This window comes from Mustela putorius, unplaced genomic scaffold, assembly GCF_011764305.1.
Source record: "Mustela putorius furo isolate JIRA1106 unplaced genomic scaffold, ASM1176430v1.1 tig00003834_pilon_pilon_pilon, whole genome shotgun sequence".
NCBI classification, from domain to species: domain Eukaryota; kingdom Metazoa; phylum Chordata; class Mammalia; order Carnivora; family Mustelidae; genus Mustela; species Mustela putorius.
Window position 1 is genome coordinate 72,913,691 of NW_025421987.1, and position 144,179 is coordinate 73,057,869.

Here is a 144,179-nt window from a genome sequence, read left to right on the forward strand (position 1 = left end):
GTCTGGCAGTCCAAGCCTCTTTGCACCCCCACCTGCCGTCTGTCCCCTCCAAGGGATCTTGGGGGCTTCCGTTCAGGGTGGGCTTATGGTGTCTCCTGCCTTGATGTGTTCAGATCTAGCTGTCAGCAACGCTGTGAAATGAATGGGGCCAAGTGTGTCTTTGGGACCCTGGTGTCTCCCTTCTGTGTCATTTCACCTCCTGGCATCTCCTCACCCCGTGTCAGGCGCCCAGAGATATTACAGTCTTTTCTCATGACTAGTGAAAATCCAGTTTCTGAGAAGAAACTGGTATTAGTCATTCCTATCTCAACCTGATTTGAGTTAAGACACTGTGTTCCTTCTTCCAAGGGGAGTTAACTGAGGAGGCATTTAAAGATCTCTTTCTCATTGAGGAATGTCAGACTTTGTTTCCAGTGGACGCGTTTGGGCGTCAAGGAGCAGATAGGGCAGACGTGCCCTCCCTCTGCTGGTCCTCAAGGCTCACGGCCTATCTCCTTCCCATGCCCTTTCCATGGGGTTGGTCAGCCCAATCTCCACCTTTTTGTACAAGACTGACAAGGCTGGGTGACAAAGTTGAGGACATTGTATCCACACCTTGAACGGTTTCCAGGACATTCAAGGGGCTGCTTTGGGTCCAGAGCTTTCGCAGAACAGGGAAACCCCATGGACTAGGAAACCCCTATCCCCGCCCCATCCTGCCCTGTGAGGAGTGTCTCTGCTAGGAAGGAAATTCAATTAAGGTCTTCCAGCCACCAGAATTGAATTTAGATGGACTATTTCCTCTTTGGATTCTGTGCCAAATTGTATTCCTGCTGCTGTGTTTGAAGTTAATTAGAATCACAAATCATTTCTATTTCCCTTCTCAGAAGGAAAGCCTGCACTGTACTTATCTCAGCCAGTTAATTGACTTATAGAGGATTCATCCCTTTCTGAAAACCCTCTAAATGGCTCTGATGGGTAGGCATCAGGGTTACACATAGATGTAATAGAAGCTTAGAGAATTCAAATTTCTAGGGCATAGAGATGGGGTGGGTGTGGTTTTCTTTCTGAGCCTCATAGCTTAGAGATTTTCTTGATTTGATTGAGGCTGGTGTGAGAATGGAAAACACCTATCCTCGGGTAGAAGAAGAGATGCTTGTAGGCTAAAGAGAGGAAAAGGAACTGGACACAGAAAGATCTCTCATTGCCAGTCACTGGACTGCTCACAGTTGGAAATAAAATGAAGAAGAGCTGTCAGCTTAATGTTTAGGTTATGGGGATCCCTTACATATCCTTTTTTTAAAAAAATTTATTTGAGAGAGAGAGAGAGACAGCATGAATGGGGAGGAGAGAGAGAAGCACATTTCCTGCTGGGCAGGGAGCCCGACATGGGGCTCGATCCCAGGACCCTGAGATCAGGATCATGACCTGAGCTGAAGGCAGATGCTTTACTGACTGAGGCACCTGGGTGCCCCCTTGACATTTTCCAATAGGGTATTTAATTTTTTTTTTTAAGATTTTATTTGTTTATTTGACAGACAGAGATTCCAAGCAGGCAGAGAGGCAGCCGGAGAGAGGAGGAAGCAGGCTCCCTGCTGAGCAGAGAGCCGATGTGGGGCTTGATCCCGGGACCCTGGGATCATGACCTGAGCTGAAGGCAGAGGCTTTAACCCACTGAGCCACCCAGGCGCCCCGGTATTTAATTTTTAAAATGGTTTCGAGTTATGGCCTAAGAGAAAATCCTCAAGTGGCTTTGATATTCTGAATAACCTTTGAATTTTTTTTTCAATTTTTAAAATTGGGGTAAAATATACATGACATGTATCATCTTAACCATTTTTAAGTGTATGGTTCAGTGGGATTAAGTACATTCATATTGTTGCATGGCCAAAACTCGATCAGCATGTGAACTCTTTTTAAAGAAAGATTTATTTATTTGAGAGCCAGAAAGAGAGAGTACAGGAGGAGAGGGAGAGAGAGAATCTCAAGCAGACTGTCCCCCTTTACCGCAGAGCCTAATGCCAGGCTTGATCTCACGACCATGAGATCATGGCCTGAGCTGATATCAAGAGTGGGACACTATTAAGTGGGACACTTAAGCCTCTGCCTTCGGCTCAGGTCATGATCTCAGGGTCCTGGGATCGAGCCCCGCATGGGGCTCTCTGCTCAGTAGGGAGCCTGCTTCCTTCTCTGTCTCTGCCTGCCTCTCTGCTTGCTTGTGATCTCTCTCTCTGTCACATAAATAAATAAAATATAAAAAAAAAAAAAATTAAAAAGAGTGGGATACTTAACTGTCTGAGCCACCCAGGTGCCCTATCTCATGAACTCTTATATTTTGCAAAACTAAAACTGTAAGCCCATAAGCAATAACTCCCTGCTCTCCCCTCCACCCCAGCCCCTGACAACTACTGATCTTCTTACTGCTTCCCTGATTTTGATTACTCTAGGTACCCCACATAAGTGGAGTCATATAGTCTTTTTACCTTTTTGGCATTGGCTTACTTAGCATAGAGTCCTCAGAGTTTATCCATGATGTAGCATGTCAGGATTTCCTTCCTTTCTTTTTTAAATAAAGATTTTTATTTACTCATGAGAGAGAAGGCAGGGGGGCGAGACAGAGGAGGGGTGGGACAGAAGGATGAGCAGATGCCCTGCTGAGCATGGAGCTGCCGTGAGGCTTGATCCCAGGACCCTGAGATCATGACCTGAACTGAAGTCAGACGCTTAACCCACTGAGCCACCCAGAAGCCCAGGATTTCCTTCTTTTTTAAGGTTGAATAATATTCCATTACATATATACAAACATATATAAGAACACATTTTGTTTATCTATTCATTCATTGATGGACACTTAGGCTGCGTTCAAGTTTAAGCCACTGTGAGTAATGCTGTGAAAACAAATGCCTTTGAGACCCCTCTTGCAATTCTTTTGGTTATATACCCAGAAGTGGTGTTGTTGGGTTGTTGGATCATAGGGCAATTCTTTTTTTTTTTTTTTTTTTGAGGAATAGCCACACTGTTTCCCATAGGGCCTGCTGCATCATTTTACATTCCTGCTATGAGTGCATAAGTATTCCAGCTTCTCCATCTTCAATAACACTTGTCGTTAAGTAACCTTTCAACATTAAGACCCATGTAATGAGGTTGTATTTTGGAATATGAATCCAATTACTTTTGACCCTGGTAATCCTCTGTTCCAGGTTGTCCTGTGGCTCTTCTTGGAGACTATTTGTAAATAGGCAAATGGGCAACTCCTCCACCAGTAAGAATGAATTACAGGGCATATAACAGGGCCAAAGATATGAAAGTTAACGATTATTCTTGGGAGCCGGCTGCCACACATCACAGGCTGTAAGCCGCAGTCATGGGCTGTAAGCATCAATGAGCAGAGTCCGGAAATGATCACATATCATTAGTGAGGGAAGTAGCTGGATACTTTTACCCGAGGTGGTGCTCCTGGTTCCCCGGGTCCCAGAGTGCATGCAGTGGATTCTGAAATGAAAGTGCTGAGGGCTTGGTGGACCAGCAGAGGCTTGGAACCGTACAAAGGAGCATGTGTGTGCAGGGAACTTCACAACTGGGGTTAAGGGCCAGCCAGACTTGTGGATTTTGGAAGTGAATGTCATATGAAACCCACATGGCTGGATGAGTCACTTTTCCTTCAGCGGTCCTCATGCAGGGAGCCGTCCACATAGCCACTCTGCAGCAGCAAGGGTCCAGAGCACCCCAGTTCTCATCACTCTCCCAGTCTCCACCCCACAGCCCCTCCATCCCACAACCCAGTCTCCACCCCACAACCTCGCTTCTTTGAGATTCAATAGGCTCTGTTCCCAGATGCCATTTTGGAGCGGAACAAGAGGGAGCGAGGGCAGGAAATCCAGAAGACTGAGCGTTTATCCCAAAGAGACTCGATCGTCTAAAAGGAGTGTAAACTGGAAGACAACTGTGATTCTGCAAATTAACGCGTTTAAAGTTTGTTTTTCTCTCCTTGCTGCTCAAGCGGGTAGCCCTTTGCAAAGGAGAGCAATGTGTTGGAGAAAATAAAAACATGGCGGATTCTTTGTAGCTCATGGGGTATGACATTATGTGACCCTACACCTCTACCTTTTCTCCAGATGTCACCACTATATGGTCAAAAAGTCAAAAGAAACCACCACAAATGCTATCTGGAGGCAGATAATGTTCCTCTGATTTGTCCTTAAAATGAATGGGGGCGGGGCTCCTGGGTGGCTCAGTCGTTAAGTGTCTGCCTTAGGCTCAGGTCATGATTCCAGGGTCCTGGGATCGGGCCCCGCATCAGGCTCCCTGCTCAGCAGAAGGCCTGCTTCTCCCTCTGCCTGCTACTCCCCCTACTTGTGTGTGTGCCCTCTCTCTCTCTTTCTCACTATCAAACAAATAAATAAAATATTTTAAAAAAAGGAAAAAAAAATGAATGGGGGCAAGGATTTGGAATGGTGGTTGATGCTAAGGGTGCAGGGCAGGGGTGTGGCTGTGCCTAGGAGCAGGCACTGGGAATGGAGTCATTCAGGAGGCAGTGTAGAGGGGGTCCCTGACAGAGTCCGGGACCATGTTAGAAGAAAATAGTCAAAAGGAGATCAGGTCACTTGCTGTTCTCCCAAGAGTCCACTAAAGAAGAACTTCTGTTCTCTTCATGGAAATGAAGTGAATTTAAAACTGTAGGATAGCACTGACTTTCTTCAAATTTTAATTTTAATAGTCAATTAGCTGTAATTTTTAAAATATTTTTATTCTGAAAATGAATTTTCCACAGTAATGCACTTAGTTCCAAAAGAAATGAGCTCATTTATCTGGCTTTTCTACAAAGGACAATTGAAACATTTAAGGCAAGATTCACTTATTCTTCTCCATTTTAGAATGGAAAGAAAATATCAGACTTCAGATACTGGTTAAGGTCAACAAAATATGGGAAAGCTCCTTTTTCTTTTCTTTTTTTTCTTTTGGTAGTCTTCTGTGTAAAAGCTTTACATTGCTATGGATTTATAGTAAGACACTTTTGTTTCTGACTTTCTTTATAACCCATTTTTAAATTTAAAGGCACACAATAAAGCTTTACACATTTATTAAAATATACACATTTTGGTAAATTTAGAATTTTCCCTTAGTATCTTGGTAAATCAATATATCATCAACACCACAGAGTCATTTGAAAATAAAACACACTCCATAACATATCGGCATATTATTTCTTTCTTGATGATACACTACAACACCCCATTGTACAGTGCACCAATGGGAATTAAAAACCACAGAATGAACAAACTTTAACAAATACAGCAATTTCATACCAAAAACAAAAAATATAGCAGAGAAAGACACTAGAAATTACCATCTGCAAAAAGCAAGTTGTACTTCTCAAGGACCCAACAAAAGGAAACAAGTCAGTAAAATTTACAAGCTGTATTTAGAACTTTGGATACGGATTAAACAGTGACGTTTCTTTTCCACAGTGAAGAAAGCTAGAATGTTGAGTCCTGTCGTTAGATGGTGTGACTACATGGAGGAGGACAGTAACTGCTCTCTTAAAACCTGCAGCCCCTCTATCAGCCCAGACAGTTGAGGTATTTATGCGCTATTGTAGCATTAACATAGCATGTCTTTGCTTTGGGGAGTCCATGATTTCTGGTGTAGCTTCTTGTTTCCAGGAGCATGAATGAGTGAGACCCGTGAACTGGCAATTGCCGATACCCACCAGGAGATGTGCAAGAAGCACTCACCTCATCTCACTCTCTGAAGGAACACAGTCCTTCAAAGTCTGTGCTTCAAGGGAAATTTACATGACCCACATTCTCTTTAAAAGCCAAAGTCACCAGTGTCCGTGTTAGGAAAGCGTCATAGAAAGAAAGCATAGAGGGGGTCCCTGATGAAAAAAATCTAGGCTGCCCTGTTTCTTCATTCTTACACAAAGCCATTTTCTCTCCATATTGTACCAGAATGTACTAATAAGTTCTCGGAGGGTAAGGAATTACAGCTCCCTGCTTTCGGAAGGCTTCAAGCCCAAAGCTGATTTTGTGAACGTTCTCTGCAAATTTCGTAATTCCACGCATGTAGAATACTGTTTAATGGTTTCTAACACTATTTTAGTTGATACTGCAGAATTACGTTCACTTTTGGTGGGCTGCAAAACTTCCACTAATCCCTTTTAGGCTTTAAGTCCTAAAAGAAAAAAAGGACATTTTCTAAGAGAGATCATTTTGACAAAAGGCAGCTGCCTAGGTATTTCAGAATGATGCGTGTGTTAGTCAAGCCAAGCAAGAGGAGGAAAGCATTTTCGAAAGCGGTAGCTCCTGAGGAGAAAAAGGAATTACAATAGCTTCTCCTCCTGGAGTCTTAGAGAGAAAAATGGACACAGCACTAACTGTTATGTACAGGAAAGGGGCCTTTTTGCTCCCCATCACCACGGAACTGGGAAATACGAAGTCCACCCTTCAATGAACAACATCCGGGTTCCTGTAGTTTGGGATGTGGTTCCTGACTTTGCCTGCTCTTTAATGACAAGCACTGGCTCTTTCACGGCCAGACCATCTGTGGTTAGCAGTGGGTGCCTCTCTCTCTCTTGGGGACTCGAAAGGACCCTTGAAGACAAATGGGTCCTCGGTGTCAGGGAGATACAAGCATGCAGAAGAAACCGAGACTCTGAGAAAATGTTGGTTAGAAACACCTTCTTTGACTAGTCTTGTTCCACATGGCATAGAAATGGAGTGCTATCATACACCCCTAGTGTGTGTTTCCTTCGCTCCTCTGCTCTCCACCAGCATCAGAAATTAAGGCCATCTCTGGATTGTTTGCTAGCCTGAAAGCTTACATCCAAGAGCGGGCCATTCACTCTGCCCGGATTCAGTGAGTTGGTTCCAGCCCAGGATTGGGACATGCTCCCCGACTTCTGACTTCTCTGTTCTGAGATACAAACTTACGTGAACCTGTAGCTGACCCACCCATGAGCTTCCACGGTCATCTCCGTGCCTGGTAAAAGCGGGGGAGAGGGGACACACATTTCTACTAGTCTTGTGGGCTGATTCTCATACTCCTGTAGCTTCTATTGAAAATGCAGAGAAAAGGTAAACTTCCAACAATGTGATGTGAAGGAAATTAAGTCTATCAGTCTTTTTCAGGAGAATAGGGGAAAGACATTTCTTTGGAGGAGCTTGTGTTTTGTTTCCCAGTAATTGCTGGGTTTGTATGTACAGACATGTGTTGTTAATCTCAACAGCTTCCCATCCCCCCATGATCATGATCATGATCATGATGTAGACATTTGATTAGCCATTAGTGACTAAGCCGTAGAACTGGATTCTTCACTGAATTCTATCATCTGATTCCTTTCACCAGTTCAAAGTGGCCTTGTGCTCAAGCTCAATAAAATCTAGAGCTAAGATTTTACTTTTTAGATTAGTTAGCTAGAAAAAAATAGGTAGGTTTGTTTAAAGTTACTGTTGAAAACTTTAAAATGGCTGTGAACAACTTTGGTATTATCTGTCTACATGTTAAATGACTATGCTTCTCCTAGGTTAAGGATGAAATCAGACAGGATTCAAAAGAGGAATCAATCATACATTGCTAAAATTTGGATATTTTTTCCCCTTTAACATATTAAATCTATTCGAAGTGTGTGCGTGATCTGTTAGGTCCTTACACAAGTGGATGAAGCCACTGCCCTGGGTTCCTAAAGCCCAGTCCTCCCTGATTCATACGTTCATCATTTCCCTGGTGCCTCCCCACCCAAGGAGAGCCAGCCAGCTTAGTTCGTTGTTCAAGTCTGTCTGTGAATAAGCCATCGCCACCCTCTCAGCATTATTTCTTACTGTTCCATAGCTCAACCATGCGTATATCATAAGCTCCTTTCAAACTAGCTTCTTGCTTTCCCATGCAGGAGGCACAGTACACATTATTAGTCAGAGACTGCTGTTAGCCCATCTCTGCCTTACTCATGCTGATTCTCCACTTGGCAAACCTTTCCCCCATTTCTACCTGAGGGAAATGTTCTGCCCATTCCACAGGGCTCCACGCAAGGACTACATTCGCTATTGTTTTTCCCAGCAGAAGGAGGTCTTTTCTGTATTTGAACTCTTGTTGAACATTGTAACTCCCTCATCTTACATGTCACCTTCTCTATGGTTTTTATTGATATATATTATATGTCCTGGTTCCCCCATGTCTTAGACCATAGCACAGATAAAGACTCCACAAAACATTCTTGAATAGGTGATATTTCCTTTTCCTTTCATTTGTCCATTCAGCCATCCATCTGATCATCAGATACTTTACTGAACACCCACTCTATACCAGGCACGGGGAGCTGGCAAAATCTAAGCCTGGAGCTTGTATGTGGGTTTCAAAGATCTATGCTGTTCTCTGCCCTCATGGGGAAAGATTTGTTCTTATCATGCAGGAGTATTTTGTCTTGTCCTTCCCAACAATTTCAGTGTTTTTCAAGTTGCTACCTCATTGGAAAATTTAGCAATGCATATCAAGATTTTGCATTTGTGCACTGAACACACTCTAGCCTCGTCTTATCCTTTCTATTTCTGTTTTTATTTACCCAAGCTCCTCGCTTATTTTTGCATTATATGTTTTTTAATAGCCACCTTGAAATCCTTCTGAAAGGAAGCAGGGTACCAATAAATTGAATACAATTACAAAAAAGTTCATAATTGGTTTCACATTACTAATTCACACAATGAAACCTTCCTGGAAAAGCTCCTGCAGGAGAGAAGAATTCAATAAAATGTAGGTCTTCCTTGGACCCATTCAAGAAGGCTAAGTTTCTACAGTAATTATAAGGTGATCTTACTTTTAACGTGATTCCACTAACGCGGTCTTGAGAAAATTGCTAGGAAACACTAATATAATCATCCTAGTAATTGACAGTATTTGAAACTGCATTGTGAAACCTGGGGCCATTTCATAGAGGCTGGGAAACATGAACAAAAACATGTCAATTTACTTAAAAAAACTTTCTCTATTATACTAATTTTTTTTTTTAAACTAAGATTGCTAGGGAGTTGTCTAACTTTAGAGAAATAAAGAGACCAAGATTATAGAAAGGAGATACAACCTGGGAGAAATGTTTCCAGAACCAGAAGAGTTCATAGAGTCTTCACAAAATCAACACCAACGGTGTTCACTCTGTATTCTCTTTCCTCATGCTACAGAAATTCCATACATCTGCCAGCAAACTATCGTGACCTTAATACTTAACACTCACTACTGAAAGGGAGCTCTTTCAGCTACGTTAAGATTTTGTTGTTTTACACCCATATTTCTTTTTGAACATTTTTAATGAATATAGCCCCCCCACCCGGCCATCTATCTGGATATTTCAGGCTTCACACATTGTATTTAGTTTAGGCAGACTTGTTGAGTCTCAAAACTAGTTCAAAACTTTGTATTCACCAAAAACTACTGATAATTCGTCCATAGTTCATCCCCAAGGGTGTGTTTCACAGACCAGGCACTGTATTTTAGGGGTAAGTTTAGGGAAGAAAAAAACATGGTGTTGCTACGCGTTACATTGACAAAATGACCCCAGGAAACCAGAATTCTAAACAATTCATACAGAAGAATGGAAAAGAAGTTCTAGAAAATAGGCGTTACTTGAATTTACTGGCATTCGTTGGCCATAGGTGCAATATGCAATTTACTTAAAAGCACGTTTTAAAAAAAAAAAAAAAAAACTAGGTTCAATTGACCTTCTATTTTATTCTATATTAAAGCCCAGGGCATCAGCCAGGAAGGCTTGTCAGGCTTGGTGGTTTTATCTGCATTTGTCAGATGCCAATGCTGCTCATTCCCTGCCCTGGGAGCCTCCAAGGGCAGAATATTACATTTTGTTCTATTCCCATTGCTTCGCACTTGATACAGTCTCAGTCACTGTTCACTGAGTGAAAAAATGGACTTCTGCCTCCTGTCTGTAATCCTAAGGTGTGCCAAGATGGCACGAACCTCAACCTTTCAACAGAGAATAGACTTCACATTAGTTGATGTAGTCTAGAAAACTTTTGGCATAGTACTAGATCCAGGAGAGGGAGGGCAAGAAATCTGCTATTTTGCGCCCCTTTCAGAAAACCCCCATAAAGACTGTAGCTTGATTGCCACCGTGCCTTCGCGTTGACGCGTGCAAGACTGCGGGCCGCCGCGGGAATCCCTGGGGACCCAGGAGTAGAACTGATAAGCCGTGTGTTTTTTTTCCTGCCACACATTCTCTCACCTAGGTTATTTAGAAGAAAATTCCTTTAAGAGCCCCTCTTAGGGCCTGATGCAGACCTTACCAGGTAGGCATTTTTCTGGGCTTCGGTGAACCTGCTCTGGGAAGAACAGACAAAATACGTATCTAAAAAGCAAGCTACTCGTATCTGAGAGTAAGGTTCAGAAGTGAAATGTGATCTCTTGGAATGCCATTACCTCACAAGCCGAGCTTCAACAGTTCCGTTTTCAGAGAAGCCCCTGCGGCTCCACGCGGTGGCAAATCTCAACAAACTACGCAATTTATAATTTTGGAAATCTGAAATAGAATTTGCAATGTGATCTCAGTGGCTGGGTCACTTCTCCTTGTAAAGATTTTTATCCGATTAGAAAACAAACGGCCTACTTCTTCAAGGCATAATAATGCCATGAAATCATGCTCCGACTTTGCCCCTTTCATGATATCAGCAGGAGCCAAGAGGCTGGTAAAAGAAAAGGTATGATAGAGAGTTAACTTCTGCCAGTGCCCTTCTGGCCTTCACTGCAAGAGATAGTTAGCTGATTTTTTTAATTTTTTTTTTTTCCTGGGCATTCAAGTAGTGCTTTGATGGTGCTTCTTACCACATTGTTGGATCTGCAAGGCTGACTTAGGGTAGCTCTCAGACCTCTGGGGGAAATGGTCTCAGAGTCCCTAACCTTTGCTGGATCCTAAAGTGAGAGTTTGGAGATTGGGAGAACCTTGGTGAATAAAAAGAAGCCTGTGTCTTCTCCACGAATTCGTTTTTGTGAGATTTCAGACCAAACGTTTCTTGCTGAGAAAGTGCCCACGTCCACCTGCCCACACCCACACCTGCCTGCTTTGGCACATCTCCAGGAGGAGCTGCAGCCTCAGGGTGGCCCCCAAAGTGAGCCCCCTGCTTCTGGGGTCTCCATAAGAAGCAAAAAGATTCAACCAGCAAAGCAAAGGCCTAGGAAACACTTGCCGCCATCAGCTCTGATGGTCACACCTAAGACAGAATTTCTTGCAGCCTCTGGTTTAGCTTCCTCTTCTTCTTCTTCTTCTTCTTCTTTTTTTTTTTTTTTAAACAAGGGGATCAGTGATGAAACCCAGGTTAAACTCTTTGACAGAACTATTCGGAAGAGCAAAACTAGCAAATGACAGGCTATGACTGGGGACTGACTCTGGGGAAGGCTGGATTTTTGAAATGAGAGCCAAAAATGTTTTCATCCTCTAGCCCACGGTTTAAGTTACTGAAAAGGAATCACCACCGTTTCTACACATTTCTTGTGTGTTTACTCCTACTCTGGAGAGTAATCTAACTCATCATTTGCAATCAGGGCCTCTGAGTTCTGTTTGTGTTTGCTTTTGCTCTTCGCTTTGCTACTTGTCCGGGTGTTGGCCTTGGCATCTGACATCTGCTGGTAATAGAAGCCTTTGTCTTCGGCCGGCCCGCCCCAGTTCTCCTGGCTCTCGCCTTCCGTGGCGTAGGAGAAGCCCTCCTCCACCGAGAAGGGGTCGTCCACGTCGTAGCGCTGGTACGTGCTCTGGTGCAGGGCTTCTTCGCGCGCGCTGATTTCCAGGGTGCTGTTCCAGATGCCGTACCCGAAGTAAATGAGCATACCTGCAGGGAGGGAGAGGCACAGGCCCGTAAGCAGTTGCTCCGGGGATCCACGGGACCAGCGGGGGGTGTGCTCAGTGGTGAAAGCGGAGTCCGCGGTGGATGGGTTTTCTTTGGTCTACATCGTGTCTGGAAGAGACTCCAGCTAAGTGTCATTTAAAAACTGAGCTGTCTGGCATGAAGCGACCCGTATTTACAGCTTCCCCTAAGAAACGTCAGAGGGTCTCACGACCCTACTCCCACATTCCTATATGGCAGGTGTGATGGGAGGTGAGCGCCAGCTGCCTGTTTAGACAGAATGTGGACTCTCTAGTCACCTCTGGCCCACCTCCCTGTATCACTACACTCATGCAGGTGCCAACTAGGAATTTGCATTTTCCGTCCCCACTGAAATATTTGTGAATCGCCCACAGTGTCTCCCCAACCTTCTTGCAGCGTTTTATTACCCCACGCCCCCGTTAGGGGCGCCATCTTTCATCCCCCCACCCAGCAGTGCACCCCTACTGCCCCACGGTTTACTTCGCCATTTTTCACTCACCAAAGGAGTATTGTATTACTGCCGTTCAGAGCGGGTCGCTCTCAAAGGGTCTGCTGCCTGCCACTCTTAGGGCCCTTGGAACGCCTACGGTGTGATTATCTGCCCAGGGAGGTGCTTCTATTTTAAGACTCTGCGGAAAACTGGCACTTAATCTTTGTTGAATGAATGAATGAGTGAGAACTTCTGATGGGCATGAAATTTCCACTGCAACCTCCTTAGCTGATGTTATTCCAAGCCAAGGGAAGAAACTTGTTTTCCTAGGCAATATGGAACATTAATTAGGGCTAATGTTTCATTTCTATTATAATTTTTCTGTGATTAAGTATAAAAATAGTTTGAGGGGCCCTTGGGTGGGGCAGTCCCTTAAGCATCCAGCTCTTGGTTTCCACTTGGATGGTGATCTCAGGGTCCACTCAGCTCGGAGTCTGCTTGGGATTCTCTGCTTCTCCCTCTGCCCCCCTGCTCATGCTCTCTTTGTTTCTCTCTAAATAAATAAATAAATAAAATTAAAACATTGTTCAACAACCCCCATTTTCTATCTTGAAAAGCTCAGGGAGGCTCAGAGTTTAAAATAGCTGAGAATCATAGCCTTGGGGGGTCATAGGGCATGATGATTAAGAGTGTGAGCCCTGGGTTCAAATCCTGCCTCCATCACTATTAGCCATGTAACCCCGGACCAGTTACTTAGCTTCTTTGTGCCTCATTTTCTCTTCATGATAGTCACTGCACCTATGACATGAGGTTCCATGAGGATGAAATGGGTAAGCAGTGGCTTTCAACTCTGACTTCAGCTGGAGGGCCACCTGGGGAGTTTTTGAATGGCCCTTACACCTAAGCCCCACCCCTAGAGATTCTAATTTAATGGGTTTGCAGTGTGATCGAAGCATAGCTATGGTTATTTTTTCCCCTCTTCATTATATCTTTTATTTTTTAAATTAACATATAATGTGTTATTTGCCCCAGGGATACAGGTCTGTGAATCATCAGTCTTACACAGTTCACAGCACTCACCATAGCACAGACCCTCCCCAACGTCCATCACCCAGCCACCCTATCCCTACCCCCTGACCCCCCAGCAGCCCTCAGTTTGTTTCCTGGGATTAGGAGTCTCTTATAGTTTGTTTCCCTCCTGATCCCATCTTGTTTCATTTTTTCCCTCCCTAACCCCCATGACCCCCCCTCAAATTCCTCATATCAGAGAGATCATATCAGAGAGACATAATTATCTTTCTCTGATTGACTTATTTCGCTTAGCATGGGTATGTTTTAAAGCTTCACAGGTGAGTCAAATGGGCAGCCAATACTGGGACTCCTTCAGACCAGGAGCATAAAGCTCCTGAGACCTGTACTCTGTTGTCTACACTGGCCATATTAGGGCTTGGCCACTGGATGCCACTCAGTTACACAACTCCCTTCCAAACCCCAGAATCCCTCTTCTGAGTGGCACTCATCCCTTTGACTTTGCTAACCTTGCAGGCATCTGCACAGCTGTTTGCTCAGAACCACAAGGTCACCTTCTGTTCTGTTTCCCTCTTTGGTGCCTGAGAAATCCTGCTCCTTTTGAATTTGAAGTGGGTCTTTTTCAACTTGGATTTCTCCCTCTCTGTTTCAAATGACTTTCTCCTTACCCCCTGCCCCATCCCCTAGTGAAATCAACTTTCTAGGAGCCAAAGTAAGCAGAGATTTATAGTCCTAATTGGTAATAAATCCTAGAGTTAATCATTTGCAGATGTAGCTACTCTCAAATAGCGACTTCATTTTTCTGAACACGGATCTTTACTCTTTCTTGTGTGTGTGTGGGTGGGGGGGAGTAGCCATGGGGGATAGTTATTACCCTTGTGTAGGACAAGGCATCATGTTAAGGTCCCTTCTAAAAGGGACAGTATGTTCCTAGTTGGAGAATGCCTCTATTGGAAGCATGTTTGAGACCTGAGAATAAATTTCAGGAGACCAGGTGGGATCAACAGGCACACAGCTCTTTTTGCCCATTTTTGCTATCTTTCCCCATAGTGCTTTGAGGCAGGGGTCAAATCCTGCCTCTGATTCCTGCTTTGTCTCTATTATATCAATTCTTTCCATCTGACCCCCTTCTCAGACCCTATTTATAAGTGAGTTATTTCCCTATTGAACTTAATACCCTTTCTTTTCTTTCGCCTTTGCCTCTAAGCTCTCTGCTCTGCCATCACACAGGTCATCATTCCAGATGGTCTGACATCTATTCTGACAGATCTTCCCTTGCCCCCACCAGGTGTGGTGGTGTCAGGTAGACTGATTTATGGAAATTCTCGAAGAGCCTCATAGAATCCTAGATATTTAGAGCTGGAAAGAGTCTCTAGATCTGTTTGAGTACCTTCATTTTTACAAAAAAAAAAAAAAAGAAGCAGGCTGAGGGCCGAAACCGCATTTGCACGGAGAGAGAGAAGAGTCTTGTAAGCTCGGTCCGGCTTACAGACTGTGCTTATCACAGTATGCCCTGAGTAAGGGGTTATGGCTGCATTCGTTCTTTGTTCTTGGGGAATGATGGTATCCGGAGGAACATGTGTGCTCCTGAATGCACTGACTATGATGACTTTGAAAAAGCAACCCATGGAAATCTGTCGTGTAAGTATTTATGGGCCTTTTAATGTTTGCTCTGAGCCTCCTATAATTTCAAAGGTGTTATTTTGTCCTTAAAAATATATTTCGGGGCGCCCGGGGGGCCCAGTTGGCTGAGCATCTTTGCTGGCTCTTTGCTTTCTGCTCTTTGCTTTCTGCTGGCTCTTTGCTTTCTGCTCAGGTGATGATCTCAGGATGGAGGGGGCTGGGGGGGGTCAGGCTCTGTGCTCAGTGGGGAGCCTGACCGAGACTCTCTCTCCCCCTCTGCCTCTCTCCACCATGCTCTCTTTCTCTCGATCTCAAATAAATAAATTAAAAAAATATATATATATTTAAAATATATATATAATTTATATATAATATATATAATATATAATATATATAAAAATATATATATATATTTAAAACATGAGTGGTCTGAACCAAGAAGTGACTGTGTGCGTGCAGCCTGGTGGAAGCCACACAGCCAACGGTCAGCCCGGGCAAAGGACTGGCATTTGCCTGACGCTTCTTGTTGGCCCTTGAGTAAGTTCAAGGAAAATGGTGTAAGGCACCAAGGATTGGAGGAAAGGAAAAATGGAGGGGCACAAAGCAGCAGAGGGGATCAAATGAAGTGAGGGAGGGAGGGTGGAAGGGAGGTGGAGAGAGCGAGGAGACAAGCATGGACGACCATCTGTCACACATAAACAAAGGCTTTGTGTCGGAGGAGTAAACAGAGCTGCTAAAAGCCTCCTGTGTAGCAGCAGGGTGTTTTGTTTCTGCTTCTTTTTTTTTCTTTCTTCAGTTGGCTTAGAAAACTAAGCATGAGGTAGTTTCTGAAAAATCTGTGGGGATTCTGGGAATTCTGAATCATCTAAACCGAACTTCACACAGCACTTCTGGGTGCTGAGGTCCTCATGATGCGTGATTTATGCTGTATCTTTCTCCCAAGGAGTTCAAAACATTATACGTGGTATCTTGTTTAGATTCCTCCCAGCCTGTTTGGGAATGTGCATGTGAGTGTGAGTGTGAGAGTGTGTGAGTGTGTGTGGGGGGGGCAGGGAGTGGGGAGGTTAGGATTACATACGTCTCAGAAACAGGAAACGGGGGTATAGGACAAAAAAAGATTTTCCACAGCAACACGGATGGTGTTGGGCCTGTGAGTTCTTAGAGTCTCCCCGGGTCCCCATCCAGGGTGTATCTCACCTACCAGGGTTGGCCAGGGGGAATAGACTGATTGAAAACAATTTTGCTTGGCTTTTTAGTTTGAAGAATTCCAAACGTGTACCAAAGTGGAGAGAGTAGTATAAAGAAGCCCAAATACTCATCACTTGCTTCCGCCTGACACCCACCCGCCTGAGTCCTTGTTTTTAAATCATTTGGAAACAAATCCTTTCCATCCTATGCTTCATCTGTAAATAATTAAGTACGTATCATTAAAATAGACTTAAAAACTTAGTATCATTATCACATCTAAACACTGATAATAATTCCTTAGTATCTTCTGATATCCAGAATTATTGAAATTTCCCTGAATTATTAAGCACGTGGGGAAAAATTCTAATTCTTCACTTTATGAGACTATAGATTCACTCCAGTGACACTATTACTGCCTCATATAGTTTTCAGGCACTGTTATTTGTCACTGGGACGGGCATCATGTTCTTTCATAAACCCTTACACACGGCAAAGTTTTACTTTTCAGAGAGGATTTGCTTTCCGCATAAGCAGAAGTCATTTGGAACCATGCCTCAAGAATGAGAAGGCTAATTGATATTTGCATATTTAATCCTGCTGTTCCTTAAAAACTCAGCTCCATTGCTTTGTAGTTATACATCCTTTAGCTCTAATACGCAAAAGGCATGTGTGGTGTTAAAAATCAGAAGGGAATTAGCTTTTGTGTTGCAGGGGGTCTTGCAGACCCTCTGGCTAGGCTGGAGTTATTTTTTTGAGTTGTTGAGTTAGGGAGAACAGAGACCTAGGGCACCCACTAGTTAGCAGTAGGCACAGAAGGGTTTCAGTATTTGAAAAACAGACATGGTTGTTCTCCAGGCACACGGGCCGAATGCCAGGCCTTCTCCGAGGTAATGGCAATGAGTCTAGTGAAAGGCTGTTTGCAGTGAAGGGAAATACCTGAACGGAGGCCTTGGCTTTTCTTCCAGACAGATATTCTCTGATAGAGAACGTGCCCAAGAGAGACTCAGGCTAGACAAGATGAAGAATCAAGCCTTTGGCAATTTAATGGGCTTTCTTTATGTGGTAGAACACTCTGTGATCGTAAAACCCTTTGTAGAAAAGTCCTTTCTCATTGATCATCCCAGAGAGGTTAAGACCTGTTTAATAAATCAGTGACTGAAATGGTGCTGGAACTTCTATCTCCTGAGTCTAAACTGATGGCTCTTCCCAACCCACCCAGGCACCGCCAGGAAGGGTTAGAAATGCCAGGTTTGCTTTCAGATGCTGGGATCCCTGAGCATGAGGGGAGTGGGGTAGGTTGGTGTGTGGGGGGTGGGCAACACACCCATTTACTCTGCTTGTGTGGCTCCACCTGGGCAAATTAAGTAAATGGCCCCAAACCTACAGTGAGGCGGTTGGGAGGAGGGGGGAGGTATCTCTGGGGATCAAGGTGGTCAAGGGGAAACACCTTGAACAAAAGCTCAGCTCTGCACAGAGCCCGGGGGGGACCTGGAGATGGACAGTAACAGCAGATTTCTGACCCCACTGGCCTGAACCCTGGCTAAGGAGCAGCTGCCTGATCTCCAGAGTCCCCTGGGAGCTTCCTGTCCTCTGTACACAGTCACAGGCTCGGCGGCCAGAGGAGGAGGGCCACCCGACCTCGACCTCAGGCTGGGTGGAGCGGCCTCTTCCTGGGGCTCACTTTCCAGCAGGAAGCCCTGCCCGCTGCAGATAACTGAGGCACTTTGTTATGCGCAGAGCGTTTTTTATTTTTACTACCCCGGGATCAGCTTTCCAAAACAGACATTTGCCAGTGCGGAAAGAAAGACGGGATGGTGATGAGAAGGTGTCCTCCCCATCCGCTGCCATCCCTACCAACTCCCACTTTGCTGGTTAGTTTTTAAAATACCGCCACAAGCCCTGTTGATTAGAATAACAATAAGGTTTGTTTAGTTTGGTGTGGCCAGGAGGAGCAGGTTCGGATTGAATGGGGGTTTGGGGGGCGCTGGAGACTCTCTCCCTGGCTCTGCCACAGATCAAATATAAAGTCACATGACTTTATGCCTCAGTCTCCCATCCGCAAAATGGAACTGGGGACCCTTTTTTTTTTTTTTTTTTAATTTGAGGGGCTAGAATGGCCAGGAGACAGAATACAAGCTTGTAAAGGAATATTTTTAAAAACCCAGTAATCCAAGCCAGCAATTCCGCATCTAACTCCACAGAAACCCCACGTGTCCACCAAACACCATGTACAAGAATGTTCACAGCAGCTCCATTTGTAAGAGCCCCAGACTGGAAGCCAGCTAAATGTTCATGAGCACGAGAACAGTGTGTTATTCTCACGGGGGAAGGCTTGCCGGGCAAGGAGAACCAACAACTTAACCACAACCTACAGCATGGATGAATCTTACAAATATGATGTTGAGGGAAAGGTGCCCAGAGCTCACTGTGTCATCGCTCTGTGTCCCAGGCACGCTGCACACACCTGCCCCAGGACCTTTGTCTCTGCCAAGGCCCCCTCTCCCTTCATTCCTTTGTCTCAAAGGAGAGCCATCCCTGCAACTGCCGCTGGGCATAGAGCCATGAGATCCCCAGGCCCCCTCCTCCATGCGCAGCCCCGTCCAGCAGGTAGCCTGGACTGTAGCGGGATCCCCTCCACACTCCCAGTTGCACTGGCTATGTTACCGTCCTCATCCCGGCCTTCATGATTTTTTTTTCCCCCTTTGAGCATCATTTATTTGGTGAAGTTGCCAATTGTTTTCTCCTCTGCCTACAGGGAGAGTTTCAAGCTTATTTATGGGACATATCCTCAGGAGTTGATTTGTCTTGATGCCCTCTGCCCCCAGTTCACAGCCCCCTTCCTCCCTCCTCTTCCTTTCTTGACAACGGCTGCTTTGAGTCCATTTCCAAAAGGATTTTCAAATGATAGCAAAGGTAAAGACCATAGGTATGTCCTCTCTTTGGAAATTATGTCTTAGTACAGGATTTATGAGGTTCATTGCCAAATCACTGTCTGTTCTCTACATCTATAGACAGGAATTTGCTTTCCCAGAGGGGCCGAAAAAATGCAGGCAAGAACTTGGCAGCCCTTGAGGTGAGGGGGCCCATGAGCTGGTCTACCAGATGGCTACTTTTTAACCAAGTCCCACAGGGAACCGTAGGGCTGGATAGTACCACGGAGTAGTATCATCATTGGTCACTGCTAGCTTCAGACTCCCTGAGGCTCTGCCCAACCCCTTGAGGTGTTCTTTTACAAAAACACATCAGCAGAGGAAAGGAAAACTCAGGCTTCTCTGTGCTCATTTTGTTGGGATTATCAAACATTTGCTATTTGTGTTATTCCTCTTGTCTGAAGGAAAAGAAACAAGTGCTGAGTAATCTTGTTGGGACTTGTGCCTTATTTTACTCTATGAGTCGTGCTCATCTGAAGGTCAAAAGCTTAGCAAAACATTGTTAGAAAAAAATGTAATTAAGAATTTAGAGAAGCCTGATTAAAAAAAAAAAAAAGTGCCCAAGAAGATTATCAAGTTATGACTCAGCTCAACCATGTAAATCTTTTTAAAAAAGTAGCTGCTGTTTCATAAGAAGTTCCATTTAAAAATATCTCTTCTGTTCTCCCCAGGAAAGTTATACTATGAATAGAGAAATTAGGAAGAAAAATCTGACATTTTGGAGACTCAGAATTTTAGAGGTGGAATCTTTGTTCTATGAGAGCACTGAAAATTTTATAAGCCAATATGGGGTTGTGGGATAGATATATTTTATATGGGCAAAAATTTGTTTTTGGAAAACAGGGAGTTTTTATAATTAAATTATCCACCCTGCTTACTAATTATCTTCTTATTTTTCTCTCTAGGTCAGTGGTTCTCACATTTGAGCTTACATCAGAATACTCTGTAGGATTTGTTAAAACCTAAATTGCTCTCAAGATTCTGACTTGGTAGGTCTGCGGTGGAGTTCAAAATCTCATTTCTAACTAGTTCCCAGGTAATACTGATGCTGTTGGTCGAGGACTCAACTCTGAGAAGCACTGTTCTAGATCATTTTAAACCTGACTGCTCATGATTACCTGGGGAGCCTTAAAAAATGCCCAGTACTTGAGACAATCTCTGAGGGGGGGATCCTGGGCACAGAATATTTCAGCAGTCAGGCAATTCTGCTGTGTAGTTGAGATTGAGAATTTTTGTTTTAGGCAAAGCTTACTCATGTACCAGTCTTCAAAGACCATGATGCTAAGGAAATTGGTGGCTAGCAGCTGGGTACTTGTTGAGCTGTGAGCTCCTGTGCCCTCTGGGCAGCCCCAGGCTGCAGGGTGATTTCCTCCCATGTCAGGGAGTATCCGTTTCTGGAACAGGTTTGAAGTTTATGCTATCAGCAAGATTGCAAAAGGCTCTCTGGGAGTTTTCTTCTGCCTGATAACTGGGAGGGCAACCTGAGTCAGAACAGGTTCATGCTGTATTTTGGCATGTGATAGCTAGTCTGGAGGACAATGAATCCTTTTAGATTTTAAAAAGAAGGGCAGGAGAGAAATAATCCGTATCACTTTACCCAATATATTCTTTTAAAATTTTAATTAATTAATTAATTATTTTTTTGGAGGGGAGAGGCAGGGAGGGGCAGAGGGAATGGGAGACAGAGACTCCCAAGCAGATTCCACACCCAGCATGGGGCCCGGTCCAGGGCTTGACCTCACAACCCTGAGATCACAACCCTGAGACTAGCTGAAATCAAGTGTCGGATGCTTAACCAACTGAGCCACCCAGGCATCCCTTTTCTTATCTAAGCCTCAAAGAGCAACCAGATCAAGACTAATGAATTATTTGCATTTTTTACAGATGAGTAAACTGAAACGCAGAGGAGCTAAGTGAACTAACTAAGGTCACAAGACACAGAGGTGGCAGAGCTGTGATTTGAACCTGGGTGGTTTGATTCCAAAGGCAAGGATCCCCACCACCTTACCACTTTTGCAAAATGCCTCTGGTGCTCCAGAAAACACAGATACAATGCAGAATTGGTAATGTAATTTGTGGGCCCCAGTGCAAAATGAGATCATAGAGCCTCTTGGGAAAAAGTTGTTAAGAAGAAAAAATTTTGGTAAGAATTCAAGGAAGCAGCAGCAGCAGCAGCAGCAGAGCATTAGACCAAATGTGGGGCCCTGTGTGCAGAGGTTGTGCACCTGCGGAGTCAGCCCTGACATTAGACGTTAATCTGCAGGAACTACTTATCAAACTTTCTGTTCCAGTAAGGAGGATGCTCAGGGGCACGGTGGTGGGGCGGTACCAGGTGCAGAGCTGAGCGTGGAGACACTGGGTTTTAGTAATAGCCCTGTCAAGAGCTTCCCATTATTCCTGTTGACCTTGAGAATGTTATTTAACTTTCTGGAAGTTTAGTTTTGTCATCTGTAAAACCAAGAGATGGAGAAGTGGGGAGGGATAGATGATGTTGGTGTTTCTCCAACTTCCATTATTTCAATACCACGTACTTAGTGTAGTGGCTGTGCTCACGATCCCTGGACCCACACCACCTAACTGCTAATTTTGGCTTTACCAAATTCTAGCTATGTGACCTCAGTCAAATGTTTCAGCTTCCTCGTCTGTAAAATGAAGGTCATTTTGAGGGTTACATACATTATATAATGGCTGGTATGTGCTAAGGGCTATATTAAGTGTTAATTATTACTATGAATCATGGCACCTGTACTAGTACTGATGTTTTTTTCTTTAATTTGACTCATTTTAAATTTAAAAATAATTACCAGATTGGTGTGAGCAAATATATTTTTTCTAGTATGTGTGAAAATGTATAATAACTATGTAATATTTTTAAAAACTCAAAAAAATTCATTCCTAGACTCTCTAAAATCAACCCAAATATTATCAATAGACTGGTCACCACCCTGTGGGTAACACTGTACTAGATAGTGAAGGTCCTTTCCAGCTTTAACACTCTAGGAATGAATGCCTGTGTCTTCATGTCTATGCCTTCAGTCATTTGACAAATACATGAGTGAAACATTTCTCCCTTCTTAGTCAAATCTTTCCATTGGTTAGCTACATGTTCCAATAGAAATAGGTTTAAATGGAGAAGAGAAACTGTGAATAATCATGTAAGTAGTTAAAACCCTGACGAGTTAGTGAGGTTCTCTCAAGAACTCCTCTGAAAGCCTAACAAAGGATGAGACCTAGAGTCGTGAAAAGTTGGGCCAGGATGCTTACAAGAAGACACAGGCTGGTCTTCAGCAGTGAGGAATCTGCTGGGAGACCAAAGCCCTGTCCTCCGAGCACTGTTTCTCCCCTACTTCCCTCTATGTAAATCTTATCTTCCAGGTTTACAGTTTAAATTCCGCCTCCTCATGCTTCTTTCCAGCTATTCTGTTTTTTTTTTTTTTTTTTTCTCATGGAAACAGTAGTCAGAGAGGAGTATTTATTAAGCACATGCTGTGTTCTAGGCACAGAGGACGCAGTGCTCAACACCCATATTCCTGACTTCAAGGAGAGGACGCGGCTTCAGGGCTACAATCTGTGTAGGGAACTTCAAGAGGGTGACTAAGGAACTTTCAAGTTAGACTTCATTTAAACCTCCCTCTCAACTTATTATGAGCACCAATCGCCAGCCATCTCACGAACATCAGTGCTTGTTAGGTGTGAGAAACATGTGATAATATAAATCAGCCACAAAGGGAGATTAAAAATCTCGGGAAAGCTGCAGGACTTTTCGAAGGCAATAAATGTGAATTTGGAGAGAGCATTTCTGATTTACACCAAAGTTGTGGACGGTCGAGGAGCTGGCAGAGTTACATCAGTTACCAACAGGAGAAGAGAAAAATCAGTAAGACTGATGGCATGATAGGTGCTTCCCAAGAGAATGACTAGAATATCTGAAGGATGAAAAAAGAATCTTGGGAAAAAATGAAAAAGTCTTTGATATTTTATAAAAGTCAATATGAAGTGGGGATGTGAAATGGTATAATTTAGTCAGAAATATTATGCCAAAAAATCCACACTTAATTCATACTCTGCTTGTTAAAGAAATTAGGGCATGATTGGTGTTTTAATTTAATTTTGTCCAATGTAAGAAAAATGCTTTTTTAAACTTTAATTTCATAATTTTTAGTTTCCAAGGTAGAATTCCAGTTGAACATTTCTACTCTCACTTTTACTGTGTTATTTTTATCTCTTTATTATGTGGATTCGTTTTAAGTGGACTTTTTATGGAATTAATTATCCATAAAAAGAATGTCCGGTAATGGTATTCAGTGAGGTGATGGAAAGTGATGGATTGATCAGCATCATTCTTCAGAACCAAAGACCAAGACCCTAACAGGCAGAAAGGGCATAACTGGCTTTACTGACTCTAATGCAGAAAGCAAGTGTCCGTAGAACCAGCCAGATTTCTCTTGCAATGGAGAAACCTAGTCCAGCTAGGAGGTAATTTTGGGATAAGCCTGTTCAAGGCCTTGAGAGGGAATGCTCAAGGCTCCAAAGGAAGTTGCTTACCCACAAAGCACCAGACTGCAAACCGGATCCATGTGATGGTAGAGAGCTTTAGCATGAGATAAATGTTCACCAGCATGGCAAAGGCAGGCACGAAGGGAAGGCAGGGGGCCATATAGGGCAGCTTTTTGGGGTTCTCTGGCTGCTGCAGGATCACGAACACCAGGGCGCTGATCAGCAGCACCATCAGAACAACCAGAAGGATGGCCCACCAGCTCTGCTCTGAGATGTAGTCGGAACCAAAGATGATGAAGGAGCAGAAGATGAACATGAGGATGAAGAGCAGCAGCACGCAGATGGTCACCGTGTGCCCTGTAGCTGCCGTGGGCCGATCCATCTTGCCTGGAAGGCCCAGCCGGATCCTCATGGTGTAGTAACGGGGCCCAATCAGCTTCTTTAGTTTGATGAGATAAATGTTTTCAGATTCGTCAGCTTCTATGCCTGTGGTCATGTCCACAGTGCCATAGTTGGGATGGTTCACATTGTAGGTTGACTTATCAGATTTGCCTATGAGCATCTCGTTGTCTCCCAGAGATGGTAGGTTCTTGGCCCCACATGTGTTGGTGGCTGGGCCAGAAAACTCTTCCCCTTCACTCACAGGAGAACAAACTTCCTTGTCACAGTCAGCCAGGATGCCTTCCTTCTTCTTTGTGTGCTCCTGGGACAAGAACTTGACAAAACCGTCAATGTCACTCTCTGGTTGGTATCGAAGGAGCAAGACGCAGACAGAAACCAAGGTGTAGGCAAGGAGTGTGCCAATGGACATCATCTCTATTAGGTCTCTCAGGCTGACTAATAGTGAGAGGAGAGCTGCCAGGAACCCTGACACAATGCAGGCCACCATTGGCGTCTCTGTGTAGGAGCTCACGTGAGCCAGGAACCTGGAGAGAGGGGCAAGCAGAGGGTTAGCAGTGAGTTACAGAGGTTGACAGACTCTAACGTGGTTTAACTCCTCCTGGTCCTGCTCCTCCAATTTACTTCTGGATTCACTGGTTTCAATTCAGCTCCTATTCCTACCGTAGGATTTGGTTTTCGAAGTATAATTTAAAAAGAATTTACTTGAATGCCTTGGTTTTGAGGCAAACTTCTTTATTAAAGTTCCTACTTCATTATGTGATGTGAAGGGTTGATTGAGTTTAGGAAGTATGTCAGAAACCTGAATTGAAGTGCAAGCTTTCCTAGGAAGAAGTGATGGATGGAGAATTCACATACCTGCTTGGGGTTCCCTGTGTTACCCAGTGTGGTCAGTCCACGGATCAGCAACATCAGTATCACCTTGGAGCTTATTAGAAATGTATATTTTCAGGTTTCACCAGAGACCTATTACATCAGAATCTCTGGGCGTGGAGGCTAGCAAATTATACTTTAGAAAACCTCCTGAGGATTCTGATTTATGCCAAATCTTGAGAAGCACTGCTCTATAATGAAAGTGCAGGGGTTTAGCTGGCAAAACAGCACAATTCAGAACATGTGCTCATAGATGCAGCTAAATCCAGCCAGCTACCAACTGGAGAAGACCAACAAAGGTGAATGAATGGCAGGTACTATTTTAGTAGTTCCTGTGGGCCTTAAGTTGGTTCCTGCTCTCCTCCTCCCTCTCCTCCTAAGCCTCCCTCCTCTCCTCTCTTCCATTTCTCCCTTCTTTTCTTTTTCCTTTCCTTCCTTCCTTCCTTCCTTCCTTCCTTCCTTCCTTCCTTCCTTCCTTCCTTCCTTCCTTCCGAGAGAAAGAGAGAGTGAGTGTGAATGAGGGTAGGGGCAAAGGGAGAGGGAGAGAGAATCTTGGCAGACTTCATGACCAGCATGGCATGGGGCTTGATCCCACAACCCTGAGATCATGACCTGAACCAAAATTGAGAGCTGGTCACTTAACTGACTAAGCCATCCAGGTTCCCTTCCCTTATTTTTGTGTTTTACACATGACTGTTGGCTGAGCTTGGGATTTTTCCACTTAACTTTCTTTGAGAGCAGAAAACCCTTTTGGATGTGTGAAGTTGTTACATCTCCATGATAATTGGCCTCTTCTGGATCAGTCCAGCTCCCAAACATGGCAGCTCGGACCTTGTGATGACTTTGAGGGTATGCAGAAGAAATGAAGCAGAAGATGACAGCTGATGGCAGAAAGTCCCTGAGGAGATCCCTCCATACCCCTGAGAGCTCCTTGATCTCTATGCTTTATTCCTTGCTTCGTGCAGTTGAAGAATGCCTTCACTGCCTGTCCTCATATGGTGGGCACTGGGAACCAAGAGGTGGGGCACATTCCCTTTGTGTCCATGGACAGATTGGCCACTTCATGGCCAATGTTAGTGTAGTTAAAAATCTGGTCTTTGGAGTCAGACTGTCATGAGTTTAAATCCTGGCCCCCCACTCAGTAACTGGGTGTTGGGGCAAGTTATTTTCACCTGTGTATACTCATCTTCTATATTCATTTGCAAAACAGAGTTATTATGACAACTAACTGAAATACTGTATACAAAGCACATAGGATACACAAATATTCAATAAATGGTAGCCATTGTTGCTACTGATATTAGGCTCTGTTCGGAATGGTCTTATCCTCCCTGTGATGGTAGATTGGAATGTTTGTGGCTTCAGAGGGGCTGTGGAGAGATGGGCAATACCAGGCCTCAATTTGAGGGCAGGCCTGAGATGTTCCTTCCCTCTGGAAGCCGCCCCAGTGTGACAGTTGGACACCCAGAATCTTCACAAAGTAACACACAATGCTGAACAAGAGGGATTGGGCAGTTAAGGGAACATACTAGTTTGTGCTAGATTGAGGGACCCAGAGTCAAACTGAGGGACCCTTTCAGGGCTTATATTCCTTTCACTCAAACTCTTTGTTAGGGTATGTGACAAATTCCATAGTCTATGCGACTTACATTCACATCAAAATTATAGTCAGTCTGGGGCACCTGGGTGGCTCAGTGGGTTAAGCCTCTGCCTTCGGCTCAGGTCATGATCTCAGGGCCCTGGGTTTGAGTCCTGAGTCGGGCTCTCTACTCAGTGGGGCGCCTGCTTCTCCCCCTCTCTCTGCCTGCCTCTCTGCCCTCTTGTGATTTCTCTCTCTGCCAAATAAATAAATAAATAAATAAATAAATAAAATCTTTAAAAAAATTATAGTCAGGCTGACTGTGAGTGACATTATCCCTGGACAGGTATGGCAAAATAGAATACATTTCATGGAGCAAAGCCCTTACCTGAAAAGGAGCCCATCACCAGCCATGGCATAAATGACCCTTGGCATTGGGAAGAGGGAGCCCAGCAAGCTGACTGTCAGTCCTGCAACTGACCCAATGGCCACTACGAATTTTGCAGCGTAGAACCCATGGGCCACAAACATCTCCATGAGCGGGGATTCCGTGTCGATGGCACTGTATGGCACCATCAGAGTTAAGATCATGCTCACCTGTTAAAACAAGAGAAAGCATGGCTGGAGGTAGAGAGGATGGTCAGCATGGATGGATGTTCCACAGGAGAATAGAGATCTGGATGTTGGATTTGCCACTTCCTGGCATATGCCCTTAATTTAGACCAGTCACTTGGGTTCCAGAGCTCTTGGTCTCAGTATTTTCTCCTCCCATTAGAATTTAGTGGTCTTGGAGAGATGATCCTCAGTATCTCTCGGGCCCTTTCATAACTGAGGAGTAAGTATGCAGGTATGTAAGCCCCACAACAGCAGAACTACATTGACAGTCCAATGAAGGGCAGATATTACCAGATGGAAGGAATGGCAGCCAAAGGCACTGGAGCCAGGGCCTAGCAGCATACTGCCCACATAGCCCAGACTCTCATTTGTTTTATACTTTCAGGGTCTTATACAGTCTTAACTATATACTCCCTTTTACCCTGAACACCAGAGATAGAAACTCCAAAGATAAGTGATTGGAAATCCATAGCCAGTTAAAAGATGTGACCCAGATAAGGGCTCATATTTCCATTTCTTCTCTGCAGCTCAGTGCCAGGAGCCAAGCAGACCAACAAACAAATTATGGCACTGGGATGGAACCCAGTTCTACTCTGGTTTTGTAAGGCTATTGTGGTTTTGCTTATCCAGGAGTCACTTGGCTCCCAGGACCTATGTGATAAATATAGGTGATAAATCTGCCATAACATCCTTTGTATGTGATAAATCTGCCATAACATCCCTTCCTCATGGCCCTGGGCCATGAAGCCACCGGTCATAAGGCCAGGTCTTCCCTGGCCTGCAGAGGCCAATACTGGCATCAGGAAGGGAGTTCAGAGCCTGAAAGGGAGAGGGCAGTGCATTTCTAGACCACTTCTTTGCATATTTCTCAGGAGCCAAAATCCTCCGGCGAAGCTGTGGGCTGCTAGGGAGGACAGGAGGATGGAATACCACAGCCCCACGGTTTGGCTCTTCTGATGGTGGGATGACAGCCTGCTGACCAGCACAACACCGAACAGCCCCTGAGTCATGGGTAAGGGCCATGTGTTGTCAAAGAGAATGTTTCCCAGCAACTTCACCACTTGCAACATCCTCTTCGGGGGTGGGCTAGAGGAGAGTGGGACGGATCCCTACAGCAATTTCCATTGTGCCTGCTGTGCACATTAGATCAGGATGGGCAAAAAGTTGATAGATGCATAGAAGTACTCTGTAGTCTATAAAGTGCTGTTCTATGAAAGGAATTGTGATTATTAACTTTATTGTGTGTGCCACAGGAGTTGACCCCAGGAGGAGGCAGACGGATATGAGGGAGGAATAAGAGGGGAAAGGCAGAGCTGAGTGTCTCTGCTGCTCTTCTCACATCACTCCCTAAACATGCTGTCTGCAGGGATAACTAGGGTATGGATAAAATGAAGCCACTTGCGTGTGTGTGCATAGGGCGAGGTGATAATTGACCTACCCATAAAACAATTGTGAGGAGCAGGTGAATTCCTTATAAACCACATTGAAGGCTACTCTTGTGTTTTCCTTTGGTGTCCAGGACAATATTATTTTGCAGCTTGCCATCATGATCAAGCCAGCCACTGGTCTGGCTTCCTTAGTTGCTAAAGATGTTATTGTTTTGCTTTAGTTGCTGGGAGAATGGTACTTTTCCTATGCTATGCAGCTGGTGTAGCAGTGTTGATAGGACATGTCCCCAGCTGCTGGCTCTTTCCTATTTCTGGTAACTGAAGTGAGTGGGACCCTCAGGGCCTGGGGCATTGGTGTAATGACATACCTATTGGCTTCTCAACTGGTTCTTTCCATTGCCAGGGGTTGGGTGGGGGGTATGTTGGTTGTGAGTGAACTATTTCTGTGATAGAAATTCTGGGATGGGAGCTGACAAATGACACAGGAGGGGTGTGAAGATCGTCTCAGGGAAGTGACCCTGAGAAGACAAGGCTGACAAGATTTCTTTTAGTCAGAAAACCTTAAAAAGAAGCTTGGGCCAGTGTAAAAAGAGGGAGCAACAGCAAAAAGAAATTTCCTCTGAGATTTAAGGGGAAGAGTGTCTCTAGAGGATGATGTGTTCTCTCTCCCCACTCTGGGAGAGCCTTGCCTCTCGCTGCCGGGAAGTTCCCAGAAGACAGAAGAGCATTGAGGAGGGTGCACAGAGGTCCACAATGCCTCTGCTTGCACACCCACCCGTTACTGCCAGCCTATGATCTGAGCTCCTTGGACAGCAGCCCACTCCCTGTACACCATCCCTGGGCAGCAGCAGACACCCAGAGCCCGTGTGTGTGGGGGGAGGAATGGGGATGGAGACACAGAGACCAAGGGTGAAGTGAGGGCTCAGGGCTGCTCACATGTCCAGTTTGCAGTCCTGATTTTCTTCTTGTCACGTGTGGATGGGGATAGAGCATGTGTGGACACATACATACAGTTACCAAGATTGCACAAGGAAGGACCACTTCCTGACAGAAGGTAACCCAGTCCCAGAGCTCCATTTTAAAGTCAGATATGAAAAGGCCATCAGGATGGTCCTGAAAGGATGTAGTACTTACAGAAACATATGCTGTCAGGCAGATGACCAGGGAGGCGGTGATAGCATAAGGGATGGACGTGTTTGGATTCTTGGCTTCCTCTCCAGTGGTGGCGATGATGTCAAAGCCGATGAAAGCATAGAAACACGTGGCTGCTCCTTGCAGTACCTGGTGGGATAATGGCATTTCTCAGACTCAGAGTGTCAGGGCAGCACAAGGGCCTAACACACGGTACCAGCAACTGCCCGTGTCTGGTGACATTCCTGAGCAGCAGCAGGAGTAACATAGTGGAACTTGTGCTCAAAGCTTGAGTTCTGATCTCCTGTACTTTCTAGCTGTGCGACCCTGGGCAATTCCTTCATGTGTAAAATGGAGATAAGGAGAATTCTGGCTAAATGAAAACTGGGTTGTTCAACACATTCAGATCATTTTGGAAAATAAGTGGGGTTATAAGCAAACCAATAAGTTGGCTATCCCTATGTCTTGGGGGGAACTCATGAAAGCTCTCTGTGCTTCATTTTCATTCAGTGGTTCTGACCCACAACCAGGGGCTGTGTGACCTCCCTTAGGGGATGTTTGGAATGTAAGGAGCTACTTGTGAGGGTCACAGAGACATGGGGCATGCACTTCCAGCATTTAGTGGATGGGGCTCAAATGCTAATGCACAAGAAGTTGTCCTGCCCAAATTACCATTAGTGCCCCGATAGATCATTTCTGTGGTAACTTCTAGATCTGAAATGCTATAAAAGATGTTCAGATCTTCAGATATCCTATTGTCTTTCATGGGAACATAGGTAGAGACAGGTGGATTTTTTGCTCTTTTGGAGGCTTGGTGACTTAGTTGGGCTACAAGGCAGGAGAGGATGTGTGGTAAGAGGCCCTGTAGGCTGTGGAGGTAGTATCCAGTGACATCTGCTGGATGTCTGTCAGACAGGAGCCTGCCTGGCTCCAAGGGTGGTTGGGACTTGATAGTCAAGATGTCAGTGAAAATCTTCCCTTAATGAGAGTGTTACTTTCTTCCAAGGAATCAACTAATATTTCCCCCACCTAACCATTTGCAATGTCAGCTGAAAGGAAAAAGTAGGCCTCTTTGAATGCTTGGGGAATGTCCTTTTAGGGGAAGGTGAGAGAGCTTTTTCCAGGCTTGTGTGTAGAGGGTGAGGGGCCTTGGCAGTATGCAAGCTCTAGCCAGGGGTTCAGAAATGAGATTCGTTACAGAATAGACCATTTCCCCTCTTTTCTCCACATACAGCTTATAAATGCTGAAATTCAATACATGTGCCAAGCGGAGAAACTGTGTCCAAATTCTCACTCTTAAACTATCCTACTGGTTTCTCAATAAGTAAAAGACAAAATACTAAGTACTGGAACCTACCGGTACATTACAAACTGAAGATCTTCTCAAACCTCAGAAGCAAGTTTTGGTCAGAAGTCTCCCCCCCGCAGGTTTCTAAAGTTTCAGTTTCCTAACTGGGGGTTCTTATCCTGGGGTCCATTCAACTCAGGGGGTCTATGAATTTGCTGGGAAGAGATTACCTTTTTATCTTTACTAACCTCTGACTGAACATCAGCATTTCTTTTAATAACGAGTGTAGGTTACAGACAGTACCTGTGACTGTGTCACCAATAGCGATCAGATCTTTTTTCCATAATAGATTGTTGTAGAGATGTTGAAGTATCATTTGTGCTTGTTGCTACTTCCAAATTATGATAGTTATTAGACATAGATATTAATATTTAAAACACCAAAGAAGCACATTGTTATTATATCACAATTTAAAAATATTTTTATAACTATATTTTAATATATTTAAATGTATTTGATTTCTTTTGAATTCCTGTGCAATTAGGTTCTTCATTTATAAACACGATTCTTAGAGGAGCTCAGAGTCTTCACCAGACTGCCAAGGAGCACGTGGCACAGAACAATCAAAGAGCTCCTGGTCTATTCTAATAAGTCAGGTAGAAAGAACTTCTCAAACAAGCAGTTGTTGTCAGGTTATAGGGGCTACTTTCTGGGAGGGGAGATAACTCTCATTTTACTTCAGTAAAGTCTTTCATTTCAGGGAATGGAAAGTGTTTGGATCTCCAGTCAAGGACAGAAAACAGATCTCACTTCATTGTGCATGGAGGTTCACAGGTTTGGAAACGTGCTTGTTTTCAGTTGTCTAGGAAATGTTTTTGGTTTTTAAGGATGAACAGATGCTGGGATTGCAGACTCCTTAAACTGCCCCCATCAAGGAAAGCGTTGCTTCAAGACAGCTTCCAGAAAACAGGCTCTGCTTTCTCTTCCTTTAACATTCTTCTTCCCTTACACATTTATGCACATGCGTGCACACACGACTCCTGTAAATCATACGGATCTGTTACGCCCATAAGTTGGATGATGTATTGCTCCCAGTTAGGGGAGACAGTGCGATGCCTCTTTGGTGTGGTCGGTTCTGGATGGAAAGTTAATAGATATTGCCAGCCCTCACTGCTGAGGAAGGGGGAGGGTGGAAGTGTGTTAAATAAGAACTTTGGGGCACGTCTACACTAGAACGAGAGGAGAGGTCTGTAAGCCATGCTGTATGAGGAATCACTGGGGACCTAGAGATGTGTAACATGAAAAGAAAACTCAGTGAAAGACATGGAAGACACCTTACAGTTTTGACGTACTGACGATGAAACAGTTGGAGGAGAAGTATACTGTGGGCTCTAGAGGGAATCGCAAAGCCATACAGAGGGTGGGGGTGTTGGGGGCGGGCACTGGATTTGGTTAGGAGAGCAGATTTTGTGGACTATCAAACTGAGGGTGGTTCTGTCACACACAGGCTTGGTGACCTAGAACAAGCTCCTAATCTTGGAGCCTCATTTTCTTAAATGGAGATGAAAATAGTATTTAGTTCAGAGTGTGGTTATGAGGATTAAATGAGATAATATAGTGAACTTCAGTCATAGAACACAGTAGGTGCTTAATAAATATTAGCTCTTGCTAACAGCATTTTTTATTCCTAGAGTAAGAACACTTACTAGAGCAGTAAGTTCATCTAGAACAGATGAACCCAAAGGCATAAACAAATTCTTCCTCTTCCTTGTTTCTTTTTTTAGAACTGGACATATATTTTATTAACTACTCCATTTTGACAGGCATTTTGTGATATGGATACAGCCGTGAGCTTAACCCCCTGGGGCTTCGAGTCTAGAGGACACTTGAAGACCTCAAGTGTGACCTTGACTGTGGTAATAAACTAAACAAGATGTTTATATTCTTTGTAAGATACAAATGTTACTATTTTCCAAACAATTTAAAGAATAGATGGCAATTACTGATAATTATGAGTTACCAGAATATTGACTAACTCTGGTCAAGCTGGGATTCCCAGGAGAAACGTTTGCGGAGAGAACGTCTGTCAGCCTGAGTTTGCTGTGTAGAACTGGAAAGCCATTATGACTGAAGGATGACTGGCAGATCAAAGGTAGGATGTTTAGAGGTTCCACTGCATTAGGTAGGAATCAGAATTTAACTCGGATGGTTTGAATGAAACGATTTCAGTGAAGGCCCCATTTATTGTCCTTCTGGAGCATAAAACAGAGTATGAAGGGTGAATAATGGATCTGGTGTGTGTGTGGGGGGCAAATCTGCAAGATCAAACAGATTCTGATCTAACAAGACATAGATCAAATAAACAGATTATCGAAGAAAAGAGCATAAAATTAGCAAATAAATTTACCTATTTTACTTAAGTTAGTTTGAATGAGTTTTTCTTGCTTGTAAACAAATGATCCCTGATTGATGAATACAAAAGAGCCAGGAAATGAAACTGTGTATGGGTGTGTCTCTACCCTAAAGACCACTACTAAAACTACTTTCCACTTCGCTCTATCCAGATCACAGATCTGGCCACTGGTATCTGTGATTAGGATTTCCTTCCAAGTATGGAAGAATGTGTGTGCACTTAGGAGTGAGCATCTCTGAATGAAATTGGTGGGTGAAGTGTGTTTCTATGTGTGTCTCTAGGTTCACTGGCGCTTTATCCCAACTTTTAAAATTAACTTTTTAATTTGATGACATAAGCAGAAATGGTTTTCCAAAGTCAAGCTGGTGTAGCTTCTCAGCTGGGTGACGCAAATCAGCACATCCCCTTAGAGAGCTTTAGTGGGGAAAGCAGCATGTGCCTCAGTTGCTGGAGGGCTGGCTGCTGCTTATTTAGCTGTCAAGCAATGTCGTTATTGGCATGCTATTCAGGGTGTGGAGTCCCTAAAAGCTGGCCTCCTATGTGGAATTGATATTCGTGAGGCAGCTCTCCATACTCTGCGTTGGCCATTCTGCCAGATGCCTAGGAGCTAATTAGGTACCTTTATATAATTCACTCCCAAGGTAACAAGACAAAACTCTGACTTTAATAGCGTTTTCTACCACCCTCATGCTCCAGATCTATTAGCACCCTGTCCACAGTGACAGCGGAATGTGCTAATAGGTTCCAGCAAGTGAATTAAATTGTGGAGAACATGAAAAACAACTTTCCCTTTGTTTGGAGGCAGTCAGCATTCCCCACAAATACTTGTTATGGACCATTTTCCTGGGAGCTATTTGTGCGGGTAGAGTGTCTCATTTGGTTCAAGAAAAACCATAAGATATCATCGAGAACAAATAACATACAGGGAATACACATCCAGCAATGTTCAGGGGCTGAGGAACTGTAGAGGGAAGCAGGGGTTCAGCAGAGGGCCAGCAGTTACTTGATCTAGAGAAAAATGTTTGTTGTTCTTAAGCTCTTTAAGACCAAAGAAACATTTGACCCAGAACCTGTAAGTGAGTAAACCATTCCTTAAGCTATTTTCTTTGGAAGGATGTGGTTGGAGCAGGGAAAGAGTAAGCTTATGAGGGGTCCATGGCCAGAGGATAGACTGTTCATTATTAGCCCTTTCAAAGTATGTGAGAATTGTGTTTCAAGTCATGTAATGGTATCCTTATAAAACCATCTCCAACACAATGATCTTCTCCACCCCCTCCTACCTGAAGTGGATTAGAACTCTGAACTAGGCCCCTTGTCAGGGGTAGAGGACAGGTTTTCCCTAAGGAGAAGACCATTCAGCTGCCAAGTAGGCAACTCACCTTGTTGTTGACAATTGTTAGGTAAGAGAGTAGCAAGTGTGTTTGTTAACGTGGTAGATAACATGTTCATGAGAGGGTGTCACACTTTAAAAATTAGGATCCATATTCAAAGTGTCCTTGCTAGGGTTTCCTGGGTGGCTCAGTCAGTAGAACATGAAAAATCGAACTTGGGGTCATGAATTCAAGTCCCATGTTGGGCATAGAGCTTACTTAAAAATAAAACAAAACCAAACCAAAACCAAAGTGGCCTCACTGGATTGGAAGGGTTACCAGAAAACAAAGTTGAGAATGAACAGGTCCAGGCCAGTTTGCTAGGGAGGAAATGTACCGCGGAGGAACCCAAGGCCAGGCGGATAGGAAAGAGGATGAGTCAGCACCATCCTCAAACTGGGCCATCCTTTGTGCTCAGCTGATGCTTTTCGTCACAGCCACTAGAACACATATTTGAATTTCCTACAGGGATAATGAATTTGCAGTGAAAAAGGCAAAATCCCAGCAAACTTTTTTAGTGGCCAGTGACAAACCTACTCAAGACAGTGAGGTTGGGTTGGAATGAGGTTAGTGAGGTCGAAGGTGCAAAAAAGAGACAATTGGTTTCATGTGTCCAAACCCAGGACGGGGGAGTAGTGGAGTAAATAAGGACTTTGACTCAGCCAGGACTGGGATTGAATTTCAGCTCTATTACGATCTAGATCTATAACCTTAACTTTCCTCAACTTAAGGTATTTTGATGTAAAAGTAGAAATCAGGGCTGTAGTGAAGATTACCTGAAAAGTGTATATGAAAGCATGTGTCACAAAAATAATGGCAAGTTAAGAATGGCATCCTTCCTTTCCTTTCTTTTATGTCTGCCTTCTGATCCTCTTTTCTTGCTACAAAAACTAGTGAAAACCTGGGATACACCCAGGAGCCCCTAAGTCTGCCTTGATTAGTTCCTTCCTTGATGGGGTAGATTCCCGACTATCCCAAAGAGGGATATGGGGCCCTTGAGTGTGAAGAGGAGACCCCCAGAGAGAAAAAGACCCCAGAACAAAGACAGAGGGACAGTTCAAAGACCGGTTCATCTTCTTCAGCATGAACAAAGGGTATTTGGAAAGAAGAGATTAACTGCTTCCAGTCTTTACATGGGGCCTAGACTATAATGTGTGCCATTTGGGTGAGCTCTTAGATTTTTGAAAATTAGACATGAACTGAGTAATTAAAACATGTTTTCAAATTGTTTTGCTATGATGTCTTAGTAAACAATGTACTTTGGTCTGGGCTGGTTTACACTCCCATGTGAAGGTAAGAAAAGAGGCTACATCATGTCCTAATGCTTCTTCTAACTCTAAGACTCTATGGTTTTGTGAAAGTTTAAAGGAAGGGAGAACATAACATGTTGGATTAGTTATCTTATTACATTTTTAAAGAAGAGTCAGAAGCAAGGAACGACCATGTAATAGGAAGCAATTTGGAGTCACATAGACCCAACTAGGAATTTCAGCCCTGGTGCTGACTGGCTAAGTGACCCTGGCTAAATGCGTTCTGCCTCTCTGAGCCGTGGATTCTCTATCTGTTAAGTTGGGCACAGCAGTACCTGCTTTAAAGTTTTGTTAGAACACAATGCTGGGCACCTAATAGATAACTGATAAACTCTAAACTGTAAATAGTGATAATAAGCATCACTATTATTAACCTCACAAGGTGCACCAAGAAACCATTCAGGATGTTATTCGTTTTGGCAAACTTTTGGTACAATTAGTTTTCCCAGGTGATGAATGAGAAAATCCGAAAGCACAGAAGTTAGCTGTTGGCCAAAGTCTTAACAATAAGTCCATGACCTCAAAATTTCTTAGATTATGAAAAAAAAAATGGTGAGAACGTTTTTGTGTGCTAGGATAAAAATGCAGTTGAGTTCCGGAAAAACACTTTTTCTTTGCCACTCTTGTAATTTGTTGTTTCTTTTATTTGATAGGAAAGGAACGATATGTATTGGAAGAAATTGTTGACTCGGGGATCAAGAATGGGGTCAACAGCGTCTTTGTCTCTTCTGGTTTTGACCAGTTTCAGGATTTATGCATTTTAAGGAGGAGGGATGAAATCTGTGGTACTGTGGAATTCTTACAGATAAGCAGAAGACTAGAAATCTTGGCTTGAATTGCTCTCTTGCTTATTTCTCTGCATTGAACAGTGTGGCACGGTTCGGAATAAATAGGAGTTATTTTGAGCACTCTCCAGGAGAGATTTCTGGTCCCTGGACATCTTGGAGGGAAACCAGTCTAAGCCAGAGCTTTTTACAAAAGCAAGTCTGGTGGAGTCCCAGACTTGTTCTCTGCCAGGGCTAGTCAGACGTGCCTCCCTTTGGCTGTTTCTTCTCCTGCTAGATGAGGGGTAGCAGCAGGTGATTCTTTAGATCTCTTCCAGCTCAAAATTCTCTGACTTATGTTCTACTATTTTCAAGAAAGGAATAGGTGGTTGAATTTTACCAGTGAATTTAATAAAGTAAGCATTTTTTTGTCATACCAGAAAAAGGATCCAGGCGCAATTTAGAACTCCTTGTCAGTATTAAGATTTTGCCCCCTGACCTTCCCATTTTTCTTTAGTGTAAACCTCACCACCCAGATCAGGGGGTTGAGATCTGAAAATGTCCTTTTGGTCCAGCCCACTCTCTGGCCAACTCTCTGACCACACTAGGTAGACTTCTCTGCCATGAGCCATGCCACTAGAGTGGGATTTATGACCAGCCCTCACTGTGCGCACTCAACTGTACCTAGACCTTAATGGGGCTCTCCACATTGGGTCAAACTTAGGGATTAAATTTAAAAACTATTTTTCCCCTAGTTCTATACCCAGGCAACACTCATCCCTTACCTACCTACCCGCTCTTCTGGCTCCTTTATTGCCTTGCCTATTTCGGGCTATCTGTCTCTCTGAAAATACTCTAGGGGGATTCTCTAGGACCAAGCTGTTCATATACAGGCTTTGGAGTCAGACAGTCCTGGCTTTGGGTTTTGACTCTGCCACTTACATTGTGTGCTTAATAGCGAGCCCACTGCCCTCTCTGAGCATGAGTTTTTCATCAGTAAGACCAGAATACAAATATCTTCCTTCCAAAGTTATTAGGACACTTAAATACTACATACAGAGCACTTCACATAGGATTAGGCATATTTCAGATGGCCAAAACATCAAATCTATTATGGTTATTTGCATAAAATAGGGTCTCAATAAATGTTTTTGAAACAAGTAAAAAAATGATATGGGAACCGCTTCAGAGCATTCCCATTAAATTCAGAAAAAAAATGATGAAAAGGATGACATGAAGATTATGGGACAGAGCAGCATTTTTTGAAAATATGTTTCAGCCACAGGGCTGAAGGTAGAATGTGCAGTAGCCTTATGAAGCTTTAGAGATGCACTCACCCCTGACCAGCCATGGGGCAAGAACTGGCCCTCAGCCCAGTACTTCCCATTGATGAAGAAGAGGCCTGCGATCATGATGAACACCCACACTGCCAGGTTCAGCACATTGAGGACGTTGTTGAAGCCCACGGAATTCTTCACCCCCAGTGCAACAATGATGGTGACGATGATTGCAATCACTAGAGCCAGAAGGTCAGGGTACGATTCTTCACCTTTCCCTAGGGGGCAAAGACATGAGTTAACATTGTCCAGAGGGAAAAAAGGGCCATGCAAACTCACAGCACCCCGTCAGGGCACTTGCTCTCAGCTCTGGCAAGGGTGATCACTTTATCATGGAGGGAGGAGAAGCAAGTATGTGCAGACATGCATGTGTGTCCACGTGTGTGTTTGTGTGCAAGTATATATGTGTGTGCATATGTGTCTACATTGTGGCCCACAAGTGTCTATTTGCAAATGGGAAGGTTTTGGTATGTAGGTAAGACGACCTGATATCCCGGACCCAAAATTGGGCTATATGACATGACAATGACAACACTGTCTATGGAACCATGGCATAGAACACCTGAAGTCAGAACTGTCCTGAGACATTCATGCTGTATATATGGGTTTAACATGTTATTTGAAAAGTGGTTTATCTTCACTGTTGTTCACTTTATAGTCCATAAATTTTCCACTCCATTCCAGGAATCTTTTCACTTTTAGAAAGTTTTAAAATGTGTATCTTTGAAAACTGTTGGAACAAGGGTGTTCTTTGCATTTATGTGTATGTGGTTGCAGAGAAAAGAAGCCGTGGACACACCCCCACCTGGTTGGTCTGGTCTGTTGGCCAGTGGACTCCTGCCCTCTATAGAGGGAAAAAGGCATTGCCGCAGCTGTGAGGCTCCTGAATCTCAGTTGCACTTTTGCTCACGACCAGCTGGGTGTTCTTGGGCAAATGCTTCAGTTCCCCGGACCTCATCTGTTAAGTGAAGGGTGTGCACTGCCTGATTTTGGAGGCCCTTCCAGAGCTAAATACTCCATGAAATCAGCATACTGTGCAGACGTGTGGTCTTCATACTTTTTATCTTCTCATGGTATCTGGATGCTCAACATTTTTATCAGTTTGTTTGAGATAGGGACATCAAAGTCACACGAGTGGCTCACAGCCACCGAAACTGTACTTGGAAGTTCTGGGGGCAAGACCCCCAATCTTCCTCAACTATTGTTTGGCTTCCCATGAATATCAGAGAGGGTAAAGTTAGACATCAGGATGGAAAGTGGGAGCAAGTGATGGATGGAACGCCTGGTCTTTGTTTTGTGAAGTTCTGATGATTTAGTATTTACCCAGTCACACTGCCCCTCCTTAACTTCTGCTAGACTTGAATCCGTTTTGTCCCTTTTAAAAGTATATTTTGTCACTTAAAATTTAACACATGCTTATTTATGAAAATCTTAAAAAATGTGGTGAAACCACTGGAGAAGTTCATTACAATTATTTTTTCTGCATTGGTTTTATTTTTATATAGTTATAAGCATGATGTATATATAATATGTATCCTTTGTCACTTGACATCATATAAAAAATGGATTCCATGTTATTACAACAGTTTTCCTAATCATCCTTTTAATCGCTACACAATATGCTTCCACAATTTACTTAATCATTTCCTCCACTGTAGAATCTTTAATGCTGTTTCTAAATTTTTTAAATTACAAATAAGGCTGCGATAAGTATCTTTTCATATAAAGCTTTTATGGAAATTAGGATGATTTCCTTAGGATAGATTCACAGGAGAACTACTTTGGAAAAAAAAAAAAAAGACATATTTAAGGCTCTTGGTACATTTTGCCAAATGGAATCCTGAAAGGGGAACCCATTTATTTGTTGGGGTGAGTCTGCTGGTTGGGGTAAGAGGACATGGCAGTCTCACCCAGGCCATTGAGAGTTCCCACGCTGTCCACCATCCAGCGGCTGATGGTGTGGTTTGCTAACGAGTCGAACATGCTGCTCAGAGCGCTGGCGCCAGCCGCAGTGCCAATCAGGTACTCCAGGATCAGGTTCCAGCCAATGAAAAACGCCACAAATTCCCCGACAGTGACGTAGCTGTAGGTATAGGCTGACCCAGTGGTCTTGGGGACGCGGACTCCGAACTCTGCATAGCAGACGCCTGCATGGGACAAGCACACGTGGGTGGTGGACTTCAGGAGAGGAGCTAACCTCTTCACCAAGAGGTTTAACCATCTTGGGTACGAAATACTGGGAGCCTCTGCGATCTTAGAACAAACACCTGAAATTTACATATGTATAGGCATAAAATTCAAGGCCAATTCTAACTTCTTTCAATGTCAGCTCCGAAAAACTTTTAACCTGAATGTCTGGGAAGGCAATCAGAAATAATTCTAATGAACTATTGGTAACTGTTCTTTATTTAGAAAAATTCCTATTTGTTGTATATGTCTCTGTGATGTTCCGTAGGTGTCAGAGATGCTGAATGAAGGCCTAGGTCATTATGACCTCTGCACTTCATGGTTACATTATGTTAACATTCTTCTCTTTCATTTTTACATATGACGGAAGGTGCTCCTCATTTGAGAATGAGGAGAATCCCAGGATCCTGGGTTCAAGCTGTCTGTGACAATTTTGTACTGTATGTGGGGGGTGGGGTTGACAAAAAAATGCAAATCTAAGTAAGTGACTAGTTTTTAACAAGGAAATTTAGCAAGTGGAAAAGATAATTTAATGAACATTTATAGGGGGCGCACTATGTGCTTGGCAGGGTTCTAAATGCTGGGAATAAAAAACGCAAGGGAGACGTGAACCTGACCTCAAGGGGAGATATACCAAAAAGTCAGTGTCCATGAGAGGCTGTATAAACTTAATAATACAGAGGCATATGGGAATACAGAAAGCAGAGAGGAGAGACATGTGCATCAGCTGGTTTTGAGGTATAGGGAAAAATTAACTGGGCAAAGAAGGTGGAACATGAAGTGAAGACATGGTGGGTGTGCATTCTGAAGAACTTGGGTGGAGGGGAGTGTGCAGGAGGGGACTGAGGGCAGAGGAGCCTGGAGAGGTAAGTAGAAGCCATGTGTTTTCCAAAGTGGGTCAAGACCCACTTCCACTAGAATCATCTATTCAATCATAATTTTAGGGATGAGGATCAGGAATCTATGTTTTCTCAAGCTCTCCTCTTACTATTGAAAAACACTACCATATTCCCTCTTTCTTTGATGGAATTATAGATCAAATTAGGAAGAGACTGGGATTATGCCAAGCTTCTGGGAGTTGGGAGCATTTCCTACATCATCCTGGGAAGTCTGGGTGTGAGGCCAGCGGGTGGGGTGCCAAGCCAGATGACAAACATAGGACGGCTTGAAGAAAACACACCAGGAATGGGATGTAGGAAGGATTTCAAGGTAAACTTGACCTTTGGTCCCAATTTTCAGGGCCAATACTGAGGTCCTCTCATCACAAATCAGGAAGTAAAATCAGTGCAAGGAAGCTAAAGCAGAGATGTCAGAAGCCAGGACACAAATGAATGATTAAAGTTGATGCAACATCTCTTTTCCTACCCCTTAGAGCTGTCAGCTCTCAGGATGTCTGTGTGGACCAGCACTGGACCAGCGTGGCTGTGCTCTTGTCTCAACTCTGCCTTGACCCTGCTCATTCCTTTATATTCTATTTCCTTTTTTGTAAAATAAAGGAATTCGATAAGGATGTCCTCTTAAGGGTATTCCAACTCTGACACTCAAGGATTCTACTTGTTTCATTGGATTTTATAGATTTTGCTGCTAAATATATTAGGCATATTTTCCCCTTACATCGTTTACTATATTTTTCTATATATGGAGACATTCTCAGGGCTAGCAAAGCCACCAGTCTCTGCACTGAACAACCTAGGCGATTCTAGGCCCCTCATTTTGAATTCCTATGTCGATCCCCTTGCCCCTTTGTAAAACAGTTCTCCACCTCCTTCCTGGAGGTCTGTCAGTTGTTTCTTTTTGTTGCTGTCACAGGGATTACCTTGAGCAGGCAGACCACCTCCTTTTCTAAATTGCTGTTTTCAACACCTGTTCTTTAAATTGTTAGAATGAGTCTAAAATTAAGAGGAGTTATTCTCTGAAGGAAGGGCTGGAGAATTTTTCTGTGAGGAAAGAGTGTATAAGTGCTGAGTATGAGGACCTGATAGTGTTTTCTTGAATGCTTGAAGGAACTTTTCTGTTTTCATCTCCTAAAGAGAGTTGGGTTTGCAAATATACATTAGGTTGCCCTTTTAGTGTGGCGTGAGGAAAGGATTAGGAGGCAATCCGAATTCTACTCTTTGGTGTAGGATCCACAGCTTTACCCAATAAGTTTGATATCCTATGAGTTTCTTCTCTTCACCCTCTTTACTCCTGATAGTGCACAAGTCTTGTAAATTGAAGTTTCTCAGCCAGTGCTTTCGAAATTGGCATTAAATTTAATTTGGAGAGCCATTATTATGAAGTTTGGGCAATCAGTGTTTCTTTCCTTAATTTGATCTGCCAAATTAGATGTAAAAATACCCAATTCACCATCAGAACCCACTCGCCAAGGATAGTTGGCAAATAGCCAAGTCTTCCTTAGGTCATGTGAAGGAACCCATGCATTGCTGTCCAATGGCAGAGCCAGAGGCCCTGCGCAGGGCACGAGCGTATGAAGTCAGTTACTTAGTTCCCAAGGTCCTGCTTAGATTCTGATAGCTGGAGTTTGGGAAGAATAGTGGGAAAACCAATTGGACACTAACCGGCTAAGACAATTCTGCTCCTAGAGGCCAGTCTTTTGGACATTTTGTAAAGGATTTTATTTTTGCATCTTTCTGATTTATTTGCATGCAAGAATCCAGGATTTTAGTGGGCACTAGAGAGTATCCAGCCTGACACTGAAGCTCAGTGGTGAGGAATGATTTCAACCCCAAATGTCCTGAAAAAAACCAGAAAATATTGTCAATCACTCAACTTTTTAAAAATATCTGGTGTGTCAGAGAGACATATTCAAAGGTATCTTTCTATTTTCAATAAAAAAGAAAAACCAAAGGGAAACCATGGTTTTTATCCTAGATTGTTTAATAACTGAGTATCTAAGGGCAAGTTACTTACCTAACATGGGTAAAGGGAGGGGGCCAGATAGATAAACTTTAGGGTCCCTTCTAGTGCTATCATTCTTTGGTTTCACAGTTAGAATCAACTTTCAGTCATTTGAGTCAGTGGGGGCAGCCCTGGAGAAAAAACAGCAAACCAGTAGTTCTCAGCAAAAGTGATATTGCTGCCTAGGGATATTTTGGAAATCTGTGGGGGTGCCCATCATTCTCATGATGATTGTGGACACCTGAGGCATTGAGGAGGGAGGAGCCTGTGTGGTTAGACATTCTAACAGAATGTTAGACATTCCCACAGAATGAGGCATTGTCCTGTGTCTTCCATAACTCCTGAGGGTCCCAATGGATCTGTTTATAAAAACAGATTTATAAAGTATAAAAACCTGTGCATAATTTCTGAGCCTGAATCTATCTCCATTTTATATATTAACACATTTTTATAAAAATGATATTATATACATTGAATTTTCCAGGGCTACAACAATTGGGTAAATTGAGGGACATTTGTGATTTGTTTGGAATTTCCCAATTGTTGGCCATTATTTTGGAAAACCATATCATCAAGAGTAACATGACTCATGGTCTCTGGACATCAAACAGCACACTTGTGTGTTGCGTAAATTTACACATTTACACAACAGCAGTTGTGTAAATACAGCAGATTTCTGATAAGTGCATTATGTCTCTTAATGCGCTTATGCCTCGGGTTAAGTACAATGAAATGTTATTTTTACTAGAAGTGACTTTTCTTTCATCTAACTTCCATACTCATGGCATATTGATTTTTTAAAAAATTAAGTTTGTAGTTCTGGAAGACAGTGGAGGTTTCCTCAAAAAGTTAGAAATAGAACTACCCTGTGATCCAACACTGCTAGGCATTTACCCAAAGAATACAAGAATACTAATTCAAAGGGATACATGCACCCCAATGTTTATAGCAGCATTATCTACAATAGCCACATTATGGAAACAGTCCCAGTGTCTGTCTTTAGAGAAAAACAAAGACCATATGATTTCAGTCATATGTGGAATTCAAGAAACAAAACAAATGAGCAAAGAGAAAAAGAGAGAGAGGGAGAGAGAGAGAGAGAGAGGCAAACCAAGAAACAGACTCTTACCTGTAGAGAACAAACTGAGGGTTACAGAGGGGAGTTGAGTGGAGGGATGGGTTAAATAGGTGATGGGGATTAAGAAGTGCACCTGTTATGATGAGCACTGGGTGTTTTATGGAAGTCTTATTGTATACCTGATTGTGTTGTATACCTGAAACTAATATTACACTCTATGTTTTTTTAATGAAGATTTTATTTATTTATCTGACACACACACATGCACAGAGCACAAGCAGGAGGAGTGGCAGGCAGAGGGAGAAGGAGAAGCAGACTCCCTGCTGAGCTGAGAACCCCATGTGAGGCTTGATCCCAGGACCTTGGGATCATGACCTGAGCTGAAGGCGGATGCTTAACTGACTGAGCCAACCAGGTGCCCCTATCCTGTATGTTAACAAACTGGAATTTAAATAAAAACTTAAAAAAATAAAATTTAATGTTAATGTCTATTAAAAATTGTGTAGGAAGATAGCATTATCTCTAGTTTGCATTTTAAGGTAGCAAAGGAAGAATTTCAAAGTATTTATTATCTGAAGTCAATTTGGTATACTAGGGTGGGGAATCATTATTCTAAATGAGAGAAAAATTTATAACTATTCCCTATTCAATTTAGTAATGCATTAAAAAATTTCTTCCCCTGGGGTTATCTTCTGAGTCATATTTGCCTTATGCTATTATCAAAGTGATTCTGTATCTCTTGGCTAACCATCAAGTGATTGGAGAGGGAGAGACATATTGATTCCAAAAGTGTAATTGCATACCTGGAGAAAATCAACATGAAGTGCAATGTTGGGGTACAGATGGCCATCATGAGTGACCGCCTGCTGCAGACCATTGGGTGGAAGTTTCCCAATGGAGCTGTTCAGAGATGGCAAGTCCTGATCCCTGACAAATACAGAGGATTCATTTGAGCAGAACAAGAGGGAACAGAGTGATTTCTCATGGCCTGCAACTCAGATACCCTTTTCAAATGATCCGCTCTTTAAGTATATTATGTTTATAATATATATTTTGTCACTTCCCTATTGTTTTATTTCTATACCCAGGACTGTTTTTGGTTAAATTGACAAACTGCCAGCCTAAAGAGAAGTCAAACTTAGGAATTACGCATTGAAAAGAGGCTTGAGATAAGATAGCAAGGGGATTCGGTATTTGAAATATTCTCTATTGATCTCCTCTTGAGTGCCGTAAGTGATGTATAATTCGGAGTTATGAGAAATTTGGTCCTTTTCAGTGTGAATGTCTTTCCAACTCAGAGAGTCTGTGCTTCTGTCCCATACAGGTATAATCAACGCGCCTTACACTAAGTACTCCCAGAGAGCCCACCTATGATGTTGACCTTTCCAAACTGTGCTCAGTATGATGCCTCCAGTAGTCAAAATAATTACTGTTTGTGCCTCCCACCACTCATAGCCTGCTCTGCCTCTCCTTTACTCTCTTAGAACCATCTTCTCCATCCTAGGAAGGTGTAAAAGAGAAAGATCCCCCTGGGAGTAGGTGAAAGACAAGGATTTCTCCATTCAAGAACTCTATTTCCCTTCACATTCCACTAAAGAAAGCCATTAGCTACACCAGTACTTTTTAAAAGTGTGCTTTTAAAGTGTACTTTCACCTGGAGAGATTACATCTAGAGGTTATTCACACATGAATTCCAATTACTCTACTTAAATAGACACTTTCCCACTAACAGGTAGTTTAACTTATTGACTAATTCCCTAACCTATCTATCAACTAACATACCAATTTCCTACAATAACTTCTGACTTCCTAGTTTCTTTTAAGTGACACCCATTGTTGTTTTTAAAAAAGATTTTACATTATTCTATCTTATTTTATTTTTTAAAAGATTATTTATTTATTTATTTGGCAGAGAGTGAAGGAGAGAGAGAGAGAGAGGGGTGTCACAAGTAGGCAGAAAGGCAGGCAGAGAAAGGGAAGCAGGCTCCCTGCTGAGCAGAGCCTGATGTGGGGCTCAATCCCAGGACCCTGAGATCATGACCTGAGCCAAAGGCAGAGGCTTTAACCCACTGAGCCACCCAGGTGCCCCTATCCTATTTTAGAGAGAGAAAGCAGGTATGGTAAGGGGCAAAGGGAGAAGGAGAGAGAATCTCAAGTAGACATCACACTGAGTGCAGAGCCTGATGCAGGGCTCAATCATATGACCCTGAGATCATGACCTGAGCCAAAACTAGAGTCAGATGCTTAACCAACAGAGCAATCCAGACACCCCGAAGTGACACATGTGGTTAAGTACCTACGCTGTTAGGCCCCGAAATGAATACCAGAGACAGAGATCTCCTGACCTTAAAGCATCTATATTCCAATCAGGAAAGAGTTTGATAAACAGATGATTCCACATAGCCAGTATTTAATACCATATAGTATTTATGAGGTGCTCTGGGAGCCCGGGGGGGTGAGCAGTTTTTAGATAACACAGTGCTTCATCGCTGGGGAAGTCGGGATGAAGGGTAAGCTTCTGATCACCTATCGAAGGGTCAGTTGGGCTTTTCCAAGCAAAACCAGATGGGTAAGGGTGGTCTCAGGCAGATGGAAGAGGGTAGCTGGAATGGCACATGCGGGCTGCTCTAGAGATTGAGGAGGATGAGTCTGCAGAGGTGAACTGGGTTCAAGTGATTGAGGGAGTGAGACCTTTTTAATAAATTGGGGGAATCTAGCTGAAAAAATCCACCCAGTTCGTCTACTTCTGTAGTTTTAAAGCTTTGTCTTGGTTGTAAAACCCTCTTTGTGCACATAGTGCTTTTTGATAGTCTCATATGAAAATAAGTAAAACCAGTGGCTCTCTTTGAGGAGGGGGTGGGAGGCCTGAGGCTGGTCCGCTCAGGATCCCCCTCATCCCATATTTTCCCGAAGCTCCGACCTTCTTCCGTGGACTCACAGGGTTGCACTGAGCATGTGCGGGGAGGGGGGGATGGGTGTCAACTGTTTATTGGGGTTGTTCTCTTGATGGTTGATGTGCCTGAGCCCCAGACCTGAAGCTGACCCTTTGAATAATGACAGAGATTAATGGCTAGAATCAAAGCCTACTGATATGCAGTCCTAGGACTTTCCAACTCATTCATCCAGTCAGAACACTTATAAGGTTCGATCTCTACGCATCCATGTTAGCTTTCCGACATTTAGAGGTGAGGAGGAAGAACACAGTTCCTTTGTTGTGGGCCTTATGCTCTAGTGGACAAGACAGACAAGAAAACCAACAATTATAATAAAATAACAGAGGAGATATTCACTGCAGGGGTTGGGGGAAAATGCAGGTGTTGCTTTAAAGAGCTGCAAAGTTGAGTTCTGAAGTAAGGTCTTGGGATAGCCAGAAGGACTTTCCCTTGGGAAAGAGGGTATCTGGAGATGAGTAAAGGGGTGGAGAGGGGTCTCCAAGAAGACAATGTGCCAACACTGCATCTTTATTTAGACGTCTGGGATCTGTAACATTGGTAGTGTTGCTCAGAGGGTCAATCGGGCTGTCTTGGGTGACTGGCCAAAGGTCACAGATAGCAGGTCTGAGCAGTTACTTTGAACACATTATCTATCAGTGTTCTCAGTCATGAAGTCAGTTACTTCTGAATACCAGTTAGCTGCCATCTCCCAGACACAGGATGGAATCAGCCATTGGACTGAACCAGTGCACCCCACCAATTAGGCCCAAACCTGTCTTCACCAAACAGCATTTAACATGATGGTTGTTACTCATTTCCTTCTCATTTTGTTAGTTTTCTTAAAACATCTTTGTTCTGTTTATAAATTCACAGCAGGGCTAAGACACGTTTTCTATACTGCGGTGGTTGGTAGCACTGCTTAAATGCGGATTGGGAGTGGGCTGTAAGGAGAAATCACAGGACCTCAGAGAGAAATAGAGTGTGAATTCTCTTGGAAACATTTGTTTTGTTTGTGACACCGAATTCCAGATGGTAAGCAGTGAAGTATCCCCCGTCACTGCTGTTCCCCTTGAGAAGCAGGTTGCTGGGTTCTCAGAAACCTCTCTTCAGCCCCCTGGCATGTGGGAGCTTGCCATCTTGCACCCGGTTCCTCTTCCCAACACTCTTGATTAGCGGAGAAAATTGTCTATTTTTTTCCCCGGGAGGAATCCATCAGGCTCTCTCTCCCTCTCCCTTCTCTGCTTCTGTCTCATCTACCTTACTTTACTAACCTTGCTCACTCTGTCACCTGCCAGGGAAGCCCAGGCAATTTTAACAAATGTGTCTGGAAGAAAAGCAATTTGTCTGGCAACGCCTCTTTCTTTGCGTCTAAGAAGACACTTGTAATTTTTCTGTCAAAGCAGGCCCTAGGTGGACAGGAAGAGCCTGTATTTAGGGGAAGGGCAGCATCAACAATCATGGTGTGTGTGTGACACTGTTCTTTACAGAACCTGACAGGGCTTCAATTAAGTTGGGTAGGGAACAGAGGGTTTGCAGGGGCCCCAAACCAGAGCACTGATGTATCAACACGTACATGGGAAGGAAGGAAGCTGTTCTCATAGTCAGAGAAGTGACCCCTGAGGCAGGTCAAGGAAGTTTAGTAATTTACTGATTAAATGTGACCAGACTATCTGTTGATTTTCTTCTCTATATCTCCTTCCGTGAAAATATTTTAGAGCTCATTGGAGGTACAATTTCTACAGCATGATGAATTAGAATATTGTATCATTTGGTCATGCTATCTTTAATATCATTAGTGTACACTAGTTTATTTTGTTGCTTTATCAAATGATGATGAAAATAATGCTCATGCTGTTGCTTTCAACTAAATGACCCACAGGGTTAGCTGTTCCTGGAACCCATTTGACCTGGATTGGTCCCTCTTCATTGCTGTGGCGGCAGGTGGGCTGGGGTTGCCCTTTTCTCTGCTCCTAACATTTTTATGTCGGTGACCTTAGGTCAACGTCAGAGGCAGTCTTGGAGGGAAAAAGATGTTACAAAAGAGAAAAGCACCTTTTTTTTTTTTTTTTTCATCTACCTGTGCTAGGCACATTGTACATGGTTTTTCATCTCATGCTCTGGTCAGCTGTTCGCAAATGCTGAGGCCACCATCAGCAGCCCGTCTCTGCTTTAGGAGAAGCAGTGAGTGTCATAGAAACCGCCCAGTCTCTGGAGAGAGGTCTGGAGAGTGCTTGTGACAACTAAATGAGATACTGCATGCAGATCCCTTTGCCCGGTGCTTGGCACAGAGCAAGTGTTTACTAAATGACAACTATAATTAGTACTAACTGTGGCCTTGAGTAAGGCATCCAATTCACTGAGTGTTACTTTCCCCATCTGGAAAGCGGCAACGGTGATCCCTGCTAGGGCTTTGTTACGGTCTGTAAAGGAACACATGCACTGTTCTGTCATGCAGTGGACCCTCCTCCAGTGGGAGCCGTGGCGATCATTACAGAAGAGGAAAGGGAACCGCACAGACTTTCTTAGCAGTAGCCTCCTGACTGTTCATGCAGAACCCTCTGCCTTGTGGGTGGGATCAAAGGGGTTGAAACAAGAATTGTTGGCAGACGGTTTTAGAGGCTCAGCCTTGGCAGGGATATCAGAAATCATCTGAAGTCTAGACCAAGCCCTCTGTGTGCCCAATTCACTTCTAAATCAGAACCCGGGAAAGTTCCTTCTTAGGTTCTAAATATTTAATCTGGAAGCATATGTTCTCTTTTCCAGGTCCAGTTAGAGACTGTGAGGGTGGAGAGAAATTTCCCATTGACTTGCTCAGCCTTTCTGCAGGAGGCCTCCAGCCCTTGTTCGAGGATTCTGACAACTGGGCTAGAAAGGCTTTGTGCAGAGAGGACAGAACAGGACTAACGTGCCAGCTGGCGATTCTCAAGCACCCAGATATTTTTCAGCTCACCACACTCCAGGAGTAGGCAGTGCCCCCATGTCTGAAGCTGATGAAAAGGGTGCCAGCAAGGACAGACGTAAGAATTTTCTGTGAAGGGACGAAGCCATTCCTTCCTGCCCTGAGGATTTTGTGGTTGGGGTTAAAGCAGAGTGCCAGGACAGCATGCCCCAGCCCTCGTGTGACTCCTCAACCCATCTGATGCGCAGGGCGGTCCGGGTTCCCCTGGGAAGGGCTGCCTTCCCTGCAGATGTCTGGGAGTGTGAGACACAGCGGATCTCTCATGGGCCTGGATATGTTCCCTGTGGAGGACATTCCTAGAGATCTGAGCCACCCTCCATGAAAGAGGGGTGCCATCTCAGCTTCTTCCCAGACGGGGCTAATATGCAGGAAGGGCAAAGTGAAGATGGGCACTGGTGTACAGAGCGGACGCTGGGCATGTGCAAATCTCCTGAGCCGCCGCGCACTGAGTCGGCTTCGTACCAGACCCCCCTAGGGCGAGGGCCGATGCTTGGTGTCACTCCTCTTTTATCTCATGGTGGTCATGCCTCACTCATTTCAAGCACCTTTTTCAGTGCACAGAGTTGAGGTTGCTTAAATATCTCTTCCTCCGAAGGTGTACTTCGTCGTGGGGGCCTGTTTAACTTCCTTACAGCTCTTAACCACAATTTGTAGCTATATGTATTCATTTACTTGTTTTCTGAGTCATCGCCTCCTTGCATGTTTTGAAGCACAATCGTCTTGAACTGTGCTGTCCTGGTAGAGATGAGAATTCCTCTTGGGAAAATACCTTAGGATCCAAAAAATGCTCTTTGTACAAAGTTCATCTGGCAAAAGTGTGGATAGGAGGCAGGCCTGCTGGGTCTTTTGCTAGGCATGCACGGAGGGGCGTCAGAATCTGAAACACGGATGCTCATTTGCATTAAGAACACATGGAGCCTTGTTAGGTTGGAGAGCCGGCAAATAGTGTGGGAGTGGTGATAAGAACATGAGCAAAAGGTACTGAGCATTTGTCACGCACACTGGCTATCCTAAGCACATTTCATATGCACTCTTCACGAGATGCTTCTGATGCAAAGCTGTTATTATTTCCAGTTACAGTTGACAAATCCAAGACCTAGACAGGCTATTGGGACTTCCCGATCTTTCCCACCTCACAGCACACACCCAGAGAATGGTCACCTTGGGATGGCTCTGATGAAGAGGTCAGTATGCACAGGATGAGGCAGCGGTGAAGCCTAGGGCCTCTGCCACCTTCCAGCTGTGCCGAGGGCCGAGTGAGGGATCAGTATCATGGCACAGCTATAACTTTTGGCAAACTCGTTTGGGAGGGTCTAGGTTAAGTACATTTCCCAAGTCACACAAGTAGTAAATGGCAGAGCAAGGCTTGAAGTGCGCTGGATCCATTCTGGAGGCTGACCCCAACTGGCACCTTGGTGCTACCTGGGATTGGAAAGTGCGTGTGTGTGTGTGTGTGTGTGTGTGTGTGTGTGTGTGTGTGTTGAGACACTGGATGTGTCTATACAAATCTTTCTCCTCCCTGGGTTCTTTTTTTACTCTCCTATAGGCAATGGAATCTGAACTGTTCATTTTGTGGAGAAAGAAAGTGAATTCAAGAGGTGAGGGACTTGCCTAAATGTCCTGAGCTGCCAAAGAACAGAGCTGGAATGGGGGCTCGGGTGTCCTGACTTCTGTTTCAGGCCCTGTGGTCCCCATTAGTGCTCAAGATGATTTCACGTGTGCCTGTATGGTTTCTTTGTACGGATGTCGCAGGGTTCTTTCCTGCGTTCTGCAGCACATCCGCCCTGATGCTGAGCCCTAAGCAGGGGGTCAGTCTCTCCCACAACACACTAGCTGCTCTTGACATGCGCTGTCCACTCTCCCAGGTGCCGTAGAAGATGTGAAAGGAGCCCAGGTTCCCCTTGGTTTGTTGGAGAAAAGCTCATTTCAGAATCATCAATTTAAGAGACTTGTAAAGTTTCATTAAAGTGAGCTCACCTTCTCTGAACTGGTAATTGACATCCTTCCTACAGGGCTGTCAATCCAGCTCTGTGTAGAAGGCTTACAGGAACTTAACAACACCCTTCTCACTGCTGACAGGTGGCAGGAAAACACTGAGCTTAGAATGCACTTTCATGACCTGGGTTATAAAAGTTATGATCTAGAAAACCGCTCAACTCATCAATAGAATAAGGTGGGCTACAAGATCTTTTGAAACCCCAGTGAGAGGGAAGGGCTTCTTGATATGCCTGATTCCCTTTGGTGAGCTCTTAAATTTGGGGGCACAGGTCTGCATGAGGCAGCTTGGGGGTTACAGCCTCTGGAGCCAGCAGGATCAAAGTTAGATTCAACCTTGGCCACTGACTACCTTAAGGAACTGGGCAAGTCACCTTACCTCTCTGAGGGTTACTCAGTTTTGTCATCTGCAAAATAAATATACAATGTCAGTTTTCAGGATTTGGTGGAAGAGTTACACTGCTGTGTGCAGCTAGTGCCAGACATGTCAGAAGTCCCAGGGGTTTAGCTGTTATGATTAATAAAATGTGGACACTAATAGTCACCCAGTAGGGAGACTGAAAGCATTAAGTGCATGGTGCCTGGAGCACAGTATTGGATTAATAATAATAAAAACAATACCAGTAATAATGACTTACATTTACCAAGTGCTTATTAAATTATACCTTAGAGACTTTATAAATGTTGAGGGTAGTTGCTATCATTATCAATATTACGACATAGAGCTATGAGTTTGGACAGTATTTTGGAGAGCTATTTTTCTAGAGGCTTGAACACTGGCACGCATCTGTTTGTCTTTGCACTTCCTCTCTACCCTTTCAGTGTTCCTGCCTCTCCCACAGCCAGTGTGGTTCAGAGCAGAGCTCCGATATGTTTGGGTGAACAATGAGACGCAAGCTTGTGGAATGAATGTGTGATCCTTGATCCCTGAGAATGACTAGCCATGCAAAAGGGCCAACTGTCCTGTGTTTATCTCTCTAGTCAATTTGAGGAGGGGAGAATGGTCTGTTCTGCAAAAGACAAAACAAGAGAACTTAGCAGATTATCTAAAGCCATGCAAAAGGGCCAACTGTCCTGTGTTCATCGCTCTAGTCACTTTGAGGAGGGGAGAATGGTCTGTTCTGCAAAAAACAAAACAAGGGAACTTAGCAAATTATCTAAATAGACTTAGAATCTTTAGAAATCTTCTTTGGTCATGAGAATCCAATGTGAGATGAATACTGCAATGGGCAGATTCTACTTAGGCTTTGTGAAGACCCAGCTAGGGAGGAAGCTGGGGAGCTCTGCCTGTGGGAAAGGCATCTGCCTGATGGAGCACTGCTCCCCTCACCACCTCCCCAGAGATTCGGTTCCCATGGTCTCACCTGATGATGGATTAGAAGATGCCAAATAGCAAATGAAGAAGGCAGGAAGCACAGATTAGAAATTCTAGTGCCAAACCATAAACTAAGAATGCCAAGAAAAATGCTACTCAGCCTGATGGCCTGAATTGCCTTTTAGATGCTTGGGTTCAAGGATCCCAGAGGCAGCTTGCTGAAACGGAAGAGCATGAGCTTTGGAAACCTGCATTCTGAGGTGAGAGTTCTTGACCCTGCCACTATCAGCCTGCCCCTCAGGAAGTTACTTGAACCGCTGACTGTCTGCCTCCTCAGTTGAGGAAAGAAATAAAATCACTCTTCCCTCCACTGTGTTGGTGAGGATGGGAAGGAGCTGTTATGTGGGAGCTCCCCTGTGGTGTTTTGGACACGTAGATTTGTTTATTGTGGCGTTCTGTGGTGTCCCCTTTCCTGCTTCTACTTTCACTTTCTGTCACCAGAGCTGTGTTGTAAGTCTGTTATTCTAATGACATTATTTCAAAAATACTTTCATTGGTTCTGTCTTCTCAGCTAGAGAGAGCATTTATCCCTCTGCCACACCCTCCCTCGTCCACCCATGCCCACACCCTCTCCATCCTAAGCTTCCTTCCACTCTTGCTCGTGATCTCTCGCCTGTTCTGTACAATACGTGCATAACCAATGTCTCCACCTCTACTCTCTCCCCACGGTGTTACTACAGCATGGTTCTGGCTGTGTCACTGAACTTCTCCACTGACAGAATGATCTCTTGGTCTATCCTGAGGGGCAGGCCTTCCTGCTTGGCCCCCAAGTCTCTCCTCCAAGAACCCACTTTGTTTAATGAATGATCCTGATGGGCCATTTTAGTTAGGGGACAATAGTCTGTGGAGAATGGCAGGGATGAAATTGTAGAGAGATAGAGACAGAGACTCCATGGGAACAGAGACTCAGAGTTGGCACAACTAGGAAAAAGTAAGTTTCACAACTCCCTATTGAGATATTGAAGGGGACTCTAGATTTTCCAATTCTACATTACAGGGAATCAGGGACAATTCTACTTAAACATTTTAGGACAACTTGATCTCAGCAGGCTGGAGGGCTTAAAAGTTGGGCATCCACTCTAGATGTGGGAGTGACAGACAGTTCCTTTCTTTCCCCTCAGCAGAGCTCCTCTAATACTGGAGTTGACAATATATGCAGTCAGAAGACTACACTTCCTACCCTCCCCTGCTGTGGCCAAGTGTTCCAGTTTCAGCCAATGTAAGTTACAGAGAAGGACTTATGAAAAAGTTTCTTAAAAAGAACACAGAAATATGGGAAAAGACCTGCCTCAACCTGTTCTCCTTCCTGTCTTCTGGAACTCGGATACACTGACTGGAGCTCCAGCAGCCTTCTGGGATCTTGAAGTCACCTTAAGGAGGGAAGCCGAGCATCCTTTATGGTAGAACACAAAGATGGAAGGGTCTGAGTCCCCATTCTGCAGAGCCACAATAGCAGCCTCCTTCCAGATTCTTTCTACACAGGAAAGAAGTGATATTGTTTCTCATTTTTGCTTTTCTGTTGTATGTGATTGATCTGACCCTAATCTGCTAATACAGTGGCAGATGAGCAAAGTGATTTTGTGGGCTCTGGAATCAGTCTGCTTTCACTCCATTCCTTGCTCTGTCACCTCTTAATCAGGTGCCTTAAGCAACTTACCAAACTTTTTACGAGCCTCCATTTTCTCATGTGTAATGTGAGGACAATGACACCACTTATCACATAGAGTTGATATGAGGGTTAAATAAGTCCTAATGTGTTGAACACTTAGGACTCTCAGTACATAGTAAGTGCTCAGTAAATGTTAGTTGCTGCTGTTGTTATTACTATTAATGCTACTACAGTTGTCATACTTACCCTTCAGATTGGGTGTTCATCTTCATCCATAAGCAATGGGTCCTTTAGAGTAGAAAAAATTTATTTGTTTTTGGGAGTGCCTCAGAACTGGTAGGTGGTGGGCACACAATACAGTTTTACTGAACCACATCGTCTTAGATTTTTGTCAACTATTTCTTATGAGTAATGATGAAACTCACTGGTTTTGTGGATCAGACTGGGGACTGATGCCCTGTAAGCACACTGTCACTTCATCCCTCCTAAAACAATCTGAGATTCAGGACTAAAGGGTTATTGTAGGATGTGCATGAGCTTAGGAGTCATTCAGAACTACATTCTATTTAAGGTTCAAATTTGATAATCTTAAAAGATAACTGGAAATAAGCTTCAGAAAAAGAATCAAAGCAGGCAACCTTACTCAAGTTGTAGGAGGCTCGTAGGGCTTTGAGTGGCCAGATGTCACCGGCATGGTGGCTTTGCTCTGTGTTTCATCCTGAGTCAACAGAATTAGAGAACCTCTGGAAGCCATCCCGCTTTCGTCCCTCGGTCTCTCAATATGGTTGTAGGTGGGAACCAGGAAGAAAAACAATTTCCCCTATCTCGTTTATTTAATCTGGTGTATTCAAAGAGTTTTTAATGTTTGGTATGAGCATGGGGTCTGGTTGTGACCTGCTGAACTATTAAAGAGTAGATAAGACCTTATGGACCGAGGGTAAATGTTGCACCACAAGCTGCTTCCTCTGATAAGTTTCCCTCCACCTGCAATAGGGCTGTGGGCAGTAATGATGTTGATTAGTAGGAGGAGCTTGGGAGGTTCCTGTAACTTTGGCTCTTGTCAAATTATAGAGGAAGTGGCTCTCTGTCTTAGATTTGTTTCATGGTATAAGCTAGTTCGCAGGACGCAGGAGATGATGCCATAGGACCAAGAAAATCTCTTAAGAATCTGCTAGCCAAATAATTTATATTCTAACATATGCTTTCTCTTTTTGTAGGTCATAGCTGAAGCAGGAGTTAAGTTTTGGTGCCAATGACAGAGTAGTTCTTAACCCTGGCTGCACATTGAAATCCTCTGAGGCTCTTAAAAAGAGACCATTCCCCGGGTTTCACCCCAGGGCTAGAATCTGGGGTAGGGCCTGGGCATTAGCATTTTAAAAAGGAAATATACAGGAATTAATAGAAAACTAAAAGATTAGTCAGAAAGCGGGAGAAAATATTTACAAAATCACATATGTAATAAAGGAATTGTATCCAGAATATATAAGGAAATCTTAAAAGTTAATAATAAGAAAATGAAGAACCCAGTTAAAGAATGGGCAAAAGATTTGAACACTTCACCAAAAAAGATGGATGGCAAATAAACACATAAAAAGTTATTCAAAATATTAGCAACTAGGGAAATGCAAATGAAAACCACATTGAAATATCATTATACACCTTTTAAAATGCAAACAAACAAAGCAGCAAGAAAAAGCAACACCTGACAATTCTGAGTGTTAGCAAGGAGCAGAACAACTAGAATTCTCAGGTAGAGCTGGTGGGAATGAAAAATAATACAGTCACTTTGGAAAAGAGTTTAGCAGTTTATTATAAAGTTAAACCTACACTTACCACACAATCTGATAATTCCACTCCTAGGTATTGCTCAAGAGAACTGACAACTTGTGTTCACATAAAAACCTGTACATAAATACTTGTAATGGTTTTATTTATAATGATCTCAGACTGGAACCAACTCAGTTCAACTAGTAAGTGGATAAATGTACTGTAGTATATCCATGCAAAGGGATCCTACTAAAAAATATAATGAAATAACCCAATGATATATACAATATGAATGAACGTTAGATGCATCATACTAAGTGAAAGAAATAAAATTAAAAGAGTATATACTGAATAATTCTATGTGTATAACATTCTGGAAAAGGCAAAAGTATAGGGACAGAAAACAGGTTAATGGTTGCCAGGGGTGGGGGTGGAAGAGAGGAGAATTGCAAAGAGATAACAAGAAGGAATTATTTGGGGATGATGGAACTCGTCTATATCTTGATTATGGTGGCAGTTATGTAATTGTGTCGGTCAAGCTCATAAAGTTGTATATTTAAAAGGATACATTTTATTGTATGTAATTATATCAGTAAAGCTGACTTCTCTCCCTCAAACGATTCTTTAGGAAAAAAAAAATTCCCCAAGTGATTTAAATTCATAGCCAACATCGAAAGATGTTGTTGGTATAACAAATTTGAATCTAGGTTCTGGTATTTAAATTTAAGTTTTCTTATATGTGAAACTGAAGATAATAAAACCCACCTTGAAGAGATATTATGAATTTTTTTAATTTAAAGATTTATTTATTTTAGAAAGAGAGAGAGCGGACCTGTGGGAGGGGCAGAGGGAGAGGGAGAAAGACTCAAGCAGACTCCTTACTGAGTGTGAAGACTAATGTGATTCAGGGCTTGATCCCGTGAACCTGAGATCATGACCTGAGCCAAAATCAAGAGTTTGATGCTCAACCCACCACCCAGGTGTGGTGCAGAGATGTTATGAGTATTAAATGTGATAGTGTACAACAAGCTCCAAATACAGGATTTGACACACAATAATAACAACTGCTTATGTAGCACTATGTGCCAGGCATTGCCACAACACTCCCAGGCATCTCTAATCTTTACCGCAACTCTGTGAAGGAGATATCATTATGACCATTTTCAAGGTGGAGAAACTGAGGCTTAGAGAAATTATGGAACTTGCTCAAGGTCTCACAGCCAGCCAGTGGCCCAGCCCGTATCCAAGTATAATCTCTTTTTCTTTTTTTTTAAGATTTTATTTATTTGACCGACAGAGATCACAAGTAGGCAGAGAGGCAGGCAGAGAGAGAGGGAGAAGCTGGCTCCCCACTGAGCAGAGAGCCTGATGCAGGGCTCGATCCCAGGACCCTGAGATCATGACCTGAGCGGAAGGCACAGGCTTTAACCCACTGAGCCACCCAGGCGCCCCCCAAGTCTAAGCTTAACTTTGCTGACTACTATACCACTTCTGAAATCTCAATTTCAACATCCTGCTTTTTGGCTTCATGTCTACTGTTCTAGTGCACTTTCTCAGTATTTTCAATGGTGTCCTCATGGTTGGGCCAGGTTTTGGTAAGGCCAGAAGGAGAAAGGAGCATGTATTTAAAAGTCTGAAGGTAGAGGGGAGTTTGAATATTGTGATATGGAGAAGTGATGGGAAGTTTGGTCAGGGGAGATGAAATATAGCGATGATGATACAGGAGTGGAAAGAAGATAGCAGAGGGGGACTTCCCTCAGTTTAGTGACAAGGGATTACGGAATGAGAGGCCTGGTTGGAGGCACGTGTTATAAATATGCACAAATTTTTCACAAATTATTTTGGCCCGGGTTCTGCCTGGGAGCTATTGGAGAATTCTGGCTGGCCTCAGTTAGTGTAGAGAAATGTATGGATACAGCCACATGTTGAAAGGCAGGGGGTGGTCCTTGATTTGGAAAGAGGTAGGGTTTTGTTTTGGTGTCTGGTGCGGTGGTGAAGGCAGCAGCTACTGGGCAGTTCCAAGACCTTCAGTAGAGCTGGGCCAGTGGTGTGCTGGCAAATTCTCAACCATGGATTCTCGGAAACCAGGCAACACACCAGATTCTGTTGGGAGCACTTGCCAATTTTTGTGGTGTAAATACTCCTACTATAGTCAATTTCAGGGTAACAATGGAAAATTGGGGAGAGGTGTGCACAGTTATGGCTCTTGGCAGCTGGCACAAGCTGGTCCCAGCACAGCACTGGCTGGGTCAGTCTTTTGTCCTCCATGTAGGACAAATTCTGAGCTATGTAGTGCCACAAGCATCTCGGCAGGGGCCAGCCTTCCGGAATGCAACTGAGCCTTGTTCTTGTTTCTAAATATAATGTAACACTACAAAGGATAAAATGTGGGTGACTTATTTGTAGGACTCATTGTGGAATGGGAGATAGGGTCATAACAGAAGGGACCTAGAGGAGAGTGAGCAATCTGCATTAACTGGCCAGGACTCAGCTGTCTGGCCTATGCCTTTGGTGGGACCCCTGGTTATATGTCTGCTTTTTGTCCTACTATCATTAATTTGTTCTATATGCTAATACTTCTAGATCTATAAATTTATAGTAAGAATCTGGCACTTTCCTCCAAATAGTTTCTTTGCCAATAAGCTTGAAAACGATTGCCATTGGGTTAATAGCTTTTGAAGTATCCACAGAATTCATCCATGTGAATAATTTATTTTCATCTATAAGAAACATAGGTTCTGAAGGAACCTCAACTATTAGGCTATTCATGCGTCTTAGAGATGACTTCAGGAAAACGGATACTTGTACAACCAATAGGGAAGTAAGCCTTGACAAGAGATAAATAAAATCAGTTTGGAATTACTTCCCTCATTAAGTTAAAATGATATAAACTTTCTGGTTGTGTGTTCCTGGGCTGTGCATCCCCTATGGATGAAGGCTAGTCTAGACAGACAATATTCATGTAGAACTTCCCTTGTGATGGTGTGCTTTTGTATACAGGAATCCTGATATATTTTCTTGCTGCTGAGGAAACGGACGAGGCCATGATGTTCCCTGCCTAGGAGCTGACCTACACGATCTGCCACCAAAACCCCAGCGAAATGCTTTTGCATTTACAACTCTCAAGAAGCAGGATGTGTTCTTTGTCCTTCTTTTTCAAATTATTATCTATTGACCTATTCCTGGGAAGATACTGTAGATCACAGATCAAGAAAAAAGGAGGGAAGAGGAAAAGGAAAATAGAGGAGACTTTTCACAAATTATCAATATATAAGTCCTGGTGCCTTATGTAAAAAATGAGTTTTATGATTCTTTCCCAAGGAGAGAGGCAGCTATGGCTGAACTACCCCTGTAGAAAACAATCTGTTGAAGTGATTGTGGCAGATGGTGCTTTGTGATTCTCACGATGGCTTTATATTTCCTAGCTTGGTTTCCTCCTGCTTGGGGGTCACCATGCCAGTTTTTGGCTCATCAAATCCCAATCATATCAGATTTAGGACTTGTCATTTTGCTACCCTGCCTAGCCTTTATGTATTATTTATAATCCAGCTATATCCACCTCTCCACAAAGGGATTGACCTATCTTCCATTGAAAGAGAGAGTTATGATAAAAACGGAGCCATTAAGACATTACAGGGAATGAGAAGTTAGGAGGTGGTCAGACACCAGAATAATTATCTGTAACAAAAAACCGAAGAAAAAAGAAGCTACTACAGTTGAATCTTGAGCTCTCTGGCAGTGAAGGCAAGAAAGGAGCCTGATGACCCCTTTGCTGACACTTCATACTTCTCAGCACTGAATATTCTAGAGGAGTGGGATGAGAAGTAACAGACTGGCCAGTGCACTTTCCACAGGCCTTCCACTGTACTGAGACACTTACCTGATAATATGGATGCAACGGCTGCAATGATGAAGGACACAATGACACCGGGTCCTGCCATTTCCTTAGCCACCAGACCAGACACCACGTACATCCCCGTGCCCACGCAACTGCCAACGCCAAGTGAGATGAGGTCCATGGTGGTGAGCACCTGAGCTAGCTTGGTGCCATGGGCTGTGGTGGCCCCAGTTCCCTCCAGCATGGACTCCACTGGTTTGGTGCGCAAGATCCTGGAGTGCATGGCATACCAGGCGGCTCCCCACTGCACCCGCCGGGGGTCCAGGGAGGCAAGGAAGCCACTCATCCTGCGTGATAGGGTTTCGGTGAAGGTCAACTGACGAAAGAGGGTCTGTGGGAACCTTAGTGGGTGCTTCTGGAACTCATCTAGTGAGTAGGGATCTCCTTTTTAGGAAAGGTCCAGAGGAACCCAAAGCAGCCTTCTCCTGGGCATGAATGTCTGCAGGAAAAACACAGGAAAGAAGAAGATGAGACTAAGCAGGGACAAACGATCACTTGGAGACATGGTTGGAGGTCGATATACTGAACCGTTTAAATAGGTCTGTCTTGTGTACTCACAGTGCGGGAGGGTTGTATTCTCCTGTGTGTTACCTCAGGTCCTAAATAACAGTCTGTCATTTGCACTCTGTCCCTGAGTCATTCTGAAGAAGATGGTCTGAGTCAGGGCTCTGCCACTTACTGCTGAGGGACCTTGGGGAAGTCACCCTCCTTCCCTGTGCTTCAGTTTCAACTGTATAATGGGGTTAAGAAAACCTTCCACCTAGTGTTGATGTGAAGATTAGATTAGTATCTAAAAAGAGCCTAAGACAAGGCCTGGCACATGGAAAATGCTCACCTGGCCTGGCTCTGCCAAGACTTACCTTGCTGCTTCTCCTTGGTAGACCTGGTCTATGATTTTTGGACATATTCTTTGGGGGAAGAAACATCCTCATTTTTAAAATACAAAGATGTAAAATTAGATTTGTGACTTCTAAGGGGGACAATCCCACCCCATAGTGTTGTTTTGGAACTTTGCTCTCAAATAAAATAAAAAGTGTCTTGAGCCTTTTTTTTGCTCTCAAAGATTGAAGAAGAGGACGTGTTCTTGGCTTTGGTGGGTGAGCCCCAGAGATGCTAACTGGGTGGGAAGGTGTCATCCAGTTTTCCATGATCTCGCAGACATTCTTGTAGGTAAAAATTCTGCTCATGATAATTTGAACCCAAATGCTAATAGTTTTATGTATAAACACATGGGGTTTTCAGGGATGGTTTTAATATACATTGACTTTTCCAGGAATCCAACTATAGAGTAAATGGAAGGATGATTGTAAATTCTTTGGTTTGGAATCAAAAAGGAATTCTTCACTGCTTCAGGAACTCAAGGCCCCCTCTCAACACCACACATGGATCTCCCATGCAGCACACCTGTGACTGCCTGCCTGCCCTTTGGAAGCAGCACACGGACAGTGACTCTGTATACAGTGAAAGCATCTGACAGCTCCCTGGGTGCCCGCCTGAGTCTTTCCATACTCAAGTATGTTCTATACAGGTAGATTCATGCATTCTGCTTCAGGGTATTAAAAGGGGGTGGTCTAACAAAGCCTTTATTACAGAAAAGAGGTGCTGGTCTTCATAGAGCTGAGAACTATTATATTAGATGATTTCCCAAGTTTTGACAAGTTAGAGAATGCCGAGATGATATGAAGCTACTTTCTTTGGAAGCCAGAAGTTTTATACAGTTCTATAAAGACCTGCTCAGGTACAGCTGAACATTAATTCCAACTATGGTGCTGACCAGCCTAGGACATTCACATTTACAAGAAGTACCAGCCCATGTAATCTACCAATATTATTAATTAATACTACTTAATGCCTAATGTAACATTTGTCTGCTTTTAAAGGCTTTACAAACACAACCTAATTAGAATAATCAGACAACATGAGGCAGTTTGGTTTACAGGGGTTGGGCAATGGACCTACTGGTTTGATTTCTTCCTAATTTTGATAGTGTTGTTTCATGCTGTGTTTTAATTCTTAACAACACCTCAAATATCAGTACATGTGGATAGTGCCATTGTATATGGCAGAGTTAGCAGTCTAGAGTGTCCGCAGTCTCTTTTCTCTCTTCTTTCCTTTCCTTTTCTTCTCCTTCCCTCGCTTCCATCTTTCCTTCTTTCTTCCTTCTTTCCTTCTTCCCTTCCTTCCTTCCTTCCTTTCTAAGATTTTGAGATTTGTCAGAAAATGTATCATATATATACCAGAGAGTCTGTAAGAACAATTGTTTTGCTTGAGCTCTTGTGAGAAATAATGTATATATCTATTTAATTTTGACTCAGCCAGCATATACCAAGTATCTGTTATGTGCCAGGCGTGGTCTTAGATTTGGGGTACAAAGACACGGTTCTTGCTCGCATGGAGCTTTCAATCTAGAATGCGAGGTGATGAACACCTAAATCACAAGGCAAGGACTAGGTATGTTTTTGTTTTTTCCCGAAAAGGTTATTTTTTAGGGGTGCCTGGGTGACTTAGTTAAGCATCTGCTTTTGGCTCAGGTCATGATCCCAGGGTCCTGGGATCAAGCCTCATGTTGTGGCAGGGGTGTCTCAGCTCAGCAGGGAGTCTGCTTCTCCCTCTCCCTGCTCCTGCTACTCCCCCTGCTTATGCTCTTTCCCTCTCTCTGTCAAATAAATAAATAAAATATTTTAAGAAGCTTATGTTTTATTGTTTTTCTTATTATAAAGCCATACGATGTTTACCGCAGAAAAATCAGACAACGTAAACAGTGCTGTTCAGAGAGGAAAGAATATAACACAATATGCAGGATGATAAATAAAATCTGATCATTCTAGGGAGACATGACGGGCAAATCAGATGTTGAATTGTGTACCCCCCAAATTCGTATGTTGAAGTCTTAACCCCCAGGGTCTCAGAATGTGCCCTCATTTGGAAATAGTTGTTACAGATGTAATTAGTTAAAATGAGGTCTTCTGGAATAGGGTGGGCACTTACTCTGACAGGTGTCCTTGTGAAAAGAGGACATTTGGACACAGAATGAGGTGTGAAGATGAAAGCAGAGGCCAGGCTGATGCATCTAAAGGCCAAGGAACACCAAGGGCTGCCAGCAAACCCCCAGAGGCTGGGAGAGCGCCGCGGAGCACACCTTTTGTCACCCTGCTGCACCGTCATCGCAGACTTCCAGTCTCCGGAACAGGGAGACAATACATATCCGGTTTTCAGATGCGCAGTTTGGGGTGCTTGGTTATAGCGGCCCTCACAAGCTAACCGCAGTTGTGAAGGGGTGAGAGAGGGTCTATGAGGCCATGGATTGGCATAGGCCCCTGAATGACGGGGAGTCAGTCGTGCCAGCTGTCAGGAGAGAGCGGTACTGTGCCGTGGTCCCAATGCGAGAGCGGGTGTGACCCGTTCCTGGGACTGAATGAAGCTGGGGCGTGGTGAGGAGGAGGACTCCAGTGTCTTGTCAGAGCTTTACGTGTGCCAGCTAATTTAATCCTCATGACAAATCTGCCTTTAGAGGGGAGGCCGGGAGAGGTCCAGTAACAACTCCGGAGTCGAGGAGCCCATAGTGCCAGCCCTTGGCCCTGGGACACCTGCTTGAGAGCTCATGTCCTTCCTCCTGGCCCTCTCACCTGAGTTACAGCGTCAGCCTGCAGAGGGCTTCGGAGCTAAGACAGGGCTTGCGTCACTCTGAGCACAGCGAGAAGTGCTGGAGGTTTTATTCAAGTGAGTGACATGATATGATTTACGTTTTAAAAGGCTCCTGTAGTGAAAAGAAGGGCCATATGTACCCAATGTTCATAGCTGCAATGTCCACAATAGCCAAACTGCGGAAAGAGCCAAGATGCCCTTCAACAGACGAATGGATAAAGAAGATGTGGTCCATATACACAGTGGAGTATTATACCTCCATCAGAAAGGATGAATACCCAACTTTTGTATCAACATGGACGGGACTGGAGGAGATTATGCTGAGTGAAATAAGTCAAGCAGATAGAGTCAAGTATCATATGGTTTCACTTATTTGTGGAGCATAAGGAGTAACACAGAGGACATTGGGAGATGGAGAGGAGAAGTTGGAGGGGGAGACAAACCTTAAGAGACTGTGGACTCTGAGAAACAAACTGAGGATTTTCAGGAGGGGGGGGGAGTTGGGGGGTTGGATGAGCCTGGTGGTGGGTATTAAGGAGGGCATGTATTGCAAGGAGCACTGGGTGTGGTACATAAGCAATGAATTTTGGAACACTACATCAAAAACTAATGATGCATTTCATGGTGACTTACGTAACACAATAAATAAAAATTAAAAAAAAAAAAAAAGTCTCCTCTTAGTGTCTGTGAGGTTAACTGAAGAATCATGTGCTAATGATAAGTTAGTTCCAAGATGGAGTAAAAAGGTGCATGAGGAATGGCCTGGCCTCTGAGGAGACAGACCAGCCAACGGAGAACCATCACCAGAGCAGTTACACAGCAGCCTGTGCACAAGGACAAGGGACATGGGGGGATGGGGACAACCATCTGGAGGCCAGGTACAGCCTCACGGGTCACCTGTGTCAGAAATGAGGAGAGTGGGCCCATGTCCGGGCAGGGCAGAAGACTTAATGTTGGCTTTCTGAAGGATCGTTACAGAGTTTTCTGATCTCCTGATCCCTTTGCAGTGGTTCCCTGAAGTCTAGAATTGCCCAGGGTTCTTCTAGAAACACTGCTGCCTGGCTCCCACCCCAGAAATTCGTTCAGCCGGCCTGAGGTGTGGTCTGGAGATGGGCATTCTGTAAGGCTCCCCTGGTTGGTTCTAGCAAGGCCCAGTTGGGTCCACATGCCACAAGGGAAGACTAAAGTGGTGGGTGTGGAAAACCAGGTATTTCCTGTGATGACTGATTTTATGTGCTACGGGATGCCCAGATAGCTGGTGAAACATTTCTGGATGTATCTGTGAGAGGGTTTCTGGAGGAGATCAGCCTTTGACTCTGTAAACCAAGGAAAGAAGGTCCTCCTTCCTCATGTAGGTGGGCATCTCTCGATCCCCTGAGGGCCAGACTAGAACAGATAGGCAGAGGAAGGGTGAGCTCACTGTCTTTGCAGGAGCTGACACTCAGTTTCGATTCTCGTGCATTGGTGCTCCTGGTCCTTGAGCTTTTGGATGCAGAGTGGGGTTTATATGATTGGCCCCTCCACCCTGATTCTTGGGTCTTCAGACTCAGATTTAATTACGCTTTTCTGGGTCTCCAGCTTGACGACAGCAGACTATGGGACTTCTTGGCCTCTGTAACATGGGAACCAGTTCCTGTAATAAATCCAGATTTTCATATGTATCTGTAGATGTCCTAGTTCTGTTTCTCTGGAGAACCCTAATACATTGTCATTTCCCACATGGGGCCACAAGTCAGACAGGTACCTCCTGTTTCTCTGTTCGGGCAGGTAGCTGGGCCTCTTGGCAGCTGTCTCCTGCAAGTAGTGACTACGGATGCTGTTGGTCTGGAGACACCCTCTGGGATACTTGTCTGAGCAGCCTTCCTCAGAAACTGTCGCATGGACACTGAGAAATGAACCAGGCTTGTTAGGGAGGTGACCGCTTTTATTTGATAGGTAATCATAAGCATGGTGAAAACACAGAGAAGCAACGGGAACACAGGTTGGGGGTAGTGAGCGTTCCTTCCTGGGCTCTCTTTCCTCTGTGTAATTCCTCTGAGTGTTCGCTTTATTGATGCAAACAGGGACTTGGGGCATTTTCTTTCTCGGTTGGAAATTTACTGGAGAGAACAAAATGTACAAGAAAACATGCTTCTAAGTGACTATTGACAATTTCCATATTCATTACTCTTAGATTATGTTAATCAAGGATAGTTTTGGAAGCTCTCCGCTGTTGTCTTTCCAAGATGAGCAACAAATGTGTGTTGTGCTTTCTCTAGCACTTTTATTCAGGTTTCTCAAAATACTTCACAGCGATAACTAAGAAAGGCTTACAGGGCCTCTGGGAGGGGAGAGTCATCATTGTGGTGTTTGCTGGTGTGCTTGAGAGTTCAGCGGAGTCCCAAGTCTAATGATGGTAAAAGCAGGTTTGTGTTGGGATGAAAATAATCATGGCTTAGAAGTTCACTGAATGGGGCACCTGAGTGGCTCAGTGGGTTAAGCCTCTGCCTTTGGCTCAGGTCATGATCTCAGGGTCCTGGGATTGGGCCCCACATTGGGCTCTCTGCTCAGCGGGGAGCCTGCTTTCCCCCCTTTCTCTGCCTGCCTCTCTGCCTACTTGTGATCTGTCTCTCTCTGTGTCAAATAAATTAATAAAATCTTCAAAAAAAGAAGTTCACTGAATAGGTAGGATTATCGAATTAGGTTGGAGCCTGACTTTGGAAGTGAGGAGAGGAAGGAAATGAAGGCTAACAAAACAGTCAACAGCCAAACATCGTTCTGGCTTGATTTTGTAAATACACCAAGGGATTACAAAAATCCCTCTGTGACATCCCCTGAGAATAGCTATCCAGCCTTTGCTGGAACATCTGGAGCAGCAGGGAACATGGGCTGATGGAAGCAGCCCCTTCACCCCACCCTGACGTGGGGGGTCAGGATTGCTGCAAAATTCTTTTAATCAGTGTCCCTTGGCAAAACGAGATTACTGTTCGACTAAAAGGTGCCTGGTTTGATGAGCCCCACCTGGAGGATCTGGAGGAGCCCTCTGAGGCCTGCCCCACTCCTGTATCCTGGGATCTGGAGCTAACCCTCCTCCCCAATAGCCTCCTACTTCTCCTCTGGGCTGAGCTTCTGGCTCCTAGTTAAGAACATAATTCAGGAGTTGAGTTCTCTGGGTTCTCTGGGTTCGAGTGCTAGCTCTGCCCTTACTAGCTAAGTGGTTTTGCATGGAGCCTTTCTGTGCTTCAGTTTTGCCATCTGTAAAATGGGATAGTAATGGTACTAGCTCATCGGCTGTGGCAAGGAGCAGAGGAGTTCACGAGTGTGAAGATTTTAGCACAGTGCCTCGCACAGGGTGAGGGCCTGAGAGCCCCGGCCGGCATCACCCTGCTCCCTGACCAGGTCTTTCTGTCCCCTACTGTTGACACCCCCTCCCACTGCTTTCACCTCCCTAGGGAGTTTTCGGAGGACTTTTGGCCTGCGGCCCAGACCTCACCCAGAGCTTTTCTCTACCGAAACTCCCTTGGGTTTCCTCTGGCTGCTGACCTTCCCACCAAGGATTTGTGCTTCTCTTTCTCATGCTTGTAAAGAATGGTTTTCTCCTTTCCTATGTTTCACTATCAAAATGGGCTTCCTAGCAGATTTGCTTGGGCCTTTGGGTGTTACATCTCTTCTCATTCTTTTATGCCCTTGACTTTTCTCTGAAAGATACACACACACCATGAGGTGGCTAGGACATGATGTGTTCACCTACAGTCATCACTCTGTCCCTGAAAACATGCTCCACTTCTGACCTTTATCCCCATCCCTTACTGCAGCCAGAGTCTCTGATGGTGGAACTTCTGCTGAGGTCCTCTTTTCTGTTGCTCTTCTGTTCCTTCCAAGCTTACCAGATATGGCTCTCTGTTTGCACCCTGACTGTGGATACACTTGCCTGTCAGTCACTGTAATGGTATGCTGGGTGTCTGATCCCAGGGTCTGCCCTAACAGAACATCCTAGTAAATGGAATTGACATCTGTGTCCGGGTAGCTTTCTCCTGTCGTCCCCAGTTTTGCTCTCTGTATCTATACAGATTAGGGTTAATCTGCTTACAGGAAACTTCTTCAGGGTTTCGAAGACAACTAACATATCTCTTGGGACTTTTAGCCTCTCCAGACTAAACATCTTCAATTTCTTCAGTGATCAGCAGTGTCTCACATGGTACAGCTTCTAAATCAGTCACATTTTGATTTATACTTCTTGGGCAGTGTATCATTGCTGACATTTTGGGACCATTGGCAAAGCAGTAAGGAAGATGTTTTTGATCAGTCTAGCGCTGTGTGTGTCTTAAGTTACACAATGCTGGTCCCTGACAAATCAACTCAGAGATACTGTCGACCTCAAAAGTAGGGTTCCTGACTTTAGATTACTAATCTTCCCAGTTAGTCTTTGTGAAATGCTGGATTGATCGAACCCACTTCAAGTATCTTGTGGTCACCTACCGTATAACTTAACAACATGCTACCCCATTTATACTGTATGTGGAGCCTGAGGCCAGCTGGCTTTTTTTGCTTAGAATGTTTCTAAAGAGGGGTCTGGATCTATGACAGTTGAGTAGCTAAGCAAAAATGCTGTTTCCATTCAGCTTCCTTTTCAAATACTGTTGTTTCTTTTTCTGTTTCTAAAATGTTATTGAGTGCATTAATCAGCTTTTGCTGCCATAGCAAATGACACCAAATTTCAATACGTTACAAAAACGACATTTATCTCTTGCTATGACTCTGTGGATTGACTTCAAGGTTTTTCCTCACAGTGGACGGCGAGTCTCTGCATGTCTTCTCAGACATGAGATTCAGGCTAAAGGAGCAATCCCTAGCTGACACAGGCTGTTGATTTGTGGCACAGGCCAAGAAGAGGGTCTGGTGGAAATGTATGATGCTTATTCTGCTTTTGGCTGGAGCAGGAACTCCATGGATTTCCTATGGGTTAAGGTGAGGCACATGACCAAGCTCAGAGTTAATGTGGTGGGATGTAGAGTGCTGTCATTGAAGACAGGTTAAGTCAGATGGCAAAGTGTGAGGTTGTATACTTTTCTTATAAAGGAAGATATGAAAAGCTGTGACAGTAATATAACTTCTCTCACTATGTACTACTATGTACTAGGCAAAGCAACTGCATTGAAAATTTTTTTTGAGGCTAGTTTTTCTGGAATGCATAGAAGTCCATCTGTCTGGTATATAAACTTAGGGACTCTGATTTGCTCATTTCTGTACTTCCACAATTAATTCTGTAAAGGTATGAATATCGATTTCCTTTAATGACCAGTACAAATCCAAAATTCATCCGCTTTTGAGAGACACCAAGCACAACAAAACAATGGGAAGTCATTCTAACCTTGAATGCTAGATACATATATATGTATATATATACATATATATATAATTATTTATTTAACCTTATGAAGATAATTTATTTTTACCTGGTCTAGGACATTTCTGATTTTAAAATTTCCCATTCTTCTTCTTTGTTTGTCAAAAGAGAATATTATCTATGTACATATTTGGCAGAAACTGTTGTGAAAACACTCTAAGGGGAATGACTGGCATCTACTTAGTGGGAAAACTGAGGAGAAGCACTAAGATACCACATCTTTCCTCCAACACCCCAGTCAGAGAGGATCTCACAGCCTCATGTCACCTTCCACTCTTCCCTCCTACCGATCTCAGGTCCAGGGGCTCTGGTCTCTGGGCAGGATCCTGTGTTACTTATTGTACATATGGCAATATGAACAAAACCAGAGCCCAGGAAAATGCAAAACTCTGCACTATTCAAATTCTGTTGGGTGAACACTTCTTTCAGAAGGGACAAATCACACAAGAAAATCAGCTAATTTCTCCATGCCATTAGAAAAGATTTAAGAAATTGCATTAAATTAATCATTGCCAAAAGTATTTAATGAGTTTCTACTATGCACTTAGCTCAATGGTAGCTGTCATGGCCATAAAAGAAACTACTACAAGGCACAGAATATCAGGAATGGGGCTTGAGCCTCTATCTTCAAAGGCAGCTGCACAGCATCTTCTCTCCTCTCCTTCTGACCCCTCTAATAAGGATCCATGTGATTACATCAGCCCATTCATTTAATAGGGGTAATATCCCCACCTCAAGATCCTTAATTTGATCACCTCCACAGGATCCCCTTTATCATGTAAAGGAACCTAGTCACAGGTTTTAGAGATTAGGTGTGGACATCTCTGGAGGGGTCATTCTTTAGCCCACACGCCTTTTTTCAAACTCTTTACATATATCTTTTCATAGGCCCATACTGTGGCATACTTTCACCTCTTTCTTCTTTTTCTGAAAATACTTGGCTCAGGCTTTCTCTGTACTCTCTCTCCAGAGTTCCATATGTATATATATACATATATTACCAACTAAAACTTAACCCAAACTACATTTGCCTACTGTTCCTTTAGGAATACCCTCGGGAGATCCTGGATATCAACCTTTTGTCTGTACTGTCATTTGCAAATATCTTCTTCCATTCCATGGGTTGCCTCTTTGTTTTTTTGACTGTTTCTTTTGCTGTGCAGAAGCTTTTGATTTTGATGAAGTCCTGAAAGTTTATTTTCGCTTTTGTTTCCTTTGCCTTTGGAGACATATCTTGAAAGAATTTGCTGTGGCTGATATCGAAGAGATTACTGCCTATGTTCTCCTCTAGGATTCTGATGGATTCCTGTCTCACATTGAGGTCTTTTATCATTTTGAGTTTATCTTTGTGTACGGTGTAAGAGAATGGTCGAGTTTCATTCTTCTACATATAGCTGCCCAGTTTTCCCAGCACCATTTATTGAAGAGACTGTCTTTTCCCCACTGTATATTTTTTCCTGCTTTGTCGAAGATTATTTGCCCATAGAGTTGAGGGTCCATATCTGGCCTCTCTACTCTGTTCCACTGGTCTATTTGTGCATTTTTATGCCAGTACCATGCTGTCTTGGTGACCACAGCTTTGTAATAAAGCTTGAAATCAGGTAACGTGATGCCCCCAGTTTTATTTTTGTTTTTCAAGGTTGATATCCAGGATCTATAATGAACTCCTCAAATTCAACACACACAAAACAGGCAATCATATAAAAAAAATGGGCAGAAGATATGAACAGAGACTTCTCCAATGAAGACATACAAATGGCTCCCAGACACATGAAAAAATGTTCATCATCACTAGCCCTCAGGGAGATTCAAATTAAAACCACATTGAGATATCACCTTACACCAGTTAGAATGGCCAAAATTTACAAGACAGGAAACAACATATGTTGGAGGGGATGTGGAGAAAGGGGAACCCTCTTACACTGCTGGTGGGAATGCAGGTTGGTACAGCCTCTTTGGAGAACAGTGTGGAGATTCCTCAAGAAATTAAAAATAGAACTTCCCTATGACCCTGCAATTGCACTCCTGGGTATTTACTCCAAAGATACAGATGTAGTGAAAAGAAGGGCCATCTGTACCCCAATGTTTATAGCAGCAATGGCCATGGTCGCCAAACTATGGAAAGAACCAAGATGCCCTTCAACGGACGAATGGATAAGGAAGATGTGGTCCATATATACTATGGAGTATGATGCCTCCATCAGAAAGGATGAATACCCAACTTTTGTAGCAACATGGACAGGACTGGAAGAGTTTATGCTGAGTGAAATAAGTCAAGCAGAGAGAGTCAATTATCCTATGGTTTCACTTATTTGTGGAGCATAACAAATAGCATGGAGGACATGGGGAGTTAGAGAGGAGAAGGGAGTTGGGGGAAATTGGAAGGGGGAGGTGAATCATGAGAGACAATAGACTCTGAAAAACAATCTGAGGGGTTTGAAGTGGCGGGGGGGTGTGGGAGGTTGGGGTACCAGGTGGTGGGTATTATAGAGGGCATGGACTGCATGGAGCACTGGGTGTGGTGAAAAAATAATGAATATTGTTATGCTGAAAATAAATAAATTTAATTAAAAAAAAAAAGAATACCCTCGGTAGAGTAATTTACTCAGTTACTTTCAGCTACTTTTTGATAGGCAGTTCTGGTGACTGAGCACTGAAGGGACATACCCAAGACCACGCACCAGGTAATGTGGTGATGTGGGTCTCCCTTCCTCCACCCTGGGCCTTCCCTACTGCTCCGCATTTAAGAAGCTAATAATACACCATATGTTAATTAATTGAATTTAAATAAAATTAAGTTAAATTAAAAAAAAAAAAAAAGAAGGTGATTGGAGCTACCTGTATTTTCTTTGTATGATATCACTCCCATGCCAGGCTTGGGATGATCCCCAAGGAAAATAAGCAGAACTCTACCTGGTGGCTTGGCCTCACTGGGCATTTCCTCCCCCCAGTTTGGAGAAGCAGGGCTCTTACAGGAATCTTCCAAATGCTGTTATTCACAAGAAAACCAGCTAGCTTCCCCAGGGTTGCTCAGGAAAATCCTTCAGTAGGTGCATCCCTGCAGCTGCTCTCCCCAGAGAGGCTAAATACAAATCCACAACTGCATAACCAACTTTGTGCCTTTGGGGGTGGAGCTCATATTTGAAACTGTTTAGTTTTCTTCATTCACCATGTCTTAACAGATACCCAGGACTCTTTTGTACTGTGGATTCAGTATCCAGAGACCAGTCACCTGTTTCTCTGAGTTTCCATCCGCTGTCCCCAAAGGAAATTTCTACTCTTCTAAAGAGTCTGCATTTTAAATCAGATCATTTCAAGTGGACCGTTCAAGTTTTGATAATGGCCATTTTTATGTAATACAGCCATAAACAGACAAGTGCACAGACTCTTAATTTTAATCGATGTAGGTCATTTTCCATGCTCCATGAACTTCCAGCTCTGAACAAAGCCTGCCTCCACATACCCGGCCCCACTCTCCTCTTCGTGTGTACTGTTCTCAATACACACCATCTGCTTCAATGGGCTTGGAGCATGTCAGTAAATGTCTGGCAGCATGTGGGCAAGATGCAGGAACAGAAGGAGGAAGAAGATGGCCCTGTTCCTCCAGGAGCTCCTACCTGCCAAGGAAGTGACCAGCGAGTGTGATACAGTATGTCTCCCCACTGATTACAATGACTTCATTTCTTAGCCTTTCTTTTTGCTGTTTTTTTCACCTTTCCCCCGCAGCCCTCCACATTTTCCTGTTCTTTTGAAACCCAACTTGTCCTCCATCTGCCATTAAATGTGTGTTAACCATTTGGGCCTCCTCTTCTCTGATTTCCTACGGAGCCCCCAAGTCCACATGTATTTTTCAATTGCCTTGCACAGATTGTTATACACTTGAGGACTCCTTAAAACCCTCCGATTTTTGAAAGAAAATGAACTCCAAACTCCCACACAGTCTGGTGTCTACTTCACCCCTGAATTCATCTCTGCCAGCCTTCTCTTTGGTGCAGCCATGCTGTCCTCCTTTCCGTTCTTCAAACACAGCAGACTGGTATTTCCGCAGTTGCACTTCTTTCTCGACCTGGGATCTCCTGCTCCAGGTCTTTGCGTGGCTCTGTCCTCCTCGCGATTCCATCTCAGCTGGGGTGTTGCCCTGCAAGAAGAGGCCCTCCTGAGCTACCTAAGCTAGAAGTAGCCCTGTCTTTTGTACTCTTTCCCTCGTGTTCTATCTGTCCATCCATCTGTCCATTTATCTACCTATTTTTGAGTAATTTATCCCTATTTGATATTTATTTGTTTCTGTCTTCATTATCTATATTCTCCCTCTAGACTGTAAACTCCTTGAAGGTAGGGATTTTGTCCATCTTGTATTTTGCTGAATCTCTAGTGACCACAGCAGAAACTGGCACATACGAGGTAATCAATAAGTACTGTAAATTAACAATTCCTCCACAGTGGTTAAAAGACAGTTGGGCATGAAGTATTTCTTTATAGAAGGTATATTTTATAATAACAGTTTTTAAAAAAAGATTTTATTTTATTTTATTTATGTGACAGAGAGACAGCAGGAGAGGGAACACAAGCAGGGGGAGTGGGAGAGGAAGAAGCAGGCTTCCCGTTGAGCAGGGAGCCTGATGTGGCGCTCAGTCCCAGGACCCTGGGATCATGAACCAAGCTGAAGGCAGAGGTCTAATGACTGAGCCACCCAGGCACCCTATAATAGCAGTATGTAATAATCCTTGCGATCTTGAGATATCAGTGCAATGTAAGATGATATTCTTTGTTAATTATTCTTTGTGCATAAAATCACAGAACACAGAACTTGAGAAATCAACTGGTCCAAGTATCAGATTTTACGAATGAGAAAATTCTTTTTGTTGAATGCTTTCACAAATCCCTTTGGGAAACTAAATTATCTATATAAGTAAATATGTCTAATTATAAATAAATTGTCTCTTTATTTTTTTGATTCTTTTTATTCATTAAGTCAAGAGAAGACTGAATGAGAAATACACAATATTAAAATATTAAAATCCACTTAAGGTTAGAGTTGTACTTTTTGATATGGATGTTCCATGCAGCAACTGGTAGACCTTCATCTTTTTCCCAACCAGAGCAGCAAAAACCTCTTAAATTATAGAGTATGCACCATAGAAGTATATTTTTTAGTTTGGTTTATTGCTTTTTTTTTTTCCCCCTATCTGGGAGGAAAATAGTTGAGACTTTTGATAGTCTGGGAATTTAACATGTTTTTGAAAAATAGAGATGTGCTTTGCCCTGTGGGTATACTATTCATGTCTAACTTCTGAGCCTCTTTTGAGAATGGTGTCTGTGCAGGGTTGGTTAGTCTGGAGGCCCTCAGTATTTTCTGGATCCACAGCCCAGAAAATTCTTCTTTGGGGTAGATTCTTTTCCTGACTGTTATCAGTCATTTCCTTAGGGAATCTGAAAGCTGGGGATGCATCTTTCAATGCCAACACCACTAATTCACAGAAAAATGCTAGGTTTCAGTTGGAGACTTTGAAATGAATTTCCAACCTACAAGCTATTCAACTGAAAGTGCTTGCTACCAAACTGTTGAGTTCAAATTTTTCCAGACTGCAAATTCTTGCGTTTGAATGTATTCCTCATAGAGCACAGTAAAAAGCAACTGTTAACACAAATACAAATGTTCAACAGTATGAGACAATATGTCCATTATCACAAGTATTCAAAGAAATGCCAAAAAAGGGAGACATTTTCACTTATTAACATGGCAAAGGTTTTAAAAAAAAAAACCACTCATTCCTGATGGTGGGGATATCGCCATACACTGATGATGGAAGTATAAACTGTCATAAATGTTTTCGGAAAGTAAATATATCATGTGGAAATATTCAGAGGCAAATTTTTTTTCAAGAGCATCTACTGCAATATTATTTATAGTAGTAAAAACTGGAGACAATCTAAGTGCCCAAAACTAAGGATGGATTTCAATTATGAGCTATTCAAAGAATAAAATACTAAGCAAACATTAAAGTGTGATTCTAAAATAATATTTAATGACACAAAAATCAACTAAAGTTACTAAAGCATTGAGTATTGAGTGTGATCCAATTTCATTCTCTCCTTCTGAGGACAATGCGCCAAAATGTTAAAAATATGGACCGAAGTGTGGTGGTAGGAATGATTTCTATTTCATTTTTTTTTTCCTGTGGGCAGCATGTATCCCTTTAAAATAAAAAAAGAAATATTTAATTAAAAACCAAAACAGAACACAGACGTTCCCAGAAAGATGAGCTGATTTTATTTTTGGCCATGGAGAGATATCCTTGATTTCCGTAGTTACATGTCGTGTCTATGCATCTTTATTACGGAAAACTATTTTAGGATCTGTTCTCCCATAAAATGAGATTAGCTGTTATCACTACCATTATTTTCACTTTGGAGATAGAATTTTTAGGCCCAGGGAAAGTTTGGGGTTGGTTACAGAATCAGCTTCACACAGCAAGTTTGGATTACCAGAATCCTGGAGGTGGGATTTTCCCAGTTGCTATATGAAGCTCAGAACAGCCTCCCTGCTGGAAAGATAGTTATCAGTCCCTAAAGCAAATACCTTAGTCCTATCACTTTGCTTTCTCATAGCTTCGTTTTCTTTCTTTCCATATTGATCATCCCCCAAAGGCAACTAATTCTGATAATTTCAAGAACGGTTGTAAAAATTCTAATTATTTCTACTATATTCATCTTATAAAACAAGTAAAAACACTCTTCTTCACCCAAACACCACACCTTCTTTAGCTACTGCCACACTTAAACTCCTGTCCTAGGGGCTATCTCCACTTCTTTGGATCTTATCAGTCATTGAGACTCAATGAATGCCTCTGACACCTCAGGTGAGAGGGAGGAAGGCTATAATATGTTCACTGGATTTAGCAAGGTGGACGACATCTTGTTTTATAACTGGACGGTGACCTCCTATCATATTTTTGAGAATAAACTCTTGTGGGTTTTTTTTCTTATTCAGTGTAATGAGATTTTATTTATTTGTTTGTTTGTTTTTTAAAGATTTTATTTATTTATTTGACAGAGAGAAAGATCACAAGTAGGCAGAGAGGCAGGCAGAGAGATAGGGGTTAGAAGGCTCCCTGCTGAGCAGAGAGCCTGATGCAGGGCTCGAACCCAGGACCCTGAGATCATGACCTGAGCTGAAGGCAGAGGCTTAACCCACTGAGCCACCCAGGCACCCCAGTGTAATAAGATTTTAAAAGGAAGAACACATCCCCCAGAAGACCTTTACAGCTTGTAGGCTTTTAGTTCTCAATATGGAGTCTACACAATGAGGTTCCGGTGTGACCATATATTGGTGTGAGTCAATATCAAGAAACCATTGTGTCTTGATGCCTGGAATGTCTTTGCTGAAAGAGTGGTCCCTAAGTGTAAAGAGACATGCTGAAAGAGTGGTCCCTAAGTGTAAAGAGATATTGCTTGACAATATGAACAAGAATACAAATAATCCTTGAGGTAGAGCATCCAGTGGTTTACAAACTTTCATGTCCACCTGGACTATCTGGCCATCTCTGCACCTGACCCATGCTTGAAGCTAACCTGTCTGAGGCTGTTGCCCTCCATGAGATTGAAGCTCAGGTTGAAAATGTACAGTCCGCTTGCCAAGCGAGGCTAGTACACCTGCAGCCCTAGTGTCTTTGACCTCTTCCCTTCCCTCAGAAGACACTCACCCAGATCTGACCTATTCCTTTATGCCTTCTCTATGGAAGGCCATGATGCCTGCTGTTTAGAATCAGCACAGGAAGAGCCCATTGCTCCATGTTCTGCATCAATGGTGTCCATGAGTACATGGTCCTTTATCTGTAAGAAGCACAATCTCTCTAGAACCAAGTGAGGTGGGGGAAAAAGATATGCCAAATTGCATTTTATATTTGGCAGCTGAAGAGTATCCCAACAAATGAGCCTCTGCACTCAGAGCCTGGTATCCAGAATGCTTAATTAGTTCTACCTCCCATAGGCAAGGGCTGAACATGTAAGTCCTTCTTGCCTATGGTTTAGGTCAGACCGGAACACCCATTCCATTCAGTTTGTGAGGAATCTCCAAGTAGAAAAGGGTGAACTACCCTTGGGCATGTTAAAGGTTTGAAACAGCTTCCATTATTGTTTTGGATTCTGAGTCTTATTCTGTTTCTAGACAAAAAGAGGGTTTCTTATTGCAATGCTTAAAAATGATATGTTAAGTAGTGATATACCTAAAATACAAATCATAGTACTTAATCATAGTACTTAAATAAGAGTGTCTTTCCTCTGTGTCTTCTGTTTGCACACCTGAGGTAGAAATATTTGCCCATTTCCACCTATGTGCCAGATACTGCCCATGCCTTATCTTGGGTAATTCTCACCTAAATAATACCATCACTTATATGATACACACACACACACACACACACACACACACACACACATTGCTTTTACAAAAGATTTATTTATTTAAGAGAGAGTGTGAGAGTGAGCGAGTACAAGTGGGGTAGGGGCAGAGGGAGAAGGAATCTTAAGGAGGCTCCTCATCCAGAACAGAGCCCAATGCGAGGCTCAATCCCACAGGCACTGAGATCATGACCTGAGCCAAAGTCAAGAGTCAAAGTCAAGAGCCAAAGTCAAGAGCTTAACTAAGTCATCCAGGCATCCCTGTATTACTTTTACAATAACACTACTCTCACTAATATTTTTAACCACCTCCACATTAAATGGGAGAAACTGAGGCACAGAGCAATGAATGCATCTACTAAATGGCAGAGCTGAGCTTTCAGTGGAGGCAGTGGAGCTCCAGAACAGTGAACCAGCTGGAGTAGCCCTGTTCGGTAGAGATCTGTGATGATAGAAATGTTCTTTGTGCTGTCTGCTATGCGTGCTTTTGCTGGTAGCCACTAACGACATGGGTCTATCAGGCATTGAAATGTAGCTAGTGCCACTGAAGGAATGAATTTAAGTTGCATTTATATCAATTATACAATTATATCAATAGTATTTATAATCAATTTAACTTTAAATAGCCACATGTGGCTAGAAGCTATATAACCTGCACTTCATAACTTCCAAAATAACATCGGAAAGGTAATGGTATCCTTTATAGAAGAGGACACCGAGTGTTAGAAAATTTAGGGGATTTATCTAACGCTTTGAAGCTAGAATGTCGAAAAGCCAAGATGCCAGCCTCTAACACCACATACTTTGGTCACCAGAGATGCACACCCCGCCCTCTGGCTCTGCATCTCTTTCCAAAGAGGATCGGAAAGCATATCTTTCTTCCTTCACCCTTATCAAAGCCTTTTTCCCTTCCTCTATTATGAATGCAGTAACAGTAGAAGAGTAGCACATGGCAGCAGAACATCATGCAACATGCGTGGGGGAGGGGGTGTGGTCCCGTAGAGTCTAATTGGCCAAACTGTAATAGCTTAACTTGGTAATAAGCAGTAAGCGGTAAGCGGTGTACTCATTGTTAACATTCTTGAATGCTGATCCCAAGCTATTCTTTTGTTGTCTTTATCTTCTGTTATTCTTTTCTCCAACCCACTCCAATTCTCCCATCATTGGTAATGAAATATATGCTGCAGAATCAAACAACCTTTGATTAAAAGTATTAAAGTTTTATCTACTTCAAGCTTTGCTATTTGCTCCCCTACTCCCAAAACGAACTTCTTCCAGTTAGGTTCATGTTGGCAAATACTATTATTAAAGAAAAAAATACAACCTTAAATTAATGGTTTAGAAGACTGTCACTTTTTTTTTAAGCATGGTTTTGAATAAACCAACCTTCTGTTAACTCATGGTGAGCCAGACAAGTGTCTTGTACCCAGTAATCTCTCAACGATTAACATTTCATTGATTGGCCTTTTTCTACCTTCCATTAGTGACTTGGGAATTATCTGAATAGGAAACCTCAATTTAACCACTGGGCATGAACAGAGAAAACAGAACTTTGTTCAACAACAACAAAAAACCCAATTCAAATACTGCACCCAGGCTTAAAGCACCCAGGCAATCTTTTTTGGCTTCAAAAAAAAAAAAAAAAGAAATGCTGTTACTTGTCAGATAGCAGTCTGCCCATCTGATCACAAGATGTGATCACTGTCTTATCTGGAGACAAAGACTCACGCAGGTCCCAGACAGAAGGAGGCAGAATCTAATGTTTCCGGGGGTGGAGAAGGAGCACACCAGTATTTCCAATGACCTGGAAAGTCAGAGTCCAGTGGAAAGCAGCTTGAGAAGAGACAGAGGCAGGACTCTTTTAGGACATTATAAAAATGGAGAGAAAGGACATCTGTATTTGGGCCTCCTTGATTCTTCTACTTGCCCTGTGACAGATCCCAGACTTGGGGAATCTCAAATGATGATGGAGTAATGCCAGTATAGCCAATCTGATGGTACTTAGAAACCCAGAACATTAACGTAAGTTAGTTTTCTCACTTCCACTGACTCATTTAGAGGGAATGAGTTCATATGGTAGCACAACAGAAAAGAAGGCATTTTATAATTTCTCAAGACATGACATCTAGCACTGTAGTTTTAAACAGTTTTCTATTCCCAATCAGATGTACAAGCCACTTCCTGGAGCAATCCCACTGTCAAACTGTGCTGTTTCCTTATGCATCCACCTAGAAAGCAATCAGATGGAAGGACCCTCATACAGATGGGCAGCCGGCTCTAGAAGGCGATTTGGATCAGTTTTTCATGAGTCCAGTCATTTTTCTTTTTCACCTTAAAGGCTGGACTTGAACTAGTATTGCTGGTGAGAGCCATAGCACCATGAATAATATCACATGCAAGTGAATGAGGCCCACGACTCCTTGGTCTTTCAAGCTAGACTACCAAGGGTTCTCAACTCTTTAAAATCATTTATAAGCATTTGAGTCACCTGGGAGCTTCTAAAAATAACAATGTCCAGTCTCACTTCCAAGTTTTTATTTAATATTTATTTGTTTTTAAAAAAATATTTATATTCATATTTAATTGGTCTGAGGTGGGAACCTGGCATGGATGAAATTGGAGAGCTCCCCAGGTGATCGCAGTGCACAGCCAGAGCTGAGACCAACATATAGAGCAACCAGCAGCCTCAGGTTGTCAGGAGGCCCCTTTCCTTCCCTTCCCCCTTCTCAGTGTCTACTGCAGTGACTCAATGAGCCAAACAGGTAGCTTCTACTTTTGAAGTGTGTGGGAGGGTTTTTTCTTTTATGAACATGAAAGTATTTTCCATCCTTTAGAAACAGAACAATCTATACCTATTGTAAATAATTTCAAACAATTTGGAGGTCTAAAAAACAAAGTCAAACCACTCATTACCTTCCACTAGAGATAAGAACTCGATTTTGGTATATGACTTTCTAGAATGTTTTCTAGACACAAGTATTCTTTTTTTTATCCATACACACACACACACTTTTACAAAATTGAGACATTATTTTATGATCTTTCTTTTTTTCACTTAGTGTATCAGAGGTATCATTCTATGGCAGTAATGTAGATAAATACCCCTTTAAAGAACTGTAGGAGTTGCTCATTTTATGTATGTTCAATAATTAGTTTAATTTTTTTAAATGGAAATTGAAACTCTTCTCATTGTGTTGCTCTAATAAACAATGCCTCAGTGGACATATATTTTGCAGACACTTTTGTATAATCCCTTACTCTAAGTTCCTAAAAGGGGAGTTACCAAGTTAATGGGTATGTATCTTTGATGTTATGAGGCCTTTGCCAAACTGTCCTCTCAAAAGATTGCATCAGTTTACACGATCCCCAGGATAACATGCCTGTGCCCATTTCCCATCAGTCTTAACAGTCTCTGAAATAGGTAGAAACCATAAAACAAAAATCTGTATCTGTAAAACTTGATTCAAGCTGCATTTACATAGTGCCTAATATGTGCTGGGTGCTAAGAGCACCATGACATGTAAGCCATGTAAGTCAGAATTCTTGCCTTCTTCTACTTAGTGCTTCTGGGTACTTTAATGTTTATAAATATCATGTAAGCATCTTGATAAAATGCAGTTTCTGCTTCTGTAAGTCTGAGATGGGGCCTGTAATTCTGTATTTCTTTTTTTCTTTTTAAAAAGGATTTATTTACTTATTTGGGGAGGGGGGAGGAAGGGAAGAGAGAGAGAATCCCTAAGCATATTCCTCCTTGTGGGGGGAGCCTGACAGAGGGCTCCATCCAATGATCCATGAGATCATGACCCGGGCTGAAACCAAGAGTTGGACACTTAATGGACTGAGCCACCCAGGTGCCTTGTGATTCTGCATTTCTAAGAAGCTTCCAGAAGGTTCTTGTGCCTATTCAGTTGGTCTGCATCTAGCAGCAAGGCTCCCTCCTATCTCTGGGTCTTTGCAATAGCTGTTCCCATTGCCTATTTTGTTCTTCCCCTTCTTTGCTTAGCTCAATTGTTCCCCTTCCTGGCTGTGAGAATCATGTAGGAACCTTAAAGAAACAAAAGCACAAATACAGCTCCTCAGTCTTTTCTATGGAGCTGTTGAGTCTATATCTCTGGGAAGAATCAGTATTTTAAACAAAACCATAGACCAGACTATTGGAACCGCTGATTAGGTTGTTCCTACTGATCCCCAGATCTTAGTCTGCATGTCGCTTCTGTTCTATGAGTGGGTTTGAATTCTACCCCAACTGTAAACTTCCGTAGCACTCTGCACTTCTCCTTTGGAGCCCCCACTCCATATAATACATGAATTGTGTCCTTACTCATTAGAGTCTGTGTCCCTTTTAGTCTCTGAGTTCCATGAAGGCACAGCTGTGTCTCTCTTGGGTACTCAGGGCCTGCTGTCAAGTCGGTGGCACTCAGGACACAGGTAAGAATAAATGAGTAGACATACCTTATAAACACTTTGTAAAAATTTTCACATTCAATTGTCCTATGTCTGTAAGGCAGGAAGTGCAGGCATGTCCCCATCTCTCAAATGAAAAGACCAAAGTTTGTAGAGAGAAAGTGACTCATTCAGTGTTGACACAGCTTGAGGTAGACCTGGGCACTGGCCTTCTGAATACTGGGCCAGCCCCTCTCTGCCTGCCCACGCCCCTCCTCTACAGCTTCTATACTCAGCCCACGTGAAAGACATCTGTTTAAGTGTCCCTAGGGTGACCTTTATTATGGTTTCAGAATTGAAAATGCTAATAGTTATCCCCATCTGGCATCCTAGAGAGAGGCACTTAGTTTGAACAGTGACACGAAGAGCACATCCTTTGAGAATAAACAGTCGTTACCCTGGTTACTTTCATGTTACATTTTAAAAATGTGAGTGGTGTGTGTGTGTGGGGGGGGAATAAAAATATGTAGACCAATCAGCAAAATTCAGCTTCCTCCCATACCCACAGAGGCGGGGGGACTCTGAATGAAAGTGAAGACCGGAAAGCAATTTAAGCTCTTTACAAGGAAATCCTTATAATTTCAGGGGCAGAGGCCCAATAGGTGAAAGCTTCAGTCTAGGAAAATGCCAAAGCTGGGCTTGCTGTGGTTTTGCTTCTTGGCGATTTTACGTGCAGAGGGGAAAAGAGGAAGACCTGGGGCTACAATTAAATGGTATTTGCGACCAGTGTGTTTAGTGAGGGTGATCTGAAAATAGGTCAATGGACCTCAATTTTTCTAGCCCCTCTGCCACCTTTTACCACAGCACACATCGCACCACACACACCTACGCCTCTCCTCACATGAGATTCATACAAAATGTAACCAATTCACAGGTATTCGTTAAGAAAAATCAATACAGTGCACTCATAATATGAAGAAGAACTGGAGGACAATTAATTTATAAGAAACATGCTCTTCAAATTATAGATGCTCAAGCTCCTTATAAGGAAGTCCTCAAACTTGCCTCCGAGCATTCGAGTCCCTGTGATCTCAACAGCCACACACGATCAAGTGTGATTCAGACGCCATGGATGAGCGCTTAGGCATGAAGTGATTTTGTGAAATGGTGAACAACTCATGTAAAATTCCAGGCTACACCTAATACCGTCTTTCCTTGATTTGTATGTTAGTTGTTTTTCTGAAAAATTCAACACATATAAATTTTTGAATTTGAGGTATAATACCCAAGTCACAAAATTCGTCCTTTAAAGAGTATAATTCACCAATTTTTAGCATATTCACAGAGTTGTAGATCATCACAATGACCTAATTTCAGAACATTTTTACCACCCCTCTCCCAAAGGAAATCCATATCCATTAGCAGTTACTGCCTATTGCCCCTACACCTGACTCCCGGAAAACACTAATCTACTTTCTGTCTCAATGGATTTGCTTATTTTGAACATTTTATATACATACAATATTATAATATGTGGCCTTTTTTGTCTGGCTTCTCTCACTTACAATGTTTAAAAAATTCATCCATATGGTATCATATATCAGAAATTCAATTCTATTTATGGCTGTATAAAATTCCACGGCATTGATATACCACATTTTCTTTATCCATTCATTAGTTGAGGCCATGTGGGTCATCTATATCTTTTGGCTATTATGAATAAATTGTAATGAGAATTTGGGCACAGATTTTTGTCTGGACATATGGTTTCAAGTCTTCTGGCTATATAGTAGGAGTGGGATTTCTGGGACACATGGCAATCTATGTTTAACATTTTGAGGAACTACAGACTGTGTTCCAAGGCAGCAGTCGTATTTTACATTCCCATCAGCAATATTTGAAGGATTCAGTTTCTCTCCATCTTCATCAACACTTATTATTGTCCATCTTTTTACCATAACTGTCTTAGTGCGAAGTGATATCTTATTGTGGTTTAGATTTTCATTTCCCTGATAAATAATGAGCATCTTTTCACATGCTTGTTGGCCATTTGTATATCTCCTTTAAAGAAATGTCTATTCAAATCCTTTGCTCATTTTTATGAGACTGATGCACTACCTACTGCGCTAACGAGGCATCTCCTTTGCTCATTTTTAAAATTGTGTCATTTGTCTTTTTATTATTGAATCATAGGAGTTCTTTATATATTCTGGATACTAGACCCTTACCAGTTATATGATTTGCAAATATTTTCCCCATTCAATGGGCTATCTTTTCACCTTGTTAATGGCATCATTTTCATTGCAAAAGTTTTTGATTTTAATGTAGTCTAATTTACCTCTTTTTTCCTTTTATTGTTTATACTTTTGGTGTCATATCTAAGAAACTATTTCCTAATTCAAGGTCACAAAGATTTATGCTTATGTTTTCTTCTAAGAGTTTTATAGTTTAAAACTATAGGCCTTTGATACATCCTGCATTAATTATTGTATGTGATCTGAGATGAGTCCGGCTTCATTCTTTTGCATGTGGACATCTAGTTGCTCCAGTACCATTTGTTGAAAAGACTATTTTTATCCCATTGAATTGCCTTGCTGTCCTTGACAAAATCAATTGCCTATAAGTGTGAGGGTTTATTTCTGAACTCTCAATTCTATTCTATTGATCTGTACATCTACAGCATATATAAAATTTGCATACAACATTTACAAGTATAATGGAATTATGTTCTGGATTCAGACAATTATTAATAGGCTTTCACCTGTATGATTGTTTTGTGGGCATTTGAAAGTCATGAGAGAGGGAAGGCAATTCTTCCTAGGGTGGAACTAGGCATAGTTCCACATAGTGTGGCCCATTGCAATATATCTACAGTCTAACAAAATGTCAGTGCGCCCCAACCAATTTGACATTTAAAAGGTCTTGTGTATATCTAGAACAACCTGGGTGGCTCAGTGGGTTAAGGCCTCTGCCTTTGGCTCAGGTCATGATCTCAGGGTCCTGGGATCGAGCTGCATCGGGCTCTCTGTTCAGTGGGGAGCCTGCTTCCCCTCCATCTTTCTGCCTGCTTCTTTGCCTCCTTGTGATCTCTGCCAAATAAATAAATAAAATCTTTAAAAAAAAAAGTTAATGCCACATTTGAGAGCTGCTTCTCTAAAGTTACCTTCTGCACTCTTCAGTATCTTTCTTTCTCTGCCTTTTCAGCCCATCTCCTACATGGCTAAAATAGGAGTCTTTCTAGGTTATTCCCTCCTTGAAAGTTTCAGTGACTCCTTATGCCCTGTGAGGTGAAGCTCAAAATTTTCAACCTGGACCATCAGTTCCATGACCCTTCAAATCCTCATGCCGCATGCCACCTGGCCTCTGGAACTGGGCTTGCCAGTAGACAATGCCCCTCCGTTGGGCACATTGACAGCTTTTTGGAAATCACATTCATCCTTTGGGATCAGCTTCATCAGCTCCCTGGGAAGACCTGTGGGTCTTCACTCCAGCTGGTGCTTCCCTGCCTTGAGCTCTCAAAACACCTTTGGGAGACTTCCATTCCAGCATTTATCATTTTGAAATGCAAGAGCTGAATTCTCTTTCTGCTACTGCTGTAAGTGCCCTGCCTTATTCATCTGGGCAACCCTGGCTCCACCTCAATGCCAAGTGCACTGCCTGACATACTGTTGGGGTCAGGGAATTTTGACTGAAAGAATAAATCCGCAGTTCTACCATAAGTTCTTACTGCTCCAGGTCTCCTGAGACATTGCTTAGCCTCGCAGCTTATAAGGATTTATGACCATTTATTTATATCATGTGCCTGCCTTTATTTGAGAAGATAGATAGGGGTCTTTATGTGTAATTTCACAGAATAGGGAAGAAAGCTCCTGGTTCAAAACATCAACATTCTTCCCCCACCTTCCCCTGCTGCCATCATTATCATCATCAACAACAGAAATTCTTTTATTTATTTTTTAAAAAAGATTATTTATTTATTTGACAGACAGAGATTGCAATTAGGCAGAGAGGTAGGCAGAGAGAGAGAGGAGGAAGCAGGCTCCCCGCCGAGCAAAGAGCCCGATGTGGGGGCTTGATCTCAGGTGCCCACAGAAAGTCTTTTAAATACTGGAAATTCTCTAACAGGGCAAAGCCTTTTCATTTTATAAAGTAAAGAGACAGTTTAAAACCCAAAAGTCTCATGTAAGATATTCAAGGACAGTGGAAGATAAGCAAAGACAATGGAGAGATGAGGAGGCCCTAGGGATCTAGAAGGAACTATAGCGCAGAGGTCCCTACAAAGAAACATTTGGAAGACTAAGTTTGTCTGAAGTGGCAACTGCTATGTTTAAGTGGCCAGTTTCCAAACATTGGCCCTGGAGTCAACCTTGGACACAAATCCTCCTGTGTCAGCTCTGATGCCTCAGCCACTGTTAATCATTTTTTTCCTTGCATGACTTGACACTTTAAAATTAATTTTTTCTTTCCAAAATTAATACACATTAATTGGAAAAAATCTTTAAAAAATATGGTTAAGTAAAATGAAGCAACATCCACCATCATGAATCCTACTGCCTACAGATGGCACTGTGAATATTCTGGTGTACATGCTTTCAGTAACTTTTTTTTCTCCCTCGTTTTTTTAACCCCTCCTTGGTGTGGCTTTGATAGTCAGTCATTGGGGAAAACTGTGAATTTCAAAGCTGAAAAAGAAAAAAAAAAAGCAAGACCAAGAAAAGTATAAACAAAACCCGTTGCAGAGTTTGTCAGCTCTTCTCCATCTGGGACTCTGCTGGGCATGGCTAGGAGTGATTAGAATATTGATTCTATTACATCCTGCATTGCCCAGGCTTGACGTCAGTAATGCAATTCAGAATGACCAGAACAAAATTAACTGAGTCCGATGGCAGCTCATGGCTCCTTAAGCTGAGGAGAAATGATTTTTGTAAGGGTTATTAATTCAACATATTCTCCTCTGTGTCTATGTTTCATTTGTTCAGTCTGAAATCCAAGGTGTCATGTCATGTTGAAAATGCACCTTAACTGATATTCAGCATTTCCTTCTCCTCACTGGTGGGGAGGGTGGCTTTTCCTTCAACTCCATCAGGTCCATGCAGAGTCCCTGGTATGACCCCGTCTTTCCTTGCCACAGCCCTCACTCATGTCAGCCTTTAGGAGCCACGGCTACTCTGACCACTTCTAACAGGAAGTTAGATCAGTTTCTGCTTTCAGTTCCTTCCACCCCAACCTCTGCCCCAGCACAGACACTGCTCCCAAAGGCCAACCCTGGTTATCACCTCTTTGTTCAGAAAACTTCAACAGTTCCTTTAATGCAAAAGGAATGAAATTCACACCCTTAGCAAGTTATTTGTCACAATGTGCCTTTCCTGTCTTATATTCTGTGACACTCAGAGGTCTCTAGATGGAAAGTAACGTGTGAAAAGGCTGCCAAGCACTTTGAAAAATATATTGTTTGTTTAGCTAATTATGAAAGTTAGGCTTTCATAATATTCATTGTAGACAGTGGGAAAATGCATGGAGTACAAAGAAGTAAATAATCACCCATATCCCACTGTCTAGAATTAGCCACTGTTAACATTTTGGTGCAAAATAGTCCAAAATTATGCTCAAACCGTACACACAATATCATGGTCTTATGTTTTTACATATTATTATATCCTGGACATTTGCTCAGACTATTCAAACATTCTTATAAAATGTGATTTGAATCCTCATTCACTGTTCCACTATTTAGTTGTGTCATAATTTAATCATAAATCTACTGTTGGGTGTTGTTAGACATTTAGGTTCCTATCCATTTTTATCATCATTGTTATAAATAATGCTAAAATAAATTTGCTTACATATAAATCTTTGATGAATGTAATTTTTTTTTGCTTAAAATAGATTCCTAAAAGATGACATCTTACATCTCTTTTACCTATTATTTTAATAATTGGAGTATTTGTTTTATCTTGCCTTCTAAATGTGTGCCTATCCTGTGTAAAGTGGCATAAAGTTCTGTCCGGAGCAGGTGCACTAAAATGTTGGTTAAAATAAAAGGCAGTTCACCTCCCTGGGTCTCAGTTTTCCTCAGTAGTTCCCTTTGTTTGTAAAATGAAGCATTGAATTATGTTACCTTTTAGCAAAGACATGCTATGGTTTTTGTACCTTCAGACTTGAGCGAATAACATTTATCTAAGATACCATATTCACAAATAGTTGTGATCATAGCTTTTTTCTTTTCTTTTTCTTTCTTCTGGTATGGCTAGCTAATTTTCCATGGTGCTCAGGATGTCCTACAGCCTGGATGATGACTGGGTCTAGCTGGTGAGAGGCAATATGACAAGTTGGGAAAGCCATGGATTTGCATTCCATCAGCCCCAGCTTCAATTTCTCCTTTGTGTGACCTATGGCAAAGTACCTTAGCCTCTCTGGATTTCAGGTCTTCTTCTGTAAATGTTATTAATCAGGCCTACTTTGCAAGGATGATGGGAGAACTAAATGGGATAATGCATGTAGGGCTCCTTGTAATAGTGGGTTTGAATTATCATAGCTATTACTGTAATATACATTTTAATAAACCATGTAGGCACCATGTGCTCTAGATGGTGACACACAAGTTTGCTATATTGGGGTTAGTCTTCAAGGAAGGAATTAAAGTAACATGACCTGAGCCGAAGGTCTTTTTTTCTGTAACAGCATACTAAATGATGAGTCACTGTCTAAGCCTGTTTTCTACATGTGTGTTTGTAATGGCAGAATCTGGACACAGGGCCTACTTGGGCACTTCCCAGAAAATGCAGAGAAACTAGTTTTGATTTTGCCCCACCTTAGACAGACACAGACACACCGAAGGAAGCCAGTTCATAGATATTTGAGGTAAATAATTTTAAGAAGTACATTATTCTTCCTGAAATATAACTTATCAGGCTCTCCCCAACTCCTGTCTCAAACGTAAAATTAAAACCACTGAAGCACTGAGGAGAAAAACAAGAAGGTCCTATAAGAACCCAGAGGAATACACGAATAAATGGGTGTCTCACTTAAAAACAGCCTCTTTGGGAGAGCATGTGGAGATTCCTCAAGAAATTAAAAATAGAACTTCCCTATGACCCTGTAATTGCACTCCTGCGTATTTACCCCAAAGATACAGATGTAGTGAAAAGAAGGGCCATCTGTACCCCAATGTTTATAGCAGCAATGGCCATGGTCGCCAAACTATGGAAAGAACCAAGATGCCCTTCAACTGACGAATGGATAAGGAAAATGTGGTCCATATACACTATGGAGTATTATGCCTCCATCAGAAAGGATGAATACCCAACTTTTGTAGCAACATGGATGGGACTGGAAGAGATTATGGTGAGTGAAATAAGTCAAGCAGAGAGAGTCAATTATCCTATGGTTTCACTTATTTGTGGAGCATAACAAATAGCATGGAGGACAAGTGGTGTTAGAGAGGAGAAGGGAGTTCGGGGAAATTGGAAGGGGAGGTGAATCATGAGAGACTCTGAAAAACAACCTGAGGGGTTTGAAGTGGCGGGGGTGGGGTGGGAGGTTGGGGTACCAGGTGGTGGGTATTATAGAGGGCATTGGACTGCATGGAGCACTGGGTGTGGTGAAAAAATAATGAATATTGTTATGCTGAAAATAAATAAATTAAAACAAAACAAAACAGCAGTGTTCATGAGGCCTTTCTGGTACCTCAAGGAATCATGTTTCTTCACCTGTCTCTTTGTCCTAATCAGCTGGGGAAATGTGTTGGGCTTCCTGTGAATTCTCACTGTCTATTCTTTCCTGTGGCTTCTAGGTAGATTATGGAGCACAATACTGTTAAGTATATTTCTGTACTAAATCCCTGCTTTTTCAGGGATGAATCTTTTTTTTTCCCCTTTCCTCAGTGTAGGCCACACCAGACTTTCTAATGTGTTGTATTATGGGGGTTCACTGGTAAGCTTATTCTGTGGAGCATGGAGCCCACTTTCACAGAAGTCATGCAGCGACGGCGGGCAGTTCTCAGCTGAGCCTGAGTCCACAAGGAACAGGGTGGAGAGATGTAGGCACTCTATCAACAGAGGCAGTAGGCTGAGCTGGGCCCAGGCTAAGGAGGGCAGGGCCATATTATAAGTACCTTTAATGTTTGCTGCCTGGGCATTACCTACATCTTTACTATTGGTACCTCAGAGGAAAGGGCCCAATCATATCTGGAGAGGGAGCTTGTCACTGTCCTTGTGGCTTCTTCTTTCTAGCCACTGGGCCCCAAAGACCACTCTGAACAACTAGAGTGGTGTTGGGAGTGCCCAACAAGAATCTTTATATTCACCAACTGATAAAGAGATTTTTGGGAAAAAAGTCAACATGGCTAGATTTACACAGATCTTGTATTTATGATAGTAAAATGCCCAATTTGAAATAAGACATTCCTGTGTTAAAAGCCTGTCTTAGGGACGCCTGGGTGGCTCAGTTGGTTAAGTGGCTGCCTTCGGCTCAGGTCATGATCCCAGCATCCTGAGATCAAGTCCCACATCGGGCTCCTTGCTCTGTGGGGAGCCTGCTTCTCCCTCTGCCTGTGCCTGCCTCTCTGTCTGCCTGTGCTTGCACACTCTCTCTCCCTCTATCACTGGCAAATAAATAAATAAATAATCTTAAAAAAAAAAAATCCTGTCTTAGCCATTTACTAGCTGTGTGGTCTTGGGCACATTACTCCAGTCCTCCAAACCTGAGTTTTCTTGTGTGTAAATTGAGTAGATAATAGCACCTGTCTTGCAGAATTGTTGTGAACAATTAATATGGAACAAGTTACTGAAGTGCTTAGCACCAGTCCCAGCTCTTGGAAGTGCTAAAGAAACAAACTCAAACAAACTCACAAATGAACCTGTTTATTATTTAAAATCTCATGGCTTCAGGTCAGGAAGTTTGCATTCAGCCTTCATTTGTAACTCTCCCTGAGTTCTGTCATTCCATATTGATTTTAAGAACAGGAGTCTGGAGTTGCCCAATTGTTACCTAGAGTTCAATCCCATTTATCAAATGCGTAATGAGCACGGATTCTGAGTCAGTTGAGTGCTGGAACAGGAGATGAAGGGGACTGTCCTCAGGCTTCTCTTACTCAGTTGCTCTTCTAGCTTGTGTAGTGGAAATGCCATTGGACTGGGAGACGTGGACCGAAAGAGTATATGACCTGGTGGATAAGAGCAGAAATCTGGGTCCAACTACCTTCATTCACATCCCAGCTCTGTCCATGACCAGCTGTGTGCGCTTGTAACCTTAACTCATCACATCTGAGTTTGATATCTTCCTTTTGTAAAATAGAGGTAATAATAGCATCTTCCCCAAAAGTATTACCGTAAGCATTAAATGAGATGCTCCGTGGAACTTGCTTAGAAAATGCAGGGTATCAAGAAATATTGTTTATTACCAATGATTGAGAGGCAAGAGCCCTGAATTCTAGTCCTTCTTTCCCACTGAATAGTCTTGTAAAATCTCAGGCAAGACTCATGCCTCTGAGTCAAAAGGGAAAGAAGGGGGTTACTATCTTGGTTGGGCTGATTGATCCTGACTGTCAAGGAGAAACTGGGTTTGAAACACACTGTGGGTAGGAAGGGCATATTGAGAATATAGGAGCTCCCCCAGGGCACTTCAGTGTCCCCTGTCCCGTGGTCAGTGTCAATGGGAAACCGTGACAACCAGATTCAGGCAAGAGTTCTCTGAGCCTTGATATTCTCAATTTAGGAAAAAGCCTGGTGGGAGGGGTTAACTACTTAAATTCTCTTTCAGATTTACAATTCTTAAGTTCTAAATCCCCAGGCTACTTCTAATTTACTGTGTTTTGTACACGGAGATATCTGGGCAACTAGCCAGTTTTATTTTCAGATCACTATGGTAGATGTGAGTAGCTCAGTAATAAGGCTGCATGGCTGAAATTCAAATAGGAAACACACCCACTGCATATGAAAAATGTCAAATGACAGAGTTAAACATGATGTTTTTCCTACAGTGTCATTCTGAATGGAGAATTGCAAAGTTGGGTTTCCATGACGGGGCTTTTCATTGGCTGTAAGTATAAGGTTATAGTATGAGAATGGCTGGTTTCAGCTTCTCCTTACATCTCAAACAGAGGGGTGACAATTCCTTCTTGTTATAAATAGTTTTCTCTGTGTGTGGCCCTGCTGAGCTGAGTTGTTGATTTTCACATGAGTAGCTGCCAGGACAAGTGACTGTTTTAGGAGGCTTATATAGGAGTTCAACGGCATGCAAGTCTGTTAACACAACCCACAAACGACAGGCAGGGCTTTCTGAAGTCGTACCTCTCAAAACTACTAATTAATACATTCTTACCAATTGCGAGTATTAATACTGATAAAGGACCTATTTAAACAGCAGGTTAGTAGTTTCAAAGGATTGTTTTGAATTTTAAATTTGTCCAGGGGGAGAATACAGAATGTGATTCTAGTCTCTTTTGGACAGGTAGATTGTTGCCAAATTAAAACCAACTCCTAAACAGATTATAAAATTGTAACCCTGGGGCAAATAATACATTATATATTCATAAAAATAATTAATAAAAAAAGGAAAAATAAAATTGTCTTCTGGATAGCAGAAAAGATGTTTCTTTAAAAAAATTTTTTTTTAGATTTATTCATTTATTTATTTGACAGCCAGAGATCATGGCAGGAGTAGGCAGAAAGGCAGGCAGAGAGAGGAGAAAGCAGGCTCCCTGCTGAGCAGAGAGCCCCATGTGGGGTTCAATCCCAGGATCCTGGGATCATGATCTGAACCACAGGCAGAGGCTTTAACCCACTGAGCCACCCAGGTGCCCCGAAAAGATGTTTCTTTTAATCAGTAGAAGTAATTGGTGTCAGAAATGCAATGTTACCCCTTTTTCTTAAAAAAAAAAATAGTTATTATAAAAGTAATAATTAACTATCACTATGGAAAATTTAGAAAGTAGGGAAAAAACCTATTCTCTATCACTTTAATGTGCCTACTGTTAACAGCTTTTAAATTATTTTTATGTAAGACGTGCAGCATTCACAGAGTCATTTTTTGTTCCTCTCATTTTCTCTGGCAAATCTTTTTTTTTTTTTAAATCCCTGAATACTCACTAGTTTGCATTATTCAAGAAAGGGATTAATCCACTCATTAACACTGATTACTCCATGTTCTAACTAAATGCCACAGATTTTGAAAAAAATTACAAATTCTAATACCTGAGTTAGAAAAGCAAATAGATTAAACTGGCATCATACATCTCTCTCTCCATCACCCTCTCCCTTCCTCTTTAGCTCTCTCTTTCCTGAATTTGGGAGGTCTCACTGGGGGTTGATTCTGTCCTCAGAATTCTAGTCTCACACAATGTGTAATTAATAACCAATTGGTCCACTGCACCCTTTTGGTCCCCTGGCATTTCAGAGGTGAGAAGGACTGGTCAGTTTGTGTTTCCCCTTCGGCCTGGCTAAGTCATCCATCCGGATCAGCAGTAACCAGGAGGAAGAACTTCAATATGAAGCACCTGTGGCTGATGCTGCCAGGATCCTAAGTCTTTGAAGAAACAAGCACGACTAGAATAGGGCTGGTTGAAGTGTGCAAGAGCCCTGCCTGGGGTGTCTGAGGATCTTACCATCCCCATCTCTCTCCATGGGACTGTGCCCTCCAAAACTCCACCCTCTCATGAATTGTCAGGAAGACTTTTCTATAATCCCCCCCCAAGCTCACCAACACCATCCTACTCTGATATGGGACCAAGCACGGTGCCTCTCCTTGAGAAAAGAAATCTTGAAACCCAAATACATGAAAATAAAATTATTAAAATTGCGAGTATTTAACACATATATGAAAGTATAGAGAGCAATGTCATAGCCAGTCCTATTTAACATTCTTGGTTTAGATCACTCTTTCTGAAAAGAAAGAAAAGGCAAAAAGTAAATAACTAAGACCCAGCCATTTCATCTCTTCCCTCCACAGAGGGAGCGGCTATCCTAGAGACCCTATGCACCATTCCCATGGATATTTAACACTTTTTTTTTTTTAAATCACAAGTTGTATCCATATAGATTATTGTTTTGTAAATATCCAGAATATTTATACTAGGCAGTATATACTAGCTTTTTCACTCAAATTTTAATTTTTGAGATTTACCTGTCTCTTGGTCTAAATAATCTATCTTAATTCAGGTACAGTATCTCACTTGTGAATATACTAGTTTATTGATTCATTCTCTTAGTGCTGCGAATTTGGTTGCTTCTCTTTTCACCATGAATAGCCACAGAGCTGGAGTGAATATCTTTGTGGTACATGTCTCCTGACATGTGTGGTTGGGGTTGCTTCTGGGCTTTAAGCTGGGGGGACCTTTAACTTGACTAGATTTTGCCAAGTTGTTCTTTAAAATGGGCGCAATGGGACACCTGGGTGGCTCAGTTGATTAAGTGTCTGCCTTCAGCTCAGGTCCATGATCCCACGGTCCTGGGACCTAGTCCCACATCAGACTCCTTGCTCAGCAGGGAGCTTTCTTCTCCCTCTGCCTCCTGCTCTCCCTGCTTATGCTCTCTCTCTTTTTCTCTGACAAAAAAAAAAAAGTCTTAAAAAAAAAGTGGGGGCAGAAATTATACTTTCACCAGCAATGTGTAACTTCACAAATACCTCTTGTTACTGGACTTTCAAACTGTTGCTTATATGATAGGTTTGAAATGGCTTCCATGGTCTCATTTGTATCTCTCTAATTCTTCCTTTAGTCAAGTGGGTCTTTTCACGAACTTTTGACCATCTGATTTTCCTTTTCTGTGACCTGCCTATTCACATCATTGTTCATTTTCTTCTACATTGTTTCTTGTATATCTGAAGGAATTTAAAGATGCATATGATTTCTACTAATCTTTTCTTAGTTATAGACATTGAATATATCTTCCCCAGGTCTGTGGTTTTTCTTTCTTTTTCTTTTTTTTTAAAGTATATTTTTATCATGGTGTCAAGGAGACTTACAACTAAAGCACTTATTTTGGTGACAGAATCCTAAAAATTAAAGAGAGTTTTCTTTCTGATGCAGTTTCTCTTTCAGAAACTAAAACGAAAGATGATAAAATTATTTAAGACTTGTAGACCTCCTGTACAGTTTCCTACCACTTCTGATAGCTAATGTGAAGCTTGCTTTAAAAGAGAATTTAGTTGAGGTAATGTTTTAGTTACATACTTCTTCAAGCCATTGAGAGAAATTTTACAAAAAAAAAAAAAAGGAATTATGGGATTGGGGATTGGATTTTCTTTATTCAAAACAGCTCGAGTCCTGCAAAAGTGTTTTTGGTTAAAATGACACCTATGTTCTAAAGCCAAAAGAAATAATTTAACTGGGAGATGAGTCTTTTCCGTGACAGACAAAGCAAGCACTGTCTCTCTACAGAGCCACACATAATCTGCACATAATGGAGCAAGATTTTGGTTCATGGAAGAAAATAGTATGATCAAAAAGTGGCTCAGCAAAAAAAAAAAGGGGGGGGGACACTTAGCATTTGTAAGTCTTCTCAATAACAATATTTTTTTTTCCTCAAAAATAGTAATACGGTTTTTTCAGGAAAATCCTGAGCATTATTGGACATTGTTTTTAATTTTCAAAAACAATGATATTCAGCCAATCTGTTTGACTTATTTTATTTTAGCCTATACAATGAAATTGCCTCAGTCAGATATATAACCACCATCACACACACACATACACACACACATTTAACTCCAGTGTTGACCTGTAAAAAACAGTGCTGGCCAGTTGCCTCCATTTTTTTTTTTTTTTTTTTTTTAATTCTTACATATTAGAGGAGCTGTGGGAGCTAGTCTTATTTTCTACTTTAACATTTACACTGCATTCTATTAGTTTATGTGTGGTTCATAATATACAGCTATAATGAGTCTATGGCTTATCTCTCTTTTTTTAAAATAGTGTCTTATATAGAAGTCTTTGATTTTAATGTAGTCATTAACCATTTTACCTTATGATTTACTGTTTTGTATGTGTGTTTGTGATTTGTTTAAGAAATCCTTTTTTCTTCTGATGTCATAAGGATTTTATCTTATCTATTGATCTAGAAGTTTTAAAATTTACTTTTTTACATTTGGGAACTTTATTCATTTGACAATTTTTGCATTACATATTTTGAGGCTATGTTGTTAGGGATATAGAGGTTCAGAATTAATATATATTCCTGGTAAGTTCTTCCTTTTATTATTATGTTATTACCATTTTTTATTTATAGTAATCACGTTTTTATCCTATAATTATTTTGTCTGATATTAATGGAGCTACAATAGCCTCTTTTTTTTTTTTTTTTAAGATTTTATTTATTTATCTGATTGGAGAAAGAAAGAGAGCACAAGCAGGGGGAGTGGCCGACAGAGGGAGAAGGAGAAGCAGGCTCCCCACTGAGCTGGGAGCTCAATATGGGGCTTGATCCCAAGACCCTGAGATCATGACCTGAGCTGAAGGCAGAGGCTTAACTGACGGAGCCACCCAGGCGCCCCACAATAGCTTCTTTTAATCAGAATTTGAAAAATGTTGATTATATTCTCCTACCCCTTCTACCACTTATTGTGCTTTTATGTTTTTCAAGTATATCTCATAACTAAAATACTAAAAATAACTTAGAACCTTAAAATTGTTCATTTAATCTATTTATATTTATTGGATTGCTGGAATAGTTAGAATTATATCCATTGTACTGTGTTGTGTATTTATTGTGCCTTTTCTTCACTGCATCCTCTGCCCCCTTCCCTTGATGTTTCTATAGACTGAATAAATTCTCCCTTCTACTTATTTTATTGCTACAGAATATATTACTTTTGTAAGTTACAAATATTAACTTAAATATTCGTAAGTATGTTGAGTAAATATTGACTAAACATTTGAGTAAGTACTGACTAAAAATCTGAAGCTGGTCAGTGTCTTTGCCTACTTTCTGCATAAAACAAGTGCTTTAGGGGCACCTGGGTGGCTCAGGTGCCTTCAGCTCAGGTCATGATCTCAGGGTCCTGGGATCAAGCCCCACCTCAGGCTCTCTGCTCCACAGGGAGCCTGCTTCCTCCTCTCTCTCTGCCTGCCTCTCTGTCTACTGGTGATCTCTGTCTGTCAAATAAATAAATAAAATCTTAAAAAACCAACCAACCAAACAAACAAACAAAACAAGTGCTTTAACTCCTTTCACTCGTACTAATTTCCCCTGTCCTTCAGTATTATTATTGCCTACTATTTTATTCCCACCTTGTTTTCAAGACTTCACTGCCTTGATAATCATCCTTTATTTTTCATTCATTCGTTTATTTATTTTTAACAGGTAGCTGCTTTCCTAGATTTGTGGCAAGTTTCCCAATTTCTTTCTTTGCTCATTATTCCTTTGGGTTCAATCTCCTTCTTCCCTAAGAATACTCTTTAATTGTACTTTCATTAAGCATTCTGGAAAATTCTGGAAAATTCTCAGACATTATGTTTTCAAACATAGCTGCCTATAAATTTTCTCTGATCCCTTTTTCTGAAATGCCTATTTGATAAATGCTTGGCCTTCTCATTTTATTCTTCTTGTCTCTTAATGGTATTTTCATATACTTAGCTTTTTAATCTTTCTCTAATGCATCTTGTGCAATTGCCTTAAAATCTTTCAGCTCACCAAGCCTCTTTCTAATTAGTTATAATCTGCTTAAGCTTTAAATTTCAGGACCGTATTTTTTATTTCTAAATATTCAATTGGTTCCTTTTCAAAACAGTTTACTTTTCTCATGACCTCTTATTTTTACTTTGTGGTTCCCTGCCCCCTTTCTTTTAGCTCTTTAATAACTTCAAACTCATTTATTTCATAGTCTCCTTCAGATTTTCTTTTATATAAGGCTCTTGGAATGCGAACCTTCAGTTCTTTGTTTTTACTCATTCTGAATTTTGTATGTTTCTTGACTTTTTGTGTGTGAGCTAACTTCAGCAGGGTTTGTTTTCTCTGGGGTATCCCGTCTAGCCTGGGTTGTGGAAGTACATCCCTCCAGGGTTGTTCTGCGTTTCCCCTCTGCTGGGTGCTTCACAAATACCCATGCTCGATTTTTATGTTAAATTCTCAGCCTTGAGAGTCTCATATCATGTGAGTAGTATGAACCTGGACTCTAAACCCTTACATGGAAAGGCTTAAGATTTTTATCTTAAGGGAGAAAATGATATCGTGCAGGACATTGTATGTCCTTTACTCAGAACTTGGGGCAGGGACACGCTTCCTTGACGATCAGTGATGCAGGGAGTGTTTCTCTAGCCCCCCCTTTTCACTGAGAATGAAGTCCTTTGACGGTCCTAGCTTCATGTAGGGGTCTCAGTTCCAACTCCCTTCTTCCATGTCTTTCCTACATGGGCCTTCAAATCCAAGTCCTTACGCATCAGTACCCTTTCCTGGGTATTATAACTCTTCCTCCTCTCATCCTTACCTGTAAGAACATGCTTCCATTTCTTTCCTCTGACTCTTCTGTCTCTTCATTTTCTGAGCCTTAATTTTTACTAATATTTCTTCTGATAATACATCTTATGGCTTCAAGTTCCTTCACAGTCTAGACCTTACAATTGTTAGCTTGCTGAGCATATCACCCATGTTTTAGGCTTTTTTCAAGGCAATGTAAAACCTAGCAACCTTCCTGCAACAAATATTTGTTCTCTGATCTACAGATTCACCAGTCTGGGTAATTGCTGTGTGTATATCTTCACAAAAAATATATAAGCTGTTTTCCAATTAAGTTGATAAAGTTGGGAGTGTTCTAAGCCTCAGATCTTATTGGGCTGTTGTAAAGAGATCACTGGACAAGGAGTCAGAAGGCCAGAATTTTAGATGAATCTATTATAGCAAAATTGTGTTTCTTCAGGCAAATAATTCTACCTTCCTGGATCTCATGTTTTCTGTCTCCGACATGAAGATAGTATATCTGCTCTGTTTACCCCCACAGGACTGAGACATGGATTAAATAAGAAATGCCATGTGCAAAATTGGTATTAAAAGTCGATCCATGGGTGTTGTTGATATTGTGTTATTGTTTGTGGGTCAGGACATTGTAAATCACAGAGGCAGTAATAAGATTTCCTGATTCCTCCTGGGAAATATTACTTATTCTGGCATTATTACAGGCTATGCTATAGAAATATTATTTTCACTTGTCAGAATTTCTTTAATGGTTAATACACTGACCAAAGGAGTCTTACTGTTATTCTAGATGGCTTAGAAAAAGCTTCATTTTTAGCTGTTTAATGTAAGAATTGCACCAATGTCATCATCCCTTTTAATAACATCATTCCAATTTTTTTTTTAAGTCAGTAGAACATTTGCCACCATGATGCTTTTCTAGGCAGAAATGGGGTTCACTCACATCTGGTCTTTACCTCCTTTTCTTTTCCCTTACCAGTGTACACCCAGATCCCCTGTGTAGATTTACACCAGTAGGCCTCCTGCCACACAAAAGATACATTCACCTCAGTTTAACAAACACTGGTTCCTAACAGTTGTGTGTAAAGCAAACTGTTGCAAATAGGATATCATTTTCTCCCTTTAAACAACACATTTCCCCCCTTTGATTATGATCTGTATTCAGTCAGCATTGGATCTATTATCTATTTCTCCATCAAATTCAGTCTCTAATATTCAGACTAAATATACACTATTGAGGAATTCTGGTGATTCCTTTTTTAAAGTGAAGAATCTTTGCTGCTAAATAATTCTATCTACCTGTACCACGTTCTTGTAATAGGTTTTCACATAAGAAGTAGGAATGGGGATGTCTGGGTGGCTGAGTTGGTTGAGTGTCAGAGTCTTGGTTTCAACTCAGGTCATGATCTTGGGGTACAGATCACGGGGTCCATCAGACCCCCCACTCAGTGGAGAGCGTGCTTGGGATTCTCTTCCTCCCTCTGCCCTTCTCCTCCTCCCCATGGTTGCACGTGCACGCTCTTGCTCTCTAAAAATAAATAAATAAATCTTTTTTAAAAAGTATGAGTCAGTGTGTAATATATTTTTTCCTCTGTTTCACTTTTGAATCACTACTTTTGAATCTTTAAACTGGGGATAACAACTATTGAGCCCAGATCCTCTCTCCAAAGTCAGCAGAGAATGCCATGAGGCATTCCTGCCACAGAATAAACAGCTGTGAATGTGACCTCAGCCAGCCCTGACCCATGGGTAACCGAAGTCATATAAATGATAGGTTCTCTCTGGAGAACAGAATTATTATCTGAGTCACTTCCAGAGCCTTTGAAGTGGCACTTCCTGTTGTTAGACATCTATTATGCTGAGGTAAGATTTTAGCTGCTGGCTGCTGTGGAAGAGACACAGGGACTAGAAAGCACACTCCCAGGTGCAGGAGCTGGAAGAAATAATTGGATCCAGCATTCTCAGTTCACGGACAAAGAAAGTGAAACCCAAAAGATGTGCCCAGGGTCACGCTGCTGGTGAGAGGCAGTGGTTCCATGACTTGAGAGGTCTGCCTTGGTTTTATTTTATTAAGTTTTAGTGGTTTACCATTTCACAGAAGTAATAGGGGTCTAGCCTCTGAAGTCAGGTGGACATGTGTTAGAGTCCCCACCCTGACTATTATGGTTTTATAGTCTGTCTGAGTCTTGGTTTCTTCATCTAAAAAATGGAGATGATCACGCCCACCTTGTAGGATTATTGCCTCTCTTGGGAATCAATTTTTTTTTAAAGGACTCTGGTAATCAATAATCTAGTTCTTGTGTCATTAGGAGGAAATCGCCAGCCTCCCCTGGTTCTGAGGACTAGCAGAAAGAAATTCTGTGTTCTTCCCCATCTTTCAAGGGCATATTCAGTTGTCTCCAGAGAAAACCAGGCTAGTGCAGGAAATGAGTCACTCAAGCAGAAGCTCTGGGCTGGGGGTGGGGATGAAGAAAGGTGATAAGGTAGGGGAGAACCTACCTGAGCTCAGCCTCCACTGGGATGAGCAAGGCAAGGAGGTGATGATTCTGAAATGCACATGTAGCTTGGGAGACTAGAAGATGATTAATTCAAGGTCCAGTTCTTTCTTAGGAAGTGTGACCTCCACGGGCTCTATGGACCTGCTGGATTTGAGCAGGCCAAGTTTAAACAGAGACAGCTGCAGAAGGGATACTGGCCCTGGGTATGCTTGCGTGCATGGCATCTTACATGGTTATCACCAAGCTAAAACCACACCAAGACTTGTGCAAATCACCTCCCTCTGAAATACTTTTCCTACAAGAACGGGGTGACAGCAATCACCTGGCTTGGCCTGCCAGCAGTGAGAGAGAGTTGCTTAGAACATCTGCGAGCCTGCAGTTTGGCAGAGAAAGCAATGATTTAAAAAAAAAAAAAAATCAGTCAGAAGGGAGGCTGAGTAAGACTTTCTCTTCTTGCTGGGGAGGACTGAGGTTTAGCAGCAGAATGGTGGGCTGCCTCAGCACTGGGTCCTCCTTGTCCTGTGGATAAACAAATGACCTCAGCTTCTTGTCTTACTCAAACAGCCCCTTCCCTGCTGTCACCAGAGAATGAAGGAAAAAAAAATGGAAGAGGGGAAAAGTACTGCCTTAGAGAAGTAATGGAAAAAAACAAGAAATGGAAGGCAGAAAAATAAAGTGAGGAAATCAAGCCCTTAGGGGCTTTGGACTTCTGTGCAATGATCTACCCTGGAATTGAATTGAATTGAAAATGATCCATGAAATGCATCTTTAAATTAATAATGTGCTGCTGAAGTTAAAAATTTTCTAGCTGTTAAGAACCATGGCAATTATCTATGGCAGACTTTCTCTCTTATAGATGAGACATCTCTGGGCCCCCCAAAGCAAAAGGACCTGTGTGAGCTGAGGCACCCACAGCTGGAGAGGCTGCGAATCACTCCCCAGCAACACTTCTCCACTTGGCTTTGTTTTGGTTCCAGGCATGCAAATCTTATCTGGTTTCCCCTTTCTCTGCACTGCTGCCACCCCTACCAACCCTCTCACCACCAGCAGAGAGTGGCTCTGTCTGCGGAGAGAAAGTGGGACCACTAATGTCAGGTGAGAAGCCAAGAAGAGAGGAGTGCTCTCTCCCTAGTCCCCTCGGTGCTATGCTCATCTCAAACAAGATTTGGGTTACAGGGTTCAATACCAGCCTAGAAACAGCAACAATGGCCTCTGATTCTGTAGCTATGAAATTTTTTTTTTCCTCTTGCACATTTTTTTTAAAGATTTTATTTATTTATTTGACAGACAGAGATCACAAGTATGCAGAGAGGCAGGTAGAGAGAGAGGAAGGGAAGCAGGCTCCCCGCTAAGCAGAGAACCTGACTCGGGGCTCCATCCCAGAACCCTGAGATCATGACCTGAGCTGAAGGCAGAGGCTTTCACCCACTGAGACACCCAGGTGCCCCTCTCTTGCCCATTTTTTTGCAGTTTTATCTCCTGACTTGCTTTTCTGTTTCCACCCTTTCTCTGTGTTTCCCCGATCTATCCTTCTCACTGTTGTTGGAAACTTCCGTCACTCTTCTGGTCACAATGCCTCTGCACGGTAACCTCCCACTGATTGTGGCTTAGAGCCTAATGTCTTTTGTCTTGTGTTCGAGATCCAGGAGAGATGAGTTTTACTCATCTTGGAGCCACAGAATTTGTAATGAAACGCTTCTCTAAAAAACCCCAAAAAGCTGAGCCCCAAACGAATGTTGGTGAGGATCACTATATAGTTTATTCAAAAAAAGAAAATCCAAAACAGTTAGCACTGAAACCTTTGCTTTAATATTAAAAGTGGAGTTAAAATGGACCACCCTGAGAGATGTGATGTAGTAATATCCACATTTACAGTGGATATTATCCTACTTCTTGGTAGAAATTGGCCCTGCACGTAAGCTCAGCTGTAACAATAGGCTGGCAAATTTTCTGACAGTCGTTTTTCCTTGATTTTTTTTTTTTTTGCTTCCCCCCACCACTTTTTTTTCTTCTTATGCTAGGAAAGACTTAATGTTCCATGTTTTAAGGGGAAAATCACCTTGAAAGTCCAAATAGTTCCCTGTGTATAAATTAGGCCTCTTGGCTTGGTACATTTGGGGTCATTAGATAATGGCTTTGTGATGATGCCTTTCACAAAATTGGTGACAAATTGAATAATGCAGAACTGACAAAGAGCCAATTATCTGTTTATGTGTGAGGTGTACCTTTTACTTTCAAGTCTGGGATATTGGCAAAGGTTTTGATTAGGTAGAATGAAATGTCTCTTCCCTTCTCACTGCCCAGCAAATTATCTCCCACATGACTTTTAAAGAGGAAGTACTCAGAAAGAACGTAATTTTTTTTTTAAGATTTTATTTATTTATTTGACAGAGAGAGAAAGATCACAAGTAGGCAGAGAGGCAGGCAGAGAGAGAGGAGGAAGCAGTCTCCCTGCCGAGCAGAGAGCCCAATGTGGGGCTCGATCCCAGGACCCTGGGATCATGACCTGAGCCAAAGGCAGAGGCTTAATCTACTGAGCCACCCAGGCGCCCCAAAAGAACTTAATTTTAAGGAAAAGTGCCTTAGAATGAATGTAATTTCTTTCCCTCTCCTTTTTTTCATTGACTTCATTTTCTTTTTTCCTCTCTCATTCAACATTTCCTTAATATACTCTAGTCCATCAACAATATTAAACTTAATCTGAAAATTGCCTTTCAAATTAGTTTTCTTTCTTTCAAATCCCCTGTTTTGTTTTGCTTAATAAATATCTCTCTGCTGTCAGTCTCCCATTACAGTTTATTAGTCTTCTTATACTATGTTCTTGCTTTGGGACAATCAAATACTCTTAGCTGTTGCTGAAAGGAATGAGTTCCTTGGGCAGTGAAAGTAAACTCTGAATTTCTAGAATACGAATTTACTAAGTCTTTAGATGCAATTTATATTACTGATACTTTTAGGGCAAATCTGTCTTCCAGAGACCATCCACAAGAATCTTCAGGATCCAGGCTTCTGTTTTTATAAGTAATAGCTTGCATTAATTGGTTAGTTTGGCCCCAAATATTATTTATTTGACAATTTCATGAGAAGAATTCAAATCACCTCACTGACTGTGAAAACTAAAGCAAAACAACCAATTCTTGGGTGCCTGTGTGGCTCAGTTGGTTAAGCGTCTGCCTTCACTCAAGTCCTGGCGGCAGGGTCCTGGGATTGAGCAGCACATCAGGCTCCCTACTCAGTGGGGAACTTGCTTCTCCCTCCCCCTCTGCCACTCCCCTTGTTCTCTTTCTTGCTGTCAAATAAATAAATTAAATTTTAAATAAACAAACACCCCCCCCCTTTTTTAAACAATCAATCTTGGATGCAATCCTAGGATTCCCATATCATGAGCACTGGGAACTTGGTATTGTTTTTTATTTTAGTAACAATATTCTAAACAGTGGTTCTTATTTTTACTAACAGCTCCTGGTCTGTTTTTTTTTCCCATTGTAGCTTCAGTGTTAAGCATATTTGTTGAATGCATGAAAAATTAACTAGATAAAGAGCCACTATTTTTCTCTAGAAAATAGTCATTTCTTAGAATGACTGAGGCCAAAAAAAGATATGAGTTGCCCAGAGTCCCATACTAAATCTTTGGACCCCCAAGTTTAATCCTCTGAAGGACCATGAAGGTAGACCTGCAAGATCATTCTTATTAACCATCTGCTCATATGAGACACATTGAGGTTGGTCTCTTTCAGAGAGAATTTTCAAATTGTGGTTGGGCAGCGTGAGTGGGGAGGATTTTGGTGTCAGGAGGCGTAGCATTTGAATCTCAACCCTAAAGCTCTTTAGCTGTAAAGCCTTGGGAAAGTCATTTAAATGTGATAGTCATTATATGTAGAATTGGGATAATCCCACCTACTTCATAAGATTAAATGAGTAAATGTGAGCTATTCTATTTAGAAGTATTATGATGTAGCTATCTTGTTATTCTTGACTTAAAGAAGAATACTCAATAATTGGCCGTATTGGAATCACATATGTAAAGAGGACAAGTTCTCACCAGCTTCTTAACGTACTGTGCGATGGCACTATAGTATTTATTTATAAGTATAACTCGGGGGCAGAAAGGAAGAACACAGACTAGTCACTAAGATAGTATTGAAACAGAGAAGTTTTGTTTCTATTTTGACAGCGAAGTTCTATAGAGGCATATTTTAGTTGTCTATATTAAGAATTTATTTCTGGCACAATAGTTTATACTCATTCAGATTTTTTTTTCCTCTGTATTCTGATGCTGGAATAGAAAGTGTGTCAAAAGTCTGTGTGACTAGAAATGAATTTAAAATGAATCCCAAACTGTCTGTGTAGTTTGTGCCTGCGTGGCACCAGGATAACCAGTCAGGTCAAAGGGACAATAAAAATAGTTAAAATGGTTATTTGGCCTCTTTCAGCGGTAATTGTCTGATTTTTTTTTTTAAACCCTTTAAAAGTTGATTCCTTGGCACTTTGTGGATGAGTCATAGCCACCTATGAATGTTTTCTGTATTGAGAGTGACTAACGGATAGATTTTCAAATGTCAGAGTCCATACACGGAGATTACTGACAAGGATAAACCAGACCCTTATGCTCTCAGAGCAAGGTCAGATCATGGTACCGTCTGAAGCAGAATAAACAGAACCAGCACAAAGTACAAGAGATGTGCCCCTTACAGAAATAACCTAACCTAACCTTACAGAAAAATCCTAGGGCGGTTTATTCATGATTGGTGGTTAAACTGGGACATCTACCAGAACTCCCTAAAGGAGACTAGCATGTAACTAATAGGAGATAGGCTATGAATTAACAAGCCCTCACATGTCTGAAGGCATATCCTAACAGAGGATGAGGACTGCACAGAGACTAGATGGTCTCTGTCTCCTACTGAAAGTATTCACTGAAGTTTCTCCAGCACTAGGAAATGTGGAAACAAGGCCCTCTTGTGAGGGTCCACTTGAAGGACACAACTGTTCCAGTGTTCTGAAAGGTGTTCTTGGGTGGAATCTGAAAGAATTTTGTCTGTTGCAGCCTGGGTAGGACGTTTCATGAGACTGTCTGTCTAATGCTGTTGATCCTTATTTGGTGCATACAGCTTATCTGTGATCACACATTTAGTTTTCTTCCTGTCCTAATACCAGGAAGGGAATGACCTGGGAAACGCTCTACAGCTTCCTGCCATCGCACCTGACCACATTGCGTTTATTTGCAAATCAGCCTCTTGGGGTTTGGGGGGCATAGCTTGATTCTGCAGAGCTAGAGAGCTTTTGATAGAACTGACAAAATTGGGTTTCTTTACCTAATGTGCCTGAGAAGCCAGTTCTTGGATTTCTCTGCTCTTTACTCAAACACCACCTGTTTGGTTTTTTTTTTTTTTGTCTTAAAATGACTCACCAGAAGGAATTTAAACAGAAAGTGTGAATTCCATTGATTTTCTAAAAACAAAAAACGTATCATTGTAAACTTTATGTACACTAAACTAAGCGCACCATGCTGATCAATTCAGGCAAAACACTTCACTCCTAAAGAAGAAATGGTGTGGGATTTGTCTTTTTTCATTTTCTTGAGTGCTACCAATGTTTCTTAACTCCACCCAATTGTCTGGTTTCTGGGATTATGAATCTAATAACCTGTTACTTACAATGAATTTTGGATGAACTTCGGTCTATTATCAAAATGATGGGAGTCGTGGACCCTGTCTTCTTTCCTCTGGGGCACACTGTTCTCTGTGATAATCTGTACTTGAGCAATGTATATATATGTATATATATGTATATATATATGTATATATGTATATATATCCTCTAGACTAGAAACTGTGCCAAGCTCTTCCATAACCAGCTTCTTAATATGATAGATGGGCCAGTATAGTATGGGAGGTGGTAAGTTGTGGATATTCTAAATAAGGTTTTGGAATGAACTCCTGGGCAGTGTAATTAGTCATTTCCATCCATCCTTAGGGAATTTTACAATGAATTGGGGGACGGGGTGGCGGAGAGTGGGGAAAATGCTGTGTTAGAAAGCATTAGAAATAAACCCTCAGAAAGGATCAGCTGTGTGGAGGGAATAGCATGAGCCTGGGAGTCAGGGAGTTTAGCCACAATGTTGCTTTTGACTGTGCAACCTTGAAGAAGTGGCTTCACTTCTTTGGTTCTCAGTTTCCACTGTGTAAAATGAATGGGTTAATTTAGATGATTTCTATTGGATGTATATTGAATAAGAGGTGGAGGAAAGGTGGCCAGAGAAAAAGAAGTAGGGAATAACCAATCTCAGAACTTAAATATGCACATATTAAATAGACTATGAAATAAAATTTAAGACTAAGTACACTATGAAATAAATTTAAGACAACAAGCCTGGATAAATTATTAGGAGTGTGCAGATGGGTAAAAAATTTAAACCTGTTACAAAGAGGTCTGATGCTCTCGGATCTGAAATCCTCTCTGATGTGCTATGTGTGCAAGCAACTTCATTTTTCTGAAGGATCCCTCATGTAGAAAATAGAGAGGCTGTGATTATTTATATGCAAGCATGAATAGCATATTATTTACAGAACCACCGGAGATTAAGATGGCTTCTTGTTCAGGCTGTGCCTCTGTAATCTCTGGCAGTTTGAAATGAGGAGGCAGGGGAGGGCGTGTGAGGCGGGGGAAGAATGTCATGCCCGTGTGTTTGGTATGACGTTTGTCTGTGTTTCTGAGAAAATGCGCTCATGTAGAAGCAGCTCAGGATCTGATCTATCATCTGGCTGTAATGAGGGAACTATATCTTAATAGCGAGCAATGGAAAACTTGGAGCTTCATAAATACTTAATAATCACATTATGTGTTACATTGGATTATGTTCAGATGATGAATAAAATTCCCGAAGGCAGCACAGAGCAGGACAAAATGCTATGGACTAAGAGGACAGACAAGACTCTAGTTTTTGTCCTGTTACTAATTTGCTGCTGAACTTGGGCAAGTCACTTGATATCTCTGGGTTTTTTTTTACTTCAAATGTAAAATATAGAGAAAGGGGAAGGCTAGGATGATTTCTGAGGTTCTTTCTAGGCATGAAGTTAGACTTTGATGATTCTGGTGTGGGCCAGAACCACCCCTGAATTCAGTGGTATTTTTAAAATACTCATAAAAAACTCTATTCGAAGGATAAATTTCAGGTTGAATTAATACATCCTCCCAGCTGCATTCAAGTTTCGTCAGTCTTTCCGGTATGACCTTCCACTATTCCCAGCTAGGTCTTTAACTAAGACATCAGCCAGCACATAATGTCATTTACATGCACATTTCTAGCATTTGCTTATGATGTTCCCACTTCTACAATGGCTTTCCCTCTTATTTACCCACATGAGGAAATACTTCATATCATTCAAAGTACAATTCCATTGTACTTCTTCTATGGACATAAATCGTTCCCTGGTCTGTCCTTGAGACTTCCTCATAACATGTCATAACATATATTGATATGTTGCACACATGTTTAGTGGAGATTATATCTGTCGACTGTCAGATTGTTGCTGAGGGGAGGGATTGTGTCCAGTGCTCAGCTAGACCCAAGCCCGTCACAAAGTAAGTCACAATGTTTCACCAATGAACTGCAAAGATTTTCAGAACCATGACTCACCCATCTTGGGTCCTTGTATGCCAGCCTCTAGTCTGAGCCCTGCAATATGGCATGTTAACCTCTTGGGACACCTTGCCTCTGCTGATGTTAGAGGGGGATTCTTGTAGAAGGTTCTGAGGGTGAGTTTGAAAACTATTGATCTCTGACCTCATATTTTCCTTCTTAAAATTATAGAAAGCTCAGTGCTGCTTCTGAGCTGCTGCAGACTTCACATGAGTGTGACTGGCTGGATTTTACCTGGGGGAGGTTATCAAAAGTAAATTCTCTCCATATCAATTAGGGATTTAGGGACGAAGAACAGCACATTACTTTTAGCACTCTTTCTCATTGCAAGAAGAGCTGTTGGAATTTTGGAGTCATATTATTTTTATTTTGCAAGATTGTCCTGCCTAGTGCAAGATATTTAGCATCCTTTGATCCCCTGTGATTGGGACAATAGAAAATACCCCTTAATGAGGTGGCACTGCTCCAGGTTGAGAACCATTGATTTAGAAGAAGAAGGACTCCCACATTATAAATATCACTTTCTCGACATGCATGTTTCAATCCAAGGTCTTCTGAACCCATAAGATTTTGGTTTAACTGTGAACTTTAAGACTGGGTATCAGCAACTTGAGAGTTCTATTCTGTTTGAGAGTTATTTTTGACTGAGAAAGACTGAAAGGATGGAAACCCCATTTCTTTCTTTTAAATAGACTTTATAGTTTGTAAGGAGTTTTAACAAATGCTATCTTATTGGCCCTTCTTGTGATATGAGGAGCATATTCTTTTACTTCAATTTTATAGGTATAGAACTTTAAGAATGGGACATCTGGGTGGCTCAGTGGGTTAAGCCGCTGCCTTTGCCTTGGGTCATGATACCAGGGTTCTGGGATTGAGTACTGCGTGGGCTCCTTGCTCGGGCAGGGAGCCTGCTTCTCTCTCAGCCTCTGCCTGCCTCTCTGCCTCCTTGTGTGCTCTCTCTCTTTCTCTCTGACAAATAAGTAAATAAAATAATATTAAAAAAAAAAAAAGAAGAAGGTGAATGGTGCTGGCTCAAGTTTCACGGCCATTTCAAAGTGGAGACTGGAAACCAGGTCTCAGCTGACTCCTAAACCATCCCACTCTCTATAAAGTATCTAGAAAAAACAGAGGTAGAAGTAAACTTATGCATTCTATAGTTGGTTTTGGTATTGGTGGGATATGTAGCTAGTTTAGCAAGTCAGAACTAGAGCTAAAGAATAAAAGAATATATAAAATATGTAAAATAATATATATCAAGTACATAATATATATTACTGTATTATATAAATTATTATTACATAATTGCACACCTGTCAGAATGGCTAAAATCAACGACACAAGAAATAACAGGTGTTGGCAAGGATGTGGAGAAAGGGGACCCCCCACTTGCACTGTTGGTAAGAATGCAAACCAGTGCAGCCTTTCCAGAAAACAGTACAGAGTTTCCTCAAAAAGGTAAAAAGACAATTCCCCTATAATCTAGCAATCACAGTACTAGATATTTACCCAAAGAATACAAAAATACTAATTCAAAGGGATACACACACCCTAAAGTTTAGAGCAGAATTATCTACAGTAGCCAAATTATGGAAAGAGCTCAAGCGTCCATCAACTGATGAATGGGTAAAGAAGAGATGGTATATATAAATACAATGGAATATTACTCAGCCATAAAAAGGAACGAAATCTTACCATTTGCAACAACATGGGTGGAGCTAGAGAATATCATGCCAAGTGAAATAAGTCAGTCAGAGAAAGATAAATACCATATGATTTTACTCATATTTGAAATTAAAAAAACTAAACAAATGAGCAAAGGGAAGAGAGAGAGAGGGAAAGAGAGAGGCAAACCAAGAAATACACTCTTACCTATAGGGAACCAACTGATGGTTACCAGAGGGGAGGTGGGGAGGGGATGGGTGAAATGGGTGATGGGGATTAAGGAGTGCACTTGTTGTGATGAACATTGGGTATTTTATGGAAGTGTTGAATCACTATATTGAACATCTGAGACTAATATTACACTGTATGTTAACTAGCTCAAATTTAAATGAAAACTTCAAAAAATTTTTTAAATTTATAAAGAATAAAACAATGCATATAAAATACATAAACAAATATTTGTATATTTAAAAATTATTATATAATCCTGTATTTCTGGAATAAAATATATGTACATACTAGGCTGTTGTCAGAGCATTCTTGACTTATTAGATATGATATTTTAAGCGCAGGATGTCCATGAACAGATTTAGTACCTGTTGAAATCTACAGTGAAATAGATGGGAACTGTGGTGTACTGTGTTTATGAGTAATTTGGTAAGGTAGGCTTACTCAGAAGAAAATGAGTTTCACACACGATTTTGAAAGCTTTAGTCTTTTTTTGGGGGACTGAATCCCACCACCAGGAACTGACACTCTGGAAACTCTCTCTTCCTCAACCTTAAAAACTGTCTAGATTGTTACTTTGAGTCAAAAAGTTAGAGACAAGGGGCGCCCGGGTGGCTCAGCGGGTTAAGCCTCCTCTGCCTTTGGCTCAGGTCATGATCTCAGGGTCCTGGGATTGAGCCCTGCATCAGGCTCTCTGCTCAGTGGGGAGCCTCCTTCCGCTTCTCTCTCTGCCTGCCTCTCTGCCTACTTGTGAACTCTCTCTTTGTGTCAAATAAATAAATAAAATCTTAAAAAAAAAAAAGTTAGAGACAAAAACCAGAAGATGCCATTGAATAATGAAGATGTGGTAGGGTGACTTCTGTGGCCTTAGAAGGTGCTGAATACTGCACCAGCATCCCTGTGTTTGTGGCAATGCAAGCAGTCCACATGTTCTGGGAAAAACACAGCAGAATGGTTTTCAATACACATAGTGGCTGGCGAAGCACCGATATTCAATATGAAACCTCTGAAAAAATTGATCAATGGCATGATTGCAAAAGGGCAAGAGCTGTCTTGCAGAAAGACAATGCAGCTCACTCTACAGCTCCATCAGCTCCAGAGACCTGAAGTTCTATTTACTCTCTTGATTGCTGTTCTAGCCAGAAAATATAGGTAAAACAGTAATTCCCCCAGAAAAGGGACCTGTGTGTTAAGTGGCTTATAAGTGATGCCCATCAGTTATTTGAGAGACCAGTGCTTTTCAAAGAGGCAGTGTGCACAAAGCACAAAGTTTTATCAATTTGGGCAGATATTTAACTACTTTGGGACCCAGGTTTCTTAACTGTAAAATGGGGATATTAGTATTATCAACATTATAGGGTCATAGTAAGTATAAGTCAATAATTGTTAGCTATGGTCATTAGAGCTGTTATTATTATTGTTGTTACTGAGTAAATTATTAGCATGAAATGTGAGCCTCCAATAAGTAATGGTATAAAAATAAGAATCTTGATTTGTTTTTTTTTATGCAGGCTGAATGAAGCAGAATATGGATAATTCAAATCCTGGCCTCATTTCATAGAACCATAGAATGTTAGGGCTCATAGGATCTGAAATTATTTAATTCAAATCTTTTAGAGATGAAAATGATGGAGATAATGGTTTAAGGGCTAATGTGCCCCTTAAATCCTAGCCCAGATTCTCACAAGGATCTGGGGTATTGATGCTTTTCTTCTGGCTCATTGTCCATGAAATTTCTACTTCTTGACTATCCTTGACTCAGAAGTTCTTTCACCTGAAGGGGCAAATGGAGACACCATGAAATCCAAATACATATACTTTCCTACTCCTAATTGCCCTGGTAAATTTTGGTGGCTAACCTCATTGATCAAATAGGTTTTTATGACTAATGAAAATATGCCTGAGGTTGAAAGTTGCAAAGAGCAGTGGATGGAGAGAGAGGAGGCTCAAATCTTACTTCTGCCTTTGCTGTTAACTTGGGTGACTGTTCTCAGGCTCTTCTCTGTCAAATAAGAGAGTTGGGTTATGTGATTATTACAAACCATTGATGTGATAATATATTGTGCAAATATAGTCTCAAATGAACCATTAAGTCTTTATAATTATGAAGACTATTTTGTCATCAGAATGTTCAAACACCTGAATGCAATTGTTTTTTTAAATTTGCTAATTATTTAAGAAACAAAGAAAAATAACAATTTAATACACGAACAGGCCATGGAAGCTAGCTTGCTCATTTGTAGGACAGTTTATCGGGTTGGAATATTTTGCCTTCAGCAAGTGAGAGTCAGTTAATTCTAGGCATTTGGTTATTGATTTGCTAGAATAGAATGATCGATTTTTCTTTCATTTTTGTCAGTAACAACCCGTTAAAACTCTTACAGGAAGGCCCAATTATTCCCAGAAAAGGATAATATTCTGTGATCTTCTAGACTGTGATGTCAAAGCTCTCTAATTAATGCATGTGCTTTAATTCTAAGCTAAGATCCTTCTGAATTTAGGAACAATAGTAATTACCAGTCAAATACTTTGTCAAGGAAATAATAAATATCTTTTTAAAGTAAAAGTGGAAAATAACATACAACTCTATTTAAGCTTTGACTTTATGGAGTTGCCTCATCGCAGTGAAATGTGAGACCATCGGCTAATGTGTCCCTTGTTTCCTGGAGGAAAGCAGCAAGACCCAATTCTCAGGAGCAGTCTGTCTTGGCCCACTACAACCTACACTCCCAAAAGAGTTACAAGTGTGGTTTTCAGGGTAAGATTTGATGTTCTGTGCTTATCTCCTGTTTTATTTGCTAAAGGAAAATGCCACAGCGTATACTCATTTCTTGGCTAGATGAGTGTATGACATGAACTGACCTGAACCATGGCCTTAATTCAACATGTTTATTGAGCATTCATGTGCCATGCTATAGGAGTTCCAAACACCCATGATTACCAATATAGGACAAGCCTCAGTTATTTTATCAAGCAAATGATTGCTTGTTAGCAGCACAAATTTCAAAGCTACATTGTTAATTCTCTTCCTTTTCTGAGATATAAAATTATTGAAATCTCCCAAGCTAAAGACAGTGAAAAGTAAACTCTTTTCAGCTCCAAGGTAGAGTATTTTCCTCCTTCCAAAATCCAAGTCCTTCCGAGAGACAAACAATTCCAATGAAATGAATAAACCATGATTCCCAACAAAAGGTGTCTATTTTTAAAGCCAGCATGAGCTACTAGAGACCAGAGTTGACAATCTAACTAATTTTCCCTTTAGTAATATAATTTCATATGCAACAAAGGCCTGAGAATGGCACACTTGACTGTTACTTGGGGCTGATTTCAGCTATTTCTTTGGCATAGAATCTTATAAATTACCACTCGTGCCTTAACAAAGTCTGAATAAAGGTAAACTAGGTTCTAGAAAAGGAAGTAACTTGCCGGAGCTCCTGGAACTAGAGATAGAATCTATAGCCCTTAGCTATACTCAGCTTGATTTCTCAGGTGCTTCTTCCCATCCCCCCCATAAACAAAATTATTACTTCATTGAATTTTCAGGATTAATAGCAAACATAATACAGTTAAGACTCAGGTAATGGAATAGCTTCCTTTGCAGGCTTATTTTCTATAATGCCTGAGCATTGTGTTAATTTTGTGTTATAAGAGAAAAATATTTAAGTATCAAAATGACAATCTATTAAAGAAGGCATGATTGTGTTTTTGTCTGCAATTTCCTGACCTAGTCAGGGTTATAAGAAAGCACTCCTTCTTGAGTTATAAACACTGTAGATCAGGGTTTAGGAATAGGCAATAGATGCCAGGTTTGGCAGTAAATGTTAGCTAAGTTGTAGGAGTGCTGACAGCATTGTCTCCATCTTTGGCCTTTTATCTCGTTCGTGCCCATACAGTGAACTTCCTTAGGGCTCCGTGTTCCAGGCCCCTTAGAAGTTAATGTGTGTCTTGATCAGAATACGGGAAGGCTTGCTCTGACCTTCCCTGAAGTGGCACACAGAGGTTTCCACTTCGGATGACCAATAGAGATGACTGGCACACAGGTGTGCCACTTTAGGTAACTACCCCTTGACCTCACCACAATGCCCTTTGTTCTATAAGAGATGTGGATTAAGGTTCAGAGGGGGTAGAGAATAACTGCATCGTGCCCTGGATCTTCTGGCCTCCCAATTTCCCCTGTCAGTAAGTTAAGCTTCCACTTACGACCCCCAACAGATTTCACTTTAGATAAGGGATGGTGTAGAGACCCTTTATGTAAGATCAGAATTCCTAATGTACCTTTAAGAATTCAGTCAAACTGATAGTCTTTACTTTTATTTTGGGTTAATCAATGCATGAAATAGAATTATTTTTGTTTTCATCAATTCATGAAATGGGTAGAAGCTCATTAAATCATCTCCTTCACCCATCCATGCGAAGAATGTCAATAATACTTTTTCTGTTATCTGAACCACTATTGTCATGATTGGTTAATGGCTGGCAATTGACTTAGAGCTTTTAGTTAAAGAAGGGCTCCTGGTGGCTCAGGTTGAGTCTTGATTTTGGCTCAGGTCACGATCTCAGGGTTTTGAGATTGAACCTGCATCAGGTTTCCCACTCAGCAGGGAGTCCACTTCTCCCTCTCCCTCTGTCCTTCCCCCTGCTCATGCACTAGCTCATGCCCTCTTGCTCTCAAATAAATAAATCGATTTTAAAAAACTGTTAGTTAAAGGGTAAAAGCTGTTTCAGAACCACTGAGACTTTCTAGGTTTTTGTTTTTGTTTTTTTTCTGGAAAAAGGAAAATATTCAGGGCAAAATAAAGTAAACCATGAGCAATAAACAGTATTTCAGTTCATAGGAATTAACCAAGAAGATTTTTTCTTCAGCATTCTACTTTTCAGGGAAAAAAATTACAACAAAAGCAAAATATGTTTTTTCAAATTCAATGTGAAGTGTAATTTATTTTATTCCTTGATATACCACCAAATTTTAACATATTTAGAAATCTGCACATCATAGTTTTCCTACCACTCATAACTGGATAGTGTTAGTCATCTAGCTCACTGAAAATAAACTTCACTTACATGGGGAAAAAACAAAATATATTTATCTGGGATTAAAAGTGTTCAGAAATGCATTCAGTTTAAACTACCCTATTTGTTTATATACTATACAATATCTATAAGAATTATCAACCATTACATATCAATCATGCTCTCTGAAAAGGACTTTCATTTACCTATTTTGAGTCTTACAATAACCCTTTGAGATTGGTGTAGCAATTCTCATCACCATTTTACAAATGAAGGAGTGGAGCTCCAGAGGGCCATATAATGTCACCAAGTAGGAAATGGCTCACTTACTACTATCTCTAAGTCCTGTATTCTTTCTATATTTATCATACCATACTTACTAAGACATAAACACATAAACACACACATATATAAATGTTGTTACATGTATATTTAATATGCATATGTGTATATGTGTGTGTGTGTGTGTGTGTATGTGTGTGTGTATAAAACCTGAATTTTGAATAAGAACTTCCAGGTTATTTCTAAGCTGGAACCCAGGAAACTAGCAAGACCCATTCCTGGTCTCACTTCATGGTAAAATGGAATCTATATGAAGCAAATCCCATGGTTGCCAGCTCCTTTAGTGAGACATGTACTGTTCTTGCTAGACTTATTGTCTTGAGTCTATTTGGGATTTTGGGGGTGTCCTAGGCTACAAGTACCTTTTCCTCCTTTGTTGGAAGAAGTTTTAAAGCACGATCCCTATTTCTTCTTCACGGTTCTTCAAGTTCTCATTTCCCATGAGGATGTTTTCAGCAATTTCCAAAGCAGCATTGTCCAATAGAATTTTGTGCAATGCTGGAAATGTTCTATATCTACATTGTTCCATTAAGTAGCCATTAGAGACATATGGCTATTGGGCACTTGAAATATGGCTAGTGTGATTAAAAAATTGAAGATTTAAAGTTAATTGAATGCTAATGTTGATTAATTAAAATTTAAATAGGTACATGTGACTAATGATACCATATTGGGCAGAATGGTTCTAGACAGTTTAAGATTATGGTTTACAGGGCCCAGAGCATCCCAGCAACAACATCCTTACAGGAGCAGTCTGTGAGGGCATAATAGAAGTTATGTATTTAGTTATGAATTGTGCCTTAGTTGGTTCTAGATGGGGTTTGAAGCAAATCTTTAATATTAAAATTAAGAAGGTATATAGAGACCTTTAAGTAAAAGATAACAAATGAAGGGAAAATATGATGTGGTAAATATTGAGATAAAAGAACAGAACATTACCATTTGAGCTGAATTTGAGTTTCTAAACTTTACACATTGGAACAAGACAGAACAATTCAATTCAATATAAAAATTTTCTTCTTGCCAGTACAAATATTAGGGTTACAAGAATCCAGTTAATAAAGTTAAGATTTTATTAGGGACTGAAAGAGAAGCAAGAAGAAATACATAGAACATCAGATTTGCTGCATGTTAGAGTGGACTAGAACTGTAGGACCACCTCTAACGAAATTATCTACTTGACAGAATTGTGAAGATTCAATGAAATTATTTATGAAAGGACCTAGGATAGTGCCTCACAGTTCATTGATATTAGCACTTCTAATGATCATTTAATTCGGCCTGGATCTTTTTAAGGCCTCTTCCAAGTACCTGTGAGAACATAGGAAAATGCTTAGGATAATTTATTTGAAAAATTATTTTGGGGGAATAGACCATAGAAGAGGAAGTACAGGCAACACGAAGGCAAGCAGAGAAATGTCATAGCCACATCCCCATTTTCAAATTACTACCATAAGGAGAACTGTTGCTGAAGAAGGTGGGTCAGGTATGTTGGGTCAGACAGCAATGAAACAGTGAGATCAGAGGGAAGAATAGGAAGAAAATGTAGGTAACACAAGTGTTTGTATTTTAGGTATTTGTATCTGTGGCTTTTATTGAATGTACTTTACTGATGCTAATGTTCTTGTCAAAAATAACCAAAGAAAGAAGCAGGGAAAAATATTCGAGTCACCACGAGGGTAGTGAAAAGGACACTGACCTTGGAATCGAGTTATTGGGATTCCAATTCTAACTTCTCAATCATGAGACTTAGACTAATCATCATCTTTTGGTCCCCAAATTCCCCTTCTTGGAAAACAATGATCTGCATGATGCTGAATGATCTTTACGGTTATTCCAGCCCTAAAACTCAAGAGCATAATTCTAAATATTAAACCACTTGTGGGTTCTAGTCTTCCAGATCCCATGAAGCTTTGCTGCTCTATCAGGAAAGCCTATTGTTTTAGTCCTCTAACTTGTTTCTGTAATCCTAAATATCAAGTTGTGTGAAGAGTGGTATCTCAATCAGCATGCACAAAAGCAGTTGGTATGGTGGGAGTGAGTGACAGTGGGTGGGTGAACAGATTAAAGAGGAATGGGTTGGAAGAGAGTAGCATGTGTGCAAAAGAAAGTAGACCTTCCTCTTTTGGCATTCTTTTGCTAATTCTCCAATAACAGCAATCCAAAGCCAAATGCCAAAATGAGGGCATGAAAATTGCTTGGAGTTTGGAGTTAAGCAGACCTGAATTTGAATCCAAGCTCTAGATTCAAGACATCTAACTTCATTTTTCTTATCCTTGTGATATTTACAGTTAGCAGCTATTACGAAGATTGAATGAGGTAATATTACCCAGCAGATAGTAGATGTTCAGTAAATATTTTAACTTGGCCTCCCCAAATTGGTTCAATTCTTTCTCATTTACCCATAATATAAAAGACTAACCAAAGAAACAGCCATGCAGGGCTGCTTAGAGATCTATATCTAGAGGATGTAAACAATCTGGGGAGGGGAGGGAAGGAAGGGTACTAAAGAGAGAAAAAAAACCATAGCCAGGAATAGATAGCCCAGGCTCGCCATTAATAAAGTGAAGCCTCACAGTTCTCTGGTTCCTGAAAGCCACAAAAGTGTTCATCAGAATAACAACCTAACTGCTTTTCCAACACTTTGCCAGTAGGAAGATTCACCGCACAGACAGAAGACATAGAAAGCGGAGCCACCCATCCTTTTCCGACCTGAAGTTAGCAAATACGGATTCTGGAGTGACACCCACTCCCTGCTCCTCGACCCAAGTCCGGAGTACCTCCTTCCAAGAGGAGTCCGGGGGAAGGCACAGAACCGCGGAACGCAGAGCACCTATACCTGTCTCTCCAGTTTGCTTATTCCATCTGATCCTCCTTACATGGTTCTAACGCAGTTTCTGCCTGCGGGAAGTGCTGGGAAGCGGTGAGCCGCCAGTTCTCCCGCGCTATTAGCTCCCGGCCTCGCCGAACTTTCAGCACCGCGGACAGCGCCCACACCTGCTGTCCACTCGCTCTCAGGCCCACGCTCCAGCCTGGTGCTGCTTTGCTGCCTAGGATGTTCTTCAGGACCCCTTACCCAGGGGGATAGGCGGGTTTACACTCTGTGGTCCTTGGCCAACTCCTTCCAGGGGCTGGCCCCATCACTCCGAAGATTCCATCTGTTCCCCCTCCCAAGTTTTTCCTCTGAATTTGTATCCAGTTCAAGACTCTCAGTTCAGGCAGGACTCTGAATGGAGTCTCGCACAGACAGCGCGGTGAGGAGTGCCAGGAGCAGAGGAGAGAGCCCTGCTGTTCTAGTTTTCCTTCTGTCTTTCCTCTGTTTTCCCTTTGCTTCTAGTCATTTGGCGACTTCTATCTTACTTTTCTATCACAATCTAAAATACACGTGTGGGGGGGTGACTCTCGAGAGGGAAGAAGGTTGGGGGCTCCATCACGCGTGGCCACACTGCCTTACTCTAGTCCTCTGGATTTGTAAAAAACGGATGTATTTGGGATGGGGGAAGAAAGGAAGCTCAGACGGGGTGAATAAGTGCGGGCGAGAATCCTCTCCCCGGGGCTGCTCTCTCTGGCCAGAGATCTTCCCTGGACATTTCTCCCATCACGTCCTTCTCGCTGCCCCGCCACGTATCACCACTCTCTGGGGACAGATACCCCTTGTGGAGGGGACCAGCCTAGGCTGGGTATCAGGCTCAGCTGGAGTCCTTTTGAAGAGTTTTGCTCCCAGGTAAAAGGACATACGTTGTCCCCGCCCTCCCCTCGGGCTACGGCCGGAAAAACGTCCCTTCCTTTCCGTGGGCTCAGTCCTAGGCCCATAACCTAGCTGCGGGAGCTGGGTGTACGACAAGGCAGGGAGAAAAGGACAGGCCCGGCATCTGTGGAGACCCAGGCGACCCGGACACTGCTCGAAGCTCCCTCCTCTGTGTCACGCCGGCCGCGCCAGGGCTGCATTTGCCCCAACCCCGCCTCCCCTGAATCGGAACCTGGCGTCCCCAGACCCCGCACACTGTCCAGACCCCATTCCTGGCCAGATACAGAGAGACCCCAACCCAGCTCCTTCCTTCTTCCAAAGGACCCCTTCCCGGAGGGCGCCCTCAGCCTCCGCGCCATGTTCCTGTTTCCCCCCTCCCTCTGGCTCCTGCTCCCTCGTTCATTCAACAAGAAGCGACCATCCTATTAGTGGGGGTCTAATTTGGGTGCAGGGTTTGTGGAGGGGAACAGACTGCGGCGAAGGGTTACGTTAACTCACCAGAGGGCTGGAGGCGATTAACAGGCTGCGGGGACTGGTGGCTAGTCGTCTGCACTTACAGCGCCAGAGTCTGTCTCTCCCACTGTGATGCGGAGTGGCGGCGGCAAAGGAAGGCAGGAGGTAGCCGCTGCTGCTGAACAGCTCCTCAATTATTCAGTTCGACCCCCTCCTCACCTCCCTCCAAGCAGCCTGTCAGTCTTCTCTCCAGCTCGCCTGTCTCCGCCTTCCTGGAGTCACATGGGCGGCCCATTACATTATTGAGCTGAGGCCTCTCTCCAGACGCCCCCGCCTCCCAGCGCGCACACACGCACACGCGCGCGGGAGCGCGCGTACACACACACACACACACACACACACACACACACACCCAGCTTTATGTCACTCTCAACTCCTCTGTGGTCTACTGAGCCTCCGGGTGCCGTTTCCGGTATCTCAGGCTGTCCTAAGGCTTAGGGGGCCCCTTGCCTGTTCCCTGCCTTGAGAAAGCAGGGCCAGGCAGAAGTCTGCAGTGTCAGTGAATTGAGAAGGCATCCTCCAGCAGCTCCACCTTTGCTGGACTTGGCGCTGAACTACGCAGGTTCTCCAGACCTGCTTCCTACCCTCTGAAAGCTTCCCTCCTCCTTTGCTGAGCCTTGCTGCTCTTAAATTTATTCCACTTCCCCAGCATTACTGGAGAGAAGGGATGGGAGAGATTGATTTCATCTCTCTTCCTAAAAAAAGATAAGACCCTCCTCCTTCTCCAAAACTCGAGTAGGTCAAATTCATCTTTGGGTTCTCAGCATCTTATGAATGGAAAGACTGTGGGTTTGAGATTTGAAGACCCACCAGGAATTCCAGTCTGTGTGAGCTTGGGTTACTTAACTCCCATGCTTTCTTCTCTCATCTGTGAAATGATCACCTCACAGGACTGTTATGAGAATTCTAAACGATGATTTTCTTGAAATTGCCTAGCACAGTCCTGGACACATACTTGTAACTCAATAAATGAGAGTTCTTCCCTTGCCTCTATTAAAATAAATTTTAGAAAACAACACTGTGATTTGTGCCAGCAGAATGCAAGTATTTTCTATGAAATTGGGATGGGCATCTGTGAGGTTAGCTAGAGAGATAACCAGTCTGAAATGGGGCAGGAGAGACACAGACTTATATTTTTCATTGGTTCCATTATAGTAAGTATCCCAGAACTATGTTACGACTCAAAAGGATGAGGATTACATTGTACTAATCCAGGCATGTTTGGTCTCATCAGAGAAAGAATTATTTAACATGCACTGAGTAGACTGATATAGATGGGAACTACCCACATGAATTCTTGCATCTTTGGTCCAAGCCCTCAAAAATACATGGATACTGATGAAATGTAACTCTCTACCCTTGGAAATAAATTCACTGGACTTGTGTTTCAGAAGAATACTGGCTGACTGATACCCTCTCCCTAGGATAGAGCAGTTCAAATCTACCTTTAGTTTGCGGATTTTAGTTTAGAGGCTCTGGTTCTCCCCAGAAAACTGACTGAATGATGCCAGGACAGTCTTGGTTAATACACCTAGCTCAAGCTCATTACTATCTTGGATCCAGATCTGAAGTCTTGAGACATCCCTAAAGATTATGAGAGTCTTGCAGGGTATGTCAGACCTCCTGGGATACCCAAGAAGCTCTGAAATATTAAAGGAAAGTCATAGAGTTAAATAATCAGAATTTTAGAGTCTTGGTGCATGTTCTGCCTGTTACTTATTGTATGGTCTTTGGCAAATCACTCAAGCTTTCAGAGTGTCACCTTTAAAATGAGAATAGAGGGGTTCCTTGGTGACCCAGTTGGTTAAACATCTGCTCAGGTCACCATCTTCAGGTCCTGGGGTGGAGCCCTGCATAAGGCTCCCTACTCAGCAGACAGTCTGCTTCTCTTTCTCTCCCACTGTCCCTCCCTGTTCATTCTTTCTCTCTCTCAAATAAAGAAATAAAATCTTTCAAAAAAATGGGATTAGAATGTTTATCTGCCTTCTCTGTGAGATAGTTGTAATACTAAAATGGGATAATGTGTAAGAAGACACACTGTAAAAGGTAAAAAAGGTAAACAAATGCAAGCTGTTAATATTATGGACTGAATATGGATGGAAAAAACCCTGAATTTGTCTAGATGCATTATAGGCATGATGGGAAGATAGGGTTTGTCATAAGATGGGCACCTATTAAGATGTGAATGTATTTCTGTAAATCTGTGTGTGTGTATGCAACTCAGGGGCTGTGGTGTTTTGAGCATTGTGCTTTTTCCTTTTCACTCTTCTGTGATGGATTGCTGGATTAAATCTCATTTTTCCCCCCTGGCCTTTCATTTTTAAAACACCACCAGCCACAGTCACAGGGGTTTTGAGTACTTAATATCTGAGATAAGTTAGTGCTTGTATTTCAGGACAGTAGAGTTGAGATTTTTCTGTCTTTGCTAGGTAAAATTGATTTGCGTCAGAAATTCAAAATGGGTTTGATTTCAAAATAAAAAATATTCAGCATCCAGGAGCTATTTCCAGTTATTCATCAACACCTAAATGGTGATATGAATCTCCAATCCACTGCCAATAAATCCAATGAAATCCTCACACAAACCAGAAACCTCTGAGGAAGCTCCCCTACCTTTAAACAGACTTTAGTCCAGTTATCTGGTTTATTTCCTTTTAATATTCCTTAGAAAGTATCAATCTAGGCCTCTTTAAATTTAGAGGGAGCAAAAGACTGGAAGGTGCCTACTCATGCTTCTAAACATATCATTTAAAAATATTGTTCAGGCTAGGTAAAATGCAGCCTCTGACTCCTACCCACTTCTGTGTTGTCACGACAAAACATGAGAAATGGAAGAGTAAGTATGAAATAATTTGCCAGAAAAATGGTGCTTTTATAAGCAGTTACTCTGATGAGTATACATTTTAGAGAATTTTGAATAGTTTCACCAGAAATTTCTCTGGCACTCTGAATAATTTTTTTTTGAACCAGTTTTGAATACTCAAATCAACTTTACCCAGCTAAGGGCAGAAAAAGGAGGTTGGGGGAACAGATGTTGGATTGGTTGCAATAGAAAGGTTATACCTTAACAATGATTTCTTGATAAAATTTCCCTTGGGTCCTACTCCTTTACTTATAAGCTCTTATCTTTTGCCTCTTGGCTGTTGCCTTCATAAGCCAGTGGAGATACTTTTCAGCTGTTGGCAGAGCATAAATGAGCCAACAAATAGAAAGGCAGTAGATAAAAATGTGTAGAGTCACACATAGTAGGAGAACTTGATACATATCTCAGTTCTAGGGTTCAGCAATGACACTACAGAGTGACTGCTAACTAGACCTTGAAAGTATACATCCTTGCTTATTTATTCCAGTTGGAATATGGGAGGGTTGAATCATTTATTCAACATGTTCTAGACACTTGAGATATGGCCACAAACGATACAGAGATGACTCCTGCTCTCCTTTAGCTTACAATCTAAGGGAGAGAGTCAGACTCTAAGCAAGAAAACAAAGAAGTAGAGATAAGCACCATGATAAAAGCAAAATGGAGTGTTATAAACAGGAGTAAAGGGGCACTGCTGTATTGAATGGTGGGGAACTGACAAAGGAAAATGCAGGGGTCCAGACATGAAAGTGATTACTCTGCAAGAAAGGGGTAATACCCTTTTATATAAGGGCTTTTTGCCAAAATTCTGTGTCATTAGCAGGGTAATCATGAAAATCCTTCATGATAGACCTGTTTGGGTGGATTATGGTTAGGCTCTGAAGGAATTGGCTAGATGCCTTAAGAACAATTCACTGGTTTTTGTCTCATGACTTATGATAATGAGTACCTGATTCTTTCTTCTGGAAGGGTTCCAAGTCCATCAATGCTACTGGCATTTTCCTCTGAGCATATTTAGAAGCTGAGAAATCAAAAGCACCACAACAGCCTGGTCAGAGGCTAGTCCAAACCCATCCAAAGGGAGAGGTATTTCTGGGTAGTCGGAGGAGAAGAGAAGAGCCCAGTATGTCATAGGCACACGATAAAGGTATATTGGATAAATAACCTTCTGCTAGGGTTCTACCAATTGGACTGGGAGTTTGTAAGTCAATTATCTATGAGTAATTATACTCTGGGTATCTAAATTCTAAGAGGAAGAAGGGGGATTCTGTCCTAAGCATGTTCATTTCATTCTTCCCAAATTTACAATGACATACATCACTTTTTCCACTCCCAACCATGTGGAGTGAATAAAGTCCTCTAATGATGAAGCTGTGGAGAGGAGTTAGGAGAGTCAAAACAATGGAGTTTCCTGACATGGGGGAAACATTAGAGCAAACACTTCTTTCCATTTGTTATGTTTTCCTTAAATGCATTCACTTTTCTACTTAAATTAATTTATTTTGAAGAGGTTTCTATTACTACTTTAAATAGAAAGCTGGTATCAGTTGCCATAAATACAAGATAACCACTTAAATAAACACAATGAAAATAAAACAATGCTATTATAGTCAAGCTAAATACTGTTGCCTGGCTAGAAACCTGAGGCTTTTTTTCTCCTTATTAAAGAAGGAAATTAGCAACTGTAGAGAAGTATTAAAGACATATTGACATCAAACTGAGACTTTCTCCATGAAGGAATCAGAAAGATTGAAAAATAAATGGAACATGAATAACTTCTCGCTCTGTGATTATACGCCATTTAGTGTTGAGTCCTAGTACCATCTAAATCAGCATTTCTCCTAACTTTATTTATTTATGTATGTATTTATTTAGAGAGCCGAAGCACACAGACACTCAAAATGGGGAGGCACAGAGGGAGAGGGGAGAAAATTTAAGCAGACTCTACACTCCGGGTACAGAGTCCCCTTGGGCTCAGAGTCCCCAGGGGTGAGAGGGAGGTGTGTGATCTCTCCACCAGAGATCATGTACTGAGCCAAAATAAGAGTCAGAGGCTTAACTGACGGAGCTACCCAGGTGCCCCTATATTTCTCCTAACTTTGATGTGCATAGGAATTATGTGGGGATTTTGTTAAAAATGTAGAATTGGACTTATTATCCTTGGGTCTACCCAAGACTTCCATTTCTTTTCTTACAAACTCCCAGTCCAATTGGTAGAACCCTAGCAGCAGGTTATTTATTTTTATTTTTAAAAAGACTTATTTATTTGTAAGAAAGAGAGAGAGAGAGCGCGCACAAGCAAGGGGAGCAGCAAGCATGGAAGAAGCAGACTCCCCGCTAAGCTGGGAGCCCCATGCAGGACTTGATCCCAGGATCCTGGGATCATGACCTGAGCCAAAGACAGAGGCTTAACTAATTGAGCCACCCAGATGTCCCAGGACTTGCATTTCTAATACAATTTCAACTAGGAATACAACTAGTTGTAAAATACAACTAATAATACAACTAGGAATGCTAGTGTTGTTGGTTCTTCTACCACTCTTTGAGTAGCAAGGACCTAAAGTACCAGTGGTGTTATGTGTCTCATGTTTGGGGATATGCTAACTCTTAGCTTACAGACAAGAAAGTGAGGACTTGGAGTTTATGAGTAACCTAAGGTCCTATAGTTGGTAGATAAGGCAGGACTAAAACTCACTTCATGGGCTTCCTGCCTCTTAGCCTAGTGCTTTTTCCTGAAAGACTTGTAAAGTCCCTGACTTGATACTCAGGAAAAAAAATAAAAAAACAAAAACCCACGTTTTTCAACGGGCAGTGACAGGAAAGCCAATTTGAATTGCTGTATTCTGTAGGTGATGCTGTGGTAGCAAACATGCCCAAACTGGAAGTAGCCTAAAATTAGTTTACTTATTGTTGACATTCTGTTTCCACTGTGGGTCACCATGGGCTCTGTTCCAGTTGTCACTCTATGCCATTTTATGTTGCCCCATTCCAACCGACATGTGATACTTCAGAGTTCACAGGACCAAAGCTGGAGGACCTTGTACCAGCAACTGAATGCCCTGGCTCAGAAGTGATGCACATCCTCATTGCCCACAACCCATTGGCTAGAACCCACCTGCAATTACAAGGAGTGGCTGGAGAGGAATAATACTTCCATCTGCCTGGAATGAGAGTAGAATCAGAAACAGTGAACATTCACAGTCTCTACCAAATAATATAGTTTTCCTATCACTAACAATCCATGATTCTCTCATGTCAATCTTTTGATTGTGATGAGATCTCTTCTTCTCATGATCTCCCCAAGCTAACAGGGCTACCATTAGTCCATTTCTCTCCCGGGTCCTTCTGTATCACATAGAAAGAAAAGAAAGTTTAATTGTAGAGAATGTAGGATGCCAGAAAACTTCAGTGATAGCAGGGGCATCAAAAGAAAGAGGTCAGTCAGGGAAAGAAGTTATGGTGTAAGAGGGGGAACGGCCAGAGAAAAAGAGAAAGGAAAGGAAATGAAATGATCATTTCTATAGGGCTTGGAAAATTTTAGACCCTTTATTAGGACATTTACGGATTTTGTCCTCAAAAAATTCCCATCAAGCTGTTATTAGCCTGTTTTACACTCAAGGAAACAGAGGCCCAGAGGGTTTATATAACTTATCAAGGTCAACACAGAGAGTAAATTAGAATCAATGCCAGGCTGTAAACCTAGAATGTCTCCCAGGAAGTCTAAGAAAGTCACTCTTACAGAACAAGGCAAGATTGGTCCTGGAGAATAGATTACTTGGTCACAGTGACATTCGAATTCCTGAGACTTGGCACTGTTGCAGTAGGCATTTGCAGACATACAGACAATGACATCCTGATGTCATTGTAGTTACTATGTGGGATTATACAGTCCTCCCCAGAGGCCAAACTTCTTCTGAGGGGAGAGCACTAAGTGGGCTGGGGTGGGGGATGTAATAGTTAGGGCTAGCATGGATATTGGGAAGTCTTTCTCTTTCTTTCTTTTTAAAGATTTTATTTACTTATTTATTTGACAGAGAGAGACACAGTGAGAGAGGGACCAGAAACAGGGGGAGTGGGAGAGGGAGAAGCAGGCTTCCCACAGAGCAAGGATCCCAATGCAGGGCTCCATCCCAAGACCCTGGAATCATGACCCGAGCCAAAGGCAGATGCTTAAAGACTGAACCACCCAGGCACCGCTTGAGGGGTCTTTCTCTGGAGCCTGAGAATGATGTGGTCTAGAACTGTCCCATGTGCTGCTGAGGTCATCATGGGAAGGAGCAGAGACATGGGAGTCAGAGCCGTTGTTACAGAGGTGGCATTTGGCATGTGGCAAATCATTGAAGTTCTCTGAGGTTCAGTATTCCAATATGTAAAAAGGGGTCATAATACCCAACTTCAGAGTTATGATGAAGAATGAAAATAATATACATAAACTGCCCACTGCATACAGTTGCTCAACATCAATGGCTATTGTTAATGTTATTAGTAAAAAGAAGATGAATGTGAAAGAGACTGAAGAGACTCAACCTCCAATTATTTGAGTAGGTTTAACTATGGCAGTTTCCTGTTCTGAGTCTTCATCTGTTCTTCAGAAAAATGAGGGCATGGGAGCAGATTTCTTCTTCTTCTGAGAGTTCTCCCATAGACTCAAGTCAATGAACCTGGAGTCATGGAGTTCTCCTGTGGAAAGCTAGGGAATAGTCCAGGTGACCAGTCACACCTAGTGCAGCAATGAGAAGGGGAAAAGTTCGTGCTGAATGAAGGAGTCCCTGGGCCCATCGTCAGAGTTCCTGAGCCCCAGACAGCAATAAACTGCTGCGATTTTATTGCTATTGCCATCAACCAATGACCCATTACAACAGGCAATGTAAAAATGATTATGGATCAAGGGGCGCTCTTTTTAGCCAACTTTGCATGTAGAAAGTCACATTATTAACAGAGACAGCAGCCTCAGCAGCAGATTTGAATACAAAACAATCAATAAACACCAGAGAGAAATACAGGAAGAAGAATGAAGCTCACACTAATGGGTTTGTAAGCTTGCTCCAGTCTCTGCAACCCTTGCTATTGCCACCATGCATAGGATGCATTTTATCAGTAGTGGGTCAAGAATGTCCACAGCACATTCCTTTCATGAAATGGGCAGGCAGACTACTATGCTCTGAGTAAACATCCATCGTGTAAAACAGTGATTATTTTATTGTCAGCCTTTTAAAGATATGTATTCACCTGCTATGTAAGAGCTTTCTCCTGTTTAATTCAATGACTTTTAGAAAATGAGAATATTTTATTCCATTTTCTCATTCCTTAAAGCTCTTAAGAAGACCAAAGACTCTGTAAAGCATTCAAGCACAGTAGATGAAAGCTATGAGATAATTTAGAAAAGGCAATGAAGCTCCAGTCTTCATCTCCTCCAGGTCCTAGTGGAGGAAAGCCTAAGTCAATGACCACAGATACCTGTTTTCAGAATCCCCAGGGAGGGAGAATTTATAGCCTGGCTGCCCCACTCCTTCTCCTTCAACAAAATGTTATAGTATTCAGTTATCCTTGCATTAAGGCTTTCTATGTCCATCATATCAGGTATAGGGGTGCCTATAAGTTGATTCAAGCAAGAGTCAGTATGTTCAAGTGCTTGGAGGACTTCAGCCCTCTGTCTTCAGATTGGGTGAACCCCCTAGGCACTGGCCCTTCATTCTGTGTTCAGATCCGTTTGGGACACCTTCTCCATGTGGCTTGGGGGAACTACTGATGAACTTTCAGATCCTGAAATATGACTTAGCCCTTGGACCAAGTCTTTTTTATTTTTATTTTTTGACTGAATTCTTTTAGAACAATTTTAGATTTACAACAAAATTGAGAAGGAAATACAGAGATTCCCCTTATAACCTCTGCCCCTACATATGCATAGCCTTCCTCACTCACCAGAGTGGTACTTTTTCTTTTTTTAATCAAGGATGAAGCTACACTACATATCATTATCACCTAAAGTCCATAGTTTACCATGGGATTCACTCCTGGTATACATTCTGTGGATTTGGATAAATGTATGATGACATATATCCATCACTGTAATAGCATACAGAGTATTTTTACAGCTCTAAAAATTTTCTGTGCTCTATTCATCTCTTTTTGGGACCAAGTCTTGAACCAGACTCAAATTCACTGCTTTCTAGGTTCTGACCTTTTAATGATCTAGCCAAGCCTTGTATTATTGTATAGGAGATATACTGAATTGTTCCTTGTTTTGATCTATGTTTATATATCCATGTTCAATAGAGGCTTGAATCTCTATTGAAATGGTGAGAAATAAGGTTTGCTTCCTTTACCCCTACCTTGTCCTGATAAGTAATTGCAAAGGTTTCTTTCATCCAGGATGTTTGTTTTTAGTCTTGGTCTTTTCTTCTTATTCCTTCGAATCTCCACCTTCTGCTATGAAGACATGGTGATGAAGATGATGATGATGGCAGTGCAGTAACAGTATTGATACCTTTCCTCCCATTCGCCAGTACTCCAAGCCCCCTACCCAGGCTGAACCAGCTGCTGTCCTTTTCACTATGTTTAGTCTTGAAAACATTTGTACCAATTAATGTATCATCAGAAGAGGTTCTTTAAGCTATTGTGGGAACTGAGACAAAATTAATCCCATCTTATAAAAGCTTAAAGATTGTAATTGTTTTGTCCAGAACAGTTGCTGATATTGGCTGGTTTAACCAGCAAGTGCCCATCTCTTCTGAATTCTGTAAGCAGCTTAATATCCCAAATTCTTTGCTCTGTATTAAACTTGGGCCAATGTCACACATGCCAGTGTTTTGGCTGGTGTGAAATTCTCATAAAACAAGAGAAAAATGGTCAACATGAAAGAGAGGTCAAGAAAGGCACATGACCTCTGGGATTTGAGACAGGTATGTGTCTAGTTAAGGGAATAGCACTAGGATTGTGAGAATCATATCCTTTCCCTGTGTTGGGTAAGTGAATTACAAGATAAAGAAACCCTAAATTTTATGTATTGTGTTTATGTTGGGAGTAAAATAATCTTCAGTGATATGAGATATGGAAATGACTGCTATGACCTGAAGCCTTCTCTGAGAAGACGTGGGCTGGTTTAACGCAGTTATTGGAAGAGATGTTTATTTGGGGAAAATGGGAAGATACAAGTAAAAATGCATCTTTTGGGGTGATTTCAGCCTGGTTGAGAAAACTAGAAGATTTTTAAAAATGAAAGGGATACCTGGGTGGCTCAGTTGTTTAAGCGTCTATCTTTGGCTCAGGTCATGATCCCGGGGTCCTAGGATTGTGCCCCTGAGTCAGGCACCCTGTTTCCTGCTCAGCATGGAGTCCCCTTCTCCCTCAGCGTCCCCCCTATCCCCTGCTCATGCTCATTCTCTCTCTCTCTCTCTCAGATAATTAAATAAAAATCTTTAAAAAAAGTTATAAAGGCTAACACATATTGGGTGCTGACTTGATGGGATTTGAGAAAGACAGATGTCATTTGGGACTAACATGGGCCTTTGTGATAAAAGAAAACGAGGAAAACCAGAATTCCTAAAATTGAATTGCTTAGTAGAACTGAGATTTTTTTAAATTTTATTTTATTTTTATTTTATTTTTTTTTAATTTATTTATTTGAGAGAGAGACAGTGAGAGAGAACATGAGCGAGGAGAAGGTCAGAGGGAGAAGCAGACTCCCCATAGAGCTGGGAGCCCGATGTGGGACTAGATCCCGGGATTCCAGGATCATGACCTGAGCCGAAGGCAGTCGTCCAACCAACTGAGCCACCCAGGCGCCCCGAGATTTTTTTTAAATATAGACCCTCGAATGACATATGTGAATGAAGAGTAGGTAGAAGTGAGGGTCAGTTGGTATCCAGCAATTTAGTTCACCTTGCTGTGATCTGAAATAGAGTGAGCAGTAAGGAGAAGGTGGCTGTGATTTGGCCTCTGCAATCTTTCTTGTAAATGGTTTTCTAAATGGAAGGCTCAAGTGACTGAAAATTTTGGGACTAAAGATACAGCCAGGTTCAGGTGCTGAAACACCATCACAAAGTGTTTGTCTGCTTGTTTCTGAGTTAGCTTCTGCCTCAGCCAAGCTCTCCTCTAAGGTGGCAAATGACCACCTTTCTTTCTTTCTTTCTTTCTTTCTTTCTTTTCTTTTTCTTTCTTTTTTTTTTTTTTTGTAAAAAGGCTAACAACTCCAGTGGAAGGAAAGTATCTATTTTTTTTTTAAAGATTTTATTTATTTATTTAAGAGAGAGAGAGAATGAGAGAGAGCGAGCATGAGAGGGGAAGGTCAGAGGAAGAAGCAGACCCCCTGCAGAGCAGGGATCCCGATGCTGAACTCCATCCAAGGACTCCAGATTATGACTTGAGCTGAAGGCAGTTGCTCAGGTGCCCTGAGAGTAACTATTTTTAATAGTTCCAGCACAAGTCCCAGGGCTGATTCTCATTGGACTGACTGATGTCATTTGCCTATTCCTTTACTAATCAGTAAATTCAGGGAAGGAGAATGTGCTAATTGGCTGATTTATGCCCAGTGCCCACTATAGTTCTAGGAGAAGAGATTAGAACCATATAAACCACATGGGCTTGGAGTGGGGAAAAGACAGTTATCAGGAGAAAGTAAAGATTATAGGTAGGTGAGAACACTGGAGAATTTTCCACACTTTATTGCCTATAGAAGCCTTTTTTTCTTGAGATTACTATTCAGTAGAACATACTTGGGTAAATGCAGTCTCAAGTGATCTGATCCCTAAAAAATGTCTCATAACAATCATGGTCTTATGCCTAGAAATTCTTAACTGACCCCATTAAAGTTGTCTGTAAATAAAGGTGACAAATGCTTTGCGTGGTTTTTATACCCCTGGGGCCGGCCGTATTGACAGTGATAGTTGTGATTAAATTTCTTCTTAAAAGAACCACTCTGCATTTGTTCAGTACTGTATATTTTATCAAATTTTACCCCCACATACCATCTCATTAACACTTAGATGTTATTAAATGTAATTAATTACTCAATGACCACAGCTACCAGACATCAGTCTTCTTGTTATTAGTTGTCAAAATATCACACCCAATTCCCAGCTCCCTTTAACTCTACCTGTCACCTTGCGGGACTCAAAAACTCTTAATGAAGATGTTAGGTATGCTAATTAACCTTGCCTTAGTGAAAATATCTTTCATTTTAGTGCCTTAAGAAATTAGCAGAAGAAAAGGCTGCTCAGAGGGAGAAGACTGGCAAACAGCACCCACTTTTCAATCTGAAAAGTGACAGAAGGCAATGGTCCAGGCCCCAAGGTATTTAGGTTTAAGAGCAGTGGCATTGACATGGCCTAGTTGGAGTTGTCACTGAGCTTGGGGCAATTCATTTTTAACCAAGAATGTATAAATGTATTTGAATGAGTGGGGATGAATGAGTGAGGATGTATTTGGTTGTAAGTAAAGGAAAGTCCAACTCAAATTGACTTAAAAATAAAGGGAATTTATTGACTCATATAACCTTATGTCTGCCTTAGGGTCTTAGGACAAGAATGGACGACTGGATAGGTAGAGGTATAGGTAGATAGATAGATAATATGTAGGGTAGAGTTCAGCATTTGTTTGACTCAGTGGCTTACCACAGTCATCAAAAAGAGCTTAACATGGCATTAAAAAAGCTTTACATCTGCTCCATATGCCATCAAGAAGGGGAGAGCATGTCTTTCTATCCCATGAGACCCTAGAAAATATACTCTCCAGTTTCATTGGCCTGGAATAGATCATATACCTCTTCCTGATCAAAAGCTCTAACCAGATATTTGGATTATGCCAATCGATATTCTGTCCCTGCAGTCAGACATGGGGTTCACTTACTCTGAATCATATGTGGGCTGAGTGAACTGGGTTGTTATCAAGGAATGAGAGTCAGATATAGGAGATGAAACTTCAAACAAAACCCATTAGGGTAGGATTATATTATTGTATACTCTCCCCCTACGCAATCTTTCTTACCTTTAAGATATTATCTATTTATCTTCATTCTACAAAGCATTTCAAGCTGACGTGGGCCATCTATAGGAAGGGGTTGAAGATAACAGAGAGAGAATAGGATTTGGAATTCATTGATGCCACATCCCACCTCTGTGACCTTGGGCAAGTCCCATATCTTATATCTGAAATTCGGTCTCTCTCATTGGTTAAATGAGAATAATATTTACCCTATTTACCTTACAAGGTTGTTGTGATCAAAGAAAAGATTACAAATTTAGTAGCATTTTCTAGTTTACAATGCAAATGAAAGTTGTTAATTTTTTTACGGCTGTCGTCATTTAATGAGGAATAGAGATTTCAGAGCAATCACTCAGCAGCATATTTGCTTTGGAAAATGTTCTATCCTAAACCTCCAGTTGCCGAAAAAAGCAGCAGCAGTGGCTTTTAGATATATGGTGCTGAGCACGGAAACAATGACTTTGGAATAGCTGGAGAAAGACCAGATGGATGCCTCTATGATCAAATGAGTTATTTTTAGAAACACGTTCAGTATCCTAGGACAGTGTCATGTGGGGAGAAATTATGCTCTGCAGTGTAAAGTACTGTACCAGTTATTCCCCCTTAGAATATCCAGAGGTAAAAAACATGAATTTTGGAACAGATAGACACAGTATTGTGGTATAACCAGGAACAATCATTAACCTCTTCGATCCTTAGGTTTCTCATATGACAAAGGAGATAATGACACTGGCCTCATTATATTTGAGAGACGTTATGTAAGTTGGTGACTATATAGTGCCAAATGGTGCCTCGCACATAGTAGCTGCTTACTAAGTGGTAATTCCTCAGGCTGTCTGTAACTGGTAAATTTACAAGTAGGTAATAATGGGAGGACCTTGCCTCTGAAGCTTTTTTGTTAAACCTCAGAAGCCCATAAGTATTTTGGATAAAATTCCTTATATACTTCATCCTAAAAAATGATTAGGAGATGACATTAAGACATTTAAAAATGTGATCTCCACACATCTTAAAGTGTCTTAGCATTCTTGGCTTAATGTTTCCAAGTTGATTTCTTACCAAACCCCTTACCAGAGGGATTTGGGTATAAAATACAGATAGCCATCCATTAATTATCAATATGTCAATTTATAGATCTACTTCTCACCTTTTGAAATTTGGAAAATCAATTTTCATCTTTACATACTGGAAATTTCATGCTGATCAGTATACATGTGAATTAATAGTTCAGTGTTGGTCAATATTTGTAATTGTGACTCTCAAGATATTGTTAGTATCTCTGAATTATCAAACATAGGCAGAGCAACATTTAGAACAGCCTTAGGGGTAAATGCATTTGTTCCATTTTAAACTCTTTGAAATCTGTACTTATGGCATAAATTCTTTCTTATCACTAAACATATTTATAGGTTGATACTGAGAACTTTGTTTCTAGACTGGAAATAATAGAGAAATAGGAATCTAATTGGGAATTCTAAGTAGACTTTGTACTCTAATAAAATCTGTAGCTATTGTGCAAATGAATGGAAGTTCATGTTTAAGAATGATTAAACATTTATCAATAGTAATAATAACCAAATACTGTGGGCTAGTAGAAAGATCACAGACTAAGAATTAGAAGGTGTAGGTTCTAAACACTAAGCATCTTCATAACTTTGGGGAAATCACTTGACCTCCCTGCCTTCAACTTTGTTATCTAGAAAATAAGGGAGGTGTACTAGATGATTGCTGAATTGCCTTTAGCTCTTACCATTTTATATTTCTCTTCTAATATGTAATATGTACTTTTTTTTTTAAAGGTTTATTTATTTTAGAGAGAGAGAACAAGAAAGCTTGACCAAGAGGGAGAGAAAAACAGGCCTATGTGCAGGGCTTGATCTCATGACCTAGAGATCGTGACCTGAGCTGAAGCCAAGAGTCCGACACTTAACCAACTGCACCATTCAGGCACCTGTACTTATTAAAGAACCAAATTAGATTACATTTGGAAAACTGGGAGTGGTCTATAGCAAATTTATTAACAGTTACTGCCCCAAAGTCATTATTTTTAACCTTAAGTAAGACATTGTAAAAAGAATCACTGTTTAAAACTTGAGTAAGGACTGGGGCACTTGGCTGGCTCAGCTGGTAGAGCATGTAACTCTTGATCTCAGGGTCATGAGTTCAACCCCCCATGCTGGGTATAGAACATTCTTTAAAAAAATAAATAAAATATAAAAATTTTTTTAAAACTTGATTAAGTACCGATCTCAGGGAGTAAACTGCAAGTGTGTAATTCATTATTCTGAGATTGAAGTATATTATTGAGTACTTTACTCAATAAGTATACTATTGAGTATACTATAACAAACTAACTTGAAAATCGATATATAAATAGGCCAGTTTTGAGCTAATTTGCTAATAACCTTCCATTATTAATACATATTACATAAAATGTAATCTCAATATAAGTGAATAACTTATCTTTTTCAACCTGGATATAAGTGAATAACTTCAGTTATAACACTGTTATCTATTTTATATGCTATTACAGCAAATGTCCATCAACTGGCTAAAATTCATTAATAATCCTCTAATCAGTATTTGTGCATTTGTTGACAATCTGCTTACATCCTCTAATGGACTGTTCCTTATTTAACAATTAATCATAAAAATACTTAGCACAACAAAAATATTTAAAATGTCCAATTATGATAATCACTGGGATCAACAAACATTGTTGGATGTGTAAACAGCTGTCAGTAAAGACAGCTTGTGTACAATTCTGAAAAGCCAGTGTTGATAGAGGTTAACCTGTTGGTGGACTTTGGTCATGGCATGTTCACTCAAGCTACAGTAGTATTTGCGAGGGAAACTCCCCCAGGAGTAGATGTAGCAGCATCAATTTCAGCTGATTAGATTGCTGCCTTATATATGCATCAGCAAATAACAATTTAAGGAGACAGCTGACATGCTAGAGGAGCTAGAGATCAGACACAATGAAGAATGTATTAAGCAATGGGAAGCAATGGGAAGTCAGGTGATGCTCAATCTATGTCAAGCCACAAAACTGACATGATTGTTGAGGTAAAGAAGATATGTTGTGACCCATACTATAACATGAGGCTTTGTTAGAGAAAGAAAATGTGGATTTATGTGAAAGCAGAAAAAAGGGAAGCTTTAATTATACTTACTGCGGTGAATAGCTAAATACAGATATATCCTTGGGGTTAGTCTAAATTGAAGAAAGCACTTATTATTACTCACATGGCCTTTTGTATGTTAATTTCAAAGTGCTCTTAAGCACTAACATGTTAATACTATGGCTCTCATTATAGAAAGAAAAACAGTCTTTCAAGATGGTTCAGGCAAACAAGTAGGGACCAGTGTTAAACCAGGTGTGTCTGACTGTCTGATAACCTGACAACAACAAGAACTACCAAAGTGAAATCATATAAAGAATAAGGAAATTTACCAATAACCCAGAGGTAGGTACTATCTATGCCAACTAAATTCATTTACTCCATCTTTATTTTTCTGCTGTTTTCTTGGTTTTTCTCTCCCCCTGCCTGGTAGCTTCATGCCAATATTGAGTTATTACCCTAGAATTAAACCTCCTATCGACCAATGAGGGAGCATAAAGGTAGACCGATAAAGTATTGCTTCCAGGGACTTCCTTCTAGAAGATCAAGGAATAACTTTTTCAGAAGCCATGAGAAAACATTTTTTTCCTATCTAATTGATCTAATTGATAACCTGTCTGGAGCCAGTTATTGCAAGAAAGGTGGGATGGTCTTAAGTGAATTGAGCCTACCTTTGGGGCTAGATGTGTGCACAGCTTCTGTCAATACAAGGGCACTGTGTGTGTGAGGAGTGGATATCTGAGTAAAATCAGGGTTCCATTAGGGAAGCAGTAGAAAGAGAAGAATGAATGCCCAGACACTAGTCTAGGATCTTTCTTCACTAACTGTATGAGATTGGGCAAGCCAGCTAGCCAGTTCAAGCTTTATTTTTCTTATCTGAATAATAGGGGCTGCTCACCTACTTGATATCCATTATCTCTTTCCTTAGTAATAATAGTGCCTTTCTGTTCTGATTGGAAAATTGCCAGCTAATGTCTATGTTTTTTGGTCTACTCTGTCTCTGAGGCTTTTGGGAAATCTTAAAAGCTGAACTGACAAGTGATGTGTGACTTTCTTGACTTTCTCTGTTTTATCTCACTCCCTACCTTGAAGCAGGTTGTAATCATTAGAGCCCAGGCAGCTATTTTGGATCAGGAGGGGATTTGAGAATGGAGACCATGTACAGGGGCAGAAGAGCAGAAAGATAGAAGAATACTCGGTCCTGGACTTCCTACAAAGGAGTTTTCTTTTATGTGTGAGAAAAATTCCCTTATAAATTTTTAAAGCCACTCTTATTTGAAATATTTGTTGTTGGTGTAGAATACATTACTCAAATGATCATCTCCAATAATCAGTGTATAATAATTTTTGTAGACATCACTTTGGTAAGTCATGGCTACTCAGATGGATGATCTGTCAAAGCTTCCATATGTCTGTGCAAAAAGAATTGTTCTCTTCCAATGGAATAAATTTATAATCAAATTAATTATCATGCTTTGTATTCATTTCACAGATGAGTAGTTGAAAAATCAGAGCATGCACAAAAGACTGAATTTATAGAAAAAAATGAGTAGAATTTCTTTTCCATATTGCTTCAGTCTGCAACAATCTGCATCAGAATTCATGATTTATACTTCAGCACCAATTTTTCATGGAAAATTGCATCATTTTGGAGATACTTCTGTGAGTACTTCTGGGAACTAAGTGTAAAACTAAGTGAACAGTTCTTAAAATATCTTAAGTCATATTAAATTTGAACTGCTGTGAAAGTATGTCTGGAACTACTCAGTGATGGCAGAAATGACTAAACGCTTTGATTAGAAGTTGTCTGTGTTTATGCCAGGGGTTATTTGTGGAATTTTTTTTTTTCTGGAAAAATTACATTAAAAGATATTTGCATTCAGTTTTTCTTAAAACATCTTTTCTTAAACATCTAAATAGATAGTATCTCAATGGAATATGACTTATACTTTCCTTCCTGTCTCCATGTTCAGAGATAATGGCACTCCCTGATGCTTGCTCTTGCTTCCAACTTTTAATCTGTACTCCATACTATGATGTCAGTACCTGCCTGTAGTTGCTTTGGCTTTGGACAATCTCCTCTCATTTTTCGCTGAGCACTCTTGTATCCTTCTTTTTCTTTTGATAATTTCTCTTTTGATTTTGGGAGTTGATATTACCTTAAGTGAAATCATCACCCTTTAGCTCCATTGAATTTCCCTTCCACCATCCTTCCAGCCACACCCAATTGATTCCTAGACCATATTTTTGAATGGATAAATAAATTGTTTAATGATTCTTCTTTTGATTTAAGATGGTGGCCTGAGTAAATGGGGCAGGGAAGGCTTGGGGCTGGGGAGGAAGCCAAGGAAGGACTGAGAAAGTAATAGTAAAATTTAGCCCTTGGTTTTAGTTTTAAAACATTGTATATCCTTTAGGTTTTTATTTAGACACATCATCAGGGCCTTTATCTCATTTATTTAAGCAATCATTTATAAAGCCTGTATGTACTCTGTGACATGCTAGTTTTTAGGAATAAATGGATAAAATCTCGGGCTTCCAGGAGCTTACTCTCTAGCTGAGGAGGTAGAGAAGTACACTGAAAATTATAGTACACTCTGGTGGGTGCTATTGAAAAGCCCTAAGATAATCAGGGATTGCCTAAAACAATCATTAGTGTTTATGGCTTTCATTTCATGAGCTGGCCTGGAAATAAAGTAGGGGTTGATCAGCTAGACAGTAATGATCAGACAGTATTTATAAGTCCCTTTCACCTGCTGAGGATCTTTGCCTTAAACTTCCTGGGGTTCTTAGAGTGGCAGGGTCTACCATTCACAGAAGCAAGATGCCAGGGGTCGCCGCCCTTGGTGCTGGAACAGATATTTCTGTGTGGGTAAAACAGATTGTAAAAATGGCACTGGCTTCTAAAATTGGGGGAGGGAGATAGAAATGAAGACTTTTATCTAGAGGAAAAGCTGAGCAAAGGGTAGGCGGACTCCTTTTGGACTAAGAGAATGAAGTGTTTATGAGCAGTCATCACTGAGGACAGCACAGGTCCTGCATTGTTTAATTCCTTATGTGATTCATTGACTCCAAGAAAGGCTCAGTACACTAGTGTGGGGGAAGCACAGTGAGTGTAGGTGCTCTCTGCCCCCATGTCCTGATGCAGCAAATGCCATGGGTATGTGTAGGCAGCCGGGCTGTGGGTGTCTGGACACATAGTTCAGCAGCTGTTCATGGACCACTTTCCCCAGCAGTTATTGTCAGGGTTGTGGCTGAGACTGTATTTACAAATGCACCCTTTCCAGGGACCCACTTAAAACATGTTTAAACATGGGACTTTTTTCTATATCTTAGTCATATGATGTCTAGATTTTTCTGTCCCAAAGAGTTTGTATCTGTTTCTTTTTCAAAAACCAGTGTGGAGGCAGCACAGTGTGGAGGCAGCACAGTGTGGTAGAAAGCCAGAGAGGCCCGGAAGCTCAGTTTATTAATGTGTCGGATATATGACTTGGGGAAATTATTTCTGTAAACATTAGCTTGCTAATCTATAAAATGGGATAAGAAACTTAACTTACAAAATTGTGGTGAGGCTTTACATGTAAAGTGCAAGCACAGTTCAAGACAGATAGTAGGAGCCTCATAAATGGTGGTTATTAAACTTAAATATTACTATTTAGAGTAAGGATTTTTTTTCTCTTGGAGGTGGGTGTATGGGCAGAGAAGAAGAAGATATTATCTTTCAATAGGAGCCAATGCAGTCTCACTACAGGTAGGCCTAGAGCACATTCATTTCTCCCTTATTCTCGCTGAGGAAGAAGCTGTATGGTAAAGTGTATGGCACAGGCTAGGGCAGTGAAGAATGAGGCTTTGAGAGCTTTGAAGCTAAATTTCCTATCCAGGGTAGTCGAATGGATTATCCACTGTTCATGAATTTCCTTTTCTTCTCTTTACTCTGGAGTACAGAATTAGTTCATCATATATACTCCCAAGTTCATGCCTCACTGTCTCCTAAATTCATGCCTCACTCTCAACATTGGTTCATAGAAAACCCTTCCTTTATTTATACTTTATTTCAATATTAACTCCCATATCCCTCTAAACTCCATCTGTCTTTCCTCCTTCACTCAAAGGACCCATTCTTGCTTATTTTATGAAGGCCCATTTTACTATGCATATGCCTATGCACACATAGATGTATAAATAAAATACATAGTATTGGTGTTTTAAGTGTACAGAAATGGCATTTTGTCAGAAATATCATTTTGTTCTTTAATTTAAAATTCAGAACTATGTTTTGAGCTTTGTTATCATTTCAATATGTAGACCTAGTTCATTCTATCAGACACCTGCCTAGGTTTTCTTCTTGTATATCCAATTGCATTTTACTTATGAAATCCCCTGGTGTTGAATCTTATTCCTTACTGTTTCAAACCACACTCCAATTAATTTTAATTTATATGCTTCTCTGTGCATTTGTTTCTGTGGTTATACATCCAGGAGTAGAATTACAGAGCTGTCAAGTAGGCTTTGTAGGCTTGATTGCTTTATGGAATGGCTATTCTAATCTGCCTTTCCACCAGCAATGTAAGAGAGATTGTTTTCATACATCCTCATCAGCACTTGAAATTATCTGTTTTTTTGTTTGTTTGTTTGTTTGTTTGTTTTTTGCCAACATGATGCATACAAAGAGGTATGTTTCTATTGTGTTATTTGAATTTCTCTGCTTACTGGTGAAGTTGAACATTTCTTTACGTGGTTATTAAGTAATTGTGTTTCTTGTGAATTGGTTTTATTATTTGACCACTTTAGTGTTTGCTTACCTTTCTTTGCATTACAAAATTCTTTGCATATTTTAGATCTTGTAAGTCATGGACATTATAAAACATTTTTTCTTAAATAGTTATATAACTGTAAATTTTGTTTATAGCTTCTCCATAAAGAGCAAAAATCTTTTGGAAGAGGTAGTTGAATTTAGCAAAATTTTCAGGTTGGGCTCTATCTGGAATATGACAGATGCAAATTTCGCACAACCTAAGTGTACAGCTTAATGGTTTACTACTAAATGAACACTCTTCCCTGTTCACTTTCAAGACAAGAAATAGAACATTAAGAATACATGTCTCCCTTTTGCTCTCTTCTCTTTACTACCCTTTCTTTCTGTCTTAGTCATCTATTTCTGCATAACAGATTACCCCAAACTTAGTGAGTTAAAATAATAAACATTTATTATCCCACAGGTTTTGAATGTCAGGTCTCTAGAGTCGAACTCAGACTCTCATGAGATTGAAGTCAAGATGTGGTCAAGGGCTACAAGTCATCTAAAGGCCTTATTAAAACTGGAGGATCTTCTTCCAAGAAGACTCATTCATATGACTTGACTGGAGTCCTTAGTTCTCTTGGCTATTGTAAGAGGCCTCATTCTCTCACCATGTGAGCCTTTCAAGCTCCTCAGAATGTGTTAGCCTCCTTTGCCAGAGTGGAGGTGGTAGAGGGAAGAAGAGAGAGTGGGAAGACGATCTATAGTGCCTTTTTCTGACCTACTGTCTGAAGTCACACACTGTCATTTTTACTTTAACCTATTTGTTGGAGGCTGGACTCTAAGTGCAGCTCACACTTCAAGAAAAATAATTAGACTCCACTTCCTAAAGCGAGCAACATCAAAACATTTGTAGATACACTTTTTAGATCATCACTATAGTTACCTTTACTTCTAACATCTTTGAAAACTTTAAAGAAATAGAGTATATTCTTTGGTATCTGGCTTCTTTCACTCAGAATTACATTTGTAGGATTCATTTCTGAGCATAGCAGTGTGCTATTTGTTTTAATTTCTGGATAGCAGTCCAATATCTCACAGTTGATATATTTGTAGGCAGGGGTTGATTTCAGTTTGGGACTATTACAAATAATATTGCATAAATATTCTTGTACATAACTTTTGGTACACATGTGCATGCATTCCTGATGGATATGTACCTTGGAGTGAACAGCTGGGTCGTAGAGTATGTATATATGCAACTTTGGGAAATGATGCCAGAGTTTTTTTAAGTGGTTTTATCAATTTACATTCTCACCAGCAGTGTATGAAAGTTCCAGTTACTCTAAATTTTTGTTAGCACTAGGTATTATCAGTCTTTTTTATTTTAACTGTTCTCGGAAATGTATAGCAATATCTCATTTTAATTTTAATTTGTACTTATCTGATTTCTAATGAGATTGAACTCCTTTTCATTTCATTGACCATTTGTATAACTTTTCTTATATATTGTCTCTTCAGGTATTTTGTTCATTTTCCTCTTGTGTTTTCTTATTTCTTATTGATTTATGGGAAATCTTTATAAATTTTCATTTCATGAATTACAAATACCTTTTTCTACTTTATACTTCCTTTTTCAGTCTTTTAATAGCATCTTTTGATGAACAGAAGTTTTTGACTTTACTTCAATTTATCAATCTTTTCCTTTGTTATTAATGTTTTTGTAGCTGTTTAATCTTTCTCTATCTCTAATATGAAGACATGAGTCTATATTACCTTCATTAAGTCGAAATGTTTTATCTTCTACAGACAGATTCTCAATTCACGTGGCATTAATTGTTGTGTAAGGTGAAGTAGAGATCAATTAATGTCATTCAAATAACCAATGGAGTCAGCATTGAAAGATGGCCTTTTCCTACTACTTTGCAGTACCACCTGTGTAAACACTTCACAGATCCTTGTGGTTGTTGCTCTGTTTCTACACTATTCATTTCATTGATCTATTTGTCTATTGCCAATCAACTCTGCTCTCTATTAAAGTTATATCTTCATATGTCTTGAATTTATTCATGTACTTCCATTTTTCCTTATTACTTAAGATTTTTGCCCATTCATAGCCCTTTGCATTTCTTTATTAATTTTGGAATCATCTTGTCCATTTCCATAGAAAAACCTACTTAGGATTTCAACTGGAAGTTTTCACTTACTCAGGTTTTTTTTATTTATCTCAGCAATTCTTTAGAGTTTTCTGGTAGAGGTTCTGTGCATCTTTTGTTAAGTTTATTCCCAGGGAATTGATATTTTTAATACTATTATGAAGATATTATTTTCTAATTTTTTGTTTATATATAGAAATACTATTGATTTTTTAATATTGACTTGGTATCCAGTAACTTTGCCAAATTAAATGAGTAACTCTAAAAATTTATATTTACAGTCTATGAATTGTCTATGCTACATAGCACATGCAAATAAGACAGTTTTATTTTTCTTTTCTAAGATCACATGCCTTCCATCACCATGCCTTCTCCCCCACCTCACATTGCTATGACTTCCAGTACAATGTTCTATTGAAGGGATGGTGGCACATACCTTTGTTCTATTTCCAAACTATATATATATATATATAGCACAGTTCAAGACAGATAGTATATATATATATACTATATATATATATATATATATATATATATATAGCACAGTTCAAGACAGATAGTATATATATATATACTATATATATATATAGTAAGAGATGGGGATTCCCTCAAATTTTTTGACATACTGATATTTTTTCCCAATATCATTTTCTAAATAATAAGTTCTTTCACTATTGTTTTGGTTTGTAACTTTGATTATATACTAAAATAAAAAATGATGGCCACTTACATCAGTGTGAGAGTGACAGATTTGGTGAG

General features: G+C 41.5%; 1 protein-coding gene across 1 annotated transcript; it reads right to left on the reverse strand.

Moving 5' to 3' along the window:
* Positions 1–9,656: 9,656 nt before the first annotated feature.
* Positions 9,657–120,830, reverse strand: SLC7A14 (solute carrier family 7 member 14). The gene is made up of 8 exons (XM_004756566.3): positions 120,546–120,830; positions 60,683–61,139; positions 39,912–40,148; positions 38,002–38,219; positions 29,523–29,669; positions 26,774–26,982; positions 23,583–24,460; positions 9,657–11,801 (listed from the first exon to the last, which is right to left on the reverse strand). Exons 2-8 carry the CDS (start codon positions 60,984–60,986, stop codon positions 11,479–11,481), a joined length of 2,316 nt encoding a protein of 771 aa, XP_004756623.2. The 5' UTR covers positions 60,987–61,139; positions 120,546–120,830; the 3' UTR covers positions 9,657–11,478.
* Between the last annotated feature and the right edge of the window lie 23,349 nt (positions 120,831–144,179).

Bases quoted from the DNA above. Each gene is read 5' to 3' on its own strand.
- SLC7A14 (XM_004756566.3), bottom strand. From the start codon at position 60,986: ATGAGTGGCTTCCTTGCCTCCCTGGACCCCCGGCGGGTGCAGTGGGGA. The intron at 38,220-39,911 runs GTGAGACTGCCA...TTTGCCCCCTAG, and splicing joins GGGAACTCTCAATGGCCTGG to GGAAAGGTGAAGAATCGTAC. The intron at 24,461-26,773 runs GTAAGGGCTTTG...CCCTCTCTCCAG, and splicing joins GGTGATGGGCTCCTTTTCAG to GTTCCTGGCTCACGTGAGCT.